The following is a 122,458-nucleotide window of genomic DNA, read 5'->3' on the forward strand; positions in this document are numbered from 1 at the left end:
CAGCTCTTCATTGCAACTCAACTCAACTTAGCTAAGCCTTTGTCCCAAACTAGTTGGGGTCGGCCAATGAATCCTCTAGAAAATTTTCATGAAGAAGCTCTTCGTTGCGGAGAATAAAAAACAAATGAAGAATGGAGTTCGACTAGTTGGATGCATTTCTCTCATTTCCTAGAAAACAAAGTAAAATTTTTATTTTGGAAAAGAAAATCTACACAAAAAAAACAAGTTGAGCTTTGATTTTCTTGGGTGATCTCCCCTCATATTCTAAGGTTATTTTTTTATTTATTTTCGGTAGATATGCAGGGATTGAACCTATGACCTCAATGTTCAAGTACAAAGCCTCACCAATCGAACTATAGACCCAACCCAACGTCTATATTTTCAGGGTTCTTATATGATGAATGGGCATCTGTTTTTAAAATATAACTGACAAAAGTACAAGTGGGGCCAACTTTTCAAATGATCAGAACCATTTGTATCATGATTTTAACCCTCCAATTTGTGGTTGTGGTAATGGATACAGACTTTTCTTCTTCTTTTGGTTACCATCCATTTAACAAACGCAAATGGGGAGGGTCAGGATCATCCATGAGAGTGAATTTTTATGTATGATCATCCATATAAAAGCCTAACATATAGATAGTTTGGATTATTCGAAAACTTGGTCTCACCTGTACTTTTACCCTCTTATTTATCATTAGAAAAATATATGCATTCATTGGCATTACAATTAGCTGAGCGTAGGGGTGTAAACGAGCCGAGCCGAGCCGAGCTTGGCCAGGCTCGGCTCGGCTCGTTAAGCTCACAAGTGAGGCTCGGGCTCGAACCAGGCTTGGGCTCGGCTCAGCTCGGTCAGGCTCGGCCAGGCTCGCGAGCCTTACCGAGCTCGGGTTATATTATGTTCACACCCCTCATCTTCCCTGGACAGCCCTACTAGTGTAATTTGACTACTTTTTTTACACTATGGGGGGTGGTCCTAGTAACAAATGGGGTTCCAAAAATGAAGTGACATATTTTGCCCCCCCCCCCCTCTTTCACTCCATGGACAACCCTTTTAATGTATATATTAATATATAATATATATATTTAAATATATTAAATTCTTAACGAGCCGAGCCGAGCCGAGCCTGGCCTAACTCGGGCTCGGCTCGTTAAGGATTCGAGCCGAGCTCGAGCGAGCTTCCGAGCCCGAGCCAAAATTGACACCCTTAGCTGAGCGCCAACATGACGAATTAAGAAATCATGACTAAGAAGAAAGTCTCTAATCTCGATCAAATTTGAAAATCTACAAGCATAATGAAGTCTATCTTTAATCTATCTCCACCACATTTAAAGCCATGTTCGTCTTTGATTTTAATAATTGATTTTGAGTCCAAAACTCATTATTAGAATCAAAATCAAACACAATTTTGAGTTCAATAATCAAATTCGTACTCAAAATCAATTATTAGAATTTAAAACAAACAAGGCTTAAGAGAAGCTCAAGTTCTGTTATTGTCAGATTTCAATATGCATGAACCGACTTGTGCTTTTTAAATTAAATTAAAAAGTAGTGTTTGTTGATATTTTTTAATTCTAAATCATTAAGTATTAATTTACATTATTATGAAGCCATGTTTTCCGTTGACATAATATAATACAAATAATTAGCACACCAACTCAACTTAAGCTTTTAGATTAAATAAAGAGCACACACTATCACGATCGCGATATGAATAAATAATCTCTTCTCTTTGTATTTTGGATCATCATCCCATAAATTGATTCCCAAATACAGTTCGCTTAGCGATAAATCGCAAGTGATATTGGCACTAACATGTTGTAATAACTGCACAAACTCAACTTATCTTTTCTTTTTTTAATTGGGTTATAAGAGCTTTTTGGGAATTGTAATAACCGAGGACAGTTTTTTAAATAATAAAAAGACAAGATGAGTTGGTACAATTATCAAAACATGGTAGGGCCAATATCACCAGCCGACGATGACTTTAACAGATCTCAAAGATGAATTAGGCTTTGTTTTCTTTTCTTTTCTTTTCTTTTCTTTTCTTTTCTTTTTGGAAGGTACGCGGGTTTCAACCGGACAATCTCGCGGTTGCAACACAAAGCACCTTCCAACTGACATATCGGCCTAAGCCTAAGAAGAACTAAGCTTGTAAATCAAGTACTAAAGATCAACAACAGTATAAGAAAATGCCCAAGAGATGGAAATCCTCAATGTAATAAAAAATAAATACATAAGATGTAGCACACCAAAAGCTAACTTTCTATTCACAAACAAAGAATTTAAGTCCTGCACTAAAAAACTAGATCTCTCAATGTAAATTGAGGGCAAACAAGGACCATCCTCAAATGTCTGAAGGCAAAGATAAAGGTAAGGGCAGTGAAATTATGTCTACAAGGCAGCCTAGAAGAAGCCTCTACAGTTGTTCTGTGGCCTGTTGTGTGGCACCGTGACCGTTCTCTCCTGGTTGGGACTTGTTGGAGCTTCCCCACTGCCTCCTTAGAACTATCGGCCACGTGATGGCTTCAAGAACCAAGGCAATGGCGCCCAATGCTATGATGATGCCTATGTAGGTGCGCTTCCACTTCTTCGCAGGGTCGAGAATGTCGAAGCCTTTGAAGATGTTGATGATGCTAAGGATTATAACAGTGTATCCGACGCAGTGATGGTAAATGTTCCAGTGTAGTCGGTACTTGTGATCCTTCCTGGGTCTCATAAGCAAGGCAAACACCTACATATATACAATGTGAAATTGTGAATAGCTAAATACTATTTGAGTTGAGAGTAACAGACAGAAATACTACAGAGAGATCACATTGTATCTATGTGATCTCTCTGTAGTATTTAGCTACTGAGAGATCACATTTATACAATGTGAATAGAGCTAAGTATTATTTGACTTGAGAGTAACAGACAGACACATTGTATCTAGGTGTAGTATTGTAATATTTGGCAAGGCAAACACCAAGATACAATGTAAATAGAGCTAAGTATATTTTGATTTGAGAGTAAGAGAGAAAGACGTTAATTCTTAGAGAGAGAGAGAGAGACATTGTATCTAGGTGTAGTATTTAGCAAGGCAACAACGTCAACTAAGTATATTATTTGTCTTGATAGTAACAGACAGACAAATACTACACCTAGAGAAAGACATACACGCTACTGATAGATCCAAGCAAACTCACCAAAAGAAAAATGGAAATTTATGAACAAAGCAAACCCACCAAAAGAAAATGGAAATTTATGGTGTTTATGCCTTTATGGTGTTGAGGTGGGTAAAGCATAGCTATAAAGTTCCAATTCAGGAATTGGAAGAGGCAAATGTTAAAAAAAATTGGGAATGTTTAGAAAGATCAAAGGAAAATTTCCTGAAAATATGAATTTTCTATTTACAATACCTGCAACTTCAGTTTCACTATGATTTCTTTCTTAATAATTTTGAATTTCCCACACATTTACAAATAATATATGAGAAATTAGAAATTTATTAGTCAAAGTCGCATTTAATTAGGGGAATTTGGGCATAATTCAGAAAATTTGCATTTAATTCGAAAAAATGAGAGAATTTTTTTAAGTACTTTGATTTTTAAAGTTTAAAACAGGCAATTAATAGTTAAGATTTTTCAAGAATTTTTCAATTATTCGAAGAATTTTGTAACTATGGGGTTGAACCAAAATGTACTAGGGTTTTCTTTTCTTAATTCGAGATATATGATAATGTTTTGAATTATTCTGAATTTTATTAAAGTAAGCAAGGCTCAAAATTTTTGAGATGTTTTCAAGAAATTTTCAATCATTCGGAGAATTTTGTAACTATGGGCCTATGGGCCTATGGGGTGAGGAACATGTAGGTTTCTTTATCAATTTCTAAAATGCAAGAGGGTTTTTTTTTAATGAAAAGACTTGAATGAGGTGTGTTCTTTATCAGTTTGTAAAAAAAGTGATAGACCATCTCTCGAGATGTTTGATTATCTCTAACCCTCCTTCACTCTTGTTATTTGTATCTTTCTTTTCTTTTTGTTTGGCTTGTATTTGACCACCTCTTTGTATCTTTCTTTTCTTTTTGTTTGGCTTGTATTTGACCACCTCAGTCTTTAGGCTTAGTTCCTTTTATTAATAAATTGTTTCCATTAAAAAATGTAAGAGGGTTTTCTATCAGTAGGAAGACAAATAAAACAGGTTTCTTTTATCAATTTCCAAACTGTAAAGAGTTTCTGCAAGGGGAAGATTTAAATGAGTGCACTAAAACAAAGAAAATAATCATGTAAAACAAAGACATCAATGACATCAAGTTCAAGCATTTAAATGTAGGTAGGTCATTTAAATGAGTGCACTAAAACATAGACATATCAAGTTCAAGCATACATGCATGTACAAGAATACACGTAGGTAGGTCAGTAGTAGGTTGTTAGGTATATGGGGTAGGTACCTTCATTCCAAAAAGATGAATACGTGAATATAAATTTCGCATCCGTATAGGGAACCCACATAAGATACATCCATACATATACCGTGGTCACAAATATTTGTCTCAGGAAGGATGTATCTCTGGATATTTTAAATTTTTTGTCATTTTCAGGTTTATATCAGAAAAACAAAGGAAATAAAATATTTAAAATATATACAAACATAAAGTTTCAGAACAAAATTAGAACAACATATAATATCATGAACTTATCATGATATATTCGTGATAAAAATAAAATAAGGAGATATCTCGATGATTTTTTAGAATCTAGGCAAAATTTAGAAATTTTGTTGTTTTATCAAAAAATCGCAAGTTATCACAATATTTTCGAAAATAACAGAGATATTTGTGATTATATATCTCTAATGCAAATGACACATGGACATATAAGTGCATTTCCAATAAATTTGCATATATATTTTATTTTTGCGAATAAAAATAAAATATGAAGATATCCCGATGTTCTTATAGAATCCGGGCAAAATTTGGGATTTTCATTTTATAAAAAAGCAGCAATATAGTAGAAAATATCAGAAATGTTTGTGACTATCTCTAATGCATATAACACATGGATATATACGCACATTTCCATATATACATAGTAGAAATAAAGTGTGTACCTGTAGTGTGGCAAGACAGAAGAGGGAGATGCCGATGTTCCGGTGAGCATGGTACGTGATGCCCGGAGAATCCTTGCCGAGTTTCAAGCCAGTTCCCCATCCGGCAACGCCGATTATGTAGGCTGAAGTCTGGCAAGCAACATGGAGGTAAAACCAAGCAGGGTCAGCTGACTTGAAAACCCTCATGTACCTTGCTATGATGGCACCAAGAGGCATCAAAGTACCCCAACTGACTGCATTCAACACTCCATGAACCTGAAATTCAATTCAACCATAGTTAGAATTTGGATAAATAAATGCACAATCAAAGACTAGTCAGTATGAAGATATATGGTACAAAAGTAAGAATTAGGCAATATCAAGCTATATGGTATTAAGCCATAGTTAGAATTTGGATAAATAGATGGACAATAAAAAATATAGATGGGGAGCTTGGTATAGAGATCAATATCAAGCTATATGCTACAAATTACATATAAAGAGTCACCACCAAAAGTAAGATTTTAAGGTTTTTGGAGTGGTCATAGAAAAGATGGAGATGGACAATTGGGAAGCCATAGGAATTACTAGTTGCAGTTTTTTTTTGTTAGAGGACAACATAAAATTTAAAACAATTCATAAAAATATGGAAAGAGCTGGACAGGCAACAAAAGAAATAAAAAATTTAATTGAATCTGTTCTTCCATTCTAGTCGTAATTTGGAATTCAAGCTCTACAAAAGTAGAAACTAACCCCAGAAAAAAAAGAGGAAAAGATAGAGAAAAAAAGGAACTGATTAAATCTTTCATCATTCAACACCCAGTACACAGACCAACAGAATAAAAAGAAGGTGAAATAAGTTCACTTAAAAAACAGACATAAAAAAGAGCAATTAGGTATGAAAATGAACCCAACACAAAAAGGAAGAAAACCCTGCAAAATGAACTTGATTTAAATACTCATCATTCAAATCACCAAAAACCAATCAGTTAGATCAAGCATCCAACAAGAAACCAAAACTTAAATACCAAAAGACAAAAAAACATTTTTCATAGTAAAAAACCTTATAGGCAATGTTTGTATTGCAGGAAATTTCTGGAAAAGTTTAGAAAGGAAAAATATTTCTAAAAATTCATACTTTTTTTACACATAATAAAAGATGACTGAAATCGATCCTATTATCTACTAGTTAAAAAAAAGAAAAAAAAGAAAAAAAAAGAAAGAAAAACCAATCCTATTAAAAATTTTATATAGAGGGGCCTTCAATTTATGATAATATCCAGCTAAATTAATCATAATCATATAATTTCCCTCTAAATTGTAGAAAGAAAAAATTAACCAAGAAAAAAATATCCCATCAGAAATATTTTCTTGCAATCCAAGCAGGGCGTTAGAAACGATTGAATTACTTACATTTCATGAACTTGATTTAAATCCTCATTCAAATCACAAAAAAACCAATCAATTAGATCATACATCCAACAAGAAACCTAAAAGATCATTGAAAAGCTTGGAAAGGAAAAATATATCTAAGAATTTTTACTTTTTTACACACGAAAAAGATCATTGAAACCACCCCTATTAAATTTTTATTCAGAGGGACCTTTATGATGATCCCTCTAAATTAACCATAATCATAACATTTCCCTCTAAATTGTTGAAAGAAAACATTTTCCCATCAAAAATATTTTTCTTGCAAACCAAGCAGGGCCTTCAACCAATCCTAATCAATTTTTACTCAGGGACCTTCAATTTACGATAATACTCTGCTAAATTAATCATAATCATATCATTTCCCTCTAAATTATACAAACAAACAAAAATCCCAAGAAAATTTTTTTCTGGCAATCCAAACAGGGCCAATCCTATTCAATTTTTACTTAGAGGGGCCTTCAAATTAATGATAACATGCCGCTAAATTAATCATAATCATATCACTTCTCTCTCTAAATTTTCCAAGGAAAAAAAATTTCCATCAGAAATATTTTTCTTGCAATCCCAACAGGATCTTATAGAAGCCATTTTTTTTTTTTTTTTAAAAAAAAAAAGAGAAAAATCACAGGGCCTTATATAAATGTCTATAAATACTTACATTTCTGCGCCTAGTTCTAGAATTCCCTCCACCAGAAGAAGTCCCTTGCCCTGACAAAAAATTCAAAGTCCCCCTTGATAGAATATTAGGACCACTAGGGGTATGTGCAGAAGGGACCCCATTTGAAAGAGGGCCTTGTTGCCACACTTGATTTACAGTAGTCATATTATTAGGCAGTACCACAGTAGCAAATATAATCAAATCACTACTAGTAGATTCCACAGAAATATTTGGCACATCAAAACTCAAATTCCCAGGACTCATACTCGGACTATAATTGGATATTGGTGTTGTATAAGCATTTATACTACCATTAGATTGCCGGACTCCAACCAGAGCTTGGGAGCCCGGCATCTGGGCCCCGGTCGGATTTATGGCCCACGCGATCCAACCATCGGAATTTAATCCGGTTCGATACGCGATTTGGATAGTACCACTTGATGGATTGTAAGTCCAGTGGAGAAAAGAGTTTAAGTAAGGGAGAGCATTGCAAGAACTGAAGACTCTATTGCTTGTAAAGGTATAGGTAGAGCAGTTTTGGGCTAAGGAAGGGAGAAAGATGGAGATTAAAAAGGAGAATAGGAAAATGGGTTTTAGGGTTCTATTCATGGTGAGTGATTTTCAATTGGGTCAGGAAAAAAAACCCTCCTTTTCTGATTTGGGTCTGAGTTGTTTGGACAAAAGAACAACTGAGGAGTGAAATTTGAGGTACCCACAAAATATGAAGATTTGGGGGTTGGGTTTTTTGAAGAATAGAACTCAAAACAGATGTGGGAGATTAGGGGTTTTAAGGAGAAAGGAGGGGTTGGGTAAGAGGGGGAAAAAACCCACTTTTTCTGATCTTTGTGATGGGAGGAGTACAAAAAGGGCTTCCTTCTTTCTGGGTCTGAGTTGTTTAGACAGAATAACTAGTAAGGAATAAGATTTGAAGTACTGAGAAAATATGAAGATTTGGAGGTTGGTTTTTTTGAAGAACAGAACTCAAAATAGATGTGGGAGATTAGGGGTTTTAAGGAGAAAGGGGGAGGTTGGGGTTGTTGACTGGTCAGGGGTGGGGAAGCTTCTATAGGATGTTTTGTAGTTTTTTAGGTGGAAGGAAAAGAGGTTTGAGGGAGAAGGAGTCAGTCAGGGTGAGAAGGAGTCAGTCAGGGTCAGGGAAGTGGTCTGAGGGTTCTCTGCCTTGCTTACATTGCTCCTAATATTTTATTGTTTTTATTTGCTTCATTGCTTCTGTTTGCAAACTTGTTCCATTTCCAAACTATATTGGTTTAGGTTGAACAACAAATGCTAAAAAATAGTTTTCAACGGCTAGTTTTCATTTTTCAAGACTGGCCGGGTAGCAGCAGTGGTAACCCAGCTTTCAATGCATCTTAGTAGATAAAGAAAGGCACTGTTACATTTCTTAAATGACACCTTCTCGGAGGAAGGTGGCAACTTGGGTTGGGTGGGGTAGCATTGACCCGACCTGAAAATAACATAGGTCAGATTTAGAAATCAAAGGCCTTGCGTTGGGTTGAGTTTCAGGTTGAAAAACCCGACCCAATCTTGTATCGGGTTGGGTTTACAGAAAGAACCCAGAACTCGAGACCAGACTAGGCGTGCTATGATCTTCTTAATATGGTATAATGGTTTTCACTGAGGTGATCATGTTTGCGACGTGAAAAACTAGTTTCCTCCTTAAATTTGTGAACTTGACGGCTTAAATTTAGAGAATTTTGATGTCAAGATTTGTTGTTTTCAATAATCTTTGAAATTAATCACTATAGTAAGCTAAACATTAAAAACTCGACCTAACTCGAGAAACTGTCTTGGTTAGGGTTGGGTTTATAAATCTCGGATTTTCTCACAAAGACTCGACCCAATCTGACTGGAGATAATTTCTCAGGTAGGGTAGTGCTATGGAAAACTGGACTGATCCTGGCTCGAGTAGGTTTTCCATAACCCTATCAGAAATTATCTCCAGTCGGGTCAGGTAAGATTTTTACAGGAAAACTTGAGATTCATAAACTCGACCCTACCTGAGGATAGTTTCTCAAGTCAGGTTGGGTTGGGTCAGGTTTTTTTAATGTTTAGTTTAGGATAATGACTAATTTCAAAGATCACAGAAAACAACAAAACTTCACACCATAGATTTATGTCATCGAACGAATAAATTTTCAAAGGAAACTACTTTTTCACATCACTCACAAATCTGACCGAAAGCAATTATATAAATAAAAACTAGAAAATAATTTTCATGTTATTGAAGAGATAATTAATAAATTCAAAGCACATTTAAAGGAGTAGGCTTGGGTTTTCGGTTTTGGATTTTTTTTTTCTTTAAACCCAACTCGGATGATATTGGGTCGGGTTTTTCAATAGGAAACCAAACCCAACCCAAAGACAATGATTTCTTAACCTAATTTGGGATATTTTCGGGTTAGGTCGATGCGGGTCACGTAAAAAACCTGAACTAAGTTTCAACCTTACTTATTTGGCTCTAACTCTGTATTTAATATGATTAGATCCGTCGTCTTAAACGAAAATCATAATTATGGCTTAATGCGTTGAGAACCCCTTGACAGCTTATCTTAAGCCCTCGATCGTTGAAGCCTGGTTTATGGTTTCGCTGAGAAAACTTAAATCATTGATTTTTGTAGCCAGTTCATGATGGGACAAAGACCTTTGAGTTGCCTCATGATGCTTTACAAGACCAACTGTCTTAATTTCATAATCATGTCACCATGCCGGATCCAATTAACGGTTAGGATCATCTGATGAGGGAGGGAAGGGCATTATCTAATTATAGTGTGTAGAGAGGAGTCTTACTTGACTCAGCTCGCTCCCTAAAAGGCTGACCGAGTCATGACTCTAAAGAGAAAGAGTCCAAGACTGATTAGAACGAGTCCAAGACGTACCAAACGCCTTTTTTGGTGATTCGACTACCCATACGGGTGACACTTGGAGGACTCTCATTGACCGTCTTGGACCCCACACAATGGTCACCGGACACCCATCAATATCAACAAAGCCCACGGGTCAATAGTTAACTGATCAGGATTATGATCTCTATGTGTGACCCCACCCATCCAAAAACACCGTAACATTGATTGGGCCCACATACTTGTCATCAGGGCCCATTATGTAGATGTCACATATTTTAATTGTTTTATTCAGTCAAAATTTTGAATAGGGGAGTGATATATTGGCCTTTTTTATTTTAGGAAAAATTGTCAACTAGTGATACAAAAATGCGAAAATAGTGAATGGATGACACCCTTTTGAAAGTTTGTGAACGGAGGTTGAAATACCTTTTCTGACATGGCCTTTTACGTAAATACCCTTAAGAAAGAAAAACCCATTTTCTCTTCATTTTTAACTGTACAGAGGCTTTTTTTTTTTTTTTTTTTACTTTTACTCTCCATTTTCATTTTAACCACCTGAAACCCATCTTCTCCGGCGTGAGGTGTGACCGGCATGAAGATTTCTCATTTTTCTCTGGAGTGGGGCGGTTTCCTGCATTATTCCGAACCTCTCTCCTCCGTTATCAAGTGTATTCCGGTGAGGGCTTCATTTTTCTCCGGCGAGGGCATCATTTTTCCGGCGAGGGATTCATTTTTTCCTGCGTGGGCTTCATTTTTCCCCCATCCTCATCGTGCAGGTATGTTAGGGTGTCGTATTTCATATTTTTTTACTTTTTTTTTCGTTCTATTAAGTTACCTTTGTGGTGTATTGTTTCATTGTCAGTATTTGGAAGTCTTTACACATCTAGGGTTTAAAATTTTTTTTTGTTCCCTATTTTGTTTCATTTTGACTGTGGAGAACCCCATTTTGATAATCTCTCATTCTCGGTGTTGAGAATCCCCTTTTGAGATTGATAATATCTCTTTTTCAGTGTTGAGAACCCATTTCCAGTGTTGGGACCCCCCTTTTCCAGTGTTCGGATGCTTTATATCCAGTGTTGGGACCCCCTTTTGGGGTTCATAATCCCTCAATTTAAGTGTTGAGGACCCCCTCCAGGTAGATTGATAATCCCTCATTGCCAGTGTTGAGAATCCCCTCATTTCTAGTGTTAGTAACCCTCTCTAGGATGTTGATAATCCCTATTGCCAGTGTTGAGAACCCCCTCTAGGTAGTTCATAATCTCCCATTTGCAGTGTTGGGAACCCCTTTTCAGGCTGATAATCCCCCACTTTCAGTGTTGAGAATCCTTTCTATGTACATTGATAATCCCCCTTCTCCACTGTTAAAAACCCCCTATTGAGGTTGATAATCCCCCTTCTCCAGTGTTGAAAACCCCTGAAGGGAGGTTGATAATCCCTATTTCCAGTGTTGGGAACCCCCTCTTGAGGTTGATAATCCCCATTCTCGTGTGTTGAGAACCCCCTGTGGTTGATAATCCCCCTTCTCTTCTGTTGAGAACCCCCTGCTGAGGTTGATAATCCCCCTTCTCTTGTGTTGAGAACCCCCTGTTGAGGTTGATAATCCTCATTGTCCAGTGTTGAGAACCCCCTATTGAGGTTGATAATCCCCCTTCTCCAGTTTTGAAAACCCCCTCAAGGGAGGTTGATAATCCCTATTTCCTGTGTTGAGAACCCCCTGTTGAGGTTGATAATCCCCTACTCCAGTGTTAAAACTCCCTATTGAGGTTGATAATCCCCCTTCTCTAGTGTTGAAAACCCCCTCAGGGAGTTTATAATACCCATTTCTAGTGTTGTGAATCCCGGTTGAGGTTGATAATTAATATTTGTAGTGTTGAGAACTCCCTGTTGAGGTTGATAATCCCCCTTCTCCAGTGTTGAAAACCCCCTCAAGGGAGGTTGATAATCCCCATTTTCAGATTGTTGCCAATCCTCTTTTGGATAATTGTTCATATAGTAATTTTTGGTATGGTTTCTACACTTGAGAATCACATATTTGAGTTGCGAACCCCATTTTAAGAAACATGAACTTACATTACAATTAATTATGTTCTTCTTTTGTCACAGTGATAATATATATAGTTGGATTGGGAGAAGGCAAAGTCTACAGTGAAGACGCGTGTAAGTGTAGTCTTTTTTGTTCTCGTTTTAGATTGTTAGTCAATAGAATGCTCTTTTATTCTCTAATTGTGTTAATAAGCAAATAAGAGCCGGAGTCGAAAGTCTAATAGGAAGCCCGCAATGGGTTTAAAGAATGAGGAGATGAAAATGAAAGGTGGTAAGGGGAAAATAAAATTGAGAGGTGAAAAGGGAGAAATGAAACTGAAATATGAGAAGGCAAAATTGAAAAATAGAGGTGAGAAGAAGATAGTTGAAGTGAAAGGTCAGAAGATGAAAACCAAAGTGAAAGGTCGGAAGATGAAAACCGATATGAAAAGTGAGAAGATGAAAAGCAACGTGAAAGGTGAGAATAGTGAAGTGAAGGCGAAACATGTAAGTGTTTTTTATCTTTACAGTTTTAATCTAAGTTAGTTGATAAAAGTTCAAGCTCTGATTATGTATGTTGTTTTACAGGATCCATATGTCCCTGCACGATGTTCTCCATCGTGCTTTATTAAGGAGATGCGGAGTACACAGTTCCGGCAGTCCCACTATGATGCTATAGGCAAGACCCCTTTCAAGGACTTCATCCGCCTAGAACAGAATCCACTAGAAGAGGCTGTCATGCATAAGCCTCTAATTAGAGCACTACACAGTAAGTGGGTTCCGGCGACGAAGGCATTCATACTAGGAGGTATCACAGTTCCATTTAGGGCTAGCGATGTTGCATTGGCTTTAGGCCTTCCACTTAGAGGGGAAAAAATTAATTTGGCGAGGGTTCCGTGAACGGACAAGAGTAAAACCACTCCTTTACTGCCTGGGTGGCCATTTCGTAGAGGATCTGTTCTGGCATCTGACCTTTCTGTGCAAATCAAGGCCTTAGTTGGTCTAGAGGACCAACCCCCCATAGAGACTTGTGTGAAATATGTCGTGCTACACCTATTCGCTACTGTGTTATTCACTCAGGCTGCACATCGGGCCGACCAGCAGTTTTGGCCCTATATCGATGATTTAGAGAAGATGCGCGACTATAACTGGGGGGAAGCAGTATACAATTGGTTACTCGAGTATTTAAACGCATCCGTCGCAGGGGGAAAATATCTTGGAGGTTGCTCACTCACATTGCAGGTATCATGGCCTCTACAATAGTTTGCCTTTTTATTTATCTTCATATTAATAAAATATTAACAAAGTCTGTCTTGTGTGTGCAGGTTTGGCTTTTCGAGCACACGAAGTTGTAGATACCAAAAAATCCAGATGCATGTCCACGTCTTCTGAAGTGGAAGTCAAAAGGAAATGAATCGAATAAGTACTATATGATTGAGCATGGGAAGATAGACAAATCTGAGGTGAGACCCTATCTACTAGATACCATTTTAGATAGTCTGTAATATTTTCTGATCTAACAACTTTCTCGAATCGTTAGGTAGTGGTGACATTGACGCCACGAGAGGACGAACTGCGGTACATTCCTGAGCAGGTATCGCAATGGACCTCTTTTTATATTATGTTTTATTTAACTTGGTAATGTTTACAAATTTTGTGTGTTGTATCCCTTATTTGTATATTAGGAACCCGAGGAAGAAGGAATCATTGGGCAGGGAGAACCATTAGGGCAGTCACCTACTGTCCTAGCATTGATCGGCACACCTGCGTTTGAAGGAAGGGATACTGTAGTTGAGGAGGGTGGTCAGGAGGGTGGTGAGGAGGCTAGTGAGGATAGGAGGATAAAAAGAGAGTGGGAGAAGATAGGAGAGGCATGGGACGATATAAAAAAAGAGAGGGTACAGAATGAAGAGGAGAAGGAGAGGTTAAGAAGAGTCCGGGTGGAGATGGAGGCGGAGAAGGAGAATTTACGAATACAGATTGCAGCTAACAGGAAAATTATACATAAGGAGTGGGAAGCGATGAGAAGATAGGAGGGAGACGAAGCTGAAATGGAGAAGGAAGAATTGAGAAAAGATGGGGAAAAAAGAAGAGAGGAGGAAGATATGGAGGTCATAAACGTGATGAGTCAGGCTGAAGATGTTGGCTTCGTAAATGAAGCAGTTGTAACAGGAGCGTCAGATGTTGTTACCATTCTTGATAGCCCTGAGGGTAAAGAGAAGAGGAAGAGGACGGAAAAATTAGGGAGCATTGAGAGGAGAGTGAAAAATCAGAGAAGGGATAGGAAACCAAGCTACGCCAAGAATAGCCCCTATACAGTACCCCCAGTGACAAAGAAAAAAAGTGAGAGGGCAACGAAGAAAGTAACACGGAGGCAAACTGATCTCATTCAGAAGTTGAAAAAACAAGACCAAAGGCAAGTACACTTGTTTTCAATTAACCATTATTCAAAGTTAGATACTTGCTTCCTCTAACCTTTGTATATTTTTGCAGTCGTATTCTCATGACCGTTGACGGGGTAAAAGTCTTGGCCGAGGATCTCGAAACGTTGTGAAACCTGAAAGGAGTCCTCAGTGGCCAAGTAAGTGTCATTTTTTAAATTAAGTGTTGTCTTCAGTACCCATTGTTGAGGTAATTAAGAATTTTTTTTGAGTTGTAGGTGTTGGATGTATATGGGAAGTATTTGTGCGCCTCCAGCAATGCCTTGACTGGACGGATTGTATATATATATTCCTTCGTCAGTATATGTAAGAGGCTTTTTTGTAGCTATACATGTTACTTTACAACTTATCCATCATTAGTGTTCCCACAAAATTCATTTCATTGTACAGGGATATAAGACTTCAGGGCGTGATTCAATGGATGACAAAAATAAGTTGGACTCCGATCGGTTGGCAAACGAGCTATTGTATCGTACACTTGACCATATCCCGTTAGAAGATATTGGGATGCTTTTAATCCCATGCTGTCAAGACTTTCATTGGGCTCTTGTGCTTGTTGATATGGTGAATAAAAAGATGGTCGAGTTCAACTCAATGGAAGGGGACTCATTTCAGGAGCGAGCATCTCCCACTGTAAGTAAATTAACATCTTCCGTAACATTTAAAGTTACTTCCATATGTATAACACTCAATATTCCTTCGTTGTCTTAAATTCAGGTAGCATTAATGAAGGAATATTTGAAGGGCCGAGGTTGCAACATCGATGACTTTCCATATTCACAGATGGATGGCTTCCGAAAGCAGAACAATGGGTGGGTTCAAACTTAAAACTTTCGAATTTTTGTTAGTATTCCTATCTCATTCGTAGTTAGCTTAAAAGTAACTCCATTCAATGCATACTTTTATACAGGGTTGATTGCGGCGCTTTTGTCCTAAAAGCGATTGAGCATCTCTACCATGGTCAACCACTGAACTTTGGGCCGACAGACATTCCTGAATTTCGGCTACAACTCTGTGAGAGATTTTTACGAGGAGAGTTTGGGGACTGCGCACTTATATAGGAACACCTTCTAATGTTCATGGATGTTTATTTTTTCTGATGATCATGCTAAAAACTTTATTTTTTAATGGAGATTGGCAGGGGAATTGTTAAATGGCAAGGGAAGTTGTTATGGTCTGTGTTTTTGTTTGTGAATGGGTGGAGAACTTGTAAATTGAAATAGGTTTAATGGAAGTGTGTTTGTGTTTGTGAATGGGTGGAGAACTTGGTTGGTGAAACAGGTTTTATGGAATTGTGAACTTGTTTATGAATGTGGAGAAGTTGTAAATGTAAGCAGGTTTTATGGAAGTGTGTTTGTGTTTCAATTTGAATATTGGAACTTGTAAATTTAAACAGGTTTTAGACATGTGTGTTTGTGTTTCTGAATGAGTAGGGAAGTGATAAATTAAAACATAATATGATGTGTGTTTGTGTTTGTGAACAGAATATGAAGTGTGTTTGTGTTTGTGTTTAAACATGTTTTAGACATTTTCAATTCCAACAGCTTTACTCCACTGGAAAATGGTTGGTGACCCTTTTTCTGGGTTGGTAACCCACATTCCACGGTCAATCACCCAAAAAAAAGGGAGGTTGGTAACCTTAAGTTTCAATTCCAGCAGCTTTACTCCCCTGGAAAAATGGTTGGTGACCCTTTTTCTGGGTTGGTAACCCACATTCCACGGTCAATCACCCAAAAAAAGGGAAGTTAGTAACCTTAAGTTTCAAGTCCAGCAGCTTTACTCCCCTGGAAAAATGGTTGGTGACCCTTTTTCTGGGTTGGTAACTCACATTCCACGGTCAATCACCAAAAAAAGGGAGGTTGGTAACCTTAAGTTTCAAGTCCAACAGCTTTACTCCCCTGGAAAAATGGTTGGTGACCCTTTTTCTGGGTTGGTAACCCACATTCCACGGTCAATCACCCAAAAAAAGGGAGGTTGGTAACCTTAAGTTTCAAGTCCAGCAGCTTTACTCCCCTGGAAAAATGGTTGGTGACCATTTTTCTGGGTTGGTAACCCACATTCCAAGGTCAATGACCCAAAAAAATGGGAGGTTGGTAACCTTACATTTCTATTCCAGCAGCTTTACTCCCCTGGAAAATGGTTGGTGACCCTTTTTCTGGGTTGGTAACCCACATTCCACGGTCAATCACCCAAAAAAAGGGAGGTTGGTAACCTTAAGTTTCAATTCCAGCAGTTTTACTCCCCTGGAAAAATGGTTGGTGACCCTTTTTCTGGGTTGGTAACCCACATTCCACGGTCAATCACCCAAAAAAAGGGAGGTTGGTAATCTTAATTTTCAATTTCAGCTGCTTTACTCCCCTGAAAAATGGTTGGTGACCCTTTTTTCGGTTGGTAACCCACATTCCAAGGTCAATCACCCAAAAAAAAGGGAGGTTGGTAAGCCTAAATTTCAATTCCATCAGCTTTACTCCCCTGGAAAATGGTTGGTGACCCTTTTTTGGGTTGGTAACCCACATTCCAAGGTCAATCACCCAAAAAAAAGGGAGGTTGGAAACCTTAAATTTCAATTCCACCAGCTTTACTCCCCTGGAAAATGGTTGGTGACCCTTTTTTCAGTCGATCACCCACTTTCGAATGTTGGTAACCTCGTTTTGGGGGAGTCGATAACCTGGATTTTGAATTCCAGTAGCTTTATCAACCAAGGGAATAAGTTGATGATCCAATTTTGTGTGTAGATAACCTCACTTCCGATTGGTTGATGACCTATTTTGGGGGAGTCGATAACCTGGATTTTGAATTCCAGTAGCTTTATTAACCAAGGGAATGGGTTGATGATCCAATTTTGTGTGTTGATAACCTCACTTCCGATTGGTTGATGACCTATTTTGGGGGAGTCGATAACCTAAATTCCAACATTCAAGTACCTTTATCAACCAAGGGAATGGGTTGATGATCCCATTTTGTATGTTGATAACCTCACTTCCGATTGGTTGATGACCTATTTTGGGGGAGTCGATAACCTAAATTCATTCAAGTACCTTTATCAACCAAGGGAATGGGTTGATGATCCCATTTTGTATGTTGATAACCTCACTTCCGATTGGTTGATGACCTATTTGGAGGGAGTTGATAAGCTGAATTCCAACATCAAGTAGCTTTATCAACCTAGGGAATTGGTTGATAATCCTATTGTTTGTGCTGGTAATCCAATTCCGACTGTTGATAGGTCCATTTTCATGGTTTAGATGTAGGAGAGCGACAACTAAATAGAGAACAAATAGCATATCTATATCCAAAAAAATTGTTTATGTATTGATGTTCCAATTACAACCATTCTTTACAAAATAACAAAAAAGAAGTCATTACAATATCTGAAAACATTCAAAAAATTCAATTACACCCTTACACAAAGAAGGGAACTTGGCAAGGTACGCCCGACCTACTGAGTATGGGTGCAGAAGGCACAATAGCAGTTTGGTCAACTTGTTGTCTTACCACGGGTGGTTCTTTGCAACTTATTCTATTGTGGCCAAGTTGTCGACATCGGGTGCATATGTAATGTAATCCACCTTTCAATTCGCGATCAGTTCTTCTCGTAGGGTCATGTCTAGTGTCGGGTGCAAAACTTCAGTGTACGTATCCTGATATCTCTCTACATGAAACCATTTCTCGCAGTAATCGTATGCATCAAAATCTGTGATGCCAATGGCTGCCATGTCATGTCCACACGGGAGTCCAAATGTTTGGAATGCACGACAACTGCACGTGCGAAGTTCCAAGTTTACGCCATCTGTATGTTCAAGCGACCGTACTTCATATTCATGAACCCCAACTCGATAAGCTGTATACTGGCGACTCTCTTCCCTCGCTAATGTTATACGTTCTTCTGCGTAATGAGTCAACTTTGTTTGCCAACTATGACCCAATTTCTGACGCTTTTGAATGAAGTCTGTAGTCTGATGTCTAGTGTGCTCTACCAATGATGCAATCGACAATCTTCTCGCATCCTTCAGGACAGCATTGAAACACTCCGATCTATTTGTAGTCAATACATCATACCTATCCCCCTTAAAGTAAAAACTAGCCCAGTGTTCGTTCACAATGTCACTTATCCACTTGTGTGCACGTTCATTCCTCACCTTAATCTTGTCCATTGTTTCTCTGAACACACTCTCTCTCAAAGTCCATGCGGCTTTCCAAAACAATCTCTCAAGTAGAACATCTTTGAACTCGGATCGCAAATTAGCGGCGAGGTGACGCATGCAATAACTATGATGAGAATTGGGAAATATATTAGGCACTGCCTGCAACAACCCCTTCTGTTAGGGGTGGCCAACCGGTTCGGTTCTCGGTTCTCGGTTCTTTTTTTTTCGGTTCTAGGTTCTCGGTTCCATGAACCGTAAGAACCGAACCGAACCGTAGTACACAGTAGGACCGAACCGAACCGGACCGAACATAATTATAAAAATATAATTATTAATTATTAATTATAATTTATAAAAACTTTTAATTAAAGTTACAATATAAGTTACTTTCTTATTATAAGAATCGTATTAACTATTACTTATTAATATTATAAGTAATTTATATTATTAAGTATATGTATAATAGAAATATAAAAATATTATATATATATATATATATATATATATATATATATTCAAAGTTCGGTTCTTCGGTTCCGGAACCGAACCGAGAACATTAGACCCGGAACCGAACCGAATAAGTTCGGTTCTTCAGCAGTGGAACCGAACCGGACCAAAAATATTTTTTTACAGTTCGGTTCCGGTTCGGTTCTTCGGTTCTGGTTCGGTTCTGGCCACCCCTACCTTCTGTCGATCGGAGCATATGGTGAATATGTTCATCTCCGCTGCCAATACGTACTGCCTCAGCAACATAAAAAACCACCTCCAACTATCTTCGTTCTCCGTCTCAACAACCCCAAATGCTAATGGATATAAACTGTTATTACCATCGACCCCGATTGCAATCAATAAGATTCCTAGATACTTCGCTCGTAGATGTGTCCCATCAACCAAAATTATAGGCCTGAGTGTTCGATGAAAAGACCGTATGCTGGGACCAAATGTCCAAAATAAGCGAACAAATCTATCATCTCCCCTAGGTCGTAAATCTCTGGCTCTGAAAACACGCATATAGCTGCCGGGATTTCTTCTCATCATCTGAACTGAGTGCAGGCAATATTCGATAAGAGTCCTCCACATTTTCACACTTAATCTCAAGTATGATGTTCATCGCGTTGTACGCTTTCCAATAGCTTATAATTATACCCCAATGCATCTTGATATATTCTCGTATGATCTTCGTCCTCAGATCATCTGGGCAAGCAAATAAGCGTAAACATGTCTAAGCAACCCAAGCTGCTGTGACAAGAGGGTGATCATTGCCCCTTAATTTAGTTCTACACGTATGGTCGGGGACAAACGACTTTACTAACACACAGGTCATATGATTAGTACCCGTTATACGCCATTTGCAACCCTCTACCTTGCATCGAACGTCATACTTCTTCTGTGTTGACTTTGACCTCACGAACATAGACCTCTACCGAATAGCGTACTTTTTGACAACCTTTTTGAAGTGTTGCATATTAGAAAATATTGCCCCAACAGTTAACTGCTCAAACTGAAGATTATTAGTATCTACATCATGGGCTCCAACAAACATCCCATCTGCTTTCATTGGCCGACTACTGCCAGACGGAACCGGTTGAGATCCCTCTCTAATAGGAGAATCCGCACTGAAAGGCTGAGCGCATGGACTAACACCGATATTTCCATAATCGTCATCATCATCATCCTCCTCATCATCATCATCACTACCATCGTCATTATCATCATCATTTCTTTCTTCTTCTAAATCTAAACCCCTCACACAGAAACTGTCTTAAAAAACATTACTGAAGTCCACTTCAAGATCTACCACATCTTGGAAGTCATCGATACCTCCACTAACATGGTTGCCATACAAATCACTTGCCAATGTTTCATTTAAGTCAATTTCAGACCTGCATAGTTCGGCAATATATAATCAAGTTGAATCCATATGAATTATAAATTGAAATATGGAAGTATTCAAACATTGCCAAAGAACTACAATACCTTATGACAGGTTCTGCTGGAGCACCTCTTATCTCTTTACTTACATCTTCACTTACATATCTCCCATCAAATTCACTTTCGTAGTCTTTTTGCAAGTCCACTTCAAAACGATGACGTTTTTGGGACGGAATCGAAGTAGAAGGAATGCTACGATTAAGAGAGGGTCTCCTAGTGCAGAGTTTGTTTGGGGGAAGCATTGACGAATTCAATGAATTAATACATTTGTCATTTATGCTCTTAGTTATGTATATCATCACAGAATTGAACATATATCTGTCAAACATCCTTAACATTGTTTGGAGGACATCATCATCATCGACGTCGATTAAAGTGACTATATATGGATCCACAACATATCGACATTTTATCGATAGTAAAACCTGCCTTTCTATAACACCAATCCTTCTTCGGATTGCAGCTTCAAATTCGTCGAAATTTATTCCGCGGCTGACAGATAACAATGTCTTCTTCCCTCCAACGTATTCCCAAGAAACATCATCCTTCAAATCTCCATCATAGTGTAAAAGAAGAGAAACCATTGTTTCGAACATTTTTATAAAATTCTAAATAAGGGTTCTAAACAGAGTTGTTGCTAAAAGGGGATCTTCATATCTTCTTGAGGGGTATTCAAGTGTACACAATGGGTTACCAAGTTCATAAGTGGGGTTATGGACTCTAAAGGGGGTTTTACTACCTCAATGGGGGTTTGAAGGTCAGTCCACAAGGTGTTCTAAGAGATTATCAACTACCTAATGGGGGATTCAAGTCCGTACGGAGGCTTCTGTAAAGGGTAATCAAGTTGCAAATTAGGGGTTTTCAACTCTCTACACAAGGGAATTTTCAAGTTTCTAAAGGGATTACCATGTACATAGAAGGGGAGTTACCAACAATGTACAAGGGCTTTTCAACACTCTCCAAGGGGGTTACCAAGCCTCTCCGAGGTGTATCAAGTGTCAAAACAAGTTTATCAGGTAAATATATGGGACTTACCAACAGCAAATAAGGGATTATCAAGTTCAAAAAATTGTGATTCATGTACAAAAGGGTTTACATAAACCATCTATATTCGGGTCATCAAACACTAATACCAACTTTATTAGTAGGGTACCAACTCTATAAGAACAGTTTCAGAGATAATAGAAGCACAAGCCCTAACTCACCATTTTAAAAGGGTTATAAGATAGGGTTATCAATCACAATAAAGATAGGGTTATCACACACAATACAGACAGGGTTATTATCACACACTAAAGACAGGGTTCAAACGCATTAATAGAAGCACTAATCCTAAGAGAGTAGATAACCTACTAACCTTCACTTACACTTCGTGGGTTTCAGGCGTTAATGGAGAAATTTGCAAGAGGTTGGCGGTAAGTTTGGGTAGGTGAAAAGTAAGAGAGAGAAAAATCTACTATAACGTGTTCTTTTTGGCATGAGGGGTATTTGGGTAAAAGGCCATGTCAGAAAAAGGTGTTTCGACCTCCGTTCACAACTTTTCAAAAGGGTGTCACCCATCCACTATTTTTGCATTTTTCTGTCACCAATTGACAATTTTTCCTTTATTTTATTACTTGTGACAGTCTCCCCCTTATATTCATTTTTTGGAAATTTCTAATATTTAAAATATTTTTTTTAAAGTGATTTGCCAGGGGCCATTGAAGAAGGCATTTCGCGGAAGGGCTGTTGCATGAGAGCACAGCCACATAGGCTTAGATTTCGCCTGAGGCGAAATGCCTTCTGCGATGGTCCCTAGCAAATCCCTTTTTTTAAAATAAATCTGTAATTTCTTAAAATTCCGTATGATTACCGGCAGTGCAGCGGTCTTAACCGCCTGTAGTTATAAATATACACCGGCGAACATCTTTATTCGCTAGTAAAACTTTTAGTCACAGTTAGTGGTGGATTAGATATTGTTCATATTCCGCCGATATAGTTGGTAGTGAATACTAGGGGTGCAACTTGGGTCGGGTAAACCCGACCCGACCCGAAAATAACATGGGTCGGGTTTAGAAATCATGGGTCTTGGGTAGCGTCGGGTTTTAAATTGGAAAACCCCACTCAATCTTGGGTAGGGCCGGGTTTAAAGAAAAAAGACCTGAAACCGACTCGACTCATATGGGTGTACTGTGACTTTCTTAAATATCTCTTGGACAACATATAGAAATATTTTCCAATAATGAGACAATTGTTTTCATTGAGGTGATCATGCATGCTATGTGAAAATATAGTGTCCATCTTATATTTAATTATTTATACACTTGATAACATAAATTTAGAGACTTTTTGGTGTGAGGATTTGTTTTTTTTTCCTACAATCTTTAAAATTAGTCACTATCCCATGCTAAAAAATAAAAACCCGACCCGACCCGACCTGAGAAACTATCTTGGGTAGGGTCGGGTTTAGGAATCTCGGGTTTTCTGGTAAAAAATTACACCTAACCCGACCCACCCGACCTGAGTTGCACCCCTAGTGAATACACTAGAGGGGGCTGTCCCAAGTTAAAAAAGGACGAATATGTTACTTACCTTTTGAATATTACCTTAATTTTATATTTATTCAAAGACATAATGCGAGAGCCAAAGATGTGAATCAATCTGGAACAATTCTTTTGGTCTATGTTTACATTAGTCTAATTTTTATGAAATGGATTATATTTATATGTACGTGGTACGTGGTACATTTTTATTATATTTATATATGTATTTTTACTTACATTTTTATATTAAAATAAGATCAAATTTTCACATGTTCACATGAACACTCTTTGAAAAAATAGTTTTTAGTTGGAATATTAAAAGAAAGCCATTTTGGCCATGTAAGGCATTAGCTTAATCCACACAAGTTAACTAATTCTTTTTTCTCATGTGTTATTAACTACTTTCTCATATATGTAGAGGGTCCTCTAACGTGTTTTTCCTCTATAGATCGTAAGGTTAAGATTATCCGAGGAAGAAGATTTTTGGGGCGCAACTAATTAACGTGGGGCCCAAAAATGAACGGTTTGGATCATCGAATAATGTGGGCCACAGTGTATATTTTTAAAATACTTGCCTGCATCTCTTAATGGGGTCCGTATGGGAGCGCAAATATTTTTTAATGGATTTGCTCGGGACAATCCAGAAGGCATTTTGCGGACCGGCTGTTGAATGAGAGAGCAGCCACCTTAGATGAATTAAATGAATAGGACAAAATCTGAGCCTATGTGGCTGCTCTCTCATGCAACACCCGGTCCGCAAAATGCCTTCTATGGTCCCTAGTGGGGCCTACATAGTTCAATTCTACAAACTATTCATTTGGTGGCCCGGACTTAAATATATAAGTCGTGCCCCAAAAATAACATCCATATGATGATTTTAACACTGAATTGGAATGCTAGGATCATCCACTGCTCCAAATTAACCCTTCATTTGTCCACCCTAACATGCCACAAAAATAATCTCTTTCGGATGATCCTAACCTTCAATCTGTAGAGATTTCTATAATGTTTCATCACTCTGCAAATTGGAAGGCTACGATCATCTATCGAGATGATTCTTGAGGCATAGCCTAAGTCGGGAGCAACAAATGAACAATTGGATTATCAAACATAGTATAAAAACAACTCTCTCTCTCTCTCTCTCTCTCTCTCTCTCTCTCTCTCTCATCCTTATTTAACAGGAGAAAGTCCACTAATTAGATGGTTAGGATTGTCTTATCTCAATATTTTCTAAACAATCTCATCCATTGGTGATGCGAACAAGATGAACAATCTATTACATAAGCATGACCACGGTGGTGCGTCATGAGTAATATAGAAAAAAAAATCACTAGTGATCGATGTAAGCTTTTCTCTACCACTTGAATATTTTTAATCACTTCACAAAAAAAATAAAAATAAAAATAAAAATCAAAGGGTGTGGGTCAAAAAGGAGACTTAGCTATTTATTTATTTTTTATTAGGAAAGCTAGTCATGATTTATGATAGATTCGCATGTTATTAAACATGTTTAGTTAAATAAAATCAATGAAGGTTACGATGCAAAAGGGGTTAATAAACATGTAAATGGTACGTGTAAATGAATATTTTAGAAATTATATGTGGGACTTGCTAGGCAATTTCGTGAAAGCCATTTTAAGGCTCACTTTCGCAGGAAAAGAACAGCTACACAGACTCACCTTTAGCAGATTTTGTTTTATTCATCTGAGGTGGTTGTTCTCTCTTGCAAAATTAAGCCGTGAAATGGCTTTCCACGAAATTGCCTAGCTAATTCCATTATATATAATAAATTGCATTTTTATATTATCATTAGGGATTTGCTAGGGGCCATTGCAGAAGGCATTCCGTGGAACCGCTGTTGCATGTGAGTGCAGCCACCTCAGATGTGTTAAATGAATAAGACAAAATCTGTTGAAAAGTGAGCCTATGTGGCTGCACTCATGCACAAGCCGTTCTGCGATTGCCCCTAGCAAATTCCATTGAAATTTCATGGAGCTGCCTGAAAAAAAGATGAAGTCTGTGGTTTGTGAAATTTGAAGGGTATGAACGTGGCTTAATTAATTCATCTATAATACTTTCAGTTGATGTAAATTTATCAATTTTTTATCCATTAAAAGTTATGTAATGGTTGTTGTTGAATGTACGTTTCTTACTTGTTACGACGATCGATGATCATCTCTTTGCACTTTTCATTTTATTATCTTGAATTCCATGTTAATGGGTTCAACCAGAGTCAGGGTGCACACATTTCAAAGGATTGTGGGTTCTTTCCTAATAAGCCACTAGCCTAAATCAAGAAAACATAAAGCATAAATCTCTCTCTCTCTCTCTCAATCTAAAGGTTCCAAATTAATCATAATAACATAACATCGGTGGGCTTATGTCAAGCTTTACATATTATTGTTAGAAAATAGAAGATTGATTTAAGAATGGAAGAATGGAGTCAAGACCCAAGAAAAGTACTTCATATTCTAACTTCTATATTGCTTGCTTTCCTAGATGAGCAACATGAGACAACCATTTATAAACTTATATAACCCCTTTTGCATGCTATGCAAAAATTTCTAACGAGTTCTTGATTTTTTTTTTTTTTTTTTTTTTTTTTTTGAATGGCAGTAAATTTTGTTCTTGACTATTCTATAGACCTCTGAGACATCTAGATTTTGTGGAGACTCTTAGACTTCCCAAGACACCCAGGTTTCTTCAAGACTCTTACATAATAACATCATTCTAGTATCTTCCATAAAAGTCGAATATAAGAATAATAGAAGATACATTTCTAGACCCTTCTTGAGAGTGCATTTTGTAGACACCTCATTTTGTATGGACCTTGAAAGTCACATACTCTTGTGCTATGATGACGACTTTATATATGACTGGAGAGGTAGATGACTTATAATTTTGAATCAAAACAACATGATGATGTTGAAATCTGGGTCCACGATCAACGGCTGGTAGAGCTCCAATCTGTGAAATCTGGGATTAACCTACGCTTACAGAGAAAGCGTTACGGGTCCTGAGTTGTGGCTCCGGGAGACCACTCCAACGCTTAAGTCAAAAATCGGCACAATAAGGAGAACAAAGCAATAGGTAGGAGACAAATTGTAACTCTGACTAGAGATTAGAGAAGATACAAAATGAAATATAGATTCCCTTTAACAAGGCAATCGAAATAGGAAAGAAATCTCATGAGCATTCTGATTCCAGACTCAGATTCAGGCAATCCAAACACCCCCAAATAGTTATTTTGTCATTGGTCTGAGGGTAGTTATTTAAGAATTTGCCATATGATAGGTTGTCTTTTGTAAGCCTTTTTTTATTATAGGAAATTCCAGTATGAGATGAAAAAGATTTGATTAGCTTCCACATGCCCGAACGACTCGACGAGGATAACATCATCTCCTCCGGTTAATCAATCTGAAGAGCTCGAATCGAATGCATCCCGATCACACGAGTCCCCGATGCTTTCTGATGACCGCCCAGGAAGGTAAAGAACTGATTGAGGAGAGCGGTAGGAGTCAATTCAATTTGAAAGCGTCAAAATGCTACCCAAATCTGGCAGATTGTTGGTCATGGGTCCCGGCTTTGTTTCTCCCAGCAGGAAGGTGTTGGGGAAGTAACGCAGGGGCGTATATAGCGGAAGCGGATCTCGTAATAGCTCCTAGGTTACGCACAAGCAGCAGATGGCTTGGCTTCAACGATAGCAGCAGATGGCTATCAATTGCTCGGATCGGACTGGACTTGAGGCAACGGCAGCAGGTGATCGTGCTATAATCGGCAACAAATCAACAAAGGCAACAAAGTTTTCAATTAATAAAAGCTTCCAAATAATTTACAACGGTGGGGTATTTATAAAGTTTACTTGGACGTCCCCTAATCCTACTAAAACTGAAATTCCAAGCTGATTTTTTGGGCACACCCTATCTATGTGAGGGCCCATCAAATGAATGCTTTGGATCACCCAAACAATGTGGCCCCAACTGTTATTTTAAGGCAGGGAGTAGATAAGTTATCTACTCCAGGGAGTACCTTCTCTTTTCTCTCTCTCTCTCTCTCTCTCTCTCTATATATATATATATATATATATATATATATATATATATATATATAGAGGAAACTGTTGGTGAGCTTAAGCTCACCAAACTTATGGTGAGCTAGCTTGCCCAATCACATGGGGGCCCACTTTGTTAGGATGATCCAAAGCATTCATTTGAAAGTCCCTTACATAGATGGGGGGTGTACCAAAAATCAGCTCCATAGGATCATCCTAACCCCTCCATTTGTGGAGGACAAAAATGGACAGACACAAATCTGCCCCATTTTTGTCCTCCACAAATGGAGGGGTTAGGATGATCCTATGGAGCTGATTTTTGGTACACCCCCTATCTATGATAAGGCCTTGCAAATGAATGGTTTGGATCACTCCCCAAAATGTGGGACCCATGTGATTGGGCAAGCTAGCTCACCATAAGTTTGGTGAGCTTAAGCTCACCAAACTTATGGTGAGCTAGCTTGCCCAATCACATGGGGGCCCACTTTGTTAGGATGATCCAAAGCATTCATTTGAAAGTCCCTTACATAGATGGGGGGTGTACCAAAAATCAGCTCCATAGGATCATCCTAACCCCTCCATTTGTGGAGGACAAAAATGGACAGACACAAATCTGCCCCATTTTTGTCCTCCACAAATGGAGGGGTTAGGATGATCCTATGGAGCTGATTTTTGGTACACCCCCTATCTATGATAAGGCCTTGCAAATGAATGGTTTGGATCACTCCCCAAAATGTGGGACCCATGTGATTGGGCAAGCTAGCTCACCATAAGTTTGGTGAGCTTAAGCTCACCAACAGTTTCCTCATATATATATATATATGATGGCTGGTAGATATGGATCTCATACGATGGAAGCAGAATCTTGTACGGCTACAAGTGGTAGCAGCGCTGGAGAGTGACAAGACACCGTGCTGCTTCCTAGGGCTGCAGAAATGGTCCGAGAAGTGGTGACGTACGTCACGTATTCCAGAGAAGGCTCCCACTAAGTTGAGCGTACCGAGCTAGACATCCCAAAGGGCCTAGGCTGAGGCCAGTTGGGCCGGGGTAGTCGCTCGATTTTACCCTCAACACATCACATGAGAGGTCAAGGGTATTTCCTTCCCCGTCTTCAACCCAAAAGCATTACCATTCATGCTATGCTTAAATTCAAAGGGAATGCTCCCTACAGGGATACTGAAATCCTTGGATCAGCTGTCCCTGGGATTGGCTATCTTGCTTGGATAAATTTATCTTTAAATTATCTAGTCTGCTGTTCTCCAAATTTATTTATCCATGAACAAAGTTCAACCTGAACAAAGAGGATAGATAAGTCTATACAAGGATTAAAGAAATGTGATTGCTATCCTAAGGTGAACAACCACTTTCTATCTACTACAATTAATCCATATAAGATACATAGATTATGCTTATGAGGTCCACTTCCAATCATCCAAAATGGTGCAATTCTATCAGATGTCCAGGTGGCAAATGGGCTGTGCTGGCACGACATGATACTTCTTGGCCCAAAGTGGCCCGCGGGCTAGGCATGGCACGGCACGGCCCACAGCCTGCAGTCCGTGTTGTGCCGGGCTGGCACGGCCCGGGACAACAACCACATATGCTCACTTTTTAATTGATTTTGCCGTGCTTGGCTGTGCCGGGCTGCTTGTTGTGCCGTGCCGTTTCGTGCCGCATGCCTAAACCCATAGCCCGGCACTACACACGTCTTCGTGCCGTGCCAGCACAGCCCACATCACTTTAGGAATTTGTGCCGTGCCGGCACGGCCCATGTCGTGCTGTGCTGGCCGGGCCGTGGGCCGGCACAACCCAATTGCCACCTTGAATCAGATGTATTATTTTCTTGCACTAGATGTGGGCCCGTCATTCACAACCACTACGTTTATTACGTGTTCTCTTCCTTAACGTATCATGCATGGGCCAAAAGAATTTTTTTTCTTTTTTTTTAACAAAAGGGAAGTGATATAGTCGCCCCTTTTTTCTATTTGCGACAGGCTGTCCCAAGTAGAAAAAAGGGGCGAATATATCACTTCCCTTAACCAAAATATTCAGGGGTGTCAATGGATCCACTTTGGACATGGCCGTTTCTAAGTAATAAAGATTCACCAGTTCAAAAAAAGAAGAAGTATTCACTTTGGATTGAATCCACCTATGTCTTGGTCACGATCCGTTCAGATCCCTTATTAGTCGGATCTTTTGAGAATGCATTTTAGATCCTACTTTTTGAGTCCGGGTCTCAATTCATTTCAAATCGAATTGTCAGTCAATATGTCGTTTTAAACATTGATAGGGTTAGGATTAAGGCCCAAAAGTGCATCGTGGGGATCTCCGGAATACTTCATATCAACAGATACTCGGTATATCAATATCAATTAGATCTGAGATCTGTTATTGAGAATGCTCATCAATATTATGCCTTGAAGAGGACTCGAACCTCCACGCTCTTAAGCACGAGATTTTAAAGAAACTCTAGAGAGAGGATAACCATCGTCCAAGTGAAAAGCGGAAAAATAAAACGTTATTTGTCATTTTGAATAGCTCTTTTAAAGGTCACTAAAAGACCCTAAAAATAGACATAAATGAATGAATAATCTAAGAGCCCATTTGGATACCTCATATTTTGTATTTGGATTTGAATTGAGTTTTGAATACAAAATGAGTAGATCCGTCAGCTTATGTTGAGGGAGACAGAGAGGGAAGGGGGTACTTCCTACTAGAGGGGAGAGGTTGAGGAGCAAAGAGGGTGAAGGAAACTGCCAGATCTGTGGATTTCCAATTACTTATTTCCACAGCATATTTGGAAATCTGATTTTTATTTTTCACTGTCAATCGCTGATTTGGAAATCCAAGGATTTGATCCGGATCCAAATCACAATGCAAAATGGGCGGCAAATGTGAGAAATCCAAATCAAAATCTTCTCGGCATCCAAACGGCCCCTAAGGGTATTTTTTGTACACTAGCACCCTCCATTCGTATCTAAGACGCCCGATCAGGTTTTGCTGCTACGTCTAGAGCTTGATCCAAAATAATTTTGGACCATTGGATACAGATCCAATGGTCAAACTCGGATCCAGTTGGTATGCCCAAATTCTGTCCATCCTTTGATCTGCCATATCTTGATAATGACACTACTCACATTGTTTTATACTTTTCACATTGGAAGTTGATAGCATCTTGAGTTTAGTGACTAATGCTAGTGCCATTATCAAAATATGGGAGTGGGGAAATCAGTCCTCCAATAGCCTTACTAGGGGTGCAACTCCAGTAGGGTTGGATGGGGTTGTAGCCAACACTAACCCAACCCAGCCCAATCCGATCCTCGGGCTGAGGAAGGTCAACCCTAACCCAACCCACCTCTAAATCTCTCAACCCTAACGTAACCCATCTAACCTGAAATCGGTCGGGTTGACTCAGGTTGGTTTGGGCCAAATAGAAAACTGCAATAACATAAAAATCAAGATAAAATTAGAGGACGGAGGTCGGGTAGGTTGCCAAGGCCCAGACCTAGCCCAACCCGAAATTAAATCGGTTTGGCTTTTCCCAAACCTAACCCAACCCAGCCCAGCCCCGAGGAAATGCCAACCCAACCTGAGCCAAAATCGGGTTGAACCCACCCAAGTTGCAACCCTACTCTTTACGCCATTTGTCTCTGGCACAAACCAAACGATGGACCCATGGGGCCTACCATGCAACTGTCTGCCATCAAATCTCCACCATAAACGTGCAGTAATCTTGTGAATGATATCAAAATCATAAAACATTACTTGTCTCCTTCAAGCACCTTGGAAGCATCAAGCATCAGAATTTCTCCAATAAAAATTGGGCAGTGATAGCCCCCCCTCCCCCTCCCCACCCCGCCGTTATCTGATGGATATTCCGCCCCCCCCCCCCCCCCTAACAGTTTTCGTTAACTTTTATGAAGGGGGTGGTGAAGCAACCGTTTCCAAAAGCATAAAAGTTAACGGTTTCTGTTAAAGGGGAAAGGGGGGGAAAATATCCATCACGTGGGCGTGGGGGAATATCCCTCCCCTAAAAATTTACCCAAGCGAATACAATTCCTTATTCCCACTCAAAATTAGATGAGAAATTCCAACGAAGAAAAATGGGTTTTCCTTGTTTCTATCGATTCAAGTTTGAAAACTAAACCCAAGAGAAAAACTCATCTCTGGTAGTACTTTAGAGCAAACAATGGGGTTTTCTATGGTGGGCTACTTGGATTCTCAGCTTCTGTTTAGAACTTCCCATCAGAGGTTTCTAACTGCCTATTTGGTTGGTAAGAAAGAGATAAAGACCTCAAATTTGAAGCCTAAGTCTAAATTTCAGTCAGGAAGATTTCTCATGTGCAAGCATGAATCTATTGACTTTGCAGAAAGAACAAGCCCAAATGAGGCAAGCCCTTTTCCTCATCTTGGTTTTTTCGCCATCTTGCTTTAAGGGTTCTTTGAAATTTATGCTTTCTGTTAGTTTTGTGGACGACCCATTAGTTTGAAGGCCATATAAGACAATGGTATTTTCTCTATCTTTAGAAAATAAAGGTTGCTGAGGTAAGACCATTTTCATTATTCTATGCATTGTTTGGATTTTCTTCTTTTTTTTTTTCTTTTTTTTGTTCCATTTTTCTGGAATTCTAATTGTGATGGATTTACTTGTAACAGAAATATGTGATTCTAGAGAAGGTTGAATCAGTCATTGATGTTTAGTGTTTAAACTAAATTGCCTTTTTTTTTGGGTAGGCAAGCTGGGGTTTGGCATGACCCCTACCAGTGTATTAAGATGAAATGATATTACATTCTAGTGTAGCAGGCTCCCATAGAATCATCTTGTACAATATTAGAGAGGAAAACTAAATTACTTGGTTCTAAAATTAACCTACTTGTTAACTTGCTTTTGTTGTGTTGACCAAGGTTTAAAATTTCGGTTTCGGTATCGGTTTCGGACCTTGAAATTTCGGTTGAAATCTGGTACAAAAATCGAAACAAATATTTTATTCATTATTAAATTTTGGCCGAAATTACTGAAATTTCGGCTGAAATTCCGAAATTTCAGCCGAAATAAATGACCATGTCGGTTTTGGGTGGTTTCGGTGTCGGTCTCCACCGAAATCCAAAATTTCGGATTTCGGTCGAAATTTAAAGCCATGGTATTGACACTAATTTTTTTTTTTTGAGTGATAACAGAAACTTTATTTCAATAATGAAGTTACGAAAGAGAAAGAGTGAACTGAACTACTAGAGATAATGTCCCATGAGTAGGCAGACAAATGAGAACACTGCAACTAGCACAAGAAGAAAACACATTTCAGAATCCCATATCACAAAATCAATAGTCCAAGACTTCAGTGTTGGAGAAAATGTGTGGTGGAGATGGTGGGAAACAGAAATAAGTGAGATTCCTCAAGGCGGGTTGTCACTTAAGACAATATTTGCCCCCACCAGTTAGCGTGCAAGGGGAACCATGAATTTGTCTCCAAGATACAATGAAGCCCGGTGTTGTCTACACCAAATGTTTGTTGACGCTTTGCACCAAACGAAAACAAACCCCGAATCCCCATTGGATGAACAAGTATTTGAGACACTAGTTTATGTTTCTGCAAAAAACAGTTAACTAGAATAGAATTTGTAACGACCCGATTTACAGGGTCGCTACGAGCAAGAACCTATTAAACCACTAAATTTTTTATTTTTTTTCAAAAGCATGAACATTAAATAACCATAGCTCTTATTCCAATATCAAGAACGTCTTCTTACAATAACTTTAACTTAAAACAAATTACTCGATTAAATAAAGTCTCAAACTAGCAAATCTAAAATAAATTCAAAGTGTCGACGAAAGGTATCGTCTTCCTTATTTATTTGCTCCCATCATCCTACACTCCTAGATATCTTCGTGCACAACAGCACCCTCGCTAATATCCTCTAATCCTGGGGAGAAAAATTGGGTTAGTAGCAGATCGACAGAAACTAAGCAAGTATAAAAATTCAATTCAAATAGCAGATCAAGATCCATATAATGTAAATAGAACAGTTGAATAGAGAAACCATTTTAAAAGAACGAAATGTACTTACAACTGAAATGAGAAGAGTCAACTACAATAAGAGTGAGTATAAATCCATTACATTCTTATCATTACAATTTCTTTTTAACTCAAGGCACTTCAGCTCCCAACTAGCTTGTTGCCCTTGCCGACACGGCTGATTCCGTGTGGACTTATTACGGTGAGTCTGTTGCCCTTGCTGATACGGCCGATTCCGCGTGGACATATTACGGTAGATCATACCGCCCAGGGAATCGTGGTCTCCATAGGATTCCAGCATCAGCGAGGGGTTGCACGGTTCTCCCAAGTTGTATATTCTTAATTCCGGGGATAACTCAATGGTTTCCCCATCACCCTTCCCTATTTATTCCTCTTTGATTAGTTTTTCCACACTACTATAAGCCTTTCAATTATTTCCACGTAATAAAGGAAACAGACAATTTAAAAAATATCCGTTAGCAAAATTTGAATTTCATTCCAAATATATGATATAGGAACTATAATTTATTTAACATGAGCAGTTTAAAAAGGAAAACTAAATTTAGAATACTTCACCATCTCCATTGCAAAAATTGAAAATCCATGCATAGTTAGCTATCACCTGTCTAACTTACGAATGGGGAAGAATGGACGACTTGTGATAGGTAGTGGAGTGTGATAGTCCTGGAGTCAAGTGCTAGAACATAACAGTTTCAATTTTTTCTCCTTATGTTTAAGTTTTCAAAAATACATACTGGTACTACGTTGAGGCCCTATTTTAGGTGAAACCCATGCACATAGACGTACCATTGCTGTCTTATCTTTGGACAGGAAAGATACATACCTGAAGAAGACTCTTGCTGCCCTGTTTTTGGGCAGCAAGAAGACACATAAAGGGCTGCCCTGTTCTGGGGCATAAAACTTATGCACAGAAAAGCCTACTGCTGCCCTGTTTGAGGGCATGAACTCACACATAGAAACACATGGCTGCTGCCCTGTTTGAGGGCATAAAACTCACACACAGAAAAACATCATTGCTGCCCTGTTTGAGGGAATAAAACACGCACACAAAAACACATGACTGCCCTGTTTTGAGGGCATAAAACTTGCACACAAACATAGAACACTGTTGTCCCGTTTTTAGTATATAAAATACGCATATGAGTGACGTAGAACCTGTCCAGTTTTAACACTTGAAAACATGCATATATCTGACTCTAAATCTTTCCAGTTTTGATACATAGAAACACACATATAACAGTCTTTAAATCTGTCCAATTTTAATATATAATAAAAATGCATATAACTGACCTTAAATCTATCTAGTTTTGATACGTAAAAACACCTATCAACCGTACACAAATCTGGTCTGTTTTGGGACCAATGAAACACATGTCAACAGGGTACAAATATGGACAGTTTTGGGACCAATGAAACACATGTCAACATGGTACAAATCTGGACCGTTTTGGGATCTATAAAGCATACATTAACAGGGTATAAGTCTGGTCCGTTTTTGGACCTATAAAACATTCATTAACAATGCATAAATCTGGTCCGTTTCGGGACCTAGAAAACAACCAAAACAGTGTTAAACCTGGTCCGTTTTGGGACTGAGAACAACACACAAAACAACGCTTAATTTGGTCCATTTTAGGACGAAGAACACACAAAAGCAATATTAAATCTGATCCGATTTGGGACCAAGGAAAACTACTCATTACATCGTTAAATCTGGTTCGTTTTGGGACCAAGAAAAACACATAAAAACAGTGCTAAATCTGGTCTGTTTTGGGACCAAGAAAACACTATAAGACAAGGAAGGTAATAAGGGTACTTACTTGTTTGATGAAGACAAAAGTTAGAGAATTTCAAGCCTCCCTTTAGCCTTCCACTCCTTTCCCTCTCTCTTTCTTTTCTCTTCCCTCACTCAATATCTCTCTCCCACGTTTTGCAATGAGGGAGAGGGAGACTTTTTTTCTTTCTCCTTCTTCCCCTTTTTTTTGTGTGTGTAACAGAGTGCTGTTGGTTTGTGTAAAACCTCTCTTCACCCCCGTAACTGCTAGATAATCGATTGATGGTGTAGATTGCATCCGATCGGCTCTTGATTGTTGGGATGTGATGGGACACAATCAACTGTCCCACATCACACTCGTCGACCTGACCGATCACAACAATCTTGATTGGATGGCCCAGATGGAATCTGAATAAATTTAAGCGCTCCAATCATCCCTAGCGATGATGTGTCGTGTGAAATGCAAAGTGCGCCAAAATCACCACTAGCACTCTACAGCCCACTGCCCACGCCACTCATGCACGTGCACATGTGCGAAAGGTGCGTTACACCGTCAGCCTTTGCCAAAACCCATTTTGCTACGAAGCAAGAGAGAGTCGTAGGTAAAGACTTCTATACCTCTCTCCAACTTTTTACACATCCGATGTGGGACTATCTTTCCAAGGCACTTTTACACTCTTTTCAAAAGCACCCACTTTATAAACAAAAGTCATTTTTCTTTTAAAACCTTTTCAAAAATATTTATTTAAAATTATCTAACAGTCCCCCACCATTTTAAAAATCAAAACCTATCTTATCATTCTCGGAACTCTTATGCATAAACAAAGGTATTTGATGATTTAAACCTTCACTTAGTGAGAACATATTAAAGTTACAAGAACAACATAATAGACATGTCTTTGAACTCGCGATTCTATATAGCCAACCGGATATTTTTCACACATAAGTAGGGGTGTAAATTTTGGCTCAGGCTCGGCTCGGCTCGGTAAGGGCTTGGCTCGAGCTCAGCTCGAATCCTTAGCGAGCCGAGCCGAGTCGGCTGGCCAGGCTCGTTAATCTTAACGAGCCGAGCCCGAGCTAGGCCAGGCTCGGCTCGCTAAGGCTCGTATATAATTCCTTTTATTTAAAGACAAGAGGGGAGGGGGGGTGAATCAGATAATAGTGGAGTGCCCATCACACAAAAATAAAAATAAAAATGCACTTCATATAAAAGTTAAAACACAGAGAGAGAAAGAGAGCACGTTACTTTTATCATGTTAACATAAGGGTTTCTCCCTATTTTTTAGAACAAGACTGAAAGAGGGTTTGAGAAAGAGAGAGAGAGAGAGAGAGAGAGAGAGAGAGAGAGAGAAAGGGGAATCGCCGCCGCCGGCCCTCTACCCGTGCTGTTTGTCCGACGATTTCTCCCTCCCTCCGGCCATCTACTCATGCCTAACTCAAGCTCAAACCCCCCTTTTCACCGAACCCTAGAAGAAGAAGAAGTATAAGAAAGGGTTTATTCTTTTTATATCTTCTCTCCGACGATTTCTCCTGCAAACCCAAGCCTAGAAGAAGAAGAAGATTTGAGGTTGGTTTTTTTGCTCTCACTCTGATTTATTTTGCCATCTCTCTTTATTTTTTGTTGCATTTGTGGTTGATTATTTTTGCTCTTTAGGTACAAGTTTTTGAATAGATCTAGGGTTGATTTTTTTATGGGATTTTCATTTCAGTTTTATAATTTATTTAGGGTATGAGTTTAAACATATCTATTTTTTTCATTTAGGGTAGAGTTTTTTTCATTTAGGGTATGAGTTTAAACAAATCTATTTTTTTTCATTTAGGGTATGAGATTTTTCATTAACAAGCTCATTAAGGCTCGTGAGCCTGACTGAGCCGAGCTGAGCTCGAGCCTGGTTCGAGCCCGAGCCGAGCTCAGGTAGTGAGCTTAACGAGCTGAGCCAAGCTGGGCCAAGCTCAGCTCGGCTTAGCTCGGTTACACCCCTACACATGAGAAATTCATCTCCCCAGGTGATTCTAATAAGCCGACACGTGTACACGTGTACTGGCCTTGTGTCTGTACCTCAGTTTAATGAGTATTCTAGAGACTAGCCTTGTTTCATAGAAGGCGGCACCACCTTCACACTCACATAGGTAGGCTTAAGAGTGCCCTGTAACTATAACACCCTAACAACTTTGTTAGAAGCTTATTAAGAGCCTATATGCTCAACCTCCTCAATTACACATTACTGATACTAAGCACTTTCCATTGGGATCTCATTTAAATAATATCATAGTGCTTGTAATCATTCCATATGATGTACTTGGGTTCATTGAACTCAAGACTTGATGTCTCCTCAATCGTTGAGTTGAGTTTCCATCATTAGTGATCATGAGTTAATGGCTTTAGAGCCATCCCTATTGACGTCTTAAACACCATATCTCTTGGAAGACCTTTTGTTAAAGAATCAGCCAAGTTTTGGCCCGATTTCACAAAATCTATAGTTACTAATCCATCAATAAGTAACTGCCTAACAACACTATGTGTAAGTCTAATATGCCATGAATTACCATTATATACATGATTATATGCCCTTGATAGTGTGGCCTAACTATTACAATGCACACAAATCGATGGCATATGTTTAGGCTAAATTGAAATTTCTAATAGTAAATTCCTTAGCCATTTCGCCTCTTTGCAACATGAAGCCAATGGAATAAACTTCGCTTCCATGGTGCAAATAGTTATGCAAATTTTCTTCTTAGAGGCCCAAGAGATAGCTCCCCCACCAAGAGTGAAATCCAACCGCTCGTTGATGAATGATCAACATGCTCAATTAACCAGCTGACATCTGTGTATCCTTCTAATACCACAGGATACACACTATATGACAATAAATAGTCTGTAGGGCCTTTTAGATACTTTGATATCCTATTTATAGCATTTCGGTGTATGTGACCAGGATTACTAATAAATCTACTTAGTTTTCCTAGTGAGAATGCAATATCAGGTCTAGTACATGTCATAGCATACATCAAACTACCTATGACACTGGCATACTCTAACTGAGAAATAGTCCTACTGGTATTAGGATATAACTTTATATTTGAATCAAAGATGTTGAAACTGGTTTGCAGTCGTAGTGGTTAAACTTTTTAACAACTTTCTCTATATAGTGTGATTAGGTAAGAGTAAGATTACCTTGCCTTATAAATCTAATACTGAACATCACATCTGCTAGACCCATATCCTTCATGTCAAAGTTAGATGACAAAAACCATTTAGTACTTATAATACTATCCATATCAATACCAAATATAAGCATGTCAACTAATATAGACATATTATAACAATTACCTTGCCTTATTAATCTAATAAACCAAAATCACATATGCTACACCATATCCTTCATGTCAAAGTTAGATGACAAAAACCATTTAGTACTTATAATACTATCCATATCAGTATCAAATGTAAGCATGTCATCTAATATAGACATATTATAACAACTTTACCATTTTTATATTTACTATATACGCACTATCAGATTCATGTTTGTTGAACCCATTTGACACTAAATCCTTGTCAAATCTCTCATGCCATTGCTTAGGAAAATATTGAGACTTAATTAATTTACAAACTTTACTTATTCCATATACACTTCTTAATCAAGGTCTTCATTCAAGAATGTCATTTTAAAGAGCAATTAGGACTCTAACGGTGGAGATCCTAACAAATGGGGCATAAGTGACAAAGTAGTCTATTCCGGCTTTTTGTGTAAAGCCTTTGGCAACTAACCTCGCCTTAAACTTTTTTATGGTTCCATCTACTTTCATATTCTTTTTTGAAGATCCACTTACAACCTATGGGTTTGGATCCAAATGGTAAATCAACTAGTTTCCATGTTTTATTACCCAGATTGCCTCTAACCACCTTACTCCCTCAAAACCGTACTCCCACCTTGCTGAAGTTCAAGAAAGTGGGAGAGACTGAGGGGAGGAGATTTCAGCTCGCAACGGAGGGTGTCAACAACGCGACGACTGCGAGAAGGGGTTTCTTGCAGGCAAATAATAGCTACGAAGAAAACTGGGAGTTCGTTTTCTCCCCGGGGATTGGAGGTGCAAGAAGTGTGGATATCATAATTCTCGAAGACAGCAGGAATGCCGGAGATGCTACTCGAAGCTGACCCCTATCGAGACCGGAAAAAAGAACGATGACGGACATGAAAAGAGGGATAATTGTCTGTGGCCGGAGGACGAAAACCCTAAAATCTTAGAAGAAGATGATGCCAGGGTGGTGGAAATCGCCGGAGAACTGGTGAAACATAGAGAAATTATTGAAAACGTGTCAAATTTGAAGAATTAAAAAAAATGAATGGGAGCTTGGGGAGATTTGGCAATGGGCAAGATGGTTTTGGGATTTGCCACAACTCCCGGAGCCTTTCATTATCAGCAGAATTGAAGTTCTCTTTTGGTTCCAATCAAAACAGTAAGCTTCAATGGTTTTCGAGATGGGAACAAATGCTTTTGGCGAGTATCTCCTATCGCATTACCCTTGGCATCCGGCTTTCAGGACCGGGGCAAAGGCAATATGGATCCGATTCTATGGAATACCTCTCCATGCATGGGCTACATCTACGGTGGAAACTCTGGAGGCTCTCTTCGACATTGTAATGGAAATAAAGACGGACAGAGACAATCCCCAAAGCCTAGAATACGCCAAAGCTAAGGTGTTTACTTCCGAATGGGCTTTTCTGAAGTCTGTGGTTCATTTGAAGGTGGATGACCGATATTACTCATTGGAATAGCTGGAGAATTTGGGAAAGATCTGACAGTCGCGACGAACTTTGTACCCAAGAATTTGGTATCTTATCCCTTTAAGCTGAAAGGGTCAATGGGCGGTCGTGATCCAGTACCAGAGCTTAGCCGGAAGTCAAAGGGTGGAGCTCCTGCTGGGGCCGATGGACAAACGAAGAAGATGAATTCAACGGCAGAGGATGCCCAGATGCTTTCATCCAACGGTCAGAAATCTCTGGACGAGGATTGGCTAACAGATAAGATATGAAAAGGAAAGGAGCCAATAGGGGACATGCACGATCATGCACTTGTGGTGACACGTGACGTAAATTCAAATTTCAAAATATTAAAGAGAGATAATGTGGATGGTGATCATTGGGGTATCTTTTGGCGCGACTGGGTGCTGGATGATCATTATTCGATGGGCGAAATGGGTGCATATAAAAAGGTCGTGTATGAACCATTGGATGGTGAACTGGATGCTTCCAAAAACCCTAATAACATGAAGGGCACGTTGGTCCATAATAAAGGTAACGTGGGGAAGGCTTCAAAACATGACACGGTGACTGATAACGTGGAAGATACGTTTGATGTGCTGGCGAAGCCTCGAGACGATAAGTTTGACCGTTTCTAGAAGGGTGGCATGCAGACAGATAGGTGGAGGCTTAATAAGAGGAGTAGGGAAACATCTGGCGGTAATTTCACCCAGAAAGCTAATGTAAGGACCAGAGTTCAGCTTCCTTTGTCAAGAAAAAGGGGAATACCTAATGCGGGAAGAAATGAATACAGGGGAGTTTCGATGGGACCTCGAAGAACGATTGATAAACTTCTTCAGGTTCTGGTTGATCGGGAGGTAGCTCGGAGAATGTATTGGAGGAAAGAGCGGCCAAGAATGCACCAGAATAATAAGATATACAGAATGGTGGATGTTATATGGGAGTACATCACCCACAAATAGAGGAAGATAGATGACAAAAACCTCTCGAAGGAGATGGCGGGAAATGAGATGGAGGGCAAAATTCCTTTCCATATCCACGCAAATGGTAAGGAGATGTTGAATGAAAGCCACACCCTCTCTTCTCCAGAAGCTGATGGTACGGGGATGCCGAATGGAATGAAGGAGGATCCCGTTCTTGTGGGGTCGTCCAAGCCTCATAAAAAAAAAGATGGTATGAATCAGCCAATTGAAGAGGAAGTACAGGGGAACTCTAATGAAAAATCGGGTTTCACTACGGGGAGTCAGGAGCAGTTGAAGGAAGTGGCTATGGAGGTCGAATTGCGAGAAAAAATTCAAGCCTGTCTATCCAGCGATGATGGGGCGTCTTCTGAGAGTACAAATCAAAACGATGATTTCGAGGCTTTGTCGGATATGGGGCGGGATTTCAGCATCCTTTTTGAAGAAAATATCTCTCAAACGAGGATGATGGCTGACAAGATTGATAAAAGAGAAGGGAAAAACAAGGCATCCGCAAGTAAAAGTGGGAGGGGAATGCGGGAGCTGAGGCGTTTATGCTGAGGCTACTCAGGGTAAGGGTCTTCCGGAAATTAAATGTTACAGATGAAGGTTATCTTCTGGAATATCAGAGGGTTGGGATCGGAGAGGAAAAAACTGGCTGTTAAGGATCTTTGCTCTGTCAGAAATCCCGATATCCTTGCAATTGTGAAGTTGAAATTATCGGGAGTATCAGAGCGCCTTATCGACGACATTTGGGGAAGATCAAATAGAAGGTGGGCGGCAAAAGATGCAAGAGGATCCGTAGGGGGAACAATCGTGATCTGGCAAGACAACCTACTCGAAAGGATTGATAGCTTCACCAACGAACATTCAATCTCGATCCGATCCAAGTCTCGGGTAAATGACTGTCAATGGCCGATGAATGCGGTATACGGAAGTGCTCGTGAAAGGAGATTCTTATGGCTGGAACTCAAAAATATTGGAGACCAATGGCAGGGGCCATGGCTTATTGGTGGAGATTTTAATACTGTACACTTTCCACAGGAGAAAAACAGATGGGCCCCTTTACCACTAGTATGCGGAATTTTTCCAATTTCATTCAAGATAGCGAGCTGGTGGATCTTCCACTAGAGGGGGCTAGATTCACATGGACAAATAATCAAGACCAGCTGGTGCTAAGCAGATTGGATCGGATCCTCATCTCTAAGGAATGGGAGGAGGTTTTTCAACTAATCTGCCAGCGTGCATTACCAAGACCAATATCCGATCATAATCTAGTGATGATTTTGCTGTCTGATTTCAGTGGTGGCCCACGACCTTTCAGGTTTGACATGGGTTTGTGTGATGTGGAGGAGCTCAACTATAAAATACCAAGATGGTGGAATGCCGAATCGGTGGAGGGTTGGAAAGGCTTTGTGGTTTGCAAAAAATTGAAAGCCATAAAATTGAAGATTAAAGATTGGGCGAAACAAGCAAAAGCATCAAAAGAATTCAGGAAGGAAGAAGTCCTGATGAAGTTGGGACTGCTGGAACATAAAGAGTCTGAAATAAATTTGGGGGAGGCGGATCGGCAATTGAGGGTGGAGTTGCTAGATGAGTACGAGGATATTATTTAGAAAGAGGGGATCGGTTGGAGGCAAAAGTCTCCTGCAACATGGCTCAAAGAGGGGGATATGAATACAAGGTTCTTTCATCGAATGGCTTGTACGTGATGGAGGGTTAATGCAATCAATTGCTTATCGGTGGACAGGAACTTAGTGGAGGAGAGAGATGCTATCCGGAACCAAATATTGAATTATTATCGAGAGTTATATACTGCACAATATAACTGGCGTCCCAAACTCGCTGGCCTCCGGTTTAAAAAGATATCAGAGAATCGGGTAAAATGGCTGGAGAGACCGTTCACCATGGAGGAGATTGAAGTTGCTCTCAAATCCTTAAGGAAAGATAAGGTACCTGGTCCTAACGGCTTCCCAATGGCTTTCTACTACCAACATTGGGAGACTCTCAAAGCTGAAATCCTTGCTTTTTTCCTAGAATTTCATGAAAGAGAAATTCTTAATAGAGCCATCAACTCCACGTTCATTACCTTGATACCTAAAATTAATGGAGTGGTAGAGATCAAAGATTACAGGCCGATCAGTCTCGTGCATGGGGTTTACAAGATTTTAGCCCTGCTGGTAGACTCAAGACGTTAATGGGTGAGGTGATTTCCAAATTTCAGGGGGCCTTCGTGAATAAAAGATAAATTCTGGATGGGGTTCTTCTCATTGCCAACGAAATCCTGGATTCCACTAAGCGGAGTGGAATTATTATAAAGGTGGACATAAAGAAGGCATACGACCACGTCGATTGGCTTGTTCTTGATTATATTATGGACCGAATGGGATTTGGAATTAAATGGAGGGGGTGAATGAAAGCATGCATATCTTTGGCCTCTTTTTCCATTCTCATTAATGGTTCTCCTGAAGGTTCTTTTGGCTTGACTCGGGGACTACGGCAAGGGGATCCTCTATCGCCATACCTCTTCATCATGGTTGCTGAAGTATTGAGTTGCTTGTTCACTAAAGCGGAGGAGTTGGGGTATTTAAAGGGGCTCAAAGTATCTGAGAATTCTACGAGATGACTCACTTACAGTTCGCCGACGATACTCTGGTATTCCTAAAGAACGGTGCGGAACATGTAACTAATCTCAAGCTTCTATTCAAATGGTTCGAGATTTCTACGGGTCTTAAAATCAACATGTACAAGAGTGTGCTTGCGGGCATCAACATTGATGCAAGGCAACTCTCGGTGCATGCTGAAACAATGGGGTGTTTGGCAACTACACTACCCATATACCATCTCGGGCTCCCATTGGGATTTGGGGTACCATCGAATGCACAGTGGGATCCTGTCATGGAGAGGATTGAAAGGAAGTTGGCTTCATGGAAAAAGAAATATTTATCTTTTGGGGGAAGAATAAGTCTTATAAAGGCAGCCTTGGCCAATATGCCCGTCTACTTCATGTCGCTCAACAAAATCCCGGTAACGGTGGCGAAGAGAATTGAGAAGTTGCGAAGTTCCTATGGGAAGGGTTGGAAGATTTATCACCACTAGAGGAGGATAGAGTTATGTGGCAACCTGAGTCGGAGGGAGGCTTCACGGTTAGGTCTTTTTTCCAGCAACTGAGTAATGAGGAAGGCGCTGATTCCCGTTGTCAAAATATTTTGCGACAACCAATCCCGCCGCGGATAATGGCTTTCGCTTGGACTGTCTCACATAAGTCTATCAATACTTACGATCGCTTAAAACAACGTTGTTTTAATCTTGCCAGCAAGTGCGTTCTATGTTGTGAAGCGGAGGAGACCATTGATCACCTATTGCTACACTACTCTTATTCGTATTGTATATGGAATGCAATGTTCCGATTCTTCGGATTTCTATGGGTAATGCAGGGAAATAACAGATGTTATCCTAAATTGGTGGAATGCATTTCATGAATGTCTAGGTGAATCACTATGGAAGTCCTTTTCTCTGACAAAGCTAAGCATTGGAGGCACATTATTCTGGATATAAAAGTTTTTTCTCATCGCATGGGCAAAGGCGAAAGGAAAACTACCATATTCAACTGGGATTGCCTTGAGAAAATGGAACGTGGTGCTACTCGAAAGAAAGCCTCAGCCTACAATCACTCCGCACTTGGTTGCTCTGGGGGAGGGGTGGTTAAAACTTAATTTCGATGGAAGTTCATTAGGAAATCCCGGTTCGGCAGGTTTTGGTGGTTTAGTACGTGATTCCACCGGCAGGACTATAATGTTGTATTCCGGGTCGGGAACATGTGATGGTAATGAAGCAGAGGCGAGGGGGCTACTATTTGGTCTCCGGTGGTACGCTAATCATAATTTACGTCCACCGATAGTGGAGGGGGATTCTTCGAATGTCATTGCTTGGGCCGGAAATGGAGGACGTGGGCCATGGAGGTTATATCACATTCTGGACGAAATTCGGGATCTTGTCTGGTGCCTTCATCCTCAACTTGTACACCGGAGAAGATCGGCTAATTCTTCGGCGGATGCCCTCGCTAAAAAGGGGGTTTTAGCAACGAGAACAAATGTATTTTGTATTGATTATCTAGGCTCTTTATAGGCATTGTTTTGCCAAATCCCAGCGTGCTTCTTAATAGGGACATCTTGTCACTCTGTTTTATCAATAAATTTTCGTTAATTTTCAAAAATAAAAATAAAAATGATTGATTCCATTTCATCATTAATAGCCTCTTTCCAAAGGACTGCATCTTTGGATTTTATCGCTTCTTCATAGGGTTTAGGATCTGCTACTATGTTTAGATTTAACATAATTGAATCAAAGATCATATCTCTTGATTCTTCTATTAAGTTTATTACAAATTTGGGACCAAAGTTCTTATCTTTTCTTTATCTTTTACTTCTTATTTCAATAGATTCCTCATTATCTTTCTCTTGAGGTTCTAATGAAGATTCTAAAGGTGGTTTAGAATCCATCATTTAGGAATAGAAGAGAACCTATTTTAAAATAAAGTAGCATCCCTAGACTCAATAATTGTATTTATTTAGATGAGGTGCGTGCACGTACGCATGTACGGACGGTGCATTGCACTGTCACCCTTTGCCAAAGCTCAAGCAACAACTAACAAGACGCACAGCAAACGAGCGCACAACAACAAATCAACAAGGCTCACAGCAAACGGGCGCACGACAACAACAAACAACAGGCGCACAACAACCAACCAACAAGGATGATATAAACTAGGCCCATCACAACAACGATCAACCGATTGACAGGGCGAGAATCACAACGGCAACGATCACAACCATGATCAATGCAACCAATAGGGTGATATAAAATCATCCCACCACAATAACGAGCAATCCACCACGCGTCCACTGGGCAGTCAACCAAACAACAGGAGAGATATCTCCAGCAACGACCAATCGACAATCACAACACGAGCAGCCAACAACAACTAGGCAGACAACCACACATCATCACACGGCTCTGATAAAACATGAAGAGGAAGCCATGAAAACGAGTATAGCAAGCCACAACAACAACGTGGAAAGCAAGGCAAACCACCACAACCACAATGAAGGTGTAAATTGACGCAAAGCAACTACTCCTCACGTGGTTCCAGAGCACCAACAAACACTACTCATAAAGCGAGCCCACAACAATAACGATCAATCGATAAACAAGGGTGAGCATCACAACAACAACGATAACCACCACGATCAACCCATCCAAGAAGGAGGGCACGACAACATCAATCGAAGCTGTGGTGGGGGTGGTGGGGTGGGGGGCGGGGGGAGAGGAGGGGGGCTCAAACCATAAAGAAAGGGATTATGGTGAACGGGAAAGAACTGAACAAGGGATTTATGGATTTATGGAGTTAGAAGAGAAAAGGGAAATGTGGAGTGAGAAAAAAAAGAACTGTGGATTTTGGGGAAAGGTGGGATGGATCTATAAAAGGGATTTTTTTTTTTTTGGAAATTTGGTGGATGGATGTACAAAAGGGTTGAGGTTTAGGGATTCATGGCAAGGGGTTGGGGTTAGGGTTTAGGGATTTAGGGTTAGGGTATAGGGTAAGCGATTCAGGGAGGGTATAGGGTAAGGGTTTGGGGACATTAGGGATTTTAAGACAAAGGAGAAGGAAGGTGGATGTGAATGGATGTTTGTTAGAAATGGAAGAGTGGAGATTTGGGATTTGTGATTTGGGGTTTTGGATGGAGATTTATGGTTTGGGGAGTTGGAAAAAAAAGGTAATGGATTAGGATTTGGGGATTGGGGATTGGGGATGGAAAAGGGAGAAGAAACCAATTGAAGTTGCTTATGTAGGGATTAGGATTTGGGATTAGGGATTTGGAAATGGAGAATGGATGGATTTACAATATTGATGAAGAGGTGGTAGAGGTATATGGAATGGTGGATAGAGGAGTTGAGGGAGTTTTATGGTAATAGGATGAAGAGGTAGAGGGGTTGAAGGAATGGGAGGGAGAATACGGCAATGGAGGTGGATACGGCAATGGTGGGTTTACGGAAAGACGGAGACGCCCGTGAGAGGGGAGGGTAAGGTTACGACAAGTGGGGATTGAGGTGGACCCACGCGAGAGATGGGATGGGGTTTACAGCACAACAGTGTGGGATTGGGAGAGAAATGTGGAGAGAAAACAGGGGGTGTCAGGCGAAGGGTTGTGGGGGCCAGATGCTGTGGGGTGTGGGGTTGTCACGCAAGGGTTACGGAGAGAGAGATACGGATAGATTTTAGGGGTTTGTGGGAGAGGCGCACATGGAGAGAGAGAGAGAGAGAGAGAGAGAGAGAGAGAGAGAGAGAGAGAGAGAGAGAGATGAGGGACTCCTCTTCCTCCTCATTTTTTTTTCCTTTTTCTTTTTTTTTATTGGATTAGATCTGGCTCCGATACCATGTTAAAGTGAGAAGAGGAGAGGAAGAAGAAGAGTGAGGGAGAAGATGATGAGTCTCAACTAGGGACCTCCTCATGTAATATGATATATATAGGAGCCCACATTAGGGTAATGGCTGAATATCATTAAAAAGAGAGAAGAATGCAAGACTAACTGAGCTAGTCAGAAAAAAGAAGAGCAATACAAGAGAAGAATGAGAAGAGCAGAGAGAAGACAAACACAAAAGCCACTCAAGGGGGTAAAAAGTCGAAGAACTCAAGAGCCGCCCTCACAACTCCATCCCTTTCGAGTTTATCCACTTCTTTATTGGCGGTCCGTTTAGTGTGCCGAAAAGAAATCGTCGACCCTTCAATGCGATCTCTAAGCTCATCAATCCATCGAGCTAATCTCCAAGGGTTTACCTTGCTACCCTGAAACCATTCAATAGCATTACGCGAGTCACCCTCCATTATAACTTGCGATATATCATGAGACTCAAGATATGTAATGCCTTGGAGCGCTACTTTAATTTCTGCCTCGTTAGAATCAACACATCCAATTGGCCCAGAGAGGGGAGCCCACATTAGGGTTATATTAGGGTTACATGCACAAAGACAACAATAGCCTTCAACACTACACGTAAAGACCAAAATACCCTTCAACAGGTATCATATCGGAAATTAGAGACCTATGCTTGATAATAGCCTGGATTTCCAGCATATGAGGAGGTCTGCAAATGAGTAGAATAATAAGTTGGAGGAGGAGGAGGTGTATGTCTCATTACTTTTTGTTGAAAGATAACAGAATATTTTATTAACCGTGAAAGCTGAATTACATCATAGGTACAAGGTGCCCCTCCAATGCAATGGTTTTACAGTGATGTCCCAGCAAGACCCCAAAAGAAAACCGTAACAAGTTTCCCAATACAAGTATTCAGGACTGTAAGAGAAAACCCTCTATATCCAGGCACAAGCCCCACTATAGCACCCATCACCTGCACCTTCTTCATGGTAATTTGAAACACCCCTAGTTCCAGCAGCTTACTTCTGAGGCACTTTCAAAATGACTTGAATCTTCTCATTCCAAAAATTGAGAAGCACTTGCTACTATCCGGACAGGCACCAACCGTGAATCAAAGATTGCACCCGTCAGCCGCCATCTACCCGTAACAGTATCTCCTTTCTCCTTATCTGATCCATCTTTGGCCAACTCATCTGCCTCTTCATTTGCTAAGCACCGTCTATGCTGGAAGTTGGGTGTTATCACTGCAACCACTTCTCTAATTTCATCAATGATTGAAGCCAACATCCAAGGTCCCACTACTTTATTACAGGCCAAAGCGATAATGTTGGCTGAGTCTCTGTTCTAATCTCCTTTTTGCCTTCCATTACTAGAGGAGGGCAATAGGGAGATTAGAGGGTAGCTGATCTGGTCGAAGTTAACTTCTTGTTTTCGCCATTGTATATCTAGGGGCACGCCTCGTCCTTGTTGTATGTACTATGGTGCCTGCTTTTCTACAAAATTGTGTTATCGTTTAAAAGAAAGAGTCTTGGACCTTGTCCCTTTGCTCTATTTTTCTTAAAGCATTGTTCATCCATGATGTTGTTGCTAATTCTACACTTTCCTTCAAGTCCCCACCCAAATGCTTGCTTAAAGATTGCTTCAATGGATGTTTGCTCTATTTTTCCAATGCTTTCAAGGATAGATCAAATGACAGAATTGCTTCAAGATGAGAAACTGCAATTAGGGTTCACCTCCTAAGGGGAGATAAAATGAACATGACAGAATTGTTGTCGAGTATTATTTTTCTTTTTATTATGATAAGAGGGAAGCCATACAGAGAATGAAGTATTTAGTAATCCGCCAATATTGGTTTATTGAGAAGGTTCTTCGCAGTTATATGTGCTTATTCCAAGGAAAGAAATTGTAAAGTGGGAGTGAGTAAACCATGAAACAATTCACCAAATCTGTAGTGACCACCTGGGAGAGATGCGAGCAACTCTATTTGCCAGCGCATGTAAATAAGTGAATTACTTTCGTTTCTTCAGGTAAAATCTTTGATGCAATGGGTTGTGTCTTGCGCATGGGTACTGTAATCCTACAAGTCTCCATGAAGGACTACATTACTGCCCTATTTTACTGGTAGTCCATCTGGCCATAGTCAATAGGCTGTTTTCTTGCACTCATGCAAGTATATGCTATCTTTTTGTTGCACAAAAGACAATGCCTCTTTATTGGATAGGGTTGCATTGAACTTTAATTCATTGCATTATGTATGCTCCCACAATTATTAGAATTTTAGTTTGGTATTGGTTATCCATAATGCAACGTGACCTGCTTTTTCCGAAACCATAATTTGATACTTATATATGGTTATCGTGCCTTCGATCTAATTCAGATGGTTAAGTATTTTTACCGGTGTTTGTTCCCATGGTAGACATCTTACTTGATCTCATATATTTCCTTTTATACTCTCCTTTAATTGACGTGCTCTCAATCTACAGAAACCTAAAAAGTTTCTTGCAGCTTTAATTTGTTATCTTTGTGGGATTGTATATACTGAATCAAACAAGCTGGGTAAAGTTACCATTTTGCTATGTGAATAGATTACTTAAAAAAGGACAAATGCATTTGAGTAGCTGATTTATCAATGCAAATTTTTCTTAAAGGTAAGCAAAGAGATAAAGAGATGCTATGAACTCATACACAGGCTTGGAAGGGGAGTTGTTTATCTGGGTTCGTCGAGAGTAAACACAGACCATCCACATTACTTGCAAGCACTGGAATTGGGAAGAGAGGCAAGTCATTTTGCATTAAACTGGCTTTTTTCTCTTTGTATCTTGCTCTATAAGAATTCAAAATGACTTTTATCTTTCCTGCCCAAACACACACAACATACACCACATGAGGTTTAAAATGGTGGGCCGCACCCTAATGCAAAGTTTTCTCACAGATTGCAAACCTTTTGGACTGCACCACTTGGACAGGAGCTGGTCCTGGACTAATGGATGCCGCCATTAAAGGTGCTCTTGAAGCAGAAAAACCAGTCGGCGGGTTTAAGATAGCAAAAGAATCAGGCGAATGGACATCATCAAATTTCCATCCATACCTCCCATCTGAAACTTATCTTACTTGCAGGTAAATAACTCCATAATCCTCTCAAATGAAATTTCTCAAGAATTCTCCCAAGTGACTTCACCTCTTTAAAAAAACCAGTTGCAGATAAAATCTCAATAACCCACTTCAAAACTGCAGGTTTTTCTCTGCACGAAAACACGGATTGGTGGATTCTGTAGTGAGGAAGAGTGCTTTGGACATGACGGCAGTAGTTGCTTTGCCTGGTGGGATTGGCACTCTAGATGAGGTTTTTGAGATTTTAGCATTGATTCAACTTCAAAGGATTGGGTCAGAGCTTCCAATTCCCTTCCTGTTGATAAACTATGATTCTTTCTATTCCAAGCTGTTAAGCTTCCTTGATGACTGTGAAGATTGGGGTACTGTTTCCAAAGGAGAGGTTGCTTCACTTTGGAAAGTATGTAATGATAATTTTGAAGCTTTGGAGTATTTGGCAGAATTTTACAGTCTTCCTGATAGCAAAAGAAAGTACAAAACTGGAGTTGAAAGGGTGCATGGAACAGTTCATTAAAGTGGTGTAGATTGGACTCTTTGTGCATGAAATGAAAGTCATCTTTCAAAAGTGAATGAAGACTCTTATGGAAATCAGCAAATCCCAAATGGGTGTGTAATCTGGCCGGGTACAGTCCTCTCTTTTGCTAGAATTCCCCAAATGTAAACTCCCAATGCATGGGACTGGTAATTTTGTTGTATTTCATTGTAAAACTTTGCATTCAATATTGTTATAAGGGATTTGCTAGGGACCATCACAAAAGGCATTTCATGGGCCGGCTGTTGCATGAGAGAGCAGCCACCTCAGATGAATTAAACGAATAAGACAAAATTTGTTGAAAAGTGATCCTATGTGGCTGCTCTCTTATGCAACAGCCGGCCCGCGAAGTGCCTTCTGCGATGGTCCCTATCAAATCCCTTATTATATTTTCAATTTGAATCTCTGATTGCAAAAAAGTTAACAGTTTAGCTTGTCTTGGCAGAACCCTAAACGGGGTTTGATGGATTAAGGACTTTTGATCATCGGATTAAGGTGTGTTATTAACACTATTTGGCCAAGCTTGTCAGGTACACATGGCACAACTGGGCCTCAAGAAGTGTTAGCAATCTGTGTATTAGAGCCGTTCTCCATAGGGATAGAGATAATTGGATAAAAATGTTCCTGAGATTGGCTTAGCCTATTTGGATAATTAGAAGTTTCCATTTTATTTTTGGCAGCAAAAAGTAGATATGTTACTAGCTGAGATAGGGAACATCAGCTTTTCTTTGTAAACCATCTTTCAAAAAACTGAAATAAACATGTTGGAGGAGGTTCATCATCCAGATATGACTGGTTCTAGCAGTGGCCGCTCTACTTGCTAGAAAAATGGACATCATATTCTAAGTCTAGAATGAGAAAAACTAAAAATAAAAAGCTTTAATTCAAAAAAAAAAAAAAACTACTAAAATTTCCATTCTGACTCGGGCAGAATCAGAATACCACCTTGGTGTGAGAAACCGATTTGGGCAATTCCCTGTCTACTTTGTAGGATGGCGAGGTCTTCTTACCCAAAATTGGAAATTGTGGCTGCTGAAACCACAGTTTAAAATTTCGGCCAAAATGTCAGGGTCGAAACAAAATACACTAGAAACTGGATTTTTACAAGATTTCGGAAAAATTTTGCTGAAATTTCAAGCTTTTACCCTTATTTACAAAATTTTATTGAAATTTACAAAAAATTTCACCAAAATTCGTAAAATTTCCACCAAAATTGTTATCACAATTTTACATGATTTTGGCTGAAATTTCCATCGAAGCTGAAATATCCCAGTTTCCATGGTGGCCGAAACCGACACCAAAACTGAAATTTAAAACCTTCGATGAAACACAGAGACAGTTTTCCCGAATCAGCTGCAATAAAGAAGCAGAAGCACATCTCCATCTCTCATTCCCTCTTCTCCAATTTACACAAGCCAGTACTAAAAAACTACACTTAAGAAAAGGCCAAACGCTAAAAAATAAGAGTCGACTTAGAATGTTCTAGAGGATCAGTAATTGCCTTTCTTAGACTTTGGTAAGGACTGAAAGAAAGAAGAAAATCCCTCTATAATGTTATGAGGAAGAGGAAGTGCAAAGGGAGGAAGAACAGCATGTGGGTATGTGAATCTATTGCTCATTGAGAAAGAGTGTGCGGCAAGTGCAGGCTGTTGCTTATTGAGCCCTTCAATAATACATGAAAATGCTCCAAGGGTAAGACAACTCTGGAGAAGAGCCTGTGGTGCACCTGAAAAGGGATACCACAAAAATCTCAAAAACTCACATCCATGCATGCATGATATACATATAAAGATGCATGTACACATGAATTCATTGGAAGGTAACATCATAACTGGACTTGTTACTGCAAATTAATGAATAGGATCATGCTTTGGCATATTTGTATGCCAAAGCATGATTTGGAATGCTGTTTCCTAGCTTCATGTGTATCTTTCTTTATTATCTAATATATATGGTAGGGTCTGCCTAACCCCAGCTTACCCATTAAAAAACAAAAACAAAAAAAAATATTTGTATGTATGTATCCCCATGTAATCATGAACAATCCACAGTGAATGAGATAACTGATGATGCCCAAAATCTGACTGCATGAACTAGCTTCGTAAAACCTGTAATCCTACGCTCACAGAAAAAGCGTCAGTAGGCCCGGAGTTGTGGCTCTGGACGGCCACTCAGAGATGGGTAATCACAGACAATGGACGGGGAATGGGAGAGGGAGAATGGAATGCCCTCTGGTTGAGTGTATAGAACCTTTTTATAGGGAGGAGATTCGTGATCTTGGAGATATCAATTAGGCCTTTAATTTAGCCCACGTGGGGCGCGACGGATAGAGAATGAAATCAGGGAGATATGATTTCCTACGATTCCGGGCGGAGATCGTGGATGGTGATTTAGGCGGGATGTTTTGAATTCAAAAGCCGCGCCTTACGTATAACGGCCGTCTGGATTAGTCGCTTGGGGGCAAGATCCCCACGATTGTGTTTGATTTCCCTGGTAGCTCGGTACTGGTCAAGGGAGAAGTATCAAGGAGGTCCAATTAATGTTCGCTACGGAGTGTTGCTGCGGGGGTTGTATTGATCCAGTTGAATGGTGGAGAAAGAGTTTGAGGGTCGATACCGTGAATGCCGATTTTTACCCCCAACATACTGCCCCCCTACTTCCTAGTCCCTTTGTAAGGGTCGAGGAAGTAGCTAAATTTTCAAGCGGTGGATCGGTGCCGACTCTTTGGAGATGATGGAGTTGAAAAGTCTTTGGCGGTAATTTGGTGAGTGAATCTGGTGCGTCGCATCACTCGATAGTCGTAGATCTTTGATGAGACGGTTCATGATGATGCACATTTTCCTACCCGTGCTCACCATTATAGGCTTTTGAGAAGTGGAGGGTGAATTAAATTTCCGCCTGGTTTTCCCAAACTGATTTAAAAATTGGCGGGATTATTTGATTCCCCCAAATGCGGTTTTGAAAATCGGCGGGATCATTTAATCCCGCTTGATTTTCCCGCCCAGTCGCTCCTATAAATGAGGGAGTGGGGGAAGGGTTCTTTGTCACTTCCTCTTCTTTCTTCTCTTCTTCCTTTCGCTTCTTTCTTTCTTGTGCTTTCTTTGTCGGAAAATGTCTCAGGAGTTTGTGGGCGATGACCAACCAGGGGCGATAGTTCCGGTGGTGGAAGTGGAGTTGCTTTCGGACCGAGATGAGGGTAACCATCCCATCATCAGAGAACCGGTGGCCCGTAGAACAAAGAGATCGCAGAGGCTGAAAGGCTCACCAGTGGTAGAGCCTAGTTCACCAGAAATGGTAGCTCTGGTGGCGATGGTTTCGCCGGTGGCTTCCCCTACGGCCGGAATGGAAGAGGTGGACCATGGTTCACAAAGCAAGAAGAAGCGGAAGGTTGAACCCGGCAGTGGTTCGAGTTTTTTGCTTGCTGGGAGTTGCCTTCCTCCTGGTGACGTTCCGAGTTTCGCCTCTAATTACAAGCGGTCTTTGAAGCACGCGATGGAGAGAGGGCAAGGGGTGGCGGACCAGCTTCTTCGGCAGGGAACAGAGGTTCTCCGGTTAAGAGCCAGAGTTGGAGAATTGGAGAGGGAGAACGAGGCTCTGAAGGCGATGTCACAAGGGGTGACTGAAGGCGCTATGAGGGTCGGATCCGTGTCCCCTGGTCTCAAGCCTCATCTGGAGGAGGATTTTCCAGAGGAGGATCCTGAGGAGGACTCTGAAGAGGAGCCGGAGGAGAATCCGGCCGAATGACAGCATCCTCGGCCACGACCTTGGCTGTGTCATAATTGAGCTCCCTTCAGGGGTAAAGAAGATTGTGCCAAGTGGGTGCCGTGGCGATGGTGAGGTCCAATGCCAGGTGGTTCACCAGACATATGACACTGAAGCTCCTGGTGTCGACCCTTCATAATTTCCTTCTCGAGCACCTGGTTAAACATCCCAGTAGCATACTTTTGTCCAAGCAAGTGAACCGCCGACCGCATCACATTCCTTCTGTCTTTTGTAGTTAGCCATAGTTTAATGGAGCTTCGAATGTATTTCTTTTTTGTTTTTGGCCTAGAGGCCCTCATTTTGTAAAGGTTCTTTTACTTGTGAATGAAATAATATTTGTCATTTCTATTATTTTCCATTATTATTCAATACCGATGGTGGTGTGTGGCCGACGCTCGTAGATGTATGATAAATATGTTGTTTAATAATAATCGGAGCCGAATGTTATGACTCATGCATCACCATGCGAGGGTGCATCGTTTTAGTTGGAGTTACGTTCATGGCACAAGTGCGCACATTCGGTCCCGAGTGTACTTTGACCTTGGCGTGGATGTCACACAGCTTGAGTGTATCGCATGATTAATTTCACCAAACGATATTCGGCACCAGGGGAAGCTTTGCTTTTTGAGTGCTTGTTGACGTGTCCTGAGGGATACTTCGAAGAGACACGTGTAACGGTCGCGACTCTTGGGTAATTGCGGTTTTTGGCGCTTTAAATAATGATAAGGAAACGGCGTATTTAATGCCCTTAAAAGTCGTGCGTGGATCACGGGACGCAACGTGTCGTCTAACGTCAAACGGACGTGACATTTGATTTTCCCGCTTGCGGGTCTTATAAAAGCCCGCCCGTTTTCTCTTTCTCTTCTATTTTCTCTCTCTTTCTTTTCCTTCCTCATCCCGACGAGATTCTCGTGGGTTTTCCGGCATAAAGTTCCCTTTTTCCGGTGAATCATTTCCCTTTCTCTCCAATTTCACCGGTGCGTTTCTCAACCCGATTTTTGCATTTCATTTCTTTAAAATAGTCATGTCGGAGAATACAGACTCAGCAAACCGTTCGATTGAGCCTGTGGGAATGGAGGAATTATCTTTCTCTCCCCAGATCCCATCGGAAATGGGGGCGGAGCAATCTCGGCGAAGAGGCGTAAAATTAGGGCCAAGAAAGTTGGTGGTGGCATGATAATCGAAAGAAGCGGAGGGTCCCAAAAGAGGATAGCGCCACGTCCAAGGAAAGAGGTGGATCCGATTCCCCCTATTGAGCCTCTGGACGCCTCAGAGTCGGTGCCGAGCAATGCCCCCGTGATTGCTGCTTTGTTTGAGGATAGGAGTAACTCACGATCATCACCGATGGAGGTTTAGACTAGGGTTATGGCCCAAGAATCCACGGGACTTCACAAGCCTCGAGTGTCCAATGGCGGGATATATCGCCCTGAAGTAGCCATGAGTTCGACATGTATCCTTCAGCTTTCGGACCTTAATCGATTGCGGGAGAAATATCACATTCCGGACAACTACGAAGTCCAGCTTCCCACGTCTGACGAACGGGCGTGTAGCAGTAACGTGGAGGGGGAGACGAATTTTTACGAGGTTATTGAGGCGGGCGTCCGGTTTCCCCTTCATTTGATTATGATAGAGTTTTTGGACTTTTTCGGCTTGGCTCCGTCTTAGATTTATCCGAACGGGTGGAGGGGCCTCATGGCATATGTGGCGAAAAGCAGGATGGTGAAAGCTCCGCTGTCTTTGGATGTGATTCGGAAATGCTTCCTTATCAAGTTAAAGGATTGTTGCGTGGATGTGGCCCAACGGCAGACGCTGATGATCACGGGCGGAGCTCCATCTTCTATTAAACGGTGGAAGAACGAGTTCTTTTTTGTGAAGCCTCCTCAGTTGGCCGGTTCGAGGTTTCCTTTTGATTGGAGGGAGCCCAATGGGGAGAAGATGGGGTTGGAATTTTCTTTAGGAACATTGAGTCAGTTGGTTTTCAACGATGTCATGGGCAGGGGGATAGAAATAGGAAAGGAAAGGTTTGATGTTCAGGATTTTAAATCCGAACAAGTATTGGTCCGGTTTGGTTTAAGTAATGTGGTGGTAGATTCGGAGGATGATGTTCGAGATGATGAAGGGGTGGAGGGGGAGGAAGATGATGAGACAAGCGTTGGCGAGAGTAAGTCTGGTGACTTCCTTCTACTTTTTTCCTCACATTTCCCAATTTCCTATTTATTTCTTTTTGTTGCATTTGTGACTCATTTCCAGTTTTATTGCAGAAATGGCAGCGCAAGGTTCGGGCGTTAATATTTCTGCCTCAGCAATGGAGGAGGCGAGGAGATTGAAGGCCGAGGAAGTAGCACGACAAAAACAGGAGAGAGCCTTGAAGCGCCAGGTGACCAAGGCTGGAAAAGGGTCGATTTCGACTGTAGGGTCCAAGGATGTCGCATCTCCGGAGAAATCCGTACATGGTAAGCGGCAAGCGGATTTGCCGGGGAAGAGCCCTAGTAAGAGGGGTAAGTCGGTAGACGGGAAGGGTCCTAAAGGCAAAGACTCGGTTGTGGCTCCGGAGACCTTTCCTGCCGAAGGTTGTGATGGAACATAGGTTCTTTTTCTGCGGGTGACTCTTTCAAAGGACCAAGTGACCCAACAGGGGCCTTATTTTGACCCTAACTGGAAGGTTGGTACCGAAGATTCTGCCCTTCGTAACCATAGGGTGGCTGTAGAGATGGCGATGACGAGTGTCTTACCAAAGGACTCGGCGGAGATGGATAAGTGTTTACAGTACGCCTTGGGCCGGGACATAGTCGCCTTGGCGAAGAAGGTGTGCATTTTTATTTTTAACTCTCCGAGTGTCTTTTAGGCTCTGCAAATATTTATCTTTTATCTTTTTTAGTTACAGTTGTCAGATATTTGTTCCCATGCCTTGCGGCGCATGGACAAATACCAATCTCTCTATGCTCACGCATCCAAGGACGTGAAGAACTATGTTGATTCTCAAAGAGAGAGAGCAGGAAATTGTTCGAGGAGTCCTTGGCGGATGCGAAAAAGCTTCATATAGATGCCCAGGCTGAATTTCAGAGGGTCAAGGACGAACTTGACCGTGAAAAGGAGATCCTCCATACTAGCCTCGAGAAGGTGCGGGATGAGGCCGCGCAGCGAGAAGGAGAGATTCGGTCCCGGGCGATTGCTGAGTTTCGCCAGTCTCAAGAGTGTCAGACGGATATGGCACTTTATGTCTTGGAGTTTGAGGCGAAGGGGTTCATCGACTGTCGAAACCAGGTTAAGACCATAGACTCTGTATTTCCCGTCGAGAGGCTGGAGGGACCACCGGGGACCGAACTTTCCGAGGGAGAGGATTTTGAGGCAAGTGAAGCGAACGAGGCGAACCTCACGGTTGCATCTCCTGGAGTCGAATCCTCTGTTCCCCGTTGGAGCGCCCTTTGCAAGAGAAGATTTGGAGAAGGATGGTTAGGGGCAGGACGCTTGCAATTTTCTTTTTGCTTTTCTTATGAACTGGTTCTGTAAAACTTAATTTTATTTTGGTGTGGATGGAAGGATTCGTCCTTCAAGGCGATCCCTATTCATGGTGATGTATTTGAAATATTTTTACCTTTTACTGGTGATAGTAAATTTTCTCCTGATTCTGGCAAGATATTGATTTGTTTTTTTGAAGCAGTATTTTGTAGATAGACTCTTCACCGAGTGCGGACCCCGATCCGAGAGACGTGGGGGACGAGCCCCCAAATGCCTCTGGATCATTCACGTGTGAAGGAGAGCTTTACCAAGGAACTCTCGAAATGGTTGCCACCCTCTAGCATAGCACGAGTGGCGATATAAATGAGATACCTCTCGATTCGGGAACAAGTCCAGATTCGAGACATACCTAAATAAACTCAGAGTCGCCATCCATGGATACGCCATGGAACCAAAAACAAATGTTCTGTTTGCAACGGATAACCAGAGATACAAAAGGTCCGTGCCTGGTGACTAATGGAGAAGGTCCGAAGAGCACCCCAAATTCGCCCGAGTGCGAACACTTAGTCTCTTATGTCATTTATTATTAACCTTGAAGAGTTTTGGGTGAAAATCATATGAAATGGGAACAAATATCCCCGAGTGGACGTCTACCTAAACATGCTTGACCCGGGGATAAAATAATAATCATGCACAAAATAATAAAAGATAAGTGTCACCTAAGCATTGCTAGGTTATGAGTGTCATGCCTAATGGGTGTCTAAGTTTTGGTGGACAAACACATGCATGCTACAGCTATAAGGTCTGCACAGGATGAGAAATCTAAAACTAGCAGTTAATCCTGAAATGCATTAAGAATACGGTAAACGAAATAAAGAATAAACAAAATGATAGGCAGATAAAAAAGAATAATGAAATAAAATCTTAGGTGAACACATAGTGCCTATCTACATTAGGGCGAACACATAGCGCCTAATATAATATAAGATCCTAACACATCCCATCTAGAAAGAAGTAAATGACAGGTAGGATAAGCAATAATGAAATAAAAACCTAGGGCGAACACATAACGCCTATCTACATTATGGCGAACACATAGCGCCTAATATAATATAAAATCCTGATACATCCCATCTAAAAAGCAATAAATGACAGATATGATAAGCAGTAAAGCGCTACAGCTAACTGACAATCAAAGCAGGTAAGTGCTATAGCTAACCATTTAAGTAAAACAAGTAAAAAAATAAATGCTACAACTAAGCATGTAATCAAGACAAATAAGCGGGTAAATGTTATAGCTGAGCATGTAATCAAAACGATTAAGCAGGTAAATGATATAACTAAGCATGTGAGTAAGCAAAGAAATGGACACACACTATCATGATCCTATGTAAAAATCATCATCAATATACAAACACAAGCCCTAAAGTGCTAACAACAGACCCTAAGACTCTAATGCTTAAGCCCGATTCTTTGGATGGTCTGGTATTCATCCAAAGTCGTCTACGTATCCCCGCCTCTACGAGAATCAAGGCAACATAGTTCTTCGCACATACTCTAAACTATGATGCCTAAGACATCTAGACCACTAAACTAAACTCAACCTAAAAGACCGGACTGATTTTTAAAGCTTCTCGTGCAATTACTTAATTTCAAGTAAATTTTAGGTTTTAAGACACCTTATATGCCCTAACTACATGCAATTTTTTATCATGAATTAATGCAGGTGGTTCCTATATCCTATATGTAACTAGGCTGTATATCCTAAGGAAAACAGTGGGCAGACTAACACATCCTATTCTAGTCATCAGTCGGCGATGTGGATCGCCAACTGACCGAATGGAGGCGCTCCTAGCTAGAACGAACTCTTAACTCTAACACAAACACAAATCAAACACAAAACAATCAAACAACACATCAAGGACAAGCTCCATACTCTAAAATCTTTATCTAGGACAAACTCCTAACTCTAGTGAAGAGTCTTTGAAAAACAAGTTTATGAAAGATTTTTTGTATTTTTTAAAAGGGTTAAATTATTTATGTACAAAATTTGACTGGACTTGGGATAAAGATCCCCAGCTGTACTACGTATCTCGTGGGAGAGGATTAAGCCAACGTAGTTCGGAACATACTTTCCTAACTACTCATAATGACTCAAGACTTTTGAGATTTTTGGTTTTTCAAATATTTTTAATGTTTTTTACTCGAGAGGACAGAATCCTATCATCATAAGGGTAGGACAGACTCCTGATATCTTGCAAAGGTTGGACAGAATCCTATACTTTGCGAGGGGGTGAACAAAATCCTATGCCTTGTAAGGATTGAACAGAATCACATGACTTATGAAAGGTAGGACAGATTCCTAACTCCCTATGATGATAGGACTGACTCCTGAAAGACTGAAGGACTGACTCCTATGCTAAAGACTGACTCTTTAACTAAGGACAAAGTCCTATGCTAATGAACTGACTCCTAGACTAGTGACTCTAAGAGGGGGGCTAATGAGACAAGGCATGTCTCCTAGAAGAAGAGGAGATAAGAAATGGTGCTAGTGAGACTGGGCAAGTCTCCTAGACACAGAGGTGGGCTCCAAGTATCCTTATCATTGCCCTTGCAATTATAAAAAATAGGGTAGGGTAATTGCCAAACTAAGTTAGTCTTCTACTAATAGGCGGTGCAACTTTGTGAGACTTGAATAGTCTTCTAAAGGAGGGTACTCATTAATGAGACAAAGTATGTCTCCAAAAGATATGACTCTTCTACTGAGACATAGCTTGTCTCCTACATGAGCTCTAGATGACTCTTTCATTGCCCTTGCAATGAATAGGGAAACTTAATGTCTTAAGGGATGCACATCTAAAAAACTAGGCAAGTCTTTTAAATAAAAGAGGGGAGTGACACTTGGACTGAGCAAGTCCCCTAATGATGGGCTTGGGCTAACGCCTTCATCGCCTTTGACATGAGAAGGGATACAATGGTTAAGGGTTGTCTAAAAGACTAAGAAAGTCTCTATAGAGAGAAGAAGAAAGAAGGGGGGACTACCAAGACTAAGTAAGTCCCCCTTAAGGATGGACTTGGGCTAATGCCTTCATCGCCCTTGCAATGAAATGAATACCTATTATTCAAATGACTGAGAATTCTCTATTTAAAGAAGAGGAAAGAAGAGGAAAGATGGTACTACCATGACTCGGTAAATCCCACTAAGGATGGGCTTGGGATGACTCCTTCATCGCCCTTGCAATGAATAAGGGGTAAACGACTAGAGAATGTATCAAAGACATTAAGCAAGTCTCCAAAAGGAGAAGAGCAAAAGAAACCGGGATTTGAAGGAAAAATGCTATATAACGAAAATATTTTACTTTGGTAAGTTTTTCTCTTGTTAAGTAAATAAAGGAAATAAACTAATAATCAACATTCAATAACCAATACTAGAGAAAGGAATATGAACAAAATTTGTCTAGGAATTATTTCAACAACTGAATATAACATGTGTAATAGCCTGAATCTTATTAAAAATAAATTTTGAGAACCATGATCATGCTAAAATCATTTCATTAATGGCACACAAACAAGGGGATTTGCAAATGGACAACAAGTTTTAAGCCAAAAATGGGGAGTCAAATTGGGTGGCCATGCTTATATTTTGGGGAAATGATTTGAGCTCCCTGATACCAACAAAGATTAGAGATGTGGAACCAAACACATGATATTTCTATTCAATTTCAGAGTTGCAAACAGACAAGATAATTGAAACATTTAAAATGAAGTAGGGTTCAAAGATGAAACTTCTTCTATACCTCCATTAAAGTCAAGTGTAACTCAAGTCTAGGGAAAAAAAACCTTGTATTAGACCAAAACCTGGTGAAATTGTTAATCCAAAGGAATGGATCTAACTCTATACTACACCAAAATCAAACAGACATTAATTCTAGAAACAAAACTCATTTTTCTCATACTACAAAGATCATATGAAGGATCGATTCAAAAGTACAAACATCAACCGCCCAACCCCCAAAATCTCGTGAAAACTGAATGTAAGGAGTTGAAATCAAACTTCAGAGTCGCGGCCAAGACTAAAATCAGAGTAATTCTTTTTTTATCCAAATTCAGAAAGTAAACCTTCACAATAATAATCACACATGGGAAAACTGAGAAGAAAGACACAAAAGAAAGATCTAGATTAGTAGGTAAAGCCACTTCACACCATAGTTATTATAGATCAAAAGTAACATAATGCATAGAGGTGGAGAGTAATACCTGTTTCTTATGCCATTACCATGGATTGCAAACTCTGATCTAAGAAATCTCCTTCATCAAAGCCTACTTCGGTGGAATCACAGATTCCAGCAAAATTACTATCGGAGAAGATGAAGATCCTCCTTGAAGCTCTTTGCAAACCCCATTTTATCAAGAAGCCCTTCTTTGCGAGTTGGATGAACAATCGCTCTAACCTGAAATTTCTCCTTTTAATTTCTTCAATTTCCACTCGAATTTTTACTCTTAGCTCTCAATCTCTGCAATTTCTCTCAAGCTGTACTCGTATACTCTCTTCTACTCAGCTGAGTTCGAATTGCAAAAATTCTAGTGAAATTGATAAAATCAAGGTTAGATCGAAAAAGAAGATTAGCATATCTTTGGTTTAAAGAGGAAGAGATGATAAAGCTAGGGTTCCAAAAGTAGGATCTGTGATTAAAATGAGGATCATGCCATCACAAAAGGTAGAAACGAAACCTGCAGATTTGAGAGTGACCGGAATCCGGTTAGATTTTGGCTGGTAAATATGGCCGGAGGTGTAGAATGAATTAGGGTTTAAAGGAAATTCTAGATCTAGAATTAGGGTTTTAAAGCCTAAATAGAAGAGAAAAAATTGGTGATGATGAGATCAATGGCTGTCTAGAGGTAGAAGAAGAAGAAGAAGTGTGGCTGATGAACGATCTGCCGGAGCTCCGGCTACTCCACCGGAGAAGAAGATCGGAAAAAGGAAAAATGAGGGTTTGGGGTTTCGGTCCATTTGTCTTTCTCTCTAATCTCTCTCACTTAGGAAATTAGGAAAACCTTAGATTCCAATGAAAACAATGGCATGAGTTCGTATTTATAGAAAAAAAGGGAGGTTGATATTGGCACTATTAAAATTGATGGGCGCACTATTGTGGAAAAATTGATGGGCGCACCGCGAATCGTGTCCTATTCCAGCCCTGCTCTGCACCTCCCAGGATGATTCACGCCCCATCTGGTTTACATTGCGACACTTATCTCGGCTCGTTCGCTAGGCAAACGGGCTCGGATTTTGATAAAATTTTGTAGGGACCTTAGTGGGACCCTAACCTAACTTAGGGTGCAATTTGGGGTCCTAACTCACTGATTCGATGGGGTTTTGCACAAAATTGGAAGGTTTGGGGTCCGGTCAAAATAGGGTGTCTACATCGAGCCTCTTTGGGCATCGGTTTATGGGTCATATCCTTCAAGTAGATAGACTCTGTACCGAGCCTCTTCGGGCACCGGTTTGTGGGTCGTATCTTTCAAATAGATAGACTCTCTACCGGGCCTCTTCGGGCACCAGTTTATGGGTCGTATCTTTTAAGTAGATAAACTCTCTACCGAGCCTCTTTGGGCACCGGTTTATGGGTCGTATCTTTTAAGTAGATAGACTCTCTACCAAGCCTCTTTGGGCACCAGTTTATGGGTCGTATCTTTTAAGTAGATAGACTCTTTACCGGGCTTCTTCGGGCATCGGTTTATGGGTCGTATCTTTTATCCTTCGTTCGTAGCTTGTTCGATTTGGAGATTCATTAATGCTGGGGAGTAATCGCTTTTGTGGATGGATAATCGAAAAGGAGATTTCATTACTTGGGGAGAATGATCACATTTCTGCAATATCACAAAGACAAAGAATAAACACATAGATTTATTGGATATAAGAAAATTGAAACGAACTACATTACTGGTAGAACTTTATTAGATTCGAAATGTGCCAAGTGCGGGGAATGGGGTTGCCCTCTAAGTCTTCCAATTGATACGATCCTGGCTGAAGAGTACGGGATACCCAATAGGGTCCGTCCCAAGTGGGAGCCAATTTTCCCGAGTTGCGAGGGTCGGAGACTTCGGATCGTCGTAGCACCAAGTCGCCCGTCCTTATCGCTCTTTCCTTCATCCTAAAGTTATAGTATCTAGCGAATCTGTGCTGATACGCGGCCATCATGACTCGAGCTTTTTCTCTAGTTTCTTCAACGAGGTCGAGGCTACTCCTTAGGTGGCTGGGATTAGCCCTCTCGTTGCATGCCTCAAGCCTTGGAGAGTGGGCTCCAATCTCGATGAGTATGACCGCGTCTACCCCGAAGGCAAGGCTAAATGACGACTCTCCTGGCGGTGGTTCGATAGGCCCAGAGGAGATTCGGTAATTCTTCTGCCCATAAGCCCCGGGCGTTTTCTGCGCGTTTCTTCAATCCCTGTAAGAGAGTTTGAATGGTTACTTCCACTTGTCCATTGGCTTGCGGATGGCCGACTGAAGTGAACCGTTGTTCGATACCGAGTTTTCCGCAAAAGTCTTTGAACCGCCTGCTCGCAAATTGGGTTCTGTTGTCAGTTACAAGGACCCGCGGAATACCGAATCTACAAATTATATCATGATAGAAGAAGTTTTCCGTTTCTTTGGAAGTAATTTTCTTCACTGCCTTGGCTTCGACCCATTTGGTGAAGTAGTCAATGGCGACATATATCATTCGGTGCCCCTTGGTCGAGTTTGGAAAAGGCCCTAACAAGTCCATTCCCCACATAGCGAACGGGACTGGATTGGAGATGGGTTTGTAGGGAACGGCAGGGAGACGAGGTACGGTAGCGAACTTCTGGCGTTGTTCGCATTTTCTGACGAAATCAGATTCGTCTTGTTGAAGGGTTGGCCAGAAAAAACCTCGGCGAAGGATCATGTGAGCTAACACCTTTCCTCCCGAGTGATTGCCACAGATTCCTTCATGGACTTCTCTCATGGCGAGTTTTGCAATGGAGGGTCGGAGGCATTTCAATAAAGGCCATGAAAATGACCGCTTGTATAGCTCCTGTCCATCGAAGATGTAATGGGCGGCCTTGGCAACCAGGCGTCGAGCTTCCTTTCTATCCGAGGGTACGACACCGTCTTTTAAGTATCGTACTATAGGATCCATCCAACTAGGTTCCTCGTTGAGTTGTAGGATTTCTTCTCTGTCAACGCTAGGTTGAGGGAGGATCTCGGTATAGATGTTTCTTGGTTCAAACATTCCGAATGAGGCCATCTTGGAGAGAGCGTCAACGCGGGTATTTAAGGTCCAGGGAACATGTACTATCTGGAATTCTTCAAAGGTGGAGATTTCCTTTCTCACCTTTTCTAGGTATTTGATCATTCGTTCTTCTTTAGCTTCACTGAAGCAATTTACTTAGCTGACTACCAATTGCATATCACTGTGGACTCTGATCCGATTGACTCGTATTCGACGGCAAGAGCTATTCCAGCGATCAAAGCTTCGTATTCCACCTCGTTATTGGATGCTTTGAAATCAAGTCGCAGGGCGTACTCAGCAATAAAATTGTTCGGCCCTGTTATGACCAAGGCGGCACCACTGCCCCCAGCGTTGGAGGAGCCATCCACGTACAACATCCACAGTGGATCTTGGCTCTACTGGTTCAAAGTCGGTTCTTCGGCCGAGAGACTTGGTTCTTCGGATTCCTCTGTCAGTACCGTACGTTCCACAATAAAATCTGTCAGCACTTGGGATTTGATTGCTTCACGGGGCTTTATCTGGATGTCGAATTCGCCCAATTCAATGGCCTAATTAATCAGGCGTCTTGAAGTCTTGGGCATCTGCAATATCTTTCGGAGAGGCTGGTCGGTGAGTACGGTAATAGGATAAGCCTGAAAATATGGGCGAAGCTTTCTTGCCGACATGACGACAACAAAGGCGAATTTTTCAATCTCCTGGTATCGGGTTTCAGCGTCATGGAGCACTCTACTGATATAGTAAATAGGTTGCTCCGTTTTTCCTTCCTGCCGAACGAGTACATAACTTACCGCGGTACCGGCTTTGAGAGTAACGGGAGCGCTTGGAGATATGCCTTTAGCTGGTCGAAGGACGTCTGACATTCCTCTGTCCATCAAAAGTCTTTCACGCTTCGGAGAGTTTTAAAGAAGGGCAGGCACCTTTCAATAGATTTAGATATAAACCTGCTGAGGGCCGTGATTCTGCCGGTGAGTCTTTGTACATCTCTGACTTCCTTCGACGCTGTTATTTCTAACAGTGCTTTTATTTTTTCGGGATTGGCTTCAATTCCTTGCTGGATAAACACGAAGCCTAGGAATTTTCCAGAGGTAACCGCAAAAGCACACTTGGTGGGGTTCAACTTCATTCGGTTCCGTCGGAGTACGACGAAGGCCTCTTCAAGGTCGGCGATGTGGTTATGTGCTTTGAGGCTTTTAACGAGCATGTTGTCGACATATACTTCTATGTTCTTCCCAATTTGTTCGGCAAAAATCTTATTGACGAGACGTTGGTACGTGGCGCCAGCGTTTTTGAGGCCGAAAGGCATGACTTCGTAACAAAACAACCCTTGGTCGATGACGAAGGAAGTTTTTGGAATGTCAGAACCGTACATCTGGATCTGGTTGTACCCGGAGAAGGCATCTGTGGGGCGCGGCGAGTGATCCGCCTCTTTTGGTCTCTCGTACCCACGCGAATGGCGTGTGCCATTTTTTATTATTGATTTAATTCATCTTTTCCGTGAACTTGGGATCACTAAAGCAATCTGAATTGCACGCAAAAGAGAATGATAGAGTCGCCACCTAGATGAGAGATCTAGGACCCATAATTGACCAGAAATCTAGATTCGTTACCTGATTAGGAGAATGGAAGGTATGGGAGTTACCACCACATGCACCATTCTTGCCCGATAATCCGGTCTTCAATTCCAAAAGTTAACTCTCTTGAATTTCTTTTAAATGGCTCATTTAACTCTATATTAATATGCGAACTATATGACATGCATCATAAGATCTAATTTCAATGCATTTCCTAATGTGTATCTTGATTTTCTTAATTCGTTTGGATTCAATTTATGTGAATGTTCTCCAAAAATTCTAATTTGACGAAAATCCTATATATTTAGTTAAGAATTTATAAAAAAAACTAATATACAAAACCCCACCATTTGTGGTGGGCCGACTCGTGCTCGGTATGCCATTCGAAGCATCCAAAGCTGCCTACGTATCCAAGCCTCACTAGAATCAGAGTCGATCGTAGTTCGGTGCACCTGAACTAAGCTACTTATGCCTAATTCATCTAGGACACCGATCTAGACTGGATTGACTGTTTTAACAGTTTAAGAGAAATTATTTAGTTCAAGTTGAAGATTTTATTATCCTAGAACTTCATCTAAGATGTTATATGGTCCTATCTAAGTGCAAGACACCCCTTAGACTAATGCAGGTGAACCTACATCCTAGGTAACTAGGCTTGTCCTATGGGAAAAAGAGGTAACTAGTGTAACTAGATATATAACTCAATTGCTAATAATAGCAATCGGTAGGCCTGTAAATGGACATTCGAAAATCCGATTACCGTCCGCAACCGAATCCGTTTATGAGATATCCGGCTCTTAGCGGATACGAATCTGGTAAATGGTACATCCGATCCGTTTAACATCCGAATCCGAGAAGTACATCCGTTTATCCCGAATATCCGGATCCGGATCCGTGTATCCGAATATCCGGATCCGGATCTGAATCCGTATCCGAATATCCGGATCCGAATATCCGAATCCGAATCCGAATATCCGGATCCGTATCCGAATATCCGAATCCATATCCGAATATCCTGAATATCCGTATCCGTGTATCCGAATCCGTATCCGTGTATCCGAATCTACAATAGAAATAATTTTCATGAAAATTATTTTCTCTTCACATTCTAGAGGGAAATTAAATGAATATGGTTACTTGCTTGGAGCCTTGGAGGGCTAATTATTTAATTAATTTCTATCTAAAGTTAACTAGCTTGGGGTTTGGATTGTTGACTTGTTGTAGACTTGTAACTTTGTGGAAAAGTGTATAAAGAAAATATAAAATGAGATTTTATATGGTGTAAGCCACTAAGCCCATATTTTTCAAAAAGTATTGTACTGACATCATAGGATGATCCAAACCTTACGTTACATGTGATGGAACACAACATAAATAGGTTGTTCCCCCAAAACTTCTTCCATAGGATGATGCTAGCCCTTCGATCTATGGAGGTTTCCATAATAGAGTGAGCCATTATAGTCCCATAAAATAGTGGAAGATCGTGTTTCTCCGGCTAGTGTTATATGGTGTAAGCCTTTATAGTCCCATATTTTTCTATAAGTATTGTACGGACCACAACATAGGATGATCCAAACCGTCCGTGTGATGGGACACAACGTAAATAGGTTGTTCCCCAAAAATCATTTCCATAGGATGATCTCATGATCCTATAGATCAGAGTGCTAGGATCATCCAATGGAAATATTTTTGTATACATAATACATTAATACATGTAACAGTAACAGTGTAACACAATGTAGACTATGTAGTTATGTTTACATCCTCAGCTCCTCCCCTGGGGACTGGGGTTGACCATCCTTAGCCCGAGGCTCGAGTTGGGTTGGGTTGGGTTAGGGTTGAGAGAATGCAATCTCGGGTTGGGTTAGGGTTGGACCCAGCCTGAACCGAGTTGCACCCCTACATATCATACGGTTAAGATCATCTTATGGAAATGATTTTCGAGGTATGGTCTTTTTCACCTACCATTAGTGGGCCCATCATTATACAACAAATGTTTTAATAAGGTGAGGCCCATCATTTTTCACCTAGCATTCATTGGTGGGACCCACCAAGTGAGAGATCTGTTTGTACGAGTGGTGTGTCTATTGTGGCTTCACAACCCGTAGGGACTAGGGGATATCACTCCCCTAGTCCCCTAAATAAATCTTGGAAAAGTAATATATTAGTCCAATAGTCCCTTTGTCTTCCCTGGCCCAGCCTCCTCTGCTAGCCGGTTTTCTTTATGGCCCATCACATGGACGGTTTGGATCATCTTATAGTGTGTCCATACAATACTTTTTAATAGAGGGAGGCTGCCTGGGGAAGAAAAGGGGTGTGCATTATTCAGGTAAAAGTGTAAAACCGAATAACCGAACTGACCGAACCGAAATTGTTTTTTTCGGTTCGGTTTTTTTAATATTTGGTTCGATTTCAGTTATTGGTCCAAAGAAATTTCGGTTTTCGGATACGGTTTCGGTTAGTTCCAACAAAAATTTTGGTTAACCCGAAAACCGAATTATGTGTTCGTTTATCACCATGTTTTTCATTTTACCTCTTTTTTTTAATTGAGAGTTGGGACAACTGACAAGTGGACAACCCACAGCCATATTTACCTCTTTTTTTTTTTTTACTTGGGACAACCCACAACACAATCGATCAAATAGTCGTGACAAACTAGTGTAGTGTGGTCGGAGTAAAAGAAAGGGGGTGAATAAAGAAAATTGTTTGGCCTTTCCCAATACAAGTAATGGGAAAAGACCTGACTTGATAGTTGATATAAAGGAAGGATATTTTAGCTTTTGCTATTTTCAAGAAGGAAAAAAAATTGCTAGACTAGGTAAGTAGGTATGGGACGTATGGCACAACCGCACAAAGAGTCAAAGAAAGCCATTTAAATATTAAGGGGGGTGAATTGAATAGACAAACAGGGGGTGAATTGAATAGACAAACTAAAGGTAAGTAGGTAGAAAAAGTTAGGGTTTTTTCATTTTAGCCAAAAAGAGAAAAAGAGAGAGAGGCGAGAGCTCACAGAGTCACAGCTAGGGTTTTTTAACTTCTTCTCTCATTTTCTGCCGTCTCTCACTCTTTCTCTCTCCACGGCTCCGCCTCCTGCCACCTCTCCACTCCGGCCAGTCGGCCACCTCTCCAGCGATCAGGTACTCTCTCTCTCTCTCTCTCTCTCTCTCTCTTTGAATCTCTTATTCTCTGATCCTCTCCCTTCTTTTCTTCTTTTTTTTTTCTTTCTTTCTATTTTTCATTTGAGATTTTGAGGGTTTTGATTTCTCTTCCCTCTTTCAGCAGATCCACACAAAGCTTCTGATTTCTCTCCTCTGTTTCAGAAGATCCCCATCTTCAACTCCCTTCTAAAGCAAACAGAAGAGGAATTTGGGTTTTTCAAAGGTCTTTTGAAGATTCTCAAAAGAGGTGAGCATAGATTTTGTAGGTTGGAGTTGGATGAGATTTTGAAGGTTTTTATCGAAATGGGTTTGAGTTCTTGTAAGGAGGATTCGAGCCCTTGCCATGGATTCGAGCCCCTCTTGAAGAAAGCTGGGTTTGAGGGATTAGGGTTTGTTGTATTTTTGCCATTTCAAAAAAAAAAAAGAGTTTGTTGTATTTTTTTGGGGTTTCATTTGAGCATGATCTTTAGAAGTCTTTTTCTCTTCAACTTTTTTAATCGGTGATTTTTTTCCTCAGGGTTGATGGGAATGGACATATTTTTTGGATGTAACCCCCCCACTCTGAGGCTCTGAGCCTCTGATGGATATTTTCCCCTCTTTAACAGATATCGTTAGGATATACAGGAGGTGGAGGAGCCACCGTTAATCCAAAAGGCTTAAAAGTTAATGATTTCTGTTAGGGAGGGGATATCCATTATATTAGAGATTTAGAGGGGGGAATATCACTGCCCTTTGTGTTTTGTAATGATTTTTTGGTTCTAATTTTTTCCTTTTTCTTACACATCTCATCTGATGTGCTAATTCATGGCATATTAGGGTTCCTATACTCCTTTTATATAATTGTTCGATGGTGATTTCAATTAGGGTTCCTATATTTTGCAGTTAAAGTAGATTTTTTTCTTATTTCTTTTGCAGGTTCTGTTGTTATGATTCTTGTAGTTGGTTGATTGTTTATTCCTCTCAACTCTCAAGCTTTGAAAGAGGACGAAGGAGGTTCTATTCATTCTCCACAGCCACCTCTCCACACCTCTCCACAGTCACACCCAAGGTTCTAATTCCTATAGTTGGTTCTTCCTTCTAGGTTTAATTTAAATGATATGTTTCTTTAGATTAAATATTATAGAATGATAATTACTACTTACATGGATTGAATGGTTTGGACTTTGGAGTACTTGTTTGTATTGAGATATGAGGGGTCTGATGGAATGATTGTATTGAGATTTAGATGGTTTGTATTGAGATTTTAGGGGTCTGATGGTTTGGACTTTGGACTTTGGAGTAGTTTGAGGGGTCTGATGGTTTGTACTTTGGAGTAGTTTGAGGGGTCTGATGGTTTGGACTTTGGACTTTATGTAAATATCTTGTGCTGCAGTCTTTGATCTTTGATCTTCTCTTATTTAGGCTACTACTTTATTTAGGCTACTACTTTATGTTAATATCCAACATCAGCTCCAACAGCAGCTCCTTAATAAGTTGTTGGTTCTTAATTTGATCCAACATCAGCTCCTTAATAAGTTGGTTCTTAATTTGATCCAACATCAGCTCCAACAGCAGCTCCTTAATAAGTTGTTGGTTCTTAATTTGATCCAACATCAGCTTCTTGTATGTGCAGGTACACGATGCTACTTATCATTTTGTGAAGCTTAAAATTTTGCAATTAGATGCTAATGATAAAATATGTGAAATGATATCTAATGGATGGTGTTTTAATGTGTATATGTTACTTGTTTAGATACCTTCATTGAGGTATAGAAGTGCAGATATCAATCATTTGTCTTTTATAATTCATGGTCACAAGCTTCTTTGCTCTTGTTTTTACATTCATATGATTCATTGTTGTTTTCCTTTCTAAAATTTCATAAATTTCAATAACTTTAGTTTTGATTCTTTATTTGGACTTGATGTGTTAGGTTGCAAGTTACAACAATGTCTGATCTTCAGAATTTAGCTAATCCCACGTCTAGTAGTGTTGATGCTACGACACCTAGTTCAATAGGCACCAATACCATACCTTCTCATTGTGGTACAGCTACTGATGCCCCTAGTGGGAGTGTTCCTCCACCTTCCACTGATGATTCCAATCCCATTCCTGAAAATGAACCAAAGCGTCGAAAGACTACATCAGCTGTATGGAATGAATATATTAGGGATGTAAAGGGTGGCGGTGCTGTTGTTGCCACTTGCAAATATTGCAAGAAAAAATTTGATAGGTCAAGTTCAAAAGGAACAACTCATTTGAAGAATCATCTCAATACGTGTCCTAGGAAGCCAACGAAAGATCTTACGCAGTATTATCTTGGAAAGACTAGCAATATTGAGAACCCATCTCCCAAGTTAGCAATACATAAATTTGACCCAGAAGTTGAGAGGGCCTTGTATGCTAAGATGATTGCAAAACATGACTTTCCTTTTGTTATGGCGGAGTACGAGTATTTTGCGTTGGATTTCATATTGCATGCCTACTTATAAATTCCGGTCAAGAAACACTGTTAAAGCTGATTTAGTAGGTGTTTATAATAATGAGAAGGCAAGGATTTACAAAGAAATTGAAAACATATCTTCCAAAGTTAGTCTCACTACTGATGGGTGGACACCTGAACATCAGAATCGAGGGTATTTCTGTGCTACTTGTCATTATATTGATGAAGAATGGAAGTTGCACCAAAAATTGATTTCTTTTCATGTTGTTGAATATCCACATCGTGGTGAGCGATTGTGTGAGTGGTTGAAGAATCGAATTTTAGAATGGAACATAGATAAGAAATTATTTAGTGTTGTAGTGGATAATGCTAGCTCGAATGGAGGGATGTTGGATGGTATTAGATCATGGTTGCTTGGTAAGGGGTTACTTGTCCACAATGGCGACATGTTCCATATTCGGTGTTCGGCACATATCGTTAATTTAATTGTGAAGAATGGGATGGAGGTCATTCAAGGGTTAATTGAGGGAATTCGAAAAAGTGTGAAGTATATAAATCACTCTCCATACAGAGATGAAAATTTTCCCTTGCATTGAGTCAAACTCGGTTAAGTACAAAAAAACGGGTGGGTTTGGATGTTGACACAAGATGGAACTCTACATATGAGATGCTACGAGATGCTTTGGAGCTGAAAGAAGCATTTGAGCGTCTAGGTGAATTAGATCATGAGTATAAGTTCCTACCTACCTGCGATGAATGGGAAAAGGGAAAGAAAATATGTGAATGTTTAAAACTCTTTTATGAAGTGACCAAAAGACTTTCTGGCACCAAGTATCCAACCGCTAACTTTTACTTCATCGAAGTGTGCAAAATTCGTTTGTCATTGAAGGAGTGGCAATCGAGTGGTGTTGACTACATTCACTCCATGGCATTTTTGATGCAGGATAAATTTGATAAATATTGGGATGAATGTAGTTTGGTGTTAACAATTGCAATCATTCTTGATCCTCGTTATAAGATGCATATTGTTGAGTATTTCTATGAGAAAATTTATGGCGGTTGTTTTGAAATCTACACAAATAGAGTCTGTAATGTCCTATTAGAACTTTATTCAGAATATACGGACTCTTCACTTGAGGATTCTTTTGGTTGTGGGGTTGGGGATCAAGCTGAATGTTCATCTGGATTAGGTTCTTCAGTTGAAGCTTCTACTCATTCAAGCTTGGATTTGGGAGATTTCAATAGGTTTGTTAGAGAGCGTTCTGCTTTATCATCATTTGCTAAAAAGACAGAGTTAGAGCAATACCTAGAAGAGTCTTTGTTCCCATTCAATAAGGACGAAGCTCTTTCATTTGATATATTGCAGTGGTGGAGGCACTATGGAAAAAAATTCCCAACACTTTCAAACTTGGCTCGAGATATTTTGGCAATCCCAACTTCCACAGTTGCGTCGGAGTCAACTTTCAGTAAAGCACGTAGAGTTATTGAGGATACACGTGCCTCATTAAATTCTGAAACGGTGGAATGCTTACTTTGTACGAAAGATTGGTTGCCACCACTAGACGAGCAAGTAAGTGAAGTGCTAATTTAATTTTTTATTCTTATTTTATAAGATAATTTTAACAATGACTGATTTTTTTCTATTTTATAATCCGGTTTCAGGCTTTCAATCTTGATTGATGTTTTGGTCCATGCTTTTGCAAGTGGAATTTGGACAGGTATATTCTACCTTTAATTGTGTGTGTGTGTGATTGTGGATATTTTTGGGGTTCTCCTAGAAAAGGTATTGTGTCAAAGGGCCTTATTATGAATGCGTATTCTTTAGGAAAAGTCTGTAAACATCATAATCCTTTGTCTTACGATATGATAATTTGATTCATGATATTGGTCAGACCATGTGCAGGATGAAAGGTTGGGTAAAATTATGTTTCCAATTTATACTATTGCTTATGTATTTCAGAAAGTTCAATGTTTGTTGGAAGATGTGTTTTTTATTACTAATTGGATTTGTTAAGGACCTCATATTGTGCATACTTTTGATTGCTTAGCCGATCAACAATTGTAAACTTTTACTATTGATTGGTCGAAACTTAAAATGAATATATCAATGATTTCACATGTTAAGAGAAAAATTAAGGAAAAGGGGAATTGGTACTGATTATATGATTGATTGAAAAATATGTTCTGTTGATGCTTAATTCTTAATACATATGCAGAGTTTTATAGGCCATGGGAATTCAACTCAAGCTTTGACCCTGATTTCTTATCTATATTTTGAACACCCTCATGTATGATTATTGTCTACATTAAGTATTGTTTTCAGTGATTTTGGAATTTCTTTCTTCATTATAGAATTGCTGACTCTTCTTGATGCATTAGATATTGATCATCTCCATATTATTCTTATGCAAATCCTTTTGAGAGATTGTCATGCTCTACCAAGACTACCATGATATCACTTCAACTAGCTAACGAAGTGAAATTCTTGACTGCATCAATTTCTTTAAAGTTTTTTCGGGAAGCTGGTTTTCAAACTCTCTGAATCTGGTCAATTAAGATAGCTTTCATTTCATGCGGGACTTCTCAATTTTCTTTCTCCTTCGATCATCATTACTACCACCATCATGTTTTCTTTCCACATAAGCAAGTTTCATTATGAAATATCATGTCTTAGGTACCAAAAGATTATTCAAGGGGTTTGAAATGAAAAAAGGTTGATGAGGGTTGAGGGAACCTATGTTTCTTATTTCCTGATTGGAAAATTTACATTTCCTTAAGGTGGGTGCATGCCAGACCTTGAAGTAGCGTCAAGCTGGTACTTCAAAAGTACTATGCTTGATATTTGATTCAATAGCAGTCTCTCAAAAAGTGGGCTGCTGTTGGATCAAATATCAAGGGCGGTACCCTTTTTACGCTACTTGACGGTCGGGCATCATATAAAAACACTCTGAAATTTGAATGTATTTGTGTGGTTGATCTGGGATGGTCATTTCATTATTCACAGGTTGAAGTTGGGCCAGCAGCTTTTCACAGCAACCTTGATCTCATTCATCTGTGAGGTGGTTCGGAGGAATTAAAAGGCTCTTGCTAGTCGATTTTGAGAAGGAATTCGAGCACCAGAATTCCAAGTAGTTTGTCACTTGTCAGGAACATGTTCTGCAACTTTATGTTTTAGAACTACTAGTTGTGCAATCGTTTGTAAGTGTTTTGAGAGTGAACTTTTTGACGTAAACTAGTTTTGATTATATTGGTGGTTGAAATGCTCAGGTTTAGAGGTAAACCTCAAAAAGTCCTTTAAACTAGTTTACAGGTTGCAATCGTTTGTAACTACTAGTTATTATATTGATTTCCATAGAATGCAAGACATATTCTATTTGTAGTAAAGAAAGTGATTGCCTGATGGGTATTTGGTCTTTGTAATTGCAGTTAGAACAGAAACAGAAACATTTCTTTTATTAAGAGTGGTCTATTTGTAGTAAAGAAAGTGATGGCCTGATGATCTCTTCTTTGTAATTGACAGTTAGAATAGAAACAAAAAAAATTTCTTCCATTAACAGTGGTTGAATTGGATATGATAATATGAATTGTGTAATATAAATTCTGTTACCGAATTCGAATTCGGATATGAATTATTCGGATTCGGATATGAAATTTTCGAATTCGGATTCGGATACGAATTTTTCGAATTCGGATACGAATTTTTCGAATTCGAATATGAATTCGGTTACTAAATTCGGATTCGGATTTGAATTCGGACATTCGGTTATGAATTCGAATGTTCGACTTTATTGGATAAACGGATACGGATAATATTCGAATTCGAATAATATCCGCCGGATTCGAATTCGGTAGAAGAAATTAAGTATCCGCCGAATTCGAATCCGAATTCGGATAGTACAAATTCTAATCGAATTCGAATTCGGATATGGCTATATCCGGTCCGAATTCGATCCGTTTACACCCCTAGCAATCGGTTGTGATGAGGCTGAACTCCCTAACTCTAGGATATCCTAAATCCTAGGACACAATGTGAGGTAAGTGTTCCTAATTGGTTCTAAAGGTCCTTATGAAGAGATACCGTTATCCAACGGTTCCAAAAGCATTGATCAAATGATCTTAATTTACTAAGTAAATAATTTTCAATTTTTCAAAGATTTTTGATTCCTAACATCTAAGGATTACCAAAGGTTCTATGGTTGGCAAATTTCAGCCTTGAGTTGCATCCATGGAAGGGCATCGTGCTCTCAATCCTCGTATAATTTAACACATAAGTTGTAGTATATTATTACCTGGTATGTTTCTCCGGATTTTCGTGGACAGTGGACCTCGGAGCCAACAACATACTATAATTTACATGCTCAAACTATGCAGGATCGATCGCAATTAGTATACGATTATGGTTACGATCTCGGCAGTTAAATTGTCACGACATAGCCAATTTACAAAGGCAATCTATGAACCCTAAGGTTTCTGTTTCTGTAGACACCCTCATTTTGCTACACATTAACCAACAATAGTCTAAAATATTGATCCGTGGAATTTTCTCTCTAAATCTCTCAATCTCCCTCCTAATGTCCGAAATGTCCGAAATGTCCAAAATATGGCCCGAAAAATTGGAAAAATACCTTGTTTAGTGGCCCGAGTATAGTGAATATTGTAAGAGACCCTCTCTTATGTATTTATATACTTGAAGTTGCCGAAACCCTAATCCAACCCAATGGATCGTCAATCGGGGTTAAATTAGGTAGGGTCGCTTCACAGGCCGAACCCTAATTCTGCTCCGAGATCCGATTTTTATCGAGTCATCAAATCAAGGGTTGAGATTAATTTGGGTGTTTTCTCAATAAATTAAGATCATTTGGTCAAAATTAAATTAATCGGGGTCAGCCCCAATCCCGATCGGACATTAAGTAGCTCAATTGAGGAAAAACATACGAAAACCCACGGATCAATACGAAAAAATGAGAGCCGTAGAAATTATTCAATCCTATGATCAACAACAGATTTTAAACTCATTAATTGGTGGTTTAACGGCTGGGATCATCGATCCAAAGCTGATCGAGTTGGTTGGTCCAATCGAATCGACAATTTGATCAAACGGTGGAAAAATGGTCCGCCGTTAAAAACCGACGGCTCTCATTGGATGAAAATTTTAAATTTGTAATTTGTATGGCAATATTGGGCTTAAACGAAAGAGTAAAAATCAAGGATTCAAAAGGTGAAAAAATTATCGAAATCGGATGCCAAAATCTCCGGAAAACGATATTTTTCTGTTTCCGCGAGTGTTCTCTCTCCTCACATTCTCTCTCCTCTCACCACACGTTTTCCCAAGCTTGGGAAAACGTATATTATTTTCCTCTCCCCTATTTTTGAATATTGTGTGGATACCTTAAGATTTGGTGAAAATCTTTGCAAATTAGGAATAGAACAAGTGTCATAATATTACTAGTTCAAGTAATTGCCCAAAATTGAGAAGGGGACATGTCCACACTTTATTGGAAACCAAATATTCTAAAATTTGGACGTTTCTTTTCTCATTCTAAATTTGCAATGACACATGGCATGCAATGAATTGTTTCTTTAATAATGCAATCAATCTTCACTATTTAAAACTCTTTCTATTCTTCACAAGCCCACAAAAATTGGACGTTCTTTCCTTCATATATGGGTGTTTCCAAAAGATTGGGTTGGAATATTCTAGGAGCTTTTCATCCATACCATCAAATTGTCTCTCACCTTCAAGTTCTAATCTCCACCCTACCTTTCCCTCTCCTCCTAACTTAGTAACCTTGGTCACCCATTCACCTATAAATACCCCTCCATTGCTCCATCTCAAGACAACTCAAGACTCCCTCTCTCTTTCTCCCTAAGAAATTCGCCCTCCTCTCCCTCAACTCAATACCCCCTCTCTCTTAAAATTCATCCAAACCTCCGCCCCCATCTCTCCATTTCTTCATTTTCGGAACAGTACTTCGAAAGCAAGGAATCATCGTCTTCAAAGGAATCCAATAAAGAAACGATCGCCATCAAACTTCGGAAGAGGTAGGCCAAATTTAGTTTTTTGTCTCGTCCCTAAAAAAAGAAGAAAAGATAATCATGCCCTTCTCTTAGATTTCAATATTGGAATTTTCGATATTGGATTATAAAACCAAAATCGAAACTTTCATAATTGAAAAATTGAAAAGACTTGCTAGATTTGATTGGAAAAGAAGAGATTAGCATAAGTAATTAAAAGGTGAACTTGGAGCATTTATCAAAGTGTCATTCTTTTTTTTATCCTCACTCTCAGCTAAAAACCGAAAGATCTAAACCCCTGATGCATATGATTAATTGAACTATGTGCTTGGCATGGTTATGAGTCACCCAAATCTATTTCAAAATGCATACCATGCTGCTGCACATATCAATTCGGTTCCCTGTGTGTATCCCTCCAAAGGCCCCATGTGCTATGTAGCACATCTAGACTTGTCTGGTCAAACCCAGCCACACCCGGCTCAACCGAATCAACTCAACCCAACCCAACCCCACCCAACCTAATCAAACCCAACCCAACTTGTACTCCTAGCTATCCCAACCCAAATCGGCACCCATATCTCAAAGCCGCACCCCAATTTACAACCCAAGTTGGACCCTTACCCATGCAGCCCAACCCTTACCCCCACCTATACCCTCACACCTACAGCCCTTTCACCCTCTCCCACCCATACGAACAGCGCTCTACCCCTCCCTCACCGCCCAACAGCCCCACTCCCAAACACAACTTGGGTTCACCCCTAACCAATCCAACCCGAACCCAACTCACCCACGCGCAACTTGAGTCGAACCCAAAACCCACAACCCGACCCCACCACCATCCCATAGCTAATCGGATCAATAGCCTAATTTCCGATTCTGCCTCCAACCATCCTATGGCCCATTCGATTCCCAGGACCCGCTCGGCCTTATGTGCTCTTCCCTAACTCATGGCTCATTCAGCCATGTCAATCAATCCCAGCCTATCCCACCGAAACAGCCATGTCCAAACCATAAATGCTTAAACCCATGTTGCCCAACCCATATCGGCACCCATATCTCAAAGCCGCACCCCAATTTACAACCCAAGTTGGACCCTTACCCACGCAGCCCAACCCTTACCCCTACCTATACCCTCACACCTACAGCCCTCGCACCCTCTCCCACCCACACAAACAGCGCTCTACCCCTCCCTCATCGCCCAACAGCCCCACTCCCAAGCACAACTTGGGTTCACCCCTAACCAATCCAACCCGAACCGTACCACCCGAACCCCAACCCGGACCAGCCCGGTCCAACCCAACTCAACCCGACCCAAACTCATGACCTTAACCCATACGGTTCATTCAACCCAAACCGGATTCCACTCCAACCGGCCCAACCTGGATCTAACCCAAACCTAATCCGACTCATTCTGGTTCAGCCCGGACCCCACCCGACTCAACCAGGGTCAGCTCCGACCCACCCGGATCAGCCTTTACCCGGTTCGACTCAACCCAATCCGGTTCAGCCCCAACTCACCCGGTTCAACCCAACCCGACCAGGTTCAGCCCTTACCCGGACCCAACTCAATCCAACCCGGATCCGGTAACCCAAGGTCGCATCCCCACCCGTAGCCTAAAGCCACACCCCTAAAGCCGCATCCAAGCCGCACCCCAAGCTGCCCAGCTCTAGCCCAATCCTTAACCCAAACCCACGGACAAATCGGCCTTGATCCAAACCCATGGCCTACTTGGCCCTGACCCAAAGCCTTAATAGTCCACTCAGCTAGCTAAACCCAATCCCTTCCCCATCCATTACATCATCACATCTCACCCCATTTCTACATGCATCAGACCCCATATACCATCCTCTCACATCTCATATACTTTTAACACACAGTCACTACCCTTGTTATCATGCCCATAGCCGCTAACCATGTGCCATGCCCATTCACATGATTCCATCCCCAATAGACTATAATATACCTCTTCCCCCATCCATGTTATTTACTCCATCTCACATCTCATAGCTATCATACCCTTAGCCTACATAGAAAAGCATTCATCTAATCCATCCTCCTAACAATCCATTCGGTTACCACATTTGACTTCACATTCACATTCCCGCCCATACAGCACATACCCCATCCCATCTCCACTTAATTTTTTATCCAACAGAACCCAAACCCATTTCAACCGCAAACCCAACCCTCAAACTCAACTGAGTCAACTTAAGTGAGTCAATCCTCTATCCAATCAAGGTGCAGCTCTTTAACCAAGTTGACACGCCCAATCTAGTTCGCCTCACCCAAGCCTCAACCCGCACCCCAATCCGCACTCAACCCGAACTACCCGATTCAGCCTAATCCAAGCTTACCCAAACCCAACCCGGTTCGGCCCCAACTCGGACCCGCAACCCGACCCCAACCCAGTTCAGCCACGAATCGGTTCAACCCAGCCCAACCCGGTTCAGCCTTAAACCCCTAAACCTGTTCAACCCCAACTCACTTGAGCCTAACCATTAACCCAATCAACCCTTCCTAACTGAGTTACCTCTTCTTTAACCCAACCGAGTTGCATCCTTATGTCCAAACCCATTAGCCAAAACTTCATCCCTTTTTATTGACTCATTGATGATTCCTCTGCGATTAGCTCCTTCGAGGCTCGTTCCCAATTCAAAAATCTCTTTCAAAAATCTCATTCATGAACCTGATTCCCAATTCCCAATCCCAGTCATGATCCAAACTCCATCGGAACTACGTGTGGCTTGATCCTCACCATGGGGTACGTAGGCAACTTGGCACTCCCAAGTTCAGTCGCACCTTTCCGCACCTTTCCGTACCTTTCCGCACCTTTCTGTACCTTTCCTCTCCTTTCTTCTGTCTCTTTCATTTTCAACACCCTTCTTCATCTCTTCCATTCTCTTCTCACCCTTTCCTTTTCCTTAAACCGTTTTGCATGTTAGATGTTTCCTTCTGTTTAGTCGCATGATTAATTGCATGTTTAGATTTCTTTATTTATTATTTGTCCTCATCATATGCTTAGAAATCACATGTTTAGCCATCTTGCTAGTTGTGTTGCTTTGGTTTTTGCATGCTTAATTACTTTGTTAAATTTGGAACTCTTTGGAATAAAAAAAAGAATCTTAAAAGAATCTAAGAACTTATATCAAATTGGAAAACTTCAATTCAAAATCTAAACCTCCAAATTCTTAAGTTTTAGGTTCTAGGCTTGAAAAACTTAGAAATGGCACTCTAGGTTCCCCAATAGAATTCTTGGATCCAAATTCTCACAGAAATACTAAGATGCAACTTAGGTCCATTGCATTAGATCTAGGTTCATATAGCATAGGTCACTTCACCTCAAATCAACCAATCTAATTCAACTCAAACCGAATCTCACCAATCTCATAAAATGTCAAAAACATTCACATAGGCACATAGGCATGTAGTTGCATGTAGGATGCACTCCTGGCCCGCATGAGTCTAAACTGTGAACGGCTAAATCATTAGTAATGTTTAGATTTCTAAAATAAAATTCACATTCACCCCCTTAGTTAAACCTGAATAATTAAAGCTTTCAAAAGTTAGGCAAGGTCGGTGCTGTACACCTCGTGCGGTACACCTTCCGACTTCGTAACCAGGTAACTTACCCAGAACTCAAAACGTAGACCAAATTAACAGAGTTAATCATGGGTCCTAGATCCCTAATCTAGGTGGCGACTCTGGTCAGTTGCTTCTTTCGTGAAGTTAGGACTTTTATCTTAAATTTATGAAAAAAGCAATCATATTCAAATCCAATGGACAAAGGCGCTATCATCATAAAAACACACACCCTACTGGGACCACCCCCCTCGGGAAGGATCCACAGATTGGCGACTCTGCTGGGGATGAAATTACCGAACTTCATAACTTTTAAAAGCTTTAGTCATTTAGGTTATCACTAAAGGGGGAAAATGTGAACCAAAACACACAAAAAAAATTCAAAAACTCAAAAATTCAAAAAACAAAAAGAACAAAAAAATGGTTGTTTGCTTACTTAAATAATCCATCACCTAAACTTTCAAAAATTAATTAAAGGACTTAAGGGCATTAGATGCGAATCCCCAAATTGCACACACTTACATCACTTACATCTACACCCTTGCATATCACATTCACACACGTCCTATTTAGGAACACGGAGTGTTATCTAGCATGGTTGACTGGGAGGTCATGACCCGGTGCCTCTGTGTTAGAGAAGCATTCCACCCTTAGCCTAGTACCTTTATGGTGCGTAAACGGATCTGTTGGTTCACGTACTACTACTCTGGACACCGGTAGAGTATATCGAACACGGATTCGCGCTAAGGGAACTCTTGGCCTTACCCCTAGATTACCCCACACATGCATATAGCACGAACATGCGTACCTCACGTGTGTGTGAGCCTAGATTAGGATATCCTACCCTTCTGTATCTAGATTAGGCCGTAGTCCATCTTCCAATGGCTACGATCGGTCTCAGGAACACGAACAAAGTCATGAACCAAACCACTTGGTTCCGCTAGATTAAGGGTTAGGAATTGTGCCCTCCAAGTAAAGCACAAAAAGAAAATGCCTTTGAGGTTGGGATAATAATCTCATTGCTCTTAGATCTAGGAAGTCCCATCTCTCACTAATCAATGATGCATTGATCATAGATTGATATCCTTTAGACCAGGATTCCATTTCAAGGACTCATCTCATAACTCTGGCTTAGGATTTTTATCTCCCCTGAACTAGGGGCATCTTCTTCAAGTACATCCTTAAAACCCCTAAAATGCCATTACCTTCAAGGGGCATCCCCTTTGAAGATCATGCCTCACCAATCTATTGGTCACATTCTTTCAATGTTCAAATAAATAAGACCATCTTTTCAATGGAAAATTTCTCAACCTCAAATGTGTGTGTAAAAATTAGTCCTTCTAGCCGATGCATGTTTTAGTAAGGAATACTATCGTGTCTAAACTTCCAACATTTTCTTTGTCAGGAGTTCTTACATTCACCATTGATCATCCAAAAGTAACTTGGACCCGAGTTTCCGCTCGTCTCTTGAGAATTTCACCACCATCTTCTCCCACTCTTGTCTCAATGTCTGAACCTACTGGAAACCTTCCGACTCCTCGTGTTGAGGAATTGCTGATCGAACTCACCCGTCAGATGAGCTTACTTCGTGAAGAGAATAAGATCATGAAAGACCAATGGAAGGAAAAATTTGGTACTCCCACAACAAAAGGAAAGTCTACAGCAACCGCATCTGAGGTCTCCCCTCAACCCAATCTGTCTCCTCTGATTATCGAAGATCAAGAACAATATGATGAGGGAGATCGCACTCAAGTCCCTACCCCAGAAGACAAGTCCCTTGCTGAGAAATTTGAGTTGCTACTTCAAGAAGTCAAAGGGATCAAGAGCCGAGAATTAAGCACTTTCAACCCAGATGATCTTACATTGTTCCCTCATGTCCGTCTACCTCCGAATTTCCAAATTCCAGATTTTGACAAAATGGTACTGGTTCTCCTACTGCTCATGTGCAAATGTTCATCATACGATCGCAGTCCCAAGGTTTGAATTCAGAACAGATGGCCCAGCTCTTTCCTATCTCGCTAACCGATGTTGCACGTAAATGGTATTTGGGTTTAGACAAGATGAAAGTTAAGAGCTGGAATGAGATCACCGAGCAATTCATTAAGCACTTTTCATATGATGATGGGTCTGAGGTGACTATCCGGGATCTGGAAGCAACTAAGCAGGAGCCTAAGGAAACATTTATCGCCTTTGTGAAAAGATGGAGGAAGTTGGCAGCCTCAATGATGGACTGCCCTACCGAAAAGGAGCAGTGCAAGATCATGCTGAATAACCTCCTCCCCTCAATGCTTCAACACATGACACTGCAGTATTGCCCTACTTTTGACCTCTTCATCAATGCTGGGACCCAGATTGACGATGCTATGAACAAAGGAATTCTGGCCAGGACTGTTCAAGCAAAAAGTGACTTCAAGAAGCCCTTCCCTCCCAATAAAGAAGTCAATAATGTTTCCTCATCCAACCAAACCCAGAAAGCGATGGTTTTCGATTACAGCCAGGATCCTCCTAAACCTCCTATTCGGCAAAAAAGAGAATTTACTCCCTTACCTGCCCCCCCCTCCGCGGTTCTAAAACAATGCCTGGCCGCGAAAAAAATCACATTACCCGCCCCTCGCCCTCCCCCCGACCCTTTGCCAAAAAACTACAATCCCCGTGAACATTGCGAGTACCACCAAGGTCCCGGACACACTACAGATCGTTGTATAGCCCTTAAACATGTTATTCAAGACTTGCTTGAAAATGATCTTCTAGTTTTTCCTCCTAAACCCAATATCACCAACAACCCTCTCCCAAACCATGCATTACCCCCACCCGCGCAAGTGGGAATGATCACCCTTGATGTTCCTAAATTTGATCCATCAACTCTAATATGTGCCATTGATACCAATCCTGAGCCTTACTACTTTCGTTGGGAAGAGGTCGATGAACCAGAAGTCGCACCCATAGTCCTAACCCATAAAACTGAACCTCCATCCCCTCTGATCTTTCAATATGATAACCTTGATCCTTTTGAGCTTCAATGTGATGAGGTCCAGCATTTTACGAGGGGAGGTAGGGTATTCAAGCCGCCTGAGCTCCGAGATGAAAACCCAGCAGCCTTGGCCAGGGAGGTAGTAGAGGATCACGTTCAAAAGAGAATTGCTGAAGAGAATGATGAGATTGTCAAACAATTGAAGAAAACTCAGGCCCACATCACAGTGTGGGGCCTACTGACGGTTTCCCGTCAGCATAGAGAGGCAGTGCTCAAAGAATTGAATGCGGTACAAGTATCAACTGAAACATCTCCGGATCAATTGGCTGACCTAGTGGCCATGGTTAGTGCCGCCAAGTCTATAACCTTCACCGATCAGGATTTGCCACCTCAAGGTCGTGATCACATTCATGCCCTCCATGTTACCATTGTCTGCCAGGGCATGAGAATTCCCTCTGTTCTAGTTGATAATGGATCAGCCTTAAATGTTTGCCCTCTCCAGACAGCTACCATGTTGGGTTTTGGACCCGAGAATTTCACTCCTTCCCAACAAGGAATCCTGGCTTATGATAACACCCGAAGAAATGTCATTGGGATTCTTACCGCAGAAATCCTTGTTGGGGGTGAGAATTTCGAAGTAGACTTCATGGTCCTTGATATAAAAACCTCATTCAATCTGCTGTTAGGCCGCCCTTGGTTGCACAAAGAGGGGGTCATTGCTTCAAGCCTTCACCAGAAGCTAAAATTCATCAAGAACAACAAGATAATCACCGTCAGAGGTGATGAAGATTTGGAAGTCACCCAAATTTCAAAAGAAAAGTCACTCCTTATCACCGGAAAAGATGTCATGCTGAATGGTTTTTCCTTGGAAATTGCACAGATCACTTGTGAAGAAGCAGCAAAAGAAATTTTTCCCATGATCATTTGCACCCTCAACCCCTCAGTCGCCAAAATGATGAAGAGGCAGGGATTTTTCCCTGGAATGGGATTGGGATGGCACCAACAGGGCATGGTGTCGTGGCCTGATGTTGAGCCTATGGAAGGAACTTTTGGCTTGGGATATAAACCTACAAACAAAGAGAAGAACCAGATGAAAGCTAAAATGATGAGAAGAAATGAAATTCGCAGAAATGGGGGTGTGATCTCGATACCTTCGTACTCATTGTCTCTAAACGGGTACTTTACCAGAAAAGGAGAAACCACTCCATACCACGGGTTTGCAGAGCCGTGGTTTGAGCCAGACACGGGAAGGATTCTTTGTGGGATCGAAATCTTCTATGACTTGGAAATACCAAAAGAGCCTCTCATCAGTACCATTGCAGAACCCCCTATCGATTGGCAGGACTACCTTACTCCAGGACTCTTGGGGTCCCTCTTTGCAGAACCAACTAAGACCACAGATACACAGGAAGATTGGCAGGATTGCTTGGCTCCAAACCTTCTGAACTCTCTCTTCCCAGAAGATTGTCTTATTATTGCAGCAATTGGAGAAGATTCTGCATATGCTAATCCTCAAAGCTTCATTGCCGCAGCTAATTGTGTCCTTTCCAACTGGAGTGCAGATCCTCTCCCTTATCCATTTGTCATTTCTGAAAATTCTGATGTTTCTATTTCTGCTTTTACTTCCATTGTGAATCCTGAGCCTGTTCAGGATAATTTCAGTAAGAATGTACTTGCTTTCGCTTCAATGAAATCTATTTCTCAGTATCCTCTTGTGTCCTCTTCTGATATTTGTGCTTCTGATAATGATAATAATCAAAGTGAACAACCTTCCTCGGATGAGGAGGCCGACGAACCTCCCCTTGAGTTACAGCAACTGCTTAAACAAGAGGAGGAACGCCGAGCCCAGCCTTTAAAAGAAGAAACTGAAGTGATAAATATTGGTACCGAAACACTAGTTAAGGAAATACGAATCGGAAAAACACTAACTTCCATGGAGCGTGAGGAACTAGTGAACCTTCTGCAAGAGTTCAAAGAAGTCTTTGCTTGGTCCTATGAGGACATGCCAGGAATAAGCGAGGAAATCGTCCAACATAAGCTTCCATTGGTACCAGGGGTAAAACCAAAAAAGCAAAAACTAAGGAGAATGAAGCCAGAATGGGTTCTAAAAATTAAGGAAGAAGTAACAAAACAGCTCGACGCAGGATTCTTACAAGTGGTGGAGTACCCTGAATGGTTAGCAAACATTGTACCAGTCCCTAAGAAAGATGGCCGAGTGCGAATGTGTGTGGACTTCAGGGATTTGAACAAAGCAAGCCCTAAAGATGACTTTCCCTTACCCCATATCGACGTCTTGATCGACAATACTGCTGGCCATGCCTTACTCTCCTTCATGGATGGTTTTTCCGGCTATAATCAAATCAAGATGGCACCCGAAGACATGATCAAAACCTCGTTCATCACACAATGGGGCACTTACTGCTATAAGGTGATGCCATTTGGCTTGAAAAATGCAGGAGCTACTTACCAAAGAGCCGCCACCACTCTGTTGCATGATATGATTCATAAAGAGGTGGAAGTATATGTGGATGACATGATTGTCAAAGCAAAAGAAAGGGAAGATCACCTCGGGAATTTGAGAAAATTCTTCCAAAGAATCTTGAAATACCGGCTTCGCCTCAACCCAAGTAAATGTGTTTTTGGTGTTACGTCCGGCAAATTGTTGGGGTTCCTAGTCAGCCAGAGGGGGATAGAAGTTGATCCTCAAAAGATTAAGGCAATCCAAGAAATGGCTCCTCCAAGGACAGAAAAGGAAATTAGAGGTTTTCTGGGAAGGATCCAATTTCTGAGCCGATTTGTAGCTCACCTAACCTCCACCTGTGAACCCATATTCAAGTTGCTGAAGAAGAATGCATCTAAGGAATGGACAGAAGAATGTCAAGAGGCCTTTAACAAAATTAAACAATGCCTATCTGAACCACCTGTGCTTGCACCAGTAATTTCAGGGCAACCTTTGCTACTATATCTGTCAATCACTGATACAGCTATGGGTTGTATGCTTGCTCAACAAGATCCTGAAACCAAGCATGAAAGAGCCGTCTATTATTTGAGCAAGAAAATGTTGGAATACGAGCAAAAGTACACTTCTTTAGAAAAAACATGTCTAGCACTTGTCTGGGCCACCCAAAGGCTTAGGCATTACCTGCTCTCTCAGAGAGTGATACTTTTGTCTCGAATGGATCCTTTGAAATACCTTCTTGAAAAGCCTGCTCTAACAGGGAGAACCGCTAGATGGTTATTGTTGCTCTCGGAATTCGATATTACCTATGTCACTCAGAAATCTATTAAAGGCAGGGCTGTGGCTGAACAATTAGCAGAGATCCCAATAAAGGAAACTGGTATCTTGAGAACAGACTTCCCAGATGAGCAAATTATGACAATGGAGGAGGAGAGCTATGAACCTAGGTGGACCTTATACTTTGATGGTGCTTCCAACCAAAAGGGGCAAGGAGTAGGGGCATTGCTCATTTCACCCCGGAATGAACATATCCCTCTCGCTGTCAAGCTGCAATTCGAATGCACCAACAACATGGCAGAGTATGAGGCATGTATCGTGGGATTGGAAGCAGCGTTAGCCCTTGGCATTGATGAGCTTGATGCATATGGTGATTCGATGCTGATCATTTGTCAAACCAAAGGGAAGTGGAAAACCAGAGAGGATAGGCTCATCCCATACCATGAATACCTAGATGTTCTTGTGGATCAATTCAAAAACATCACATTTACTTTCTTACCAAGAACAAAGAATCGATTTGCAGATGCTTTGGCCACATTAGCCTCCATGATAGACATACCCGATGGAAAGAAGATGAGGCCGATAACAATCCAAGAACAGTGGGTTCCTGCTCATTGTGATGTTATAGAAATAGCGGCGAGATGTCCGGATGGCCAACCCTGGTTTACGGATATCAAAAACTTTATCTCAGGCCAGGGGTATCCCGCCGAAGCCTCCAGCAAAGAACGGAGAACCCTACAGAAATTAGCCTCCAATTTTGTCATATGCGGAAATGAATTGTATCGTCGGTCTTTTGATGGCATTCAACTCTTGTGTATCACAGAAGATCAAGCTGCTAAGATCCTTGAGGAAACCCATGAAGGTGTTTGTGGCCCGCACATGAATGGAAAAATGCTTGCTAGAAAAATCTTGCGCCTTGGATACTATTGGCCCACAATGGAATCAGATTGTTTTGCATTTGTTAAGAAATGCTATAAATGTCAAGTACATGCCAATCTTATCCATGTACCACCCTCAGAATTACATTCTCTCACATCACCTTGGCCATTCTCGATGTGGGGCATTGATATTATTGGAAAAATTTCACCGAAATCCTCAAATGGGCACGAGTACATTCTTGTAGCCATCGATTACTTTACTAAATGGGTCGAGGCATCCTCATATGCTTCACTGTCATCAGCATCGGTTGCCAAATTCATCAGAACCAATATTATTTGCAGATATGGGGTTCCACACGAGCTGATCTCAGATAACGGCTCCCATTTTAAGAAAGAAGTGATTACTCTCTGCCAGGAGTTCAAAATCAAGCACCACAAATCCTCACCCTATAGGCCACAAACCAATGGAGCTGTCGAAGCCGCAAATAAAAATATTAAGGCCATCATCAGCAAGATGTCAGAAACTTACAAGGATTGGTCTAACAAGCTTCCATATGCTCTGTGGGCCTACAGAACATCAATTCGAACCTCTACTGGAGTTACTCCTTATTCCCTGGTCTATGGGATGGAAGCTGTGTTGCCAGTTGAAATCCACATACCATCGTTGCGAGTACTAATGGAAAGTCAATTACCCGAGACAGAATGGGTAAATGCCAGATATCAAGAGCTAAACATGTTGGATGAAAAGCGACTCAAAGCCTTATACCACACCCAAGGCTACCAGCGCAGAATAGCAAGAGCCTTTAACAAGAAAGTTAAAATCAGAGAATTAGAGGAAGGGGATTTGGTGTTGAAAGCAAACCGGGCACCTACCTCTGACCCTAGGGGCAAGTTCAAACCGAATTGGTCAGGACCATACATTGTGGATCAAATCTTACCTGGAAAAGCCGTCAGACTCCGAGATAAGAATGGTGATATAATGGTAGAACCAACAAACCTTGATCAATTAAAAAGGTTTTACGTTTGAACACCGGAAGGCCTCCTTTGACCGAACAAAAACCCAGAAATTATGACCCCAAAAAACAAAAGAAAAACCCCATTTTGCAAACTATTTGAGCCTAAAAAAATTCCTTTCACACCCTGAAACTAGGGGGGCATCTGCCCTGAACTACGCGCGACCTGATTCCTACACTAGGATACGTAGGCAACCTGCTCGTTCGGGTTCGGTCGAAATTTGCAAACCTCAAGCCATTTCTTTGTTAAACCTCATCCAACCCATAAAGTCCTTCCGGTGAACAGCTTAAGGTTCTTAAAAAAAAAAAAAATAAAAAAATAAAAAAAAAAAAAGAAAAAGAAAAAGAAAAGAGAGTCTGCAGACCTGCTAGATTGAAAACCCGCAAGGGCAGTCTAGGCAAAAATTAAGGTCATTCACCTGCTAAGTTGAAAACCCGAAAGGGCAGCTTAGGCAAAAATTAAGGTGCAAGCCCGCTGAATCGAAAACCCGAAAGGGCGGTTCAGGCAAAAGCTAGGGCATGCGGTCCGCCGAATCGAAAACCCAGAAGGGCAATTTGGTCATGTTAAGATAAGATCGAAGAAGACAAAACCTCAAAACAGCTCTCCAATCCAAATAGGTCAAACAAGCCAACTCTGCATTCTTGTAACTAGGGGAAACAAAACCAAACAATCCAAAAGGAGTTAGTAATAATCCGAGGGGTATTACTGAACTAGCAAATTAAGTACACATATTTATCTATGGATAAATTCTTCTTTGAAAGGCTTGACCTGCCAAATAAAAAGGTATAAATCATTCTCAGAAGCACGAATCATCTCCCCTTTTTTGTTGCACTCCAGTGAAAAAATTCTAAAAATCATCTTCAGTGCACTTGCACATCTATTTCCTTATTCTTCTTCCCCCAAAGCTGCGACAAAAGAAGGAAAGAACCAATCTTCTCCAATCAATGCAATAAGTCATTACAACCCAAGAGAGGGAGTCTCAGAAGAAATTAAAAATAGCTAATCCAGACAGGGTAGATACATGAAAGAAGAATCAGCAAGGCCATCAAAGCCCAATCCAGACAGGGCAGTTCACAGTCAAGCAATTCAGCAGAACCAAAAATGATACCGGTTCACTTAATGAACTCTAGATGTAGTTTCCTTGGAAATAATGTACCCCTGCATCAACAGAGAATTCAATAAAATCCAAGTTTGTTTCGAAAATTTTTGTAAAATCCGTTTGTGCATTTTTCCGCAGTAACAAGAAACAATCAGTCATTGCAAGAACTCTCAGGATTTAGTACATCCAAGCTATTTTCACCAGGCCATCTAAGCCAATCCTCTTTGGTTCCCGTTTCGTTGACCCCCAGTCCCGCTGGCCCTCGTCTCATTAACAGACAGGCCTTTTCCGCAGACAGGTCGATTTCACAGGAAAATCAAATTTTCGTTAACTCCCATCTCACTAATTCAGCTGCACCTCAAAATCTGACCTGAGTTGCACCCGCACCCGCCTGCACCTCAAAATCTGACCTGAGTTGCACCCGCACCCAGCTGCACCTCAGAATCTGACCTGAGTTGCACTTGCACCTACCTGCACCTCAAAATCTGACCTGAGTTGCACTTGCATCTACCTGCACCTCAAAATCTGACCTGAGTTGCACCCACACCCAGCTGCACTTCAAAATCTGACCTGAGTTGCACTTGCATCTACCTGCACCTCAAAATCTGACCTGAGTTGCACCCGCACCCAGCTGCACCTCAAAATCTGACCTGAATTGCATCTACCTGCACCTCAAAATCTGACCTGAGTTGCACCCGCACCCAGCTGCATCTCAAAATCTGACCTGAGTTGCACTTGCATCTACCTGCACCTCAAAATCTGACCTGAGTTGCGCCCGCACCCACCTGCACCTCATAATCTGACCTGAGTTGTACTCACACCCACCAACACCTATCATCATCTCTTCGATCATCCGTAATCTTCAGCCACGCTTCTTGCATCATTAGGATAGAAAAGCATGTTGCATTAAAAAAAAAAAAAAAATCACAAAATTCTGCATTAGTCTGCATTTAGGATTGCATTACATTGGGGGGGTATCAGGTTGTTTTGTTTGGAATGTTTCATTAAAATTGCCATAGAAATACAAATTGCTGCATCACATCGTCCATCTGAATGTGACTATTGTCAGTTAAAGTTTCGCAAAATAAGAATGTCTCCTTAGCTTTGGCAGGCGGTTACTAATTAACCTTTGCCAAAGAGGGGCATCTGTAGACACCCTCATTTTGCTACACATTAACCAACAATAGTCTAAAATATTGATCCGTGGAATTTTCTCTCTAAATCTCTCAATCTCCCTCCTAATGTCCGAAATGTCCGAAATGTCCAAAATATGGCCCGAAAAATTGGAAAAATACCTTGTTTAGTGGCCCGAGTATAGTGAATATTGTAAGAGACCCTCTCTTATGTATTTATATACTTGAAGTTGCCGAAACCCTAATCCAACCCAATGGATCGTCAATCGGGGTTAAATTAGGTAGGGTCGCTTCACAGGCCGAACCCTAATTCTGCTCCGAGATCCGATTTTTATCGAGTCATCAAATCAAGGGTTGAGATTAATTTGGGTGTTTTCTCAATAAATTAAGATCATTTGGTCAAAATTAAATTAATCGGGGTCAGCCCCAATCCCGATCGGACATTAAGTAGCTCAATTGAGGAAAAACATACGAAAACCCACGGATCAATACGAAAAAATGAGAGCCGTAGAAATTATTCAATCCTATGATCAACAACAGATTTTAAACTCATTAATTGGTGGTTTAACGGCTGGGATCATCGATCCAAAGCTGATCGAGTTGGTTGGTCCAATCGAATCGACAATTTGATCAAACGGTGGAAAAATGGTCCGCCGTTAAAAACCGACGGCTCTCATTGGATGAAAATTTTAAATTTGTAATTTGTATGGCAATATTGGGCTTAAACGAAAGAGTAAAAATCAAGGATTCAAAAGGTGAAAAAATTATCGAAATCGGATGCCAAAATCTCCGGAAAACGATATTTTTCTGTTTCCGCGAGTGTTCTCTCTCCTCACATTCTCTCTCCTCTCACCACACGTTTTCCCAAGCTTGGGAAAACGTATATTATTTTCCTCTCCCCTATTTTTGAATATTGTGTGGATACCTTAAGATTTGGTGAAAATCTTTGCAAATTAGGAATAGAACAAGTGTCATAATATTACTAGTTCAAGTAATTGCCCAAAATTGAGAAGGGGACATGTCCACACTTTATTGGAAACCAAATATTCTAAAATTTGGACGTTTCTTTTCTCATTCTAAATTTGCAATGACACATGGCATGCAATGAATTGTTTCTTTAATAATGCAATCAATCTTCACTATTTAAAACTCTTTCTATTCTTCACAAGCCCACAAAAATTGGACGTTCTTTCCTTCATATATGGGTGTTTCCAAAAGATTGGGTTGGAATATTCTAGGAGCTTTTCATCCATACCATCAAATTGTCTCTCACCTTCAAGTTCTAATCTCCACCCTACCTTTCCCTCTCCTCCTAACTTAGTAACCTTGGTCACCCATTCACCTATAAATACCCCTCCATTGCTCCATCTCAAGACAACTCAAGACTCCCTCTCTCTTTCTCCCTAAGAAATTCGCCCTCCTCTCCCTCAACTCAATACCCCCTCTCTCTTAAAATTCATCCAAACCTCCGCCCCCATCTCTCCATTTCTTCATTTTCGGAACAGTACTTCGAAAGCAAGGAATCATCGTCTTCAAAGGAATCCAATAAAGAAACGATCGCCATCAAACTTCGGAAGAGGTAGGCCAAATTTAGTTTTTTGTCTCGTCCCTAAAAAAAGAAGAAAAGATAATCATGCCCTTCTCTTAGATTTCAATATTGGAATTTTCGATATTGGATTATAAAACCAAAATCGAAACTTTCATAATTGAAAAATTGAAAAGACTTGCTAGATTTGATTGGAAAAGAAGAGATTAGCATAAGTAATTAAAAGGTGAACTTGGAGCATTTATCAAAGTGTCATTCTTTTTTTTATCCTCACTCTCAGCTAAAAACCGAAAGATCTAAACCCCTGATGCATATGATTAATTGAACTATGTGCTTGGCATGGTTATGAGTCACCCAAATCTATTTCAAAATGCATACCATGCTGCTGCACATATCAATTCGGTTCCCTGTGTGTATCCCTCCAAAGGCCCCATGTGCTATGTAGCACATCTAGACTTGTCTGGTCAAACCCAGCCACACCCGGCTCAACCGAATCAACTCAACCCAACCCAACCCCACCCAACCTAATCAAACCCAACCCAACTTGTACTCCTAGCTATCCCAACCCAAATCGGCACCCATATCTCAAAGCCGCACCCCAATTTACAACCCAAGTTGGACCCTTACCCATGCAGCCCAACCCTTACCCCCACCTATACCCTCACACCTACAGCCCTTTCACCCTCTCCCACCCATACGAACAGCGCTCTACCCCTCCCTCACCGCCCAACAGCCCCACTCCCAAACACAACTTGGGTTCACCCCTAACCAATCCAACCCGAACCCAACTCACCCACGCGCAACTTGAGTCGAACCCAAAACCCACAACCCGACCCCACCACCATCCCATAGCTAATCGGATCAATAGCCTAATTTCCGATTCTGCCTCCAACCATCCTATGGCCCATTCGATTCCCAGGACCCGCTCGGCCTTATGTGCTCTTCCCTAACTCATGGCTCATTCAGCCATGTCAATCAATCCCAGCCTATCCCACCGAAACAGCCATGTCCAAACCATAAATGCTTAAACCCATGTTGCCCAACCCATATCGGCACCCATATCTCAAAGCCGCACCCCAATTTACAACCCAAGTTGGACCCTTACCCACGCAGCCCAACCCTTACCCCTACCTATACCCTCACACCTACAGCCCTCGCACCCTCTCCCACCCACACAAACAGCGCTCTACCCCTCCCTCATCGCCCAACAGCCCCACTCCCAAGCACAACTTGGGTTCACCCCTAACCAATCCAACCCGAACCGTACCACCCGAACCCCAACCCGGACCAGCCCGGTCCAACCCAACTCAACCCGACCCAAACTCATGACCTTAACCCATACGGTTCATTCAACCCAAACCGGATTCCACTCCAACCGGCCCAACCTGGATCTAACCCAAACCTAATCCGACTCATTCTGGTTCAGCCCGGACCCCACCCGACTCAACCAGGGTCAGCTCCGACCCACCCGGATCAGCCTTTACCCGGTTCGACTCAACCCAATCCGGTTCAGCCCCAACTCACCCGGTTCAACCCAACCCGACCAGGTTCAGCCCTTACCCGGACCCAACTCAATCCAACCCGGATCCGGTAACCCAAGGTCGCATCCCCACCCGTAGCCTAAAGCCACACCCCTAAAGCCGCATCCAAGCCGCACCCCAAGCTGCCCAGCTCTAGCCCAATCCTTAACCCAAACCCACGGACAAATCGGCCTTGATCCAAACCCATGGCCTACTTGGCCCTGACCCAAAGCCTTAATAGTCCACTCAGCTAGCTAAACCCAATCCCTTCCCCATCCATTACATCATCACATCTCACCCCATTTCTACATGCATCAGACCCCATATACCATCCTCTCACATCTCATATACTTTTAACACACAGTCACTACCCTTGTTATCATGCCCATAGCCGCTAACCATGTGCCATGCCCATTCACATGATTCCATCCCCAATAGACTATAATATACCTCTTCCCCCATCCATGTTATTTACTCCATCTCACATCTCATAGCTATCATACCCTTAGCCTACATAGAAAAGCATTCATCTAATCCATCCTCCTAACAATCCATTCGGTTACCACATTTGACTTCACATTCACATTCCCGCCCATACAGCACATACCCCATCCCATCTCCACTTAATTTTTTATCCAACAGAACCCAAACCCATTTCAACCGCAAACCCAACCCTCAAACTCAACTGAGTCAACTTAAGTGAGTCAATCCTCTATCCAATCAAGGTGCAGCTCTTTAACCAAGTTGACACGCCCAATCTAGTTCGCCTCACCCAAGCCTCAACCCGCACCCCAATCCGCACTCAACCCGAACTACCCGATTCAGCCTAATCCAAGCTTACCCAAACCCAACCCGGTTCGGCCCCAACTCGGACCCGCAACCCGACCCCAACCCAGTTCAGCCACGAATCGGTTCAACCCAGCCCAACCCGGTTCAGCCTTAAACCCCTAAACCTGTTCAACCCCAACTCACTTGAGCCTAACCATTAACCCAATCAACCCTTCCTAACTGAGTTACCTCTTCTTTAACCCAACCGAGTTGCATCCTTATGTCCAAACCCATTAGCCAAAACTTCATCCCTTTTTATTGACTCATTGATGATTCCTCTGCGATTAGCTCCTTCGAGGCTCGTTCCCAATTCAAAAATCTCTTTCAAAAATCTCATTCATGAACCTGATTCCCAATTCCCAATCCCAGTCATGATCCAAACTCCATCGGAACTACGTGTGGCTTGATCCTCACCATGGGGTACGTAGGCAACTTGGCACTCCCAAGTTCAGTCGCACCTTTCCGCACCTTTCCGTACCTTTCCGCACCTTTCTGTACCTTTCCTCTCCTTTCTTCTGTCTCTTTCATTTTCAACACCCTTCTTCATCTCTTCCATTCTCTTCTCACCCTTTCCTTTTCCTTAAACCGTTTTGCATGTTAGATGTTTCCTTCTGTTTAGTCGCATGATTAATTGCATGTTTAGATTTCTTTATTTATTATTTGTCCTCATCATATGCTTAGAAATCACATGTTTAGCCATCTTGCTAGTTGTGTTGCTTTGGTTTTTGCATGCTTAATTACTTTGTTAAATTTGGAACTCTTTGGAATAAAAAAAAGAATCTTAAAAGAATCTAAGAACTTATATCAAATTGGAAAACTTCAATTCAAAATCTAAACCTCCAAATTCTTAAGTTTTAGGTTCTAGGCTTGAAAAACTTAGAAATGGCACTCTAGGTTCCCCAATAGAATTCTTGGATCCAAATTCTCACAGAAATACTAAGATGCAACTTAGGTCCATTGCATTAGATCTAGGTTCATATAGCATAGGTCACTTCACCTCAAATCAACCAATCTAATTCAACTCAAACCGAATCTCACCAATCTCATAAAATGTCAAAAACATTCACATAGGCACATAGGCATGTAGTTGCATGTAGGATGCACTCCTGGCCCGCATGAGTCTAAACTGTGAACGGCTAAATCATTAGTAATGTTTAGATTTCTAAAATAAAATTCACATTCACCCCCTTAGTTAAACCTGAATAATTAAAGCTTTCAAAAGTTAGGCAAGGTCGGTGCTGTACACCTCGTGCGGTACACCTTCCGACTTCGTAACCAGGTAACTTACCCAGAACTCAAAACGTAGACCAAATTAACAGAGTTAATCATGGGTCCTAGATCCCTAATCTAGGTGGCGACTCTGGTCAGTTGCTTCTTTCGTGAAGTTAGGACTTTTATCTTAAATTTATGAAAAAAGCAATCATATTCAAATCCAATGGACAAAGGCGCTATCATCATAAAAACACACACCCTACTGGGACCACCCCCCTCGGGAAGGATCCACAGTTTCAAACAAGTTAGAGATTGAATTTATGATGAAAAGTAAAGGTCTTTTGGAGATTTTTACTGACTTTTGTGTTGGTTTGCTATTAAGTTGTGATTTATTATCATTTAGACCAGATTGTTAGGATTATACAGTAACCCTAAGCAATCGAACTCCAAATTCATTGAAACTTTTCCAGCAACAAGATGTGAATGAGTTTAGACTACTAGAAGAGTTTCATGAATTTTGAACAAGTTTTTCTATCAATTTCCAAATTTGGGTCAGATTACAAATAAACAAATTAACACATAGCATACGAATCTCAAATTAAGTAAAACATTTACAATATAGATAGAATCATGGTATTAGACTACTGTAAAAATTTCAAAGGTTTTTATCAAGATTTGATGCCAATTAAAATTCACATAAAATTCGGATAAAATCAATGAATCAATTAAAAAGTAGATTAAATGGTATCCTAAAATTATGTACAAATTTCAGTAGATCTAAAATAGGTTATGTGATTTACTGTCAAAATTTCAAGACCTAAGAATCAATGCTCCTTCATAAACTCGATTTTTGAATAAAAAGGAGAATTCATTTCCTAGGAATTAAAACCCGTTTTTTAAAAGAAAATTGTGAAATCATATCAAACTTTTGTAAAATTTTTTGAACATTTTTCACTAACCTTCTAATGGCCTAAACTACTGTTTATAGGAAACAGATTTGAAATTTCATTAATTTAATATAAAAAAGAATTACGACACGTAAAAGAAAGAAGCTATTAGAAAACAATTAAAAAATAATTTTTTAAAAAAACTATTTTCATGAGAAATTCAATTTATTATTGAACATTAGTTCTGGAGAGTTTCATCAATTTTTAAAACCTTTTGATATTTATTAAATATGGCCGAAATTGAAAATAATTAGAAATCCGACTAAAAAGATTCAAAAAATTCTGAAACTTTTTGGGTGAACTGAAAATTTAAAAATCGATCTTGGGTCAAAATTTCATCAAGTTTGGACTTGATTTGATCTGTTTTCCGTTTTATAGTTCAAAAAAATAACCCTTTGTTGAGTTACCTTTCGAAAAATTGAACAGAAACCGAGACTGTCAAACCATGGTCCAAGATTATGATTTTTAGTAGTTTTGAAAATTTTAAAACCCTAGAAAAATATTGGTTTTTGAAAAGGATCCCATTTTCAAACCCTTACTTTGTAAATCTCGTTTAAAACCATACGGAAAAGAAAAGAAAGAAAATCGATCTTTGAATGGAGGAAAACTAATTTTTGGGCGAAATTTTTTATTTCAAAAACTTATACTCTATGTTATATCATACTGGAATTTTAAAAGAAAATTCATAGATTTGATAGTCCAAAAATCTAAAACCCTAGCATATTTTTCTAATTCGCAAAGAAGGGAGATCCTTACCGTTGATCGCGATCCTTGTCTCTAGAGTTGGTGATCCGAGATATACACTTTGTCCAACCCTTATATATGCTCAAGAAGACCCAAAGATTGCTCCAATAATCATTGATTATATGATGCCTTGGAGAAGAAGAAGAAGAAGAAGTTCAAGAACCCCTTTTGTGAAGAACACTCGAGAGAGAGATGAACACACTTGAAGAGAGGAATCAATTTCAAAGAGGAAGAGAGAGAGGGATGAATTTTCTAGAGAAAAGTCAAAGATTGTGCTTGCTTTGTTTTTATAAAAAAAGTTAGGGTTAGATTAGATTTGAAAGTTTCCAATGTGAGGACTCCTACCTTTAGTTAGTTTTCAATTCTCACCTATGACTTGCTTTTCCCTTACCTTGTAAATTTGATTTACTTCTAATATTGATTTCTTGCAAGCCAAGCAATGCTAAATTGCATAATGGAGATCCTTCAAGATCAATCTAGAAGTCTTCTCACATAGGAAACTAGCTTTTATGAATGATTTTCGTCCAAAAATGGTTGTCCAACGTTTGAGCTCATTTTTTACCTACTTAGAGGCTAATTCAGAAAAATCATAAATTAAAAAGTTGTAGATCTTTTCGAGATGTTCGAAACAAGTATAAGTGCAATTTTTTTGGACAAAAAGATAAAAAATTATAGTCATTTTAGTAACCTGACTATGCAAGCCCTTTCTAATTATAACTCTTCCTTTCTTTATTTGTTTTTCTAAAACAAATATGATGTCACCAACTACCTCATCCCATGTTGGACGTTTTTGCATGTGACATCCTCATGTGGGGCGTCCACTTATGTGGCCGACCCACATGGGTGGGTCCACATGGACCCCCACCTTGTGGGAATTGGCCTTCTCACATGGGTTTTGGGTTTTTTTCATAAAAATTTAATAAAATTCTTTTAAATTCAATATTTTATGGATGCACCTAACCCATGTGACCTTTATGGTGCACCCCTAATATATGGTTGAACCATCCCCTTTAAAGAAACAAAAATTTTGGACCAAAATGCGACCAAAATATCCTCACATTGGTTCATTTTTTAAAGGGGAAAGTTAAAAATGGAAAGTTTTCGTGGTCAAACCTAAAAAATAGAAAGTTTTTAAGTTTGGTTTTTTGGTGGGTAATATCAAACAGGATCATTTGGCATTCCCTGAAAATGCCCAAAATGCCCTCAACACTCAAAATTTCCAAATCAAGCGAAATCCCTAAGAAGTCTAAATTTAGTAGGTTTTTTAAAATTCATGGAATCACTCAAGATTTTTCAGACACAACCAGGGGGTCAAATGAAACACATTGAAAATTACCAAAATACCCCTGTGATGCAAAAATGGGCAACCCTGAAATTTTTAAAAATAGCAGGTTTTTTCACTTGCTTGGAAACTTGTACTTTCATCTTCCAGATACCATTGGAACACCCTAGAAACCTTTAGGATTGCTAATCAACTTCCAAACACCTAAAATGAGATGAAATCTACCCTAGAATGCACGGATGCCTAATTTATTGCGGAATATGGACTCGAGACTTGACAAACTACCGAATCTTTTACTTTTTAAAGCGTAGCAAACTGGGGGTGTCTACACCATGAAGCATAGCATCTCATGCCCGGCGGTAGCATCAATGGGGTGATCGATCCTTGGTAACGGGTAACAATATTTGGGACATGCTTTGTTGAGATCCGTGAAATCTATGCAAATTCGCCACTTGCCATTGGATTTCCTGACCATCACAACGTTGGCAAGCCACTCCGGGTAGCAAATTTCTTTGATGAATTTGGCATTGAGGAGTTTATCTACTTCTTCCTTGATGTGCTTTTGTCTTTCGGCGGCGAAATTGCGTTTATTTTGTTTGACCGGCTTGGAGTTTGGGTCCACGTTCAGCATGTGGAACGCTACATCGGAGGGAATTCTCTGCATATCGGAGGCGGACTAGGCGAAGATATCCGAGTTAGTTTTTAAGAAATTGACGAGGTCAGTTTTAAGCTTACCTGACAGGAGAGAACCTATTTGGACAGTTTGTTCGTCGGAGCTGGGGAACAGAGGAATTTTCGTGAGTTCCTCAACCGGTTCTCCCTGCTTTACCTCAACCCGAGGGTCGGGACCACCAATGGAGAAAGTTTCTTTGGCGGCCTTTTTCTTTTTCAGCAGGGCGGCGTAGCACTCGCGGGCTTTCTCGTAGTCGCCGATAACTTCTCCGACACCACATCTTGTGGGAAACTTTATCTTCAAATGAGCAGTGGTTTCGCTTTCTCGTAGTCGCCGATAACTTCTCCGACACCACATTTTGTGGGAAACTTTATCTTCAAATGGGCAGTGGTTTCCACTGCCCCCAGTTCATTCAGCACTGGCCTTCCGATGATCCCATTATAAGTGGAAGGGACGCGAACTATTACGAAGGTTTGCATGATTGTGCACTGGGTCGGGTGAGCTCCAAATGTTACGGGGACTTTGATTTTCCCTCGTACCTTGATTTCTCCTCTGGAGAATCCGAAGATAGACCAGTCAACAGGCTCCAGCCTATCACTGCTGATGTCCATTTCGACGAAGGCGTCCTGATGGAGGACATTGACCGAGCTTCCAGTGTCTATCAAGATTCGCCTCACGTTAAAGTTGGCAATGGTGAGTCGGATTACCACAGCGTCGTCATGCTGTTGATCTATCGTTCCATGATCTGCCTCAGTAAAGGTGATGGGTACACTGGTACTTGGGTCCGTCCTTGACTTCTTGAGTGGTTTTCTATGGAGGTGATTTGTCCCGCATAAAGGGCGCGTCCTTCCTCGGTTGGTCCTCCGGATGTCGGACCTCCATAGATGGTGTCAATATTTCTGGTGATCTTAGGTGCTTTCTCCTGATCCGAAGCTCTTTGCCTACTGCTTTCTGTCCGGTGGTTTGGCGAGTGACGATGTTCGCCCGGCCGGTGTATTTCGGATCTGGGTCGTTGCTGGCTCCTTGGGGGATTTTGAAGGTTAAGATCAATCCGACCAAGTCCCACGAGTCTTTCGATTTCATTCTTCAGATGATAACAATTGTCGGTGGTGTGCCCATGATCTTGGTGAAAATGACAATATTTGCTGGAGCGTTTACCTTTTCCCGAGTTTCTCATTCTTTCGGGCCAGTGTATGGGTTCTCTATCGCGGATTTCGTACAGGATATTTGAGATGGTGTTGTTCAATGGAGTGTGGTTGACCCTATCAAATTGGGGATTTGGGGCGCGACGATTCTGTCGATCAATGTGTCTTGCCTGCTTATGACTTAGTAGCGCCCTAGAGTCGTCTTTCCGCTTTTCGTTTCCTCAGGTGTTCTCCAACTCCCTTTCCATGGCAAATGATTCCTCATTGTTGATGTATCTATCCGCAGTGCCCGTGAGTTCTTGGAGGTCACGAGGAGGATTCACATTCAAGGCGACTTTCATGTCTCTATCTCGGATGGCATGGCGGAGCGCGGCTCAAACCATATCGAAGTTCGGTTCGTTAATTTGGTGGAGTTCCACTCGGAACCAACTGATGAACTTCCGTAATGTTTCGTCATTTCCTTGCCGTAAAGTCAGAAGAGCATCGGCTGGCCTTTTTCGGGGCCGTCTGTTAACGAAATAAGCTACAAACTCCTTTCCTAATTTGTGGAATGACTCGATGGAGTTGGGCCTTAACCGACTGTACCAGTTGCTAGCATCTTTCTTTAGGTATGCGGAAAAGGCTTTGTACATCGTGGCGTCTGAGGCATTCCTGATTACCATCGCACGGCGGTAAGTTCGGAGAAACTCAAGAGGGTCAGAATTCATAGCAATGATGGCATTGGAGATTCTTGGAACGAATGGAGAAGTGATTTCGCTATCCCATTCTGCCAGGAGGTCCGGGTCGCAAGGCGCCTTCATTTGTTGTTGGAGTTCTCTTATCTGGCGTTGGAGATCGACAATGACAGTGGGGTTTTCTTCTGCTTGATTGTTTCTCGTAGGACTTTCTCTTTGCAGAGGCATCCGATCATTGTCCCGATGGACTCGATTCACTGGTTCCATCATTGAGTTGTCACCTCTTCGATGGCGATTATCAAGGCGATGGTCGGGTGGCGGGCTGGTGATTGAGGCAGACCCTTGTTGACGTTGGCGGGGTCTTTGACTCCGAGGATTTCGTCCTTCTGAGGATCCTTGCTCCTCTGAAATCTCGACGGGTTGAATTTCTTCGCCCGACAGATTTATAAGCGGAGGTGGTGCTGCCGGTTGGGGAGGGATCCTTTGGAATACTTGTTGGAGGGCGGTTGGGACGCTTCCAAGTTGCTATGTGAGTTGGTTGAAGATGGTCATTGTTACCGGAGCGTCGCCGGAAGTAACCATCTTTCCTGTCTTTTCCGGTGGTTCGTGGTCTCGTTGACTTGCTTGGCTTCTCGTAACCATTCCACCGTTAGGTTGGGATGTAGCTTTCGACTTTGGCATAGTCGGGTCCCCTGGATGGCGCCAATCTGATAACGTCCAAAATCTGACTGCACAAACTAGCTTCGCAAAACCTGTAATCCTGCGCTCACAGAAAAAGCATCAGTGGGCCCGGAGTTGTGGCTCCGGACGGCCACTTTGACACTCAAGTCAGAGATGAGTAATCACAGACAATGGACGGGGAATGGGAGAGGGTTCAATCAAGTTACCAGACCAAAGAAGGAGAGGGAGAATGGAATGCCCTCTGGTTGAGTGTAGAGACCCCTTTTTATAGGGGAGGAGATTGGTGATCTTGGAGATATCAATTCGGCCTTTAATTTAGCCCACGTGGGGCGTGACGGATGGAGAATGAAATCAGGGAGATATGATTTCCTGCGATTTCGGGAGGAGATCCTGGATTGTGATTTAGGCGGGATGTTTTGAATTCAAAACCCGCGCCTTACGTATAATGGCCGTCCGGATTAGTCGCTTGGGGGCGAGATCCCCACGATTGTGTTTGATTTCCCTGGTAGCTCGGTACCGGTCAAGGGAGAAGTATCAAGGTGGTCCGATCAATGTTCGCTACGGAGTGTTGCTGCGGGGGTTGTATTGATCCAGTTGAATGGTGGAGAAGGGGTTTGAGGGTCGGTACCGTGAATGCCGATTTTTACCCCCAACAGTAACCATACCCACACTTTGATCTATGCTTAGAATATGCAAGTATAGTGTAGCAGTAGCTCAAGCTAAGTCACAAATATCATTCCCATGAATATGTGAGCAAGGGGAAATTTAGGGGTATATTATTTTTTTTCAAGATTATACCGGGAATAATAATCCTGAAATGGGTTCGATTCACAGAAACAGCCTCTGCAAAGCAGCAAAGCAGGGGTAATGCTATGTACATCTAACCATCCCCAGACCCCGCAAGGGCGGGAGCCTCATGCACTGGGCCGCCCTTTTTCAGGATTATATTGGGGAAAAGTGATAAGAATAAAACTATTTTAAAGGAAAAATTATTAAAAAAATGCAAAGTTTTGTCTAAATTGTGAATAAAGGGTAGTGATTTGAAATTTATAAAAAAGGTGTTGTCAGGTGAGAGAAGATGGCTTTTAGGAAAAATATACCCCTCCTGCCTCTTTTTTCTCTCCACTTTTTTGCACCTATCCCTATGCACTTATTACCTTCTCACCTACCACCTTCTTCTTCCTCAAGACTTTTCTAACGTGAAAAACTCCATGGAAGGGTTTTGAAGGTTGCCATTTACAACAAGGTTTGGTATTCATAAGGGTTTATTCATGATAAACTTATCAAAGCAGTGTTACAAAATGCAAAGAAAATTAATTTTGAGCTTAAAACTGAATTTTGTTGGTTTCCCCATTTTCAAGATAAATCCATTTTCTTTGCATTTTTTGGATTCCAAAACATCAAAACCAAGCTTCAATTTATGGTTGCTTGCATGTCACTAAGATCAAAATGTATATCCCTATTATCCTTGGAATTATTACTCAATTTGAAAATAAAAATCTTTGAAATTACCCCTATTCTACTGGCTTCTGTCGGAAGTCCGAACAAAACTTTGGACTTCCGAATGGAAGCCAGTATACGTAACCAAAATATTGGTTCCATTCGGAAGTCTGAAGGTTTGTTCGGACTTCCGATGGAAGACAGTCGGACTTTGTAGTTTCGTAATTGTCATATCTTAGTGCATCCTTTGGTATTTTTTTCGTAAGTTTACTACTTTGCTTCCATTTTTTCGTAATTTTTCATTTAAAACTTAGCACTTCAGCCACAAATCCGTAATGATTACTATTTTTTGCATTTGTGTTTTTGCTAGCCACCTTTGCACTCATATTACTTCTGCCAATCTTTGCACCAAAGGGTGGGCCACAAGCTGAGAAGTTGCATCGGCGAAGGTGGCTAGCAAATTCCTACACAAAAAATGGGAAATGTTATCGACACTACTGTATTTTGATGAGGGCACTCCTCACTTAATTAAAAGTACGGTATGCCCCCCCCATAGGATGATCCAAAGCGTCCATTAGATGGGCCACAGCCTAAATAGGTTGTGTCCCAAAAATCATTTCCATAGGTTGATCCTAACCCTCCAATCTATAGAGAGTTAGGACCAACCCTCTAACATTTTTGAAATTCCAAGGGTGGTCCCGAATTGGCAACTAATGAGGAGTGAAAATTATTAGGTTGCTAGCAAGTTTTTACCTTTTGAAAAACTCAAACCTAATTTGAAAATTAAGAGATAAACAATGAAATTTAAGCACACAAGTTAAATCTAGAGGTGCAATACAAATAAAGAGCTAGAGTTCAAGAGATAGTGCACCCGAGATTTAAAGTGGTTCGGTCCTCAAAACGCGAGGCCTACTCCACTCCACCAACAAAAACCCGTTGATGGCTTCACTATGTGATCTTCTTAACTTCGGCGAAGATCAATGCCGATTACAAATTCTGATTACCTTTAACCTTGGTGGCAATCTTCACCACGGAGATTGGGCTACGCTTCTCCGAACACTCGCCCAATACACGTTTCTTGAATAAGAAAGAAAGAAACAAAAATCCCTCACAAGGGTTTACAACTTTGTAGAAGATATACAAATTGAGCCTAATGATCCAAATCCTAATATTGGATGATGAGAGGCATAAACAAGTATTGATCACTCTTAGGATGTTCAAGTAGAGTTTAAGAGTGTTAAGATTGATAGTCTTGAAGTTTAGAATGCCCATATATATAGGAAAACCAAAATATGGCCGTTCAAGGGCATAGTGGTAATTCCTACGAAAATTCCCAACGGCTATAAATCAGGCCGTTATAGTGTTCTCGAAGTTCCGAGAAAAAATCTCAGAGTTCCGGGAATACAAACAGAAGTTAGAAAATTTCTACTGGACCATCTCTCGGAGTTCCGAGCTCGGAGTTCCGAGAAGCCTATCAGCAGCAGATTTTCAACTCTTGTTTATGGGCTTCTAATATTTAACCAACTTGGGATTGTTATGAGGGTTCCAAAGTGTTGGAACACCACAAGGACAATCACTTATACATTTTAGGGTTGTGTGAGATTACTTAATTTTTGCCTCTAAAATCTAATTTAAGATTTGTAAGCCCAATGGTTTCCACCTTGGCATTCCCATCTTATTTTGATGATTCCAATACACAAGTGATTTATGATCACTAATGTGTTTGATTGTCTAAGTTGTAGATCACATTGGTGCTAAGACAACATTGCTTGGATTGAGGCTAAGAAGATCTCATTGGACCACATCATGAACGCCAAAGACATCGAAGTCCAAGACAAATGAAGTCTTGAAGAATCCATTGAAGATCAAAGTTATATTAGATTGTATTAAGATCCAATCCTAGTATAGGATTTTGAAAGGCATAATTAAGTAATTAAACACACACCCTAAATATATAAGAGATTGTCTTTGTGGAGTTCCAACACCTTGGAACCCTCATAGCAATCCCAACTTGGTGTTAAGTTGGAAGCCTAAAAACAGAAGTGAAAATCTGCTCTTCATAGGCTTCTCGGAACTCCGAGATAATTTCTCGGAACTCCGAGAAATGGTCCAGTAGACTTTTTCCAACTTCTGTTAGTATTCCCGGAACTCTGAGAACACTACAACGGTCGGATTTTTAGCCGTTACAATTTTCCTGGAATTACAACAATGCCATTGAACGGTCATATTTGGTTTTTCCTATATATATGGGCATTCCAAACTTCCAAATAATCAAATCCTAACACTCTAAAACTTCATTTGAACATCCAAAGAGTGAATCAAACTTCATTATGCCTCTCATCCTCTAAGATTAGGATTTGGATCTATAGGCTCAATTTGTACATCTTCTACAATTTGTAAACCCTTGTGAGGGATTTTTTGTTCTTTCTTTCTTAGTCAAGAACTTGTATCGGGCGAGTGTTCGGAGAAGCGTAGCCCACTCTCCATGGTGAAGATTGCCACCAAGGTTAAACGTAATCGGAATTTGTAATCGGCACCGATCTTCGCCGAAGTTAAGAAGATCACATAGTGAAGCCATCAACGGATTTGGTTGGTGGAGTGGAGTAGGCCTCACGTTTGGAGGACCGAACCACTTTAAATCTCGGGTGCAATCTCTCTTACTCTTGCTCTTTATTTTGCATTTGCACTTTAGATTTAACTTGTGTGCTTGAACTATATTGTTGATCTCTTAATTTCCAAAATTGGGTTTGAGTTTTCAAAAGAGTTAAAACTTGTTAGCAACCTAATTTCTTACTCCTCATAAGTTGCCGTACTCGGGACCACCCTTGGATTTTCACTTGGTATCAGAGCAAATGCTCTTAAAAGATTTTCTTTTCTATAAATCTTTGGTAACTTTTTCTTTATAAATTTCAACAAGGGAAAGATCATAAGATCTTTGGCAACTTTCTAATTGTGAAATGGCGGATAGAAATGGAACCGGACTTCCGGAGGGCCATTCCACAACTAGACCTCCCTTCTTTAATGGGTCCAATTATGGATATTGGAAGACAAGGATGCGCATCTATCTTCTTTCGATAGATGTGGAGCTTTGGCACATTGTTGAAAATGGATACATGTGGCCTTTCAAACCATTTGAAGAATGGAATGTCGTAGAGAAAAGGCATGCAAATTTGAATTACAAAGCTATAAATTCTTTGTTTTGCGCCTTATCTACGGAGGAGTTTAATCGAGTTGCTCTTTTTGATTCCACCAAGGTTATTTGGGATACACTTGCCGTTACCCATGAGGGAACATCTCAAGTTAAGGATTCCAAAATAAACTTGTTAAAGAGCAAATATGAAATGTTTAGAATGGATCAAAACGAAAGCATTTCCGAAATGTATACCCGTTTTTCTAAAATTTCTAATGAACTAGCAAATCTTGGTAAATCTTATCCTACTGATGAACTTGTGAGTAAGTTGCTTAGGTCTCTTCCTTCATATTGGGATCCAAAGGTAACCGCCATACAAGAATCAAAGAATCTCAAGACGCTAACCATGGAGGAGCTTGTAGGATCTCTCATCACCCATGAGATGCTCCTCACTAGCCGACAAGAGGAGAAGAAGCCGAAAGAGAAAGAAAAAGAGAGTCGATCTCTAGCTCTAAAAGCCTCCAAAGCGAACTCATCATCCTCTAGCGAGGCGGATAGCGATGAAGAAGAAACTTTAAGAAAATTTAAAAGCTTATGGAGAAAGAAGCATAAAAAGGATAAAAAGAAGAAGAAAGAAGAAAGTGATGTTGAGGGAGCCTTAAGATGCTTCAACTGCAAGAAGATTGGACACAAAAGACCGGATTGTCCACTTCTCAAGTCATCTTCCTCAAAATACAAGGGAAAGAAGGAATGGAAGAAGCACAAGGCTCTTGCCGCCGGCTGGGATGCTTTGAGCACTTCGGGCTAAAGCTCAAGCGAAGGGGAAGAAAATAAAAAGGATGATCTTTGCTTCATGGCACTCACCCATGAAGATGAAGTAAATTCAAACCCCTCTTATAATTCATCAAGTAGTGATAGTGAAAAAATATCTTATGATGAATTGTGCACCTTGCATTGTCAAATTTTAAAAAATAAAGTTCTTAAAAAATCTATTTCAAAATTAGAAAATGAACTTGACTTTTTAAAAAATGAATCATCTTCTTCCATATCAAAATCTCAAGCACAACTTGAAAATTTTAAACTTGAGATTGAAACCCTCAAGGGTTGTTTGGATGAGAAAACTTGCCAAATTGCAAAACTCCAAGATGTGGCAAGCTCTTCCAAATCTTATGAAGATGAATTTAATGATTTTCTAAATCAAATAACCCATCTTCATAATGAAAATGAAAGGTTAAGATTATGTCTCCATGGATTCTTAAATGGTGACAAAATTATTGACATAATCTTAAAGAAGACTTGTCAAAGACCTAAACATACATATGATAGGACTAGCGTATCTAACCCTCTTGTTAGATGCCATTATTGTGGAATAAATGGTCATTACCAATTCCAATGTGCATCTAAGATTAGGGATAGTATTGGAACCAAGAAATCTTGGGTTCCCAAAGCCCCCATATGATTATCTTCATATGTGCTTAGATTATGGGCATGCTCTAAAATTGAATATCTTTCTCTGGATAATTAAAATATCCCCTCTTATGTTGAATAAAAATTCTAAATAGGGGGAGTTCTAGGTTTGTCTTTTTCCTTTAAAAAGGGGGAGCTTTAAATTGAATATTTCATCCCTTTGTTTCTCTTTTACCCCAATCATTTTGATTGATGCCAAAGGGGGAGAGAATTCTAGTTTAAGAAAAATATGAATGCTTTTATTGGAAAATCTCTTGTGCTTGTCATCATAAAAAATGGGGAGATTGTAAGCCCAATGGTTTCCACCTTGGCATTCCCATCTTATTTTGATGATTCCAATACACAAGTGATTTATGATCACTAATGTGTTTGATTGTCTAAGTTGTAGATCACATTGGTGCTAAGACAACATTGCTTGGATTGAGGCTAAGAAGATCTCATTGGACCACATCATGAAGGCCAAAGACATCGAAGTCCAAGACAAATGAAGTCTTGAAGAATCCATTGAAGATCAAAGTTATATTAGATTGTATTAAGATCCAATCCTAGTATAGGATTTTGAAAGGCATAATTAAGTAATTAAACACACACCCTAAATATATAAGAGATTGTCTTTGTGGAGTTCCAACACCTTGGAACCCTCACAGCAATCCCAACTTGGTGTTAAGTTGGAAGCCTAAAAACAGAAGTGAAAATCTGCTCTTCATAGGCTTCTCGGAACTCTGAGATAATTTCTCGGAACTCCGAGAAATGGTCCAGTAGACTTTTTCCAACTTCTGTTAGTATTCCCAGAACTCCGAGATTTTTTCTCGTAACTCCGAGAACACTATAACGGTCGGATTTTTAGCTGTTGCGATTTTTCCTGGAATTACAACAATGCCATTGAACGGTCATATTTGGTTTTTCCTATATATATGGGCATTCCAAACTTCCAAATAATCAAATCCTAACACTCTAAAACTTCATTTGAACATCCAAAGAGTGAATCAAACTTCATTATGCCTCTCATCCTCTAAGATTAGGATTTGGATTTATAGGCTCAATTTGTACATCTTCTACAATTTGTAAAACCTTGTGAGGGATTTTTTGTTCTTTCTTTCTTAGTCAAGAACTTGTATCGGGCGAGTTTTCGGAGAAGCGTAGCCCACTCTCCGTGGTGAAGATTGCCACCAAGGTTAAACGTAATCGGAATTTGTAATCGGCACCGATCTTCGCCGAAGTTAAGAAGATCACATAGTGAAGCCATCAACGGGTTTGGTTGGTAGAGTGGAGTAGGCCTCACGTTTGGAGGACCGAACCACTTTAAATCTCGGGTGCAATCTCTCTTACTCTTGCTCTTTATTTTGCATTTGCACATTAGATTTAACTTGTGCTTGAACTATATTGTTGATCTCTTAATTTCCAAAATTGGGTTTGAGTTTTCAAAAGAGTTAAAACTTGTTAGCAACCTAATTTCTCACTCCTCATAAGTTGCCGTACTCGGGACCACCCTTGGATTTTCAAGATTGGATCTTTTACAATCTAAATTGACTTCGATCTTCAATGCGATTCTTCAAGTCTTCATTCGTCTTGGATCTCTAATGTCTTTGGCCTTTATAATGTGGTCCAATGAGATCTTCTTTGGCCTTAATCCAAGCAATGTTGTCTTATAACCAATGTGATCTACAACTTAGACAATCAAATACATTAGTGATCATAAATCACTTGTGTATTGGAATCATCAAAATAAGATGGGAATGCCAAGGTGGAAATCATTGGGCTTACAATCTCCCCCTTTTTTATGATGACAAGCATAAGAGATTTTTCAATAAAAGCATACATATTTTCCTTACACTAAAATTCTCTCCCCCTTTGGCATCAATCAAAAAGATTGGAGTAAAAGAGAAACAAAGGGATGAAATATACAATTTAAGCTCCCCCTTTTTCAAGGAAAAAGACAAACATAAAACTCCCCCTATTGGAAAAACAAATTCAATACAAGAGGGGATATTTAAATAACTATAAAAAGATATTTAATTTTAAGCAAAAGCCCCTAATCTAAGAACATGTGAAGAGAATCATATGGGGGCTTTGGGAACCCAAGATTTCTTGGTTCCACCACAATCCCTAATCTTAGATGTACATTGGAATTGGTAATGACCATTTATTCCACAATAATGGCATCTAACATGAGGGTTAGATAAGCTAGTCCTATCATAAAATGCATGATTAGGTCTATGACTAGCTTTCTCTAAGATTATGTCAATTATTTTGTCACCATTTAGGAATCCATGGAGACATAATCTTAACCTTTCATTTTCATTATGAAGATGGGTTATTTGTTTTAAAAAATCATTAGATTCATCTTCATAAGATTTGGAAGAGCTTGCCACATTTTGGAGTTGGCAAGTTTTCTCATCCAAACAACCCTTAAGGGTTTTAATCTCAAGTTTAAATTTTCACTTTGTGCTTGAGATTTTGATATGGAAGAGGATGACTCATTTTTCAAAATATCAAGTTCATTTTCTAATTTAGAAATAGATTTTTTAAGAACTTTATTTTTTGAAATTTGAGAATGCAAGGTTGAGCACAATTCATCATAAGATATTTTTTCACTATCACTACTTGATGAACAATAAGAGATGTTAGAATTTACCTCAACATCATGGGAGAGTGCCATGAGGCAATGATCATCCTTTTTTGCTTCCTCTTCACTTGAACTTTGTCCCGAGGTGCTCAAAGCATCCCAACCGGCGACAAGAGCTTTGTTCTTCTTCCAATCCTTCTTCTTACCCTTGTACTTCGAGGAGGATGAGTTGAGAAGAGGGCATTCCGGTCTTTTGTGTCCGGTTTTCTTGCAATTGTAACATCTTATAGCTCCCTCAACTTCACTTTCTTCTTTCTTCTTCTTTTTATCCTTTTTATGCTTCTTTCTGCATAAGCTTTTAAATTTACTCAATGCTTCTTCTTCATCACTATCCGCCTCGCTTGAGGATGATGAGTCCGCTTTTGCTTTGGAGACCTTTAGAGCTAGAGATCGACTTTCTCTTTCTTTCTCTTTTGGCTTCTTCTCCTCTTGTCGGCTAGTGAGGAGCTTCTCATGGGTGATGAGAGATCCTACGAGCTCCTCCATTGTTAGCATCTTGAGATCCTTTGATTCTTGGATGGCGGTGACTTTTGGGTCCCAATGTGGAGGAAGTGACCTAAGCAACTTACTCACAAGCTCATCAGTAGGATAAGATTTACCAAGATTAGCTAGTTCATTAGAAATTTTAGAAAATCGGGTATACATTTCGAAAATGCTTTCATTTTGACTCATTCTAAACATTTCATATTTGCTCTTTAACAAGTTTATTTTGGAATCCTTGACTTGTGATGTTCCCTCATGGGTAACGGCAATTGTATCCCAAATAACCTTGGTGGAATCAAAAAGAGCAACTCTATTAAACTCCTCCGTAGATAGGGCGCAAAACAAAGAATTTATGGCTTTGTAATTTAAATTTGCATGCCTTTTCTCTACGATATTCCATTCTTCAAATGGCTTGGAAGGCAAAGTGTAGCCATTTTCTACAATATGCCAAAGTTCCACATCTATCGAAAGAAGATAGATGCGCATCCTTGTCTTCCAATGTCCATAGTTGGACCCCATCAAAGAAAGGAGGTCTAGTTGTGGAATGGCCTTCCGGAAGTCCGGTTCCATTTGTGTTCGCCATTTCACAATTAGAAAAGTTGCAAAGATCTTATGATCTTTCCCTTGTTGAAATTTGAAGAAAAATTTACCAAAGATTTTAAGAAAAGAAAATCTTTTAAGAGCCTTTGCTTTGATACCAAGTGAAATTCCAAGGGTGGTCCCGAATTGGCAACAAATGAGGAGTGAAAATTATTAGGTTGCTAGCAAGTTTTAACCTTTTGAAAAACTCAAACCTAATTTGGAAATTAAGAGATCAACAATAAAATTCAAGCACACAAGTTAAATCTAGAGGTGCAATACAAATAAAGAGCTAGAGTTCAAGAGAGAGTGCACCCGAGATTTAAAGTGGTTCGGTCCTCAAAACGCGAGACCTACTCCACTCCACCAACAAAAACCCGTTGATGGCTTCACTATGTGATCTTCTTAACTTCGGGTTTACAACTTTGTAGAAGATATACAAATTGAGCCTAATGATCCAAATCATAATATTGGATGATGAGAGGCATAAACAAGTATTGATCACTCTTAGGATGTTCAAGTAGAGTTTAAGAGTGTTAGGATTGATAGTCTTGAAGTTTAGAATGCCCATATATATAGGAAAACCAAAATATGACCGTTCAAGGGCATAGTGGTAATTCCTGCGAAAATTCCCAACGGCTATAAATCAGACCGTTATAGTGTTCTCGGAGTTCCGAGAATATTTCTCGAAGTTCCGAGAAAAAATCTCGGAGTTCCGGGAATACAAACAGAAGTTAGAAAATTTCCACTGGACCATTTCTCGGAGCTCCGAGGAATCTCTCGGAGTTCCGAGCTAGGAGCTCTGAGAATTCTCTCGGAGTTCCGAGAAGCCTATCAGCAGCAGATTTTCAACTCTTGTTTATGGGCTTCCAATATTTCACCAACTTGGGATTGTTATGAGGGTTCCAAAGTGTTGGATCACCACAAGGAAAACCACTTATACATTTTAGGGGTGCGTGAGATTACTTAATATATGCCTCTAAAATCTAATTTAAGATTGGATCTTTTACAATCTAAATTGACTTCGATCTTCAATGCGATTCTTCAAGTCTTCATTCGTCTTGGATCTCCAATGTCTTTGGCCTTCATAATGTGGTCCAATGAGATCTTCTTTGGCCTTAATCCAAGCAATGTTGTCTTAGCACCAATGTGATCTACAACTTAGACAATCAAACACATTAGTGATCATAAATCACTTGTGTATTGGAATCATCAAAATAAGATGGGAATGCCAAGGTGGAAACCATTGGGCTTACAATTCTGATCAGAGGGTTAGGATCAACCTACAGAAATGCTTTTTGGGGCACAACCTATTTAGGCTGTGGCCCATCTAATGGACGGTTTGGATCATCCTATGGTGCGGGCCATACAGTACTTTTAATAAAGTGAGGAGTGTCCTCATCAAAATACGGTAGTCCGGATAACATTTCCCAAAAATATCTAAAAAAATATGGCAAAAATCCGGGTGACCAGTGGGTCGACCCGGCATGTATGGGCCCTGCGTGCGAACCACATTTTCTACCCCAGAATCACTAGGGAACCACATTTTATACCTTGGAACCACTAGGGAAACACATTTTCTACCCCGGAACCACTAGGGAAACACATTTTATACCCTGGAATCACTAGGGAACCACATTTTATACCCCGGAACCACTAGGGAACCACATTTTATACCCAGGAACCACTAGGGAAACACATTTTATACCTCGGAACTACTAGGGAACCACATTTTATACCCCGGAACTTCTAGGGAACCATATTTTTTACTCCGGAACCACTAGGGAACCACATCTTATACCCTGGAACCACTAGGGAACCACATTTTATACCACGGAACAACTAGGGAACCACATTTTATACCCTGAAACCATTAGGGATCCACATTTTCTGCCCCGGAACCACTAGGGAACCACATTTTATACCTCGGAACCACTAGGGAACCGCATTTTATACCCCGGAACCAGTAGGGAGGCACATTTTATACGCCGGAACCACTAGGGAACCACATTTTATACCTCGGAACCACATTTTATGCCCTAGAACCATTACGGAACCACATTTTATACCTCGGAACCACTATGGAACCACATTTTCTACCTCGGAACCACTATGGGAACCACATTCTATACTTCAAAACCACTAGTGAACCACATTTTATACCCTGAAACCACTAGGGAACCACATTTTATACCCCATAACCACTAGGGAATCACATTTTATACCTCGGAACCACTAGGGAACCACATTTTATACCCCGAAACCACTACCGAACCACATTTTATAAGCCGGAACCACTAAGGAACCAGATTTTATACCCCGGAACCACTACCGAACCACATTTTATACGCCGGAACCACTAGGGAACCAGATTTTACACGCCGGAACCACTACCGAACCACATTTTATACGCTAGAACCACTAGGGAACCACATTTTACACCCCGGAACCACTAGGTAACCACATTTTATACCTCCGAACCACTACGGAACCACATTTTATACGCCGGAAACCATTACAGAACCACATTTAATACCTCAGAACCACTAGGGAACCAAATTTTATACCTCAGAACCACTAGGGAACCACATTTTATACATCGGAACCACTAGGGAACCACATTTTATACCCTCGAACCACTACGGAACCACATTTTATGCCTCGGAGCCATTAGGGAACCACATTTTCTACCCCGGAACTACTAGGGAACACATTTTATACCTCGGAACCACTAGGGAACCATATTTTCTACTCCGGGACCACTAGAGAACCACATTTTCTACCCCGGAACCACTAAGGAACCACATTTTGTACCCCGGAACCACTAGGGAACCACATTTTATACCTCGGAACCACTATGGAACCACATTCTATACTCCAGAACCACTAGGGAACCACATTTTATACCCCAGAACCACTAGGGAACCACATTTTCTACCCTAGAACCACTACTGAACCATATTTTATGCCTCGGAACCACTAGGGAACCACATTTTCTACCCCGGAACCACTAGGGAACCACATTTTATACCTCGGAATCACTAGGAAACCACATTTTATACGCCGGAACCACTAGGGAACCACATTTTATACCTCGGAACCACTACGGAACCACATTTTATACCCCGGAACCATTACGGAACCACATTTAATACCTCAGAACCACTAGGGAACCACATTTTCTACCTCGGAACTACTAGGGAACCACATTATATACTCTGGAACCACTAGGGAACCATATTTTATATCTCAGAAGCACTAAGGAACCACATTTTATACCTCGGAACCACTAGGGAACCACATTTTATACCCCGGAACCACTAGGTTACCATATTTTATACCCCGAAACCACTAAGAAACCACATTTTCTACCCGGAACCACTAAGGAACCACTAGGGAACCACATTTTATACCCCGGAACCACTACGGAACCACATTTTATACCTCGGAACCACTAGGGAACCACATTTTCTACTCCGTAACAACTAGGGAACCACATTTTATAACCCGCAACCACTATGGAACCACAGTTTCTACCCTAGAACCACTAGGGAACCACATTTTCTACCCCGGAACCACTAGGGAACCACATTATATACCCCCAAACCGCTAGGGAACCACATTTTCTACTCCAGAACCACTAGGGAACCACATTTTATACCCCGGTACCACTAGGGAACCACATTTTATACCCCGAAACCACTATAGAACCACATTTAATACCTCGGAACTACTAGGGAACTACATTTTCTACTCTAGTACCACTAGGGAACAACTCGGAACCATTAGGGAACCACATTTTATACCCTGGAACCACTAGAGAACCACATTTTATACACATCAACCACTAGTGAACCACATTTTATACCTCAGAACAACTAGGGAACCACATTTTATACCCCGGAACCACTAGGGAACCGCATTTTATACCCCAGAACCACTACGGAACCACATTTTATACCCCAGAACCACTACAGAACCACATTTTATACCTCAGAACCACTAGGGAACCACATTTTCTACCCGGAACCACTACAGAACCACATTTTATACCCCGGAACCACTAGGTTCTAACATGTAACCAAATATGATTGTATACATATAGAGAGATAGAGAGAGGTCAAGATAAACATGGCAACTAAACAAAGAGTCTCATAAATAGGGTGAAAAAACCAATGCACAAAAAATGAAAACATGAAGAGAAGATGTTAAACCTAACTGAAGCTATGTTTATCACCCAAATAAGCAATGGAGTTTTTTTTCCAAACTACAATGGCAATGGAGCTATATCACGTTGGTAATGGGCTTTTTTCCAAAAGTACAATGGCAATGGAGCTTTATCACGTTGCAAATGAAGTTTTTTTTCGACACTACAATGGTAATAGAGCTTGGAAACGTTGGCAATGGACTTTTTTTCCAAAACTACAATGGCGATGGCAAGCTTCAAAAACCTTCCATGAAGCCTTGAGGAAGAAGAAGGTGGTAGGTAAATGGTAACCTTCAAAACCCTCTCATGCAGTTTTCCACGTTAGAAAAGCCTTGAGGAAGAAGAATGTGGTAGGTGAGAAGGTAATAAGTGTATAGGGATAGGTGAAAAAGGTGAAGGGAAAAAAGAGGTAGGAGGGGTATATTTGTCCTAAAATCTTCTCTCACCTAACAACACCTTTTTTATAATTTTCAAATCACTACCTTTTATTCACAATTTAGACAAAACTTTGTATTTTTTGAATAATTTTTCCTATTTTAAATAATAGAAGAATTAAAATTAAGACAAAATATAAAATTTCATAAAAATATCGTGAATCACGATATTATCATAGTAAATGAACATATCGCTATATTTTTTAAATTCTTGAGATTATTTTGGGATTTTGTTGCTTTGTCAGAATGTTCCTATAAAACCGCTATATTTTGAAAAGGGAAATGATTTCAGCGCTCAAGTGTTTTGATAAACATGGGCTCCACTTGTTTGTCATGTAGTATTTAAAGGGTTTTAAGAGCTTTTTTAGAACCGTAATATCCTCTGAAATCCCTTTAAATACTACACGACAAACAAGTGGAGCGCATGTTTAATTATCAAAACACCTGAGCGCATAAATCATTTCCCTTTTGAAAATGTCAGAGATATTTGTGACATAGAGCTCAAGCATGTTTTCTTAAGTAAAAAGAGTAAAAATGCAATTTGGGTCGGGTTGGGTGGAGCGTTTGCTAAAAAAATGAATTGAAATCAACCCGGAATTTTATGATAAAAGCTCAATCGAGATTCCGAAAAAAATCGACCAAGACTTACATCCCTATATAGAAGGTAAATTTGCAATACTCATGCATGCATAAAACATACAAGCGAAAGTACTTCATTCGGCCATTTTATCCTATGTTCGACTAGAGTAAGAGATGTTTAGTACCTGGAAAACTGAGAGCACGACCAGTGCAACATCCTGCAACACCAGCATTGATGACTGCACATAACAACACAATTAAATCAAGACGGCCTTCATTTCACAGAGAACGGCTAAGAGAGATAACATTGTGATGGGCATCATGCCATACCATCATCTTTTCCTCGCCACCTCTTCAAGAATCAGACAACAAGACTGTGAACTCCGGATAAAACTGCAAATGTCTGCATTTTGCAAGTGGGGAAATAAATCCAGGAAATGTTTCTAGTAAAAGCCTAGAGTATTTGACCCTCAGTTTGGCACATATGAGTTCCAACTGATCATTGCTTATCACCATGTTAAGAAGTTACGAAGATAACACGACATACCTTGGCAGAGGACCCTGCATCAGCAAAGGACCCTTTGAAGCCTCTCTTCTTTAGCAATCCTATACCTGAAAGATAACCCCACAAAAGACGTCAATCTAAAATGGACAAATACCCCAAAAAATATGAAATACGTAATGGATTTGCTAGGCAATTTCGCGGAAAGCCATATCGCGACGGGCTTTTGCCTAATAGGATAGCCACTTCAGATGAATTAAATGAATAAGACAAAATCTGCAAAAAAATTAGCCATTTCTCACGTGCAAAATCCAGCCACGAAATGGCTTTTCACGAAATTGCCTACCAAATCCCAAGAATTAATCAACTAATTGAAGCAACACAGCAAGGGATCAGTACATAGCTGATGGCTAGTTATGTTATTAGTTTCAGCTTGATAGTCAAAATGTTTAATGCTGAAAGGACTTTAACTAATCCCATTTTGAAACCCTTCATGGTATTCCTGAAAGAGGAGCAAGTCAAGTAAAAAAATCTAGTAAGTGAACTTATACATGCCAAAATGAAAGGATCAGTAAATAGATAACATGAATCCGTTGACACATGAGCAGATGATATGTCTACCAACAGGCTTTGATCATATGATATATGAATTGCAAGTGAGTAAATTGAAACTTTACGCAAAGTTTATTGTGTTCTAATTATTGTTATTCAACTCAACTGAGTTGTAACTTAGATCGACTTAATACCTGCAACTTGGATTTTTAGAACCAGAGAAAATTTTGATTAATTAGTCAAACTATTTCAATTAATTTTCACGACTTCCACAAAAAACTTAATTAAACTTTGAATTCTCACTTGTGGGTTCCAGTCAATGTTTCTGAGTTTTTACAAGGTGAAGTGGATCAAACATTATTGTATCACCACTAAAAACCCTCCCTCTTTCCCTTCCCCACATACCAAAACGAACAAATTCAATTCATATTTGTATAGTTCTCTCTCAATAAAGCTCTAGTTGATGAGTAAAGAGGAATGCTATTCTGATATCCTAGTAGAACACATCAATATGGACCCTGCAACAAGGTAGTATTTTCCCTCTAGAAATCCACCCTCCCCCGCGCCCCGACTTCCCAGTTTTTTGTCTCTGGAGGCCGGATCATTGTCACATTTTTCTGGTTTAGAGAGTCAAATTGGATGAGATCAAGTGCTTCAATTCTCAAGGCAAATCACTATGCAGATGTGGGCTTTCGGGTGAAGAAATTCACATGTTCAATTAACATATCCCTTGTTTTGTGCCTCTTGTGATTTCTTTCATTGTTTTAAAAATCGTACGATTTACGATTTGATTTTACGATTCAAATCAAATCTTATACATAATGATTTGAATCCAATGATTGAATCTTACGATTTTAATATTAAATCTTATGATTTTTTATTGAATCTTACGATTTGATCGTAAATCTACGATTCATACGATTTAACAATTGTATAAAAGAAATAGGACCTTTTGAAAGACCTCATTCCTTTCTCCATTACAAAAGTCTTTGAAATCCCTCTCGTTAGAAGGAAGAGTATAAAGGAGTAGGAGTTCGAACGAATCGAACCAATCGAGCACAATCCATGTGCATGAGGGCATTACTTACATCGACGTGGGAGGCGACTATAATGAGGACAACACCGACGACTCCAGTTTTTTATTATTGATATTTGTTATTTAATGTTTAAGACTTTGATAATTGATATGATTTTGTGTCTTTTTTTAATTTTTAAGATTATTATCCAATATGCATGGGTTTGGATGAGAAATTGATGACTAGAATGTGTCAAGTCTGTTAGCAAACAATTTGTATTACGATATTGAATGGCTAATCATGGTGGCTTTTATTTGAATTAATGAATTTGGATGAAAAAAGAATAATTGGCTATTTTTTATTCTTTAATTTATATATAATTTTTTATTACATACACACACACAAACACACACACACACACACACACACACATATATATATATATATATATATATATATATATATGGGATCTGCTAGCGTCCATCTCAGAAGGGCATTTTGCGGACGACCTGTTGCATATGAGCAGCCACACAGGCTCACTTTTCAGCAGATTTTGTCTTCATTCATGAGGTGGCTGCTCTCACATTGCATGCTTGATCCATCTAATAAAGGGAATTTGTTTACATGTTGAGCGTTAGGTTACTCTGTTATTATCATGTTGTTTTCAAATTCCGAGAATTTGTGTCGTAGTGTTCTAGGGGTAGATAAAGAATTGGTCGATAGGACAGTCTTGAATCGTTATTTTCTTTTTATGGTCATGGATAGAGAAAATTATGTGGTCTTTAGTTATTTATTTTGGATACTGTTAGTGGTAACTTTTGATGATCAATTTCTTCGTAGACTCATTTATGATTTAATTGATGAAAGAATTTAGTAGCCCTGCATACAAGTATATAGGTGATTGATTGATTGAATAGCCTTGTGTGCCCGTGAGGTGGATCCACAGGTACACGATGATGTCACTTGCCAGGCTAGGTGTAGACACCCCATTTTTCCAAGATCAGACCGATGATAGTTTGACGCGATGATGACTCCAATGATGAATCTGTGTTAGGAGAATTGATGCTTATCCTTGTGGTATAGTATCTTCAGCATGAGAACCGGGGAGTTTTGGCATTCCCTGGATAACATAATCATGGTCTATTGTAGGCACAGAGAGTGGGAGAATTCCTGCACAAAACGTGTGCTTGATCCCAAATATCATCTGAACTCGGCACAAAGTTTGACATAATCAGTTTGCAATCATAGCCTTGAGCTTGTATATCTGAGATCCCCGAGATCGAGCCCAAAAAACTAGCAAAACAGCAGAAAGCTAGCCAGTTTCTGAGCCCAGTTGAACATTTGTTGCCATTTTCGCACATTTCTCTATGTACGAAAATGTTTTCGTACATTTAATTATGTGCGAAATAATTTCGTATATATGAGATATGTACAAAATTTTAGAAGTTTGGTGAAATTTGTTTTGTACGAAAGTTTGCATTCGTATGCTCCTAAAGTATACGAATTGGTGTACGAAATCCCAATCATACGAAAAATAAATCTATGACCATTTTTTGAAATTTGTGCAGGAATTTTCTGTCTCATTTGTACCCATATATAGTCCCTAGTTCTATTGAATAGAGGGTTGGTTGTTTGGTTGGGGTTTTGGTGGTGTTTTAAGGAATCATTTCCCTCCAAATTTTCCTAAAAGGAAACCTTGCCAAAGCTTGCCGAAATCCGATTGGAAAATTCGCTGGAAGAATTTCAAAGGAGATTGAGGTTTTAAAGGCAGTGATTAAATAACACATGTGATTTGGGGGATAGGGACTTTTTTTTTATTCTAAGAAATTGATATTTCACGTTTTGTGAAACAGAGGCCGTGAGCCATCTTTTTCTCTTCATTTGTTAT

General features: G+C 40.4%; 3 protein-coding genes and 1 pseudogene across 3 annotated transcripts; 1 reads left to right on the forward strand and 3 right to left on the reverse strand.

Moving 5' to 3' along the window:
- Nucleotides 1–2,186: 2,186 nt before the first annotated feature.
- Nucleotides 2,187–8,398, reverse strand: LOC143862908 (Auxin-responsive family protein). The gene is made up of 3 exons (XM_077373827.1): nt 7,164–8,398; nt 5,093–5,347; nt 2,187–2,735 (listed from the first exon to the last, which is right to left on the reverse strand). Exons 1-3 carry the CDS (start codon nt 7,770–7,772, stop codon nt 2,421–2,423), a joined length of 1,179 nt encoding a protein of 392 aa, XP_077229942.1. The 5' UTR covers nt 7,773–8,398; the 3' UTR covers nt 2,187–2,420.
- Nucleotides 8,399–18,062: 9,664 nt separating this feature from the next.
- On the reverse strand, nt 18,063–18,752 carry LOC143869872 (uncharacterized). Its single transcript, XM_077376431.1, has one exon. It carries the CDS (start codon nt 18,750–18,752, stop codon nt 18,063–18,065), a length of 690 nt encoding a protein of 229 aa, XP_077232546.1.
- A 12,363-nt stretch (nt 18,753–31,115) lies between these two features.
- Nucleotides 31,116–50,791, forward strand: LOC143862922 (Putative lysine decarboxylase family protein). The gene is made up of 4 exons (XM_077373830.1): nt 31,116–31,530; nt 49,764–49,892; nt 50,048–50,232; nt 50,350–50,791. Exons 1-4 carry the CDS (start codon nt 31,330–31,332, stop codon nt 50,738–50,740), a joined length of 906 nt encoding a protein of 301 aa, XP_077229945.1. The 5' UTR covers nt 31,116–31,329; the 3' UTR covers nt 50,741–50,791.
- A 1,457-nt stretch (nt 50,792–52,248) lies between these two features.
- On the reverse strand, nt 52,249–119,128 carry LOC143869873 (chloroplastic import inner membrane translocase subunit TIM22-2-like; annotated as a pseudogene).
- Between the last annotated feature and the right edge of the window lie 3,330 nt (nt 119,129–122,458).

This window comes from Tasmannia lanceolata, unplaced genomic scaffold (genome assembly GCF_043159265.1).
Source record: "Tasmannia lanceolata isolate RefF3 unplaced genomic scaffold, GAP_Taslan_0.1 ptg000003l, whole genome shotgun sequence".
In the NCBI taxonomy this organism is placed as follows: domain Eukaryota; kingdom Viridiplantae; phylum Streptophyta; class Magnoliopsida; order Canellales; family Winteraceae; genus Tasmannia; species Tasmannia lanceolata.

Bases quoted from the DNA above. Each gene is read 5' to 3' on its own strand.
- LOC143862908 (XM_077373827.1), bottom strand. From the start codon at position 7,772: ATGAATAGAACCCTAAAACCCATTTTCCTATTCTCCTTTTTAATCTCC. The intron at 5,348-7,163 runs GTAAGTATTTAT...ATTGAATTTCAG, and splicing joins CTAGAACTAGGCGCAGAAAT to GTTCATGGAGTGTTGAATGC. The intron at 2,736-5,092 runs GTACACACTTTA...GTATATATGTAG, and splicing joins TCTGTCTTGCCACACTACAG to GTGTTTGCCTTGCTTATGAG.
- LOC143869872 (XM_077376431.1), bottom strand. From the start codon at position 18,752: ATGCGTCACCTCGCCGCTAATTTGCGATCCGAGTTCAAAGATGTTCTA.
- LOC143862922 (XM_077373830.1), top strand. From the start codon at position 31,330: ATGGGGTTTTCTATGGTGGGCTACTTGGATTCTCAGCTTCTGTTTAGA. The intron at 31,531-49,763 runs GCAAGCCCTTTT...TTTTTCTTAAAG, and splicing joins AAAGAACAAGCCCAAATGAG to GTAAGCAAAGAGATAAAGAG. The intron at 49,893-50,047 runs GCAAGTCATTTT...GTTTTCTCACAG, and splicing joins CACTGGAATTGGGAAGAGAG to ATTGCAAACCTTTTGGACTG.